The sequence below is a fragment of the Acartia tonsa genome, chromosome 3 (genome assembly GCF_053477335.1).
Source record: "Acartia tonsa isolate MP-2025a chromosome 3, ASM5347733v1, whole genome shotgun sequence".
NCBI classification, from domain to species: Eukaryota; Metazoa; Arthropoda; class Copepoda; order Calanoida; family Acartiidae; genus Acartia; species Acartia tonsa.
In genome coordinates this window covers 11,720,325-11,829,049 of record NC_137262.1, presented here as the reverse complement: position 1 = coordinate 11,829,049, position 108,725 = coordinate 11,720,325, and the positions used below count along the sequence as shown (strand labels likewise).

Genomic DNA, 108,725 nt, shown 5'->3' with positions numbered 1-108,725 from the left:
ATATAAACAAGCTGTCTTAATCGTTGGCTCAAAATCTTTATGTACTTTCATTAATTGTGATTGATAAGATACAAACTAGTTGTGTCCAAACTTTTCAATCAATTATTTCAATCTACAGAAAAGGTAACTTTTTTTATCATTATTGTGGATGTATATCGATGTAACATTTTTTAAAAGATATTAATTAAACTATTTTTTACAAATATACTTGATGAAATAAACACTGTTTTTATGCCTTAGCTCTTAGAATTTTGTAGTGCAATAGAATGTTTATGTAATGCCTATTTATAGAATTTAAGTGACACTGTCTGCTCCTGATATTTAGTTCCGTTTCAAATCAAATTTAAATTTTCTCAGAAGTTTAAGGTTCATTTACATCTATCTATAATACAAAGTAGCTTGATGTCTGTCTGTCCGTCCGTCCGTCTGAAGCTTAAGATCTCGGTAACCACTGAACCGATAGGATTCTACTCTTCAGGAAATATACCTACTGGTCCTGTGGTGGTTTTAGGCTATTTTCTTGGGGGGTGGGACACCCCCAACCCCCCAAAAAAAAAAATCCCCCCCCATTTTTTTTTTGCAGAACATTTCCTTGTTCCTTTTTTTTTGTAGAACATTTCCTTGGTCCTTTTTTTTGCAGAACATTTCCTTCGTCCTTTTTTTTGCAGAACATTTCCCTGGTCCTTTTACGAATTTCGCCTTCATTTTTTTATCATCTTTTGGGGCAAAGCCCCTAGAGGCTAGGGGCAAAGCCGCTAGTTTAATAAAAAAGGGAAGTATATTTGTAAAACATGTAAGTTTATTTGTTCCTTTGGATCTTTAAAATGGCTCAACCGATTTTGAATATCTTAGTAACAAAGCAATCTTCCCTAAACATAAAGGATTATGTTTAAGTTTATTAGGAAAAATCCTCCAAAGGAAATTTATAAAATCTATATTTGTGACAGCTACTCTACATATTATCTAACTATGGTCTGTTCATACATCTAAACTTGTATTAGATTGTTATCGCTTCACCATTTATTGATGTAAGTTTCCTTGTATAGAATTATTTTAAACTAGGTATTTTACTTTCAACCATATCATAAATGTGAAAATGGTCTAACCATCAATCATATTGTTTCATAGGTATGCCTGCACTGACGGATGGATCACCTGTCATATCAAAATAAGGTTTACTAATTGTAAAGAATTATATGCTTTAAGTAAATACATGCCTATATAACTAGCGGCTACGCTCCTAGACTCCAAGGTGGAAGGAGAAGGCATAAAAATAATCAACACAAGTCTTGAATTAAGAAATAAGAGCCTAAAAACATCTTTGTGAATCTTTCCTTAAACCGTGATCTCAATCGGTTCAGTAGTTAGTGAGATCTTAACGGTCAATCAAAGAAAACTTTTATATAATAGGATGTCTACTAAAGGAAGGTTTATTTAATCTTTTACATTTTAATTATTTCTTAATATTGTTTAGTAGCCAAGTTGTCTGTAATGATTTTCTCAGCTCCTAATTAAGATACACGGCTTAAACTATTTTTCAATATTTCCATCTTTAAAAAATCATAATCTACGGCTATCGGACTGCTTTTTAACAGTTTTTGAATATTTTTTTTATTTTCACATTTTTCCTTTGCATCAATCAAAAGAAAACTACTTGAAGTTTCCTGTCATTAATAAATTGAAAGATCCAAGGTACTAAATCTAATATGAAGTCAACATGTCAAAAGTTGTACTTGTTTCTCTTTTACTTAAAGTTGTTTCAGAGATTAAGGATACACATTTGCTCAATTATTTTTGAGAAATTTTTTTGGTCTGTTACATGTTTTAAGCTGAAATGAATCTTTTTTATGATATAAAAAATAAGTTCGAAGAAAATACGTAAGAAAAAAAAATTATATAAAGTCAAATCATGGCTGTTCAAAGAAGTTGTTTTATTAACTTTTTCAAAGATTTTGCTACTAAAAACTCTTACTTTAAAAGTTAACATTAATTTTCTGAAAATGTTTTTTTTATCTATTGTAAACTCTTGCCCCCCCCCCCCTCCCTAGCAAATAGAGACCAACATATTCTTAAAATAAGAAATAAAAAAGGCAAAATTTAAATTTTTCTTACCATAAATTATATAAAAGTTAAAAATATAGTCTTCAAATAGGCTTTCAAGACATATTTTTCTCCCAGACATATAGATTCCCAATATGTTCTATTCTAATAAATGTATCTGTTAATGATACCATGTATCCCTGACATTTACCTAAATACCTGAACATAACTTGAGTATAAGTGCACAAAGTTCTAGATACAAATTACAATTAGCTTTCATGCAAAACAATATTATTTATAAATAAGCACAGCTTCTCTTAATTTGGGTAATTCAATATTTTCTGTTGGTTTAGCTTTTTCTTAAACTAAATATTTTCTAAGCTATCTCTGTTCTTAGCTTGTTAAAATTACAATGATAAGCTGTTAATCTACTAGGAAGAAATAGAAAAATTCATGGTTCATACTTTTAAAATTTGCTAAAAAATAATAACTGCTCGGCAGACGCGCGTCAGCCGCTTGTAAGTTTCAGGGAAATCAACCTTTTAAAATTTAAAAATCAGAAAAAGTCTAAACCTGATCCAAATATGGAAATCCCATTTTTCAAAAAAAGTTTTCAAATCACTTAAACACGTTTAATCGCTGCTGAAGCCCTGCAAATAATATTTTTATTAAATGTTCATATTTAGAAAAAAAATTGCTTCTAATGCAACTTATTTGTTTTATAAAACAATTTACTTTATAAAAATGTTGATTAATAACCACAAATAAAGAAAATAAAAGTTTTCAAGCATGCACTAAATTCAAATTGTACTTCTGGGAAATAAATTCAATAAAATGCTCACAGAGTAAACATAATACTTTTTCTTATGAAATTGGATTATTGAAATTGCAATGCAGGACATAAATTTGTTTTTTATACTGTTAGGAAAGATTAGAAAAGAAATGTATAAGCAATTTGTTGTTAAAAAATTTAATTCCTTAATGTCTTTTAATTGGAATGACAAAAATTAATAAAAAAAAGACAAACAAACTGTCTGTAAGAATGACAGACACTTTGTGTGTATGTATATTTATTTATGACAGAAACTATGTGTGTAATGTGTATGTATGTCTGTATATGACAGACACTATGTGTGTATGTATGTCTGTATATGACAGACACTATGTGTGTATGTATGTCTGTATATGACAGACACTATGTGTGTATGTATGTCTGTATATGAAAGACACTATGTGTGTATGTATGTCTGTATATGACAGACACTATGTGTGTATGTATGTCTGTATATGACAGACACTATGTGTGTATGTATGTCTGTATATGACAGACATTATGTGTGTATGTATGTCTGTATATGAAAGACACTATGTGTGTATGTATGTCTGTATATGACAGACACTATGTGTGTATGTATATCTGTATATGAAAGACACTATGTGTGTATGTATGTCTGTATATGACAGACACTATGTGTGTATGTATGTCTGTATATGAAAGACACTATGTGTGTATGTATGTCTGTATATGACAGACACTATGTGTGTATGTATGTCTGTATATGACAGACACTATGTGTGTATGTATGTCTGTATATGACAGACATTATGTGTGTATGTATGTCTGTATATGACAGACACTATGTGTGTATGTATGTCTGTATATGACAGACACTATGTGTGTATGTATGTCTGTATATGACAGACACTATGTGTGTATGTATGTCTGTATATGAAAGACACTATGTGTGTATGTATGTCTGTATATGACAGACACTATGTGTGTATGTATGTCTGTATATGACAGACACTATGTGTGTATGTATGTCTGTATATGACAGACATTATGTGTGTATGTATGTCTGTATATGAAAGACACTATGTGTGTATGTATGTCTGTATATGACAGACACTATGTGTGTATGTATGTCTGTATATGACAGATACTATGTGTGTATGTATGTCTGTATATGACAGACACTATGTGTGTATGTATGTCTGTATATGACAGACACTATGTGTGCATGTATGTCTGTATATGACAGATACTATGTGTGTATGTATGTCTGTATATGACAGACACTATGTGTGTATGTATGTCTGTATATGACAGACACTATGTGTGTATGTATGTCTGTGTATGACAGATACTATGTGTGTATGTATGTCTGTATATGACAGATACTATGTGTGTATGTATGTCTGTATATGACAGACACTATGTGTGCATGTATGTCTGTATATGACAGACACTATGTGTGTATGTATGTCTGTATATGACAGATACTATGTGTGTATGTATGTCTGTATATGACAGATACTATGTGTGTATGTATGTCTGTATATGACAGACACATGATAACCTAAATATATTCTGTGCCACTACTACCCGATTTTACATTAGACAAGACCCTTGAACTGTAAACTAGGACAATACTACTAATCTGCATCCTTTTAATATTTTTAAAAATAAGCTATCAAAAGGCAGGATTTTACTATGAGAGATTGTGAATTTTTGGTAAATTGTAATTGAAAAGGCCTGTAAAGTAAGAATCAACACTGGAATTGGCACTAAATTCAAAGTATCACAAATGCATGTAATTTAAGTCAATTTACTGAAATTAGGAATTCAAATACTGTGTTTACTTTTATTAAATCTTAATAAGTTGGTTCGTAATTTCAGCCTTAATAAAAATTTACAGAATAAGAAGTACTTTTCTACATTATCATTAATTTATCGTTTATTGTCTCATCCCGAACCAAAATAAGACTTCCTGCCCAAAATTTTCAATTGATAAAAAACTGAAAAAAAGGTTGGAAATCTAAACTAACTCAATTCCTTTTACATCTCCAGCAAAGTTCAAACTTTTGAATGAATTTGATTTGGCACTCTTTGGACCTACAATCCAACTACTACCCCCCTGCCTAAGCTAGACTGGTCCTGGCCGGGACTATCCTTTACTCAACCCAACTCAACTGAACACAGATAAAAGTTTTTCCTATCAATATTCTACAATCTTCATCCTATAGGAAAATCTTTACTTTCAAGTGTAGCAAAGTAACAATCATATTTGCCTCATAATTAAATATCCTTATTGTTATTAAAATATAGAAAACCATCAATATAAGAGTAACTAAAAAAAGATTAATTTAGGGTAAATATTTACTTTGTAAAAAAAGTACGATGCCAATCTGTCTCTCTTTCTGTCAAATGAAAAAAGATTCCTGTAAAGTTTTCCGAGAAAAAGTTGGTTGGTAGATAATTACATTACATAAAAAAATGAAAAATAACTTTGTTAAATTTTAATAGAGCTTATTACTATGCAAGAACTATGACTTGTTTTTTTTATTTGAGGTAAATACATACAAATTTTTGAAAATACATTTCTATCTATAATATACTACATAATCAAGTATTGCAAATATAAAATTATCAAGCACCTCATTTGAAAAAAAACAATTTCAGTAATAGAGAAACCTAGAGATATACAAAAAAATATTGATAAAAAGTTTTGAATAAAAAAGTAACTTTTTGTACCTATCAAAAATTTTAGATGTTATTGCAATTTATGCAGATTACACTAGTACGATTTCTCCAATAAAGTCGACATACCTATTTAAATTATTAAGTCCATGGAATGCTACAATATTGAACAAATATGGAGGATATTAATTACCTTTCCCTAAATCCCTGCAATATGCATAATATTCTATATTCCTATGTTAAGGTATGTTTGCCTACAGACATCAAATCTGTCATAGGAATATGAATAATGAAAGTTGGTATTTTTATATAAAACAATAAATACTAAACCTTATCTAATGCAGAATACACATTTTGTCAAAAATTAGTCACAGACTAGGAAAAGAAAATTTAGGTATAATCACTTAAGGGACGTTTCGTCATATTTTCATAGTAGCTTTTGATAGGTCATATTAGGTTAGGTTAGGTTAAGTTAGATTAGGTGATTCCCTCGCAGGGTCAGACAATTGGTCCCGCAGGTTTGGAGCCCCCCGCAGGGGCTAGAAATAGGGAAAAAGCTAATGTGAGAATACGACGAAACGCCCCTTAAGAGGCGTTGCCACGAAAGGGACTATACCCGAAAATTTTATATATATCTATGTTAGGTAGCGTTTTTATAAAAGCCCAAACTGTAAGTATGTCTCCTATAAAAAGTTAGGCTCTTCTACGATCTGAGAGCGTCAATTTTTTTTTGGGGGGGGGGATAATAATTTAGTGTATGGGGAATGCCTTAGCCCAAAACAGGCGCAACTCGTTACCATGCACAGTTGTGACTTCTCAGACAAAGGTCGTGCATCACAGAGAGTTGGTTGTCTGTTGGATGTTACGTAACCTAATATCCTTGGGTGTTTGGACATAGAAGGGTGCGTAACAGTCATCCTTAGTTCTCCTGGGTTGCTGGACCAGGACCTGGACAGTACATCAAGTCGAAAAGGTCCTTGACTGCAATCCCGCCCGTACGAGGTAATTAAAGGTAATGAATGTTGTCATCCTTTTTATATTTGTCATAATATAATAAATATCTCATGTTATTCAATGTTTCCTTACCCATCAAACAAAATGTGTTTTTATTTTGCAAGAAGCAGGGAGATGAGGGGACATTGAAATGTAAATGACACTGGTACCCAAAGTTTGATAACCACTTTTACCTATTCGTTGAAATGAATTGTGCTTTTTAGTTCTGAGCTACATAGAAGTATCCAAACTATTCCTCAAATAATTTATAACGTTAGAATTAGAAGGGGTAACTTTATTTATCAGTATTGGATATGTAAATCAATTTATCGTGTATTGCCTTATCCCAGGCGAAGATTTAGAAATAAATTAGAAATGGCATTGTGGTGAAGAGCTTAGACTAGGACATCATACTTTTAAATTCTTGTCACCGCCACTTGTAAAAATGAAAATGTTATTCCGACTTCCTATAGCATTCTTTTTGTTAGGCCGGGCCATTCTTTAAAAAATTCTGCTGTTCAATCATACTCATAGCTAAGACAAAGTAAATAAAAATGAATCATTGTATTTTGTATAATTATTTATCAATTCTAAACAGAGGTGGATTCTTTAAAAAATTAGGGTATCTAAGTGAGGCAAAATCATTTTCGTGAAAAATCCTTCAAAATCGCATAAAAAGCTACAAAAATTAAATAAATTTATGTGATTTTGGAGGATTTTTTACAAAAACAATTTTACCTCACTAATAATTTTTTCCTTTCTAAGCCACCCAAACTTTTTTTAAAGAACCCACCTCATTTCTTTTTTATATTTGATTTTAAAACTGTTTTATCATAATAACAATAAACAAATATTATGCAGGTTTTTTTTGAATATTATTTGCTCTAAAAATCGGGTAAATGTTTTTAATCAATCTTTCCAAGAAAATAAATATTGGATATTGATCAATGTTTTCACTTGATCTGATTATTCTACACGAAAGAAGAAAATTGTTAGATTTTGTTGTTTTCATCCAGAGAGAGTGACCACCAACATCACTAGGTCCCAGACAAGGACGTCCAATGGGGGGGTAAAGGGGTGATTGATTACCCCCCACCCAAAAAAAGAAAAATTAAAGTTTGAATTTTTAAGCTTAGACGTCCTTCCTTATATGATATAAAGAAATTTTTAATTTTTACCCCCTCTCCCCCCCAAATGAAAAAGCTTGGACGCCCTTGGTCCCAGACATAAACTTTTTTCTCTTCTTGCATAATTCTTATTAGGAAAACAAATTTATTGGAAATTGAAAAAGGTTGACTTAATTTCTCAATTTACGAAAACATTTGAGCATTACATTTTCTAATAAATAATATTTTTTATAAAGTTAAAATTGCTGTGGGTTTCTTTTAACCTTTACCTAACCTAACCTAATATAAACATAAATAATACTATATGAGGGAAACAGCCACACTTAATTTTATTTTTGAACAAATGTTCAGGCTATTCCCACAGGGTTAAGAAACTAAAATTCAAAAGTGATTATGAAGGCAACATATGCAAAAAAAAAGGAAATTCTTCGATTATATTATCAATGATTATGTTTCAAATTTTACCAATAAAAAGAAGAAAGTCTTTAATAAAAAAAACCACTAAAATTGAGACGTTTATGTACAACTCATATTTACTAAACATTATATCGTATTAATAATTCATATACCATTTAATAAAAAAACGAGGGGAAAAAATAGAAGGAAGATAAAATGTAAAATAATGTAAATAAAACAAGCAAGAATTGTAAATCAAACAAGGATGATAACATCCATAAGTTGCCAAGCTCAATAATTATGGATGGATATCCGGAAAAAATGAACTATGAACTAAAAAAATCGCAAAACCTTGTAAGATTTATAACGTGAAAATCTAGGAATCGATCTAGCACTCCAACCAATAGGCAAATCTCAATAAAACTTGACAAAATTGTGCAGAATATTAAAGTATTCAACCCCTAAAAATTTCAGCAGTCTATCTTAAATATGAGTTGAGAAAATTATGAAAACCTAAAAATGTAGGAATCAATCTAGCACCCCAAATAATTGAGGAATCTTAATGAAACTTGGTGAAAATATGAAGAATGTTAACATATTTAATCCCTGAAAATTTCAGCAATTTCGCTACTAATTTTCGCAACTAATAACAGCTATGCCTCAACATTGTATAATATAAATGCACTGCATGATATGATATGTTGACGATTAGCATGATGATTGATAAATATAAGTAAATGGATTAACTACACATCTTTATATGTTGTAAGCTATCATCATATAAATAGATCATAGGATAATCTTTATTATTGGAGATCAAAAAATACAGTATTTATCTAAAAAACAAGGATGACAACATCCATAAAAGCAAAGCTATGAAACGGTAGGACAAACCTGCATTAACACTTGTAAAGGGTCAGAACTTAATAATCAGAATATGAATATATAAGAGTCAAAGCAAAATTGTAAATAAATTTGTTGAATAACTGCTTGATACAGGATAATGATTATGGACATACTTACATTTTTAGTACTTGATTATAGAGTTGCTTCGCTTATAATATTGTACTTTGTTGTCCCAGGAATCAGTATACCAAAAATCAGACCAATCAGATAATTAGGTCACATACAAATTTGTTGTTAAAAATGTAAAAAATCAACATGTTTAAAATGGATGTACGGACATTCTGGTAATGATTATAGAGTTGCTACGCTTTCTAACTCGTACCTAACTATTACAGGAATCACCATGCAAAATTTAAAATCGATAGGACAATTGTAACATTCCTAAATTAACCCATTAGTGCCGAGCGCCACTTTTATGGACCGATCGCGCTGAAAATCTCAGGGAAGCTTTATAATGGTTAAAACGTAATTCCAATTTTTTTGTTTTGCTCTAGTGGCGTGCACAGGAAAGTTGCAAAAATAAACGGTTCGGCGCAAGTAAAGAAACCTTTCGGCATTAATAACCGTTTTTGGCGTTTTTTGGTGCTTTCCCCCGGCATTAAAGCCCGTTTTTGACCTAAATACCCGGATTTTTGGCCCAAAAAGTTAAAAATGTAATTTTTGAACGCCCAAAGTGAGATGAACACTTTTTAAAACTTCGATACGATCCATAATTGAAAACTACATAACCTCATGTAAATGATAGAGCTACAACTAACATACAAAACAATTTATATCACATTTAAGATTTTGGCTATAGGTACCGCCCTTTTCGGTTAAAAAAGCCCATTACGAGGAAGTTTTAAAACTTTTGCTAATATTTGTATTGATAATAATGGGAGGGATATTGATAATGTAATTTTTGAACGTCCAAAGTGAATTATAGAGTAGCAACTATTCTAGTAGTATCAGTAATTGACAAATATATAAAAAAATATAATTTTTATTGATAAAGGAAAGACTAGAAAAGACTTATCACATATCTTTGGCCTAAAGTATTTAAAAAATATCACAAACAAAAGAATAGAATAATACAGTAATATCAAGATAACAAAAATGGCCTAAAACCATCAAATTTGCATAGAATACTGGTTAGTTACGCCCCCATCCTGTGGGGAAATGTCAAGATAAGCAAAATGGCCTGAAACCATCAAATTAACCATCAAACCCATCATCATCTTGTTCGAGCCGTTGGGCAATGTCAATTGTTGTCAATTTTGTACTCCTAAAAATTTAAAATAGTATTGTTTTTTTTTGAGAGAAAAAAACATATCCCCCCCCCCCCTTAAAAATATTTATGTAATAAAGTCTACATAAAGTCTACATAAAGTCTACATAAAGTCTACATAAAGTCTACATAAAGTCTGGGAATCTACATAAATTTATCGGCCATTGTCTTATCCCTATATATCAGTCTATCTATCTATCTATTGATCCTTTTATTTATCTATCTATCAATTATATTTATCATTGGGAAATAAAGAAATTTTTACATTTGAAGAGAATAATAAATGATAAAAAATATCTAATATATCTAATAGTTGAAAAGTTAAAACCGGGTATCTTTACTCGCGCCGAGCAGGGCAATAAAACTAGCGGGTATTTTTACTCACGCCGAACCGGAGTTATATAGAACATAATTAAACAATAAAAAAATCATATAAAAAATAATAATTTGAATAAAACGATTTCACAAATGAATGTAGTTGCCAATAAACTTTAAATTTCACGAAAAAAATCACTAACTTTACTTCATAAACAAAAAAGTTAGGAGGGGTATTTTAAAATCACCTCGTTTTTCTTGGTTTTCAAATTTTGTTGAGCTATACCGGCAAACGGAAGTAAGCAAAACTGCCTGCTCCAGGGGGAAATGAAAACCAGGGTAGTAGAGGGGGGATTCATACTGAGAATGATGCAATTCTAAAACTGAGAACCAGTTTTTTTTGGCATTTTCTGGAACCGGGCGTTAAAAGCCAGTTCGTCACTAATGGGTTAACGAAAAAAGCTATTTAAAAAAGTAAAAAAATCAACATGTTTAAAATGGACGTACGGACATTTTGGTAATGATTATAGAGTTGCTACGCTTTTTAAATCGTACCTAACTACTAAAGGAATCACCATGCAAAATTTGAAATCAATAGGACAATTCTAACATGTCTAAATTAACGAAAAAAGCTATCCGTGACGGACGGACCGACCCTAATTATAGAAAAGCTTCGCTTTTAAAAACGATGGGAAAAAATAGAAGGAAGGAAAAATGTAAAATAATGTTAATAAAACTAGCAAGAATTTTAAATTAAACAAGGATGATAACATCCATAAGTAAGCCAAGCTCAATAATTATGGATGGATATCCGGGAAAAATTAAATATCAAAAAAATTAAACTTAAAAAATCACAAAACCTTGTAACATTTATAACGTGAAAATCTAGGAATCGATCTAGCACCCCACCCAATAGGCAAATCTCAATAAAACTTGATAAAATTATGCAGATTATTAAAGTATTCAATCCCTAAAAATTTAAGCCGTCTATCTTGAATGTCAGTTGAGAAAATCATGAAAACTTAAAAATGTAGGAATCAATCTAGCACCCCAAATAATTGAGGAATCTTAATAAAACTTGGTGAAAATATGAAAAATGTTAACTTATTTAATCCCTGAAAATTTCAGCAATTTCGCTACTAATTTTCGCAACTAATAACAGCTATGCCTCAACATTGAATAATATAAATGCTCCGATATGATATGTTGACGATTAGAAGGATGATTGATAAATATCAGTAAATGGATTACCTACACATCTTTATATGTTGTAAGCTATCATCATAAAAATAGATCAAAGGATAATCTTTATTATTGGAGATCAAAAAGTATAGTATTTATCTAAAAAACAATGGTAGGACAAACAAACATCAACACTTGTAAAGTGTCAGAACTGAATAATCAGAATATAAATGTATAAAAGTTGAAACAAAATTGTAATTAAATTTGTTGAAAAACAGAATAATGTTTAAGGACATACTTACATTTTTAAGACTTGAATATAGAGATGCTTCTCTTATAACATTTTAATTTTAAATTTTGCAAATGAAAACTCAAAGGAAGCTTACTAGAAAATATATTTGAATAGTTATCATTGCATCGTATTATAGACAGCTTTTCACGGGGATATTTAAATTAAGGTTATAAGATTAATTCTAGTTTTGTTAGCCACGAGGGGCCAATGGTCCGGGCTAACAAAACTGAGATTAATGTTATGACTTTCATTTTATTATTCGTAGATACATGATTTTTTGGTATGGTTGAGAACCGGTTCCAATCCAGCTAAAATTAATCGTTTTCGAAGCCATACTGAATAAAACATATTTTATATTCTAGACATTATTGCTTCCATATTGGGAACTTGACAAATTTAATAATTTGAAACTCGAGGTGATGCTTGATAATAGATTGATGGAAGGCTTGAGGTTATAGTAGAGTTAAAATAGATTGGTTTTAAATCAAAATAACCTTAAACTAACAACCCACAAATACTTATTACCAGTTTTTTTTCAACTTCTAAATAATTAATTAACTATTCCATAAGCGACTTATTTCAGTGTAGTTTTATACTGAATCTTGTAGCTTTCTTAAGCAGCCAAATTGCTGTAAATTATTGACGGCTTGTCTACAACTGATAAGCGTGCCATGATTTAGATTCCCACTCCTCGACATTTAAATCAAAACAATATACTTCCTAAATCAATCAATAGACAAATTTCAGTGCTTTCGTTGACACTAATAAACAGAAGAATCGTAGATACTGTAGATTTTTTAAAATCTTTGAGTTGCAGTCGAACGGACGAACTTACTAACATATATCCAAGATATATTGTAGCTGCGTAAGTAATACATTGTGCAGCAAATCTTATGCATGGTGAATGTCTGTTTGTGAGTGTTGTTATGATAAGCAATGCTCTCTGTGCAAGTATGAATACATTACTTGTATAAGTATAATTATTATGAGTGTTGTTATGATAAGCAATGCTCTCTATGCAAGTATGAATACATTACTTGTATAAGGATAATTATTATTATGAGTGTTGTTATGATAAGTAATGCTCTCTTTGCAAGTATAAATACATTACTTGTATAAGGATAATTATTATTATGAGTGTTGTTATGATAAGTAATGCTCTCTTTGCAAGTATAAATACATTACTTGTATAAGGATAATTATTATTATGAGTGTTGTTATGATAAGTAATGCTCTCTTTGCAAGTATAAATACATTACTTGTATAAGGATAATTATTATTATGAGTGTTGTTATGATAAGTAATGCTCTCTTTGCAAGTATAAATACATTACTTGTATAAGGATAATTATTATTATGAGTGTTGTTATGATAAGTAATGCTCTCTTTGCAAGTATAAATACATTACTTGTATAAGGATAATTATTATTATGAGTGTTGTTATGATAAGTAATGCTCTCTTTGCAAGTATAAATACATTACTTGTATAAGGATAATTATTATTATGAGTGTTGTTATGATAAGTAATGCTCTCTTTGCAAGTATAAATACATTACTTGTATAAGGATAATTATTATTATGAGTGTTGTTATGATAAGTAATGCTCTCTTTGCAAGTATAAATACATTACTTGTATAAGGATAATTATTATTATGAGTGTTGTTATGATAAGTAATGCTCTCTTTGCAAGTATAAATACATTACTTGTATAAGGATAATTATTATTATGAGTGTTGTTATGATAAGTAATGCTCTCTATGCAAGTATGAATACATTACTTGTATAAGGATAATTATTATTATGAGTGTTGTTATGATAAGCAATGCTCTCTTTGCAAGTATAAATACATTACTTGTAAAGTATAATTATAATTATTTTATCACTGCTTTTTCCTTATCATCTTGCAGACAATTAATTTAATTAATCTATTTTACAAATATTAATTTTGGTTAGGATAAAATAAACTTAAAAATTATTTGTGCTTTCTATGGAAGCTATCTAAGTAAGATATATAAGTTTTCCGGAATTTTAATGTTAGGGGGAGATTTGAAATCTGCATCAAATTTTAAGGATTTTTTTTATAAAATTCGTTTTTTTGTATAATTCTTTATCTAAAAGCGGAATTTGACCAATAGGATAGGTTGATTTTAAACTACCTGCGCTCTAATTGGTTGAATGATGTACGCTATCTAATCAGAGCGCAGATTTTTTAAATCCACCAATCACAGATGCCAAAATTAATTAACTTAAATTGCAAAAATCCTCAAAATTTGATGCAGATTTCAAATCTCCCCCTAACTTTAAAATTCCGGAAAACTTATATATCTTAATCTACAGGTCTTAAAATAGTTTTTGGACACAATCCTTAAGTTAGATATCCTAAAGGCAATTTCGTACATAAATTAATTATTTTAAATAGCTATGAAAACTTGCTTTTAAAACCTTATTTAATACCTTTAATTTTATTTTTTTCAAGAAACTTTGGTTTTTTAGTATAACGAATTTCTAAGCAGCTGTACTTTTAAATAATAATCAAAAATAAATAAGATACTCCAAGTTATATATGAGAAATTAGAATTGCCACTTTGGCAACTAAAGTATGAATTAGTCCCCAAAAATTTGGCAGCTGGGCCAAGATGTACTTCCTGACCATACTTAACCTTTCAGAGGTTATCTATGGGCTACCCCTCCCACCTCTCTCTATCGGGCATACTTAATTATATTATAGTGTCCTTTACAGGGAGGGAGAGGACATTGTACGAGAAATCACACTGGTAACCAAATCTTTTAACTCATTGGTTTGGAGAGAGCGTAAAGTAGCACGAAAAAATGACTTCATACGATAAATAACCAATGAGAGGCCAGCATAAACTTTACCATTGGCTAATTACAGTTGATACTGGCCTCTCATTCATCAACTTTATTGTATGACGTTCTTTTTTGGGTGCCACTTTACGCTGTCTCATTGGTTTGTTGAAAAAATTTTGATAATTAAAATATATCAAATCTTGATCAAATCACAAGTATTTAAACCTTTCGACCAATTTACTAGGAGGGAAAAGTTGGGGGGGGGGGGGACATTTTTTTCTCGGGGTGAGTTCTCTTGGTAAGGTGTTGGTGCCTTCTCCCAAAATTAAACCTTTCCAAAACCCATAAGAAGCTACATTGTAAAAGAGAACCATATCGGTTTAGCGATACAGACAGACAGTCATCCTATTACTTTAGGAAATAGATTCATATCATATTGCATGTATTATATGATATATTTTACCTCTGTACCTATGTTTAATAAAATAATTAATATTCAATGTTAATCGTGTTAATTGAAGAGGAAAAATGATTATAATTAAATTAATTAGCTTAATTAACAATATTTATAGCATTTTCTCTCTTAAAATTATGTTCATTTTGTTTAAATCTTAAGCAATTTTAAATGTTTCTATAAATATCTCCTTTTATGAGTGCAGATATTTAAAGTTTGAATATGTCTGTCTGATGTTTACTTAAGGATCGCTCAGAAAGTTCATTGCTTCCTTTTGCCACGGCTCTGTAGACGCTCGTAGCCGCCGCCTGTAAGCCTCAGGGAAATCAACATTTTGCAATTTCAAAAATCAGCTCGAAATCTAAACAGACCAATGTCAATCTCACTTTTTAAAATAATTAGAGGCTTAGTCGTGACTGACGCGCATCTTTCTAAATTCTTTTTTAAAAAACAAAATTAAAGTTTATACTTAATCTGACGAAAATGTTAAGGTAATTTTTGACATAACCTGCCAAAAATTAAAATAAATATTAGTGAATAACCATTTAACCATAGTAAAGACATAAATATGATTATTTTTTATGCTTATTATCTAACTTTATTGTTTGTCTGGAAATCTTTTTTTTGTTATTTTCTGTATATGTAGAAATATATATTTCTGTGCATAATGTGATACTATGTGTGTTAGTTAATTATGTTTAGTATTAATCAGTAAGCAATTAGTCTGTTAATGATGTTCAATAATGGGTGCGTTTTATCATAAACATATTTAATTATTTTGGGCTAATCTATAGTTTATTATTATCACTATAATGATTTAAGAGGTAATAGCGACAAAGGGGAGGTAGGTTGTGCTAAAATTCCGTAAATGTGTGAGTTTTAAGGCTTAAAAACAGTATTAGAACGATAATATTCACTAAATATAAATATATAAAATTTTTTGTCTTTGGTTCTATTCAATACGGAATACACATATTTAGTGAATATTATCGTTCTACTACTGTTTTTAAGCCTTAAAACTCACACCTTTAAGGAATTTTGGGTCAACCTACCTCCCCCTTTTGTTCATGGAGTGTATGATTACGTGGTCAAACGTCTTGCAGACAACAACCCCTTTTATTGAACAATCTTTGTCAGTAGGTCCTAGCAATAAATGAAAATTATTAACACCTTTAGTTATGACGGAGTTATAAAATGCAAACTATTTCATATAAAATGCTTTTTAAATTTCTATATTTAAAGTTTAGTCCAGAAACTAACTTTACAAAACTATCTTTAAACTATTCTTTTTTGTAAACTATTTCTAACAAAAAAAATCAATAAAGCTACTATTTTCCCTAAGCTCTACTATGTTCTATGAATAATATTGATTATGAATATTAATATTGCACGTCACTTTTTGTATTGCTTGTCTAGAGTACTTGATCCTATGAAAAGGGGGAAACTGTATATCTTTTTAAACACATAATTATTTAGTGATTATTACAAGTATTTGTACTATTTTATGTTTACATATTTTACTACAAAAGAATTTCAAACATGCCTTTCATTTTATATATCATGAAATGAAGTTTTATTTTTATCAATAATACAATGTTTCATTTTAGTCTATTGAATTGTTTAATTTATAGAAATTCATAACATAAAATAGCATATTTTTGTTAATAAAAAGTAAAAATCACAGAATTAATTGAGGCCACTAACGGCTGTTATGCCTATGACTCACTGGCATGACAGAATGTAACTGAATCCATCCATCCATCTATCTCTGGACTTGTTGTAGTAATGCCAGAGGAGTGGGAGGGGGGGGGGAGGGGGGGTTATTATGGTATGGGGAGTAGATAGGGTATCCTAAAGGGTATGGGGAAAAGGATAACCTCCTGCCGGCTCTACTCCATTGGGAACAGCATAATTCCCCTGTATTTTCCTTCCCTTATTGGTTAAGTGGCCAATATAGCTCCAAAGGTACCCCATAGATGTACTCCACTCCGATACTCTCTTCAGTATTGTAGGAACCAGGGATTAATAGGATTTACAAAGAATAGAAACATCAATTTTATAAATCCTTTGAAAAGTACACAGCTATAATAAAAAGGCATTTCTTAGGGAAGAATCTTGATAAAAATATTTTATTGTCTTTATATTTTGCAAAATACATATGTATGCTAAATTTGACTAAAAACATCTAAAATTGCCCCCAAAAAATACATTCCAATCTCTCCCAATAGATTAAGAGCTCATAATATAATTTTGTGGAAGATGAATTTATTTTCTATAATCCTATCCCTGTCTCCCTGAGAAACCAGCTGGTTTTGATAGGACAGAAGCGAGGAGAATAATATGAAGTCAGAGAGGAAAGAAAGTGTGGGGGAATTTTGTCAAGTGTTTCTACAGTAATGCTAAATCTACTACGTGGATTTGTTTTGCTACCGGTAGCTATAATCTAATTAAAATTAAAAGTGGTTAATAAATAGATAAAGATGTCATATTATACTTACCAATAAACAGTATTTTTAAAAAATTCTGTGTACTGCAAGTACATATCTATTCAGAGAAAATATTCATCCATAACAGTAAAAAAGCTAACGTTAAAGACATGTTTTAGTATAAGACAAAAAAATCAAATCCTTCTTAGTTTTAGTAACATAGTTTAATAAATTTACATTTTCGAATTAAACAAAAATTTTAGATTTGCAGTTTTGTAATCAAGTGTGATGAAAAGCAGAAGAAAGCTCCCTTGGGAGAAACTACAACTTTCGTCTGCAAAACATCCTCCGTTGGTTGCCAATATTATCTTCCTTGGTTTCCCTTTTATAATACATTCTCTTTATAATTTGGTAACTTCCCAATTATTATTTGTACTTCTTTCTTATTCTTACTATATTTCATCTTTTTCTTTTTGCTTCTCTCTCTCTCTCTCTCTCTCTCTCTCTCTCTCTCTCTCTCTCTCTCTCTCTCTCCTATTCTCTCTCTCTTTCTTTTTTCTCGATTTTACCCTTAATTTTTAATTAATAACTTTCTCTTTCGAATACTATGATATTTTATAATATATCTTCTTTACTAAATTATTTATTTTTAACCTTTTTAATTGTGTTTTGTTTCTTTTTTTTAGTCGACATTTAATACTACAATATGTAAGCAAGTAAATTTTTTAAAAATTTATTTTTTTATAAATACAAACAGATTTAACTTAAATTATGTATAAAATAGGTGAGAAAATGTGATAAACAATTTAAACTTTTCCAAAATTTTACGCTTGCAATTATGGATTACTTATATCATAATGTAAAGTATAAAAGAAATTTTGTATCAAACTGATACCATATCAAAATGTCGTCATACTAAATCCTTTTCTCAATGGTCAAAACTATATGATAGGCCCTGAGGATGTGTATACTGTAGATATGGAATGTGTACAAGGGTGGGACACACCAAAGTGGAACTGTACCCCTCAGGACCATAAAACCCCCCTTTCTCTTCATAATATTGTCCTCTTTTTCTTGAATTTAACCCTCACAAAATACCCCACTTGCTTTCCCCTCTTTGCTTGTAAATAAACATAAATGAGGTACTAAAATGAGGGAGGGGGATTTTTTAAGCTTCAAAAAAGGGAGAGACTGTTGCAAGAGTAAGGTTGAGTGAGGGTAAAAGGAGATTGGTTCCATTCTCACGGAGTATGCCTCAATGGTTCACAGTGTCGAAAGCTTTGTGAAAATCAGAAAATTTGCGCGTGTTCAGTATGAGTTAACTATTCTAGCCTCTATCTCTTGATTCAAGTGCAGTTTTAAGTGTGATATACATAATATATATAAACGTGCATATATATATTCTTGGTTGCAACTTTATCTTAGTGTTTTAATCATGTGACCTTGTCTGCAATATTTTCGCAGATTTTATAAAGTTTTTATCTACACAGTGTACTCAGGAAGAAGAAAAAAAACCAACCACTTCCTCATTTCTCATCATCCCTTTTCTATACCATTGTTGTGCCAAAATAGGATAACATCAGGTTAGTCAGGTGTAGTAATACAATACAATAACTCAACCAGAAAAATAGATATCTGACCATGTAGAAAAGTGTAGGTAATATCTGCAACACCTTCATTCTTCAACTTTTTGTCGTTGAGGGAAAGTAAAAGTTTAAAGGAAAGGGAAGAATATTAAATTGTTGACATATCTCTTTTTAAGATCAAAAGGAAATAGAAATTTTAAACATTCTTTAAGACAAATTCTAAGTATATCCTATATTATAAAGTAGTAATGGTCTTTTGTCTGAAGCTAAAGAAGTCCAAAATTTCTAGTCTTCAGGATTGTACTTTTCAGAAATGCAATAATAACGTCTTAGGGTGGGTTTGACTATTTTTCTAACTCCTCCTTTTCCCCTAGAGGCTAGGCTAGTAGTGTTTGATAAGAAAATAAGCTTTAGTAGTATAAAGAATACATTACATATACTTACAATGTATCTAATTGGACATACGAGACTTTATTTCCATATTTACAGAGAACTAGGCTATACTATATGGACTAGGAGTATACAGTACATTCTTTGTAGATATATCAAACTATCAGAATCATATGTATTTTTAAAAGCGAAGCTTTTCTATAATTAGGGTAGGTCCGTCCGTCCGTCCGTACGTCCGTCCGTCCGTCACGGATAGCTTTTTTCGTTAATTTAGACATGTTAAAATTGTCCTATTGATTTCAAATTTTGCATGGTGATTCCTTTAGTAGTTAGGTACGATTTAGAAAGCGTAGCAACTCTATAACCATTACCAAAATGTCCATACGTCCATTTTAAACATGTTGATTTTTTTACTTTTTTAAATAGCTTTTTTCGTTAATTTAGGCATGTTAGAATTATCTATCGATTTCAAATTTTGCATGGTGATTCCTGTAATAGTTAGGTACGAGTTAGAAAGCGTAGCAACTCTATAATCGTTACCAGAATGTCCGTACGTCTATTTTAAATATGTTGATTTTTTTTACATTTTTAACAACAAATTTGTATGTGACCTAATTATCCGATTGGTCTGATTTTTGGTATACTGATTCCTGGGACAACAAAGTATAATATTATAAGCGAATCAACTCTATAATCAAGTCCTAAATATGTAAGTATGTCCATAATCATTATCCTGTATCATGCAGTTTTTCAACAAATTTACTTACAATTTTGCTTTGACTCTTATACATTCGCATTCTGATTATTCAGTTCTGACATTATACAAGTGTTAATGTCCGTTTGTCCTACCGTTTCAGAGCTTCGCTTTTATGGATGTTGTCATCCTTGTTAATATGACATTATACTGTATACATATACAAAATCTTTTTTTTTCTGAATATTTTATCCTATAAATTCAATTTTAAATTTCTTGTAAATTATTGTAATTATTTTCTTTAATTTTATTTTTAGGATTACTTTTTCTAAAGAGTCATTATTATTTTTAATCCAATTTTGGTGTGTGTTTTTAAAAATTTAATTAAAGAAATTAATAATGTACATTTGTGGTTGCGTGCATTGTGACTCTACAGTCTTTTTCCTCCCTCACACATCCAATGATATTATCTAAGTTTGAAAATGTTAAAATATTTTTATCGCATCATATTATAGACAGCTTTCTGTGGATATTAAAATGTTTTGTTAGCCCCGAAGGCCTTTACTGGAGAATTGATATTAATTTTATCATTTTTAGTTTAATATTCGTGGAAAAAATATCTGTAATACGAAGCTAAACATGATTTTTCAATCTGGCCGAGAACTGGTTCTAATTCAGCCGATATTAATCGGTTTCGAAGCCTACTGGAAAGCATATATTTGTTACATTTGGAGTCTATTGAACATTTGTTGACTATTATTTGCTATGCAGTTTCTTAAAAGATATGGTCTTCCATCACTACGTCAAAGTTTGTTTCGTAAGATAACACAAAATGTTCTGCATTATTTCTAAATTACAAATTAATGATTTTGAATTTTTGGTCGTAATCTACAGGATAATATAAATGCAAAATATGAACAGAAAATAAACACCTACTTTTATGCTAAAAAACAAGTCTTAATTTTAATAAATATAGCTTATACTGTATCTATTCGAATCTTGTCTCTATGTAAGTATGTCAGTGTTGTGTTTGTATGATTATGTGTGTTTGTGTGCGTGTATTATGTGTGTATGTGTGTGAGAGGGTGCATCTTTATACGTGTGTGTGTGAATTTAGGTGCATTGGTAGGAATTTAAATATTCTTGCCAAAAATTTGGAGAAATATGAAGTTGGTTTCATCAGAAAACTTTATGAACTAAAAACCAATTACTTTCAAATTAATTTTTAGTTTGAGAGAGATCTGTTGATTGAACTATGATGTTATATTGACCAAAATTATTATTGTATTGGACAATGGAATCTTTTTTCTACATTATTGTATGAACACTGCATTTGTTCTATGCTAAAAGTTTTGTTGTATTGTATCTGTAGATTTAGCCTTGCCTGCCCTAGCTTCCAATATCACGTGATCTCAATCTTATTTTCTCAATATGGAACTTCTCAAATACAGAGAATATTTATATTGTATATCAATCGATTATTTGGAAGCGCAGCTACTTTAAACAAGAGTCTGTACGTGCATTATCTTTCATATCATAAAATATGTTGGCTTAAATAATATCATAATAATTGTTTTATGTAATCTATAATACAAAGTAGAACGATGTCTGTCTGTCTGTCTGTTTGTTTGTCTGTCTGTTTGTCTGTTTGTTTGTAGCGAAGGATCTCGCTAACCGCTGAACCGATAGGGTTCTCCTTAACAGGGTAGATTCTCATATGTCCCGGGAAGGTTTATAACTATTTTGGGGGAGGGTACCACCACCCTCCCTAGAGAAAGTAAATTTTTTAAAATTTCTCAATTTTAGAAAGAGAGTTCAACGAAAAACAAACGTCAAACGTAATTTTTTTTTTAATTTTTCTTTTAAAATCTAAAATAAGAAATTGAATTATTAAATTCGACTCTCTCCTCCTCAAATGCCCCTAGTAGATAATATTGTAACATAATCTTTCTAGATAGAAGGGTAAGTTAGAACTCTCTTGATATGAAATCTTCCTGTTGAATATTCAATGATAAATTATTAATTTTTAGTATAATATACTACATTATACCCTGACTTAACAAAAAAGTAGTCAGTTGACTAGCCAAGGCTAGGGGGAGTGTTTACATATAGCTCCCTTATATACCTAATGTTTAATTAATAATAATAACATTAGTAATAATAAAACCAACAACTTACCCCTTACACACCCCCCCTGTCCTATCCTAGAAAGGCTGTCCATATTTTTATTATGGAGGCTTAGGGGTAGGGTGGAGGTTGTATTTTTATGTGAGGAGGGGGTTAAGTTTAGTTGGAATATTCCCGTAGATATCAAATTTATAATTAAGAAATTAGAAGAACCTCCACCAACTACCCTTAAAAATGACATATAATTGGTTATTGGGAAGAAGTCTAGCTTTAAATAGAAAGGATATAACTTCTAATAAAGTTATGATGACTCTAAAGCAAAGCTCTTTAGTAAATTCTATTATATAAAACACACATTTCATGCTGCAGACAAAAACATATGTTCCTTTATTATAATTTTGTGCACTTTTTATCTAATTTTGTCTTATGTTCTTCATTATTATATTTTTCATACTTTATATGCAAAGCTTTTCTATAATTGCGATTTAATGCCCTAGTTTAGTTGTATTAAAGCATTGCTAATTAACAATATAAACAAGGATGACACCATCCATGAAAGCGAAGCTCTGAAACTGTAGGACAAACGAATATCAACACTTGTAAAGTGTCAGAACTCATTAATCAGAATATAGAAATATAAAAGTCGAAAAATTGTAAGTAAATTTGTTAAAAACTGCTGAAATACAGGATAATGTTTAAGGACATACTGACATTTTTAGGATTTGATTATAGAGATGCTTCGCTTATAACATTGTACTGTGTTGTCCTAGGAATCAGTATTCTAAAAATTAGATCAATCGGATAATAATATCACATACAAATTTGCTGTTAAAAAAAGTTAAAAATCGACATGTTTAAAATGATCGTCCTGACATTCTGGTATAGATTATAGAGTTGCTTCACTTTCTAAATTGTATCTAACTACTACAAGAATCACCATGAAAAATTTTAAATCGATAGGACAACTCTAACATGCCTAAATTAACGAAAAGAGCTATCCGTTCCGGACGGACCGACCCTAATTATAAAAAAGCTTTGCTTTTAAAAACAACGCCCCATCCTTACAAAGGAAAGTATATAAAAAAGATAATAAGGTAAAACTCTAAGTCTTTGCTTTTTCGACTCGCAACTCTTGTATTTATTATTCTGGTTACTTCTCATTTGAACCAAGACTCAGCAGCCTCCTGTAAGCTTTAAGGAAATATTTTTTTACAATTTAAAAAATATACTGGAAGTCTAAATCTAAGCCAAATATGCCAATCCCTCTTTTTTTAAAAATTTGCAAAACATCCAAATGGGTTTAAAGTTGAGGCTTATTCGTGGCTGAAGTGCGAGTGCTGAGCCCTGCTTGGAACCTTTCTTTTTCATTTTTTCATACCTTACTAATTAATCATCCATTGTTGTTGATGGGAGATTTATGTTTTTACTTGTTAATAAATAATAGAATTAAGCACTCGGCCTGTTTATTATTCTTAGAAACATAATTCTTACTTTAGTTCCATCACAGAAAGAAGCATAATTAAGTTTTAAAAGCGGAGCTTCGCTTGAACTTAATTTTTTTTGGTATAATGTAAAACTTCTTACAATCACTAATGGATATAGAATATACGTGGATATTCTGACAGGGAAAAAATTGGGACATCCTATATTGGTCAGTTTGTTCATCCAGTATGAGAGGAGGGGGAGTAAAGGGAGGTGGATAGGGAGTATCTTTATATTAGCCAGCTACGAGTTTTACTTTATTTAAGTACTTGTTAATCTAGTGTAAGATCTAAGTAATAATAAATCCATTCAAATACTCATGTATCTTTAAGAGCATAAAAGTAAAATTATTTAAAAACACACTCGCCTGCAGACAAAGACCTGCCATTTTTACCATTATCCCCTATTTTTACATTTTTTACCATAACCAAAAAAGCTTGGGCGTCCTTTAAGAATTGTTTATCTATTAATGTTGGGTTACAGACTTACATTATGAAGTGTACCTTTTGTATTTATGAGGTTATATATACTTGATATAACTTTAATTATTAATGCATGGATTAAGATTGGGCATTAATAATGTTTGTTACATAATCTTTTGTTACTTTTGATCTATTTTTGGGAAATATTGTTTAAAGCACTATTCTAATTTAATAGTTGGCTTCGTTTTCCTAAATATTTAGATACTCATGAAGAAGTATGACAAATAACCCAATTGGTCTGTCGGTCCGTCTGTAATGCTATGAGGGAAATGGAGGGAGTTTTGTGTTCATAATTATGTGATTAATGGGAATATTCACTGCAATCTAATTTGTCCGTCTGTCTATTAGTTTTAAAACATCTGCTCCGCTTCTAATAAAAGACTTCATCCTTGTTACTCTATCCTACGGATTTTGGTCAGTAGCCAGGATCTCGCTAGCCGCTGAACCGAAATGGTTCTCATTTACAGCGAATCATATAGGTCCAGAGATGGTTTTAGGCTATTTTATATTACAGTTTGGGGAGGTTTTAGGATTCTTTTTCTTTCCCCTTCAAAAACAGAACCACTAGATGCTAGGGGCGTAGCCGCAAGTAAGTTTATAATGTTCTAGGGAATTTCTCAGCATTTTAATTCTATTTTAATTTAAATTTCCAAAATATCTTTACAACATTTTCATTTTAAAACGAGGCCTTTCTGTAATACGGGTCTTACTCAAAACGTTAGTGAGTTACTATTTCAGAGACAGTAAGGTCTTTTCTCGTATTCATTCGAATCCGGTGGATAGGAACCGGTTCTCATACGAAAAAACTATGTCTAGCATCGTATTATATCCAGCTTTCTACGAATATAAAAATTATGCGAGAAATAACTATTAAACTTTTAGATCTGATATAAAACTGAAGCTAATTTAAAACGTTTAATAGTTGTTTATTTTATTATAGCACTTTCTGACAATTTACGTAGTAAAGCTACTCTAAAATAATTCATTTCTTGTCTTCTATGGATGTTATCATTCTGCATTCAAATATAATGTTCATGAAATATAGGTTTAATTATAAAGCCATTGTGATGTACTGTAAATAGGTCATGATCATGAATTTAAATTCAGCCAATATTTAGCCCGAATAAAATATAATACATATAAAATATTGAAATATCTAGCTCTCTATAAACTTTTGTAAACTTTGTAAAAATTATATTAAAAATATAAATTTGTAATAAGACAAGTCTCATTTGTAAATTTTTCTTCTTTATAAAGAGTGGGATGTCTGTCTATGTAGTATGTATATGACAGTATAACCAATGATTTATTCAAAAAGAATTTGGATTATTATAAATTAATATGTCATAGGATAACCCTTTAACTAAGGACGTGCAAGAATTGGGGTAAAGGAGTATCTCCCCCCCCCCCCCCCATAAAAAAAATATGTCTTTTTAACCCCTCCAAAAAAAACTCTCCAAATTTCAGCGTGCTTCGAGCGCCATTTACCACACCCCCTATAAAAAATATAATTTTGTCACCCCAAAAATAAAAGGCTTGGACGTCCTTGTACCCTACCAACCCCTATCTTTAGGATGCCCCTAGAAACATATTATAGCCTAATACTAACTGCTTTCTTTATTTAGGATGATAGAACAAGTAGGGAACCTAATGGGAGGCTTGACCTCTGGAACAGGTGGCAAGACCAACAACACAACCAACAATCCTCCAAACGACACCATCTATCTATGCAACTTCAGGCACACTTTCTTTTCCTGGATTTATTTATAAATCATTGGAACATTTTTAAAGCATAAAATGATGATTATTAATATTATTATGTGTGAATTTAAGGACACATAGAGTCTACTTTTCTTAAGAACTAAAATTCTCAAACTAGTGCTTACGCCCCAATAGGCCTCTTGCGGAACTCTCTTGGGGCGCCTTTTCTTGGGAGAGTGGAGGTACTCCTCCCTGAAATCTTTTCTGCATCTACAAAAAAGCTTGTTGTTAAGGAGAACTATATCTGTCCAGTGCTTAGACACACACTTTGACAGACAAATACTTTTATATATATGAGAATCAAAAAAAATAACAAGCAAATACAGTTACAATAAAGATGTACAGTAACTTTCCATCTAAATGTTCTTGCATACTTTTTCCTCTTAGAAAATTAAACTGAGCAAAGTGTAAACTTTTTCAATATATAGAGAGAATGGATTCAATTTGTTTAAAATTCAATTTCCCATTGTTCTTGGCACTTACAAGAGGAGGATCACAAGTAAAATGCAATTCACTTTTATGTGCCTTTAATTCAACAACAAAAAAATGTTTAAATTTTATACAATGCTGAAAGTCAGATTATGACCATAATCCACTTTCAGCGACGTTTATAGTATTTTTTTTTTGGGGGGGGGGGCGGTAGGAGTCGACAACCCCCCCCCCCCCCCCTTTTAAAATTTTTGTTCAAAAACATAATTTTTTTTGGGGGGGGGTGGGGGTTATTTTTTTCTTCGAGGGTTGTAGTAACCTCTCTCAAAATAGTTAAAAACCTTCCCAGGACCTATGAAAAGCTACCCTGTAGAGGGGAACCCTATTGGTTCAGCGGTTTGCGAGAAACCCTCGGTAGAAACAAACAGACAAACATCCTGTTACTTCATTACAGGGATATGTTTATTGTTTATTCATGATATAGATAATATGCCAGTTACAGCTACTTAGTTTTAATAATAATCATAATCTAAATTTTGTTACTTTTTGAAAATACTTTGCCTTTTGACTTGAGATAACATCATAGCTGCCAAAAGAAATTTTCCTAATGCAATCAAAATAACATTTTACATCTAATAGCAATAATGTACACAGATATTTGCCAAGTTTTCTTTTTTTATTAAAGCAAAGGATCTGTATGTATGTCCGTCCGTATGTCTTTCAGCAACGTTATTCATGGTATGTTAGAATTGCACTAATGATTTCAAACTATGCATCAATGACATATTGATTATTAAGAAAACAGTAAAAGTGTCGAACTATGACGTCAGAAAAAATTAACAATTAACCAATAAGAAGCCAGTATTCACTGTGGTAAAATAATAGCGGCCTCTCATTGGTTAATTGTTAATTTTTTCTGACGTCATATTTCGACACTTCTACTGTTTTCATTATTAAGCTCTTGTGACAATTACTCTTGATATTGCCACAATTTTTTTATATTTTTAGGACGAAAAGGAAGCATATCATAAGCGAAGCTTTTCTACAAATAAGTCTTGAAACGTAAGCGTAGAAAAGAAATGTGAAACACATATGTGTGTATGTGTGTGTGTGTATGTGGTTGTATTGTACAATGGTAGTGTGCTATATTGCAAGCCATTTCAAAACTTTATTTTTCTCTTTCTTCAATTAGGTTTTATTTTATAGCTCAAGTTTGAAATTATTTCTTTTGTTCCAGATATTTTTTCCTTTATTGCATAAATACATTTTATTCGACCAGCGGCTACGTGCCTAGCATCTAGGGGCTCTAAATTCAAAGTATAAGGGAGAGGCTAAAAAAATAGCTTAAAACCATAAAAAAATTAAATCTTAAAAAAATAGCCTAAAACCATCATAGGACTGAAGTGAAGTTTATCTAGAACAAAGATCTTAAGCTTCAGACAAAAAAACTTACTACTTTATATAATAAAATAAAAAGTAAACAAAAATTTTATATAGTCCAATTTTTTGTTGGTGAGTTGTATAATGTATACTGGCTAACAGTGTTAAGTTTTAACGAGTTTGGGATGGTTTAGAGTATCATAATGATGTTAGAATTAGTTACTATCACTGATTTTTCAGGCACATCATATACATGCAAGAAAAGGGGTATATGCTTCTTGAAGTAACTACAAAGAGGGGGGTAGGTTTCTGGTGAAATCCGTAAAGGTTATGTGCTATAAGTTAAAAACAGTAGTAGAACGATAAAAATTTATGTTAACTTAAAAAAAAAAAAATTTTGTCTATAGTTCTTTTCAATAAGAAATACACATATTTAGTGAATATTATCGTTCTACTACTATTTTTAAAGCTTAAAACACACACCTTTACGGATTTTACCAGAAACCTACCCCCCTCTTTTTGTAGGAAGTGTTATACACTGAAGAACACAGTAATAGTGTCTGACTGATTATGACGTAACAAAAAAATCAGCCAATGAGAGGCCGTTATTGACCAATGGTAAAATTTATAGTGGCCTCTCATTGGCTAATTTTTTTTGTTACGTCATAATCAGTCAGACACTATTACTGTGTTCTACACTGAAAGGTTTGATTGGCTGCTAATTTCATGAATTTGCATTTGATAAACATGTTAGTAATTTCCCCTTTTTATGGAGTGTTTTACAAAGGTTATTTTAAAAAGTATAAAACAAAAAGTTTTATATTATTTAATGTCTGAGTGTTTATTTGATTGGTCCCAGTGCAGCTATAATTACGTTGTCTTTAAATATCAATTAAATGTATTTACTTTATTGAATTTCCTGGAAATATTTATTCAACATGAGGACATACCAATTATTAATGGTATATATTTTCACGACACATCCGTAACAAACATGTCGTGACTGTTAAAATCTTTCATTTAAATGAAGATTCTTAAAACTATTCATATGGTTTTAAAATAGTTATTTCTTGGACGATTTTAATATTTTTGAAAAAGGGGAATAGATTCATAATTTGCAACCTGCAATTTAGTACTTATAATGTTAACATTCAATATTTAATGTTTACTATGTGTCATATTATGGATGTTGATATCCTTGTTTTTTTTGGTAAATTTCTCATGAATTTAATATTTTACTTAGATGATAAAATCCATTCATTATTTTATGCTTTTGAAGTTATTCATGCTTATGCATTATTTTTTTAAAAACATACAAAATAGACATTTACCCGTTAGATCAATTTGCCAATATTGTATTTATCTATTCATGCGAATTATGTTCTATAGTACTTTTATCATGATTTAGTCAGCCAAAATGAAATGCTGATAAAAATTCTTTTTAGGCTTTTCTAGCGTAACAACTCTTTAATTCACCTTATATGCCCTTTATTTCTTTATTTCAACAGTCCGTCTGTAATGCTATTAAGGATATGTATATTTGTCTCCTGAAAATTGCTAAACAGCAGATTCTGTTCTATGGTCCATCCATGATTTTTGTTTCTTACTTGTGGATGTCTTCATGCTTGCTTTCTGTAACTTTGTATAAATATAAGATATGTATTGATAAATGTTGTGGGTGTGATAGACTTCTATTCATACTTTTTAAATATTCTAACAAAATAAATTTATATACTTTTAAATATTCTTTCAATATTATAAATATTTTACCGTATTTAAAAGGAATGGGGTATTCCTGTCCAGTTTTTTGTTTAGGAATGAATATTTCTTACCCGAGGGAATATCATTCTCATTTAAACAAAAACTCATTTTTATGCTAGTAAAATGTGGTTTAATTTTGGTTTTTAAATTTCACTTATTTCCCTGGTATAATTTTTCTTTCTTTTAGTAATTAATAAAAATTCTAAAATCTTCCAAAAGAAATTAAAAATCTTCTAAAAATGACTACCTCCGGGAAATAAATGAATATTTACATCCACTATTTAAGGGGTTGTTTATATGGGAATGAAAATTTTGAAATATAGTTTTATAGAGTAAAAAAAACAATTATTTTACAAAAACTAAATATTTAGGTTTTTACGGATGATTTAGATACCAAAAGAGCCAAAACTAATTTATAATCAAACGCTTTGCTAAATTCAAATTTACTGTAAGTCGCGTAATTTTTACGTAACTCACATTTTATCCTTTAAAGTATGTGGTGTATGACTGCTACATAAACAATTTCTAAGGTGTCCTTGACTTGATTCTTTGCAGGTTTTAGGCTATTTTTAAAATAATAGGTCAATCTTCTCTGTGACTTGTACTCTATAGAAATTAGAATTTTTATTATAGATAAATTTAATATTAAAACCTGGCACAAATAGATACAAATAAATTTTGCCATATTTTATACATTTTACACACAGTTACAATTTTTCATCAACTTCAAACATTTTCAAGTAAATTAAATTTGTTTTATCTCGTTACATTGAAAATTAAACTCAAAGAGCAGTTTATTTATATTTATATTGAGATCTATTTGCTGATATCTTGAATTTTAGGGCCTTTACGTCCTTAGGGCCTATAAAACAGTCATTAAAATCTGCATAAGTTTTTATGAAATGATTATGAAATGTATAAAATTTCAAGGCATTGCTAGCATCCTGGGGCTCTATATTAAAAGAGGCTAGAAAAAAGCTAAAACTAAGACTTTAATCTGAAAGAAATAGCCTAGAACCATCACAAAAATAGAGAACCAAATCAGTTCAGTAGTTATTGAGCCTTTAACCTTCAGACAAAAACCTTACTACTTTATGTAATAGGATTGATAACCTCGTTTGTCTGTCATAAATAGGTACGTGATACTTCGTATTGACGTCAAACATACTTTCTTTTATTTAAATCATTTTATAGCTTTCAGTAGCGAAGCTATTCTAATAGTAATCGTTTCTGAATTATGGATGAACTTGTATTAATTTCCCTCCACTCTCCTTTTCTTCTCCCTATTATCTTTCCTCTTTGCTATCTCCCTTTCTTTCCTTCAATATATCTCCTCATATTTGAATTATTTTTTTATCAGGCTCCGCGTCAAATGAATGTTATCATCCTTGTTTCAACTAAAAATTAAACCTTATTTTAAAAGTAATTCCGCAAACATACATTGTTATTCTTCCTTGAGAAAAAAAAGTAAAAAGCAAGAAAAAGTTGTAAAAGTTTCCATGTGCAAATGAACATTTGCCTTGTTTATTGTTTTTACCTATAATTATTCTTAGCACAAAATGTATTCAGAAATTAAGGGCGTAGTCATACCATACATTTATTTAAACTATTAATTTGATTTTCAACAGGTAATTGACCGGGTATAGTCCCTTTCGTGACAACGCCTCTTAAGGAGCGTTTATTTGTATTTTCACAGTATCTTTTCTCCTATTTCTACCCCTGCGGGGGGCTCTAACCCCGCGGGGCTAATTGCCCAATTTGCCGGTTAATCACCTAACCTAAACTAAAATAACCTATAAAAAGCTACTGTGAAATAAGAGGCGTTGCCACGAAAGGAACTATACCCAATTGGCCTGCATACGTTTTTGTTTACAAATTTTGTCTTACAGTCAAACAATTACCAAAATAGTGATTTTAATTCAAGTTTGAACGCGGAAGTGTGAACTGTTGATGTATTTTTTTGCTTTTGTGATAAATTCCCTTGAGACTAGAACAACAGCAACTATTTTACCCAATTGGTTTTAGAGCAGAGGATGTAATATACATTTACATTCTTTGTGCGTGAGTGTCAGGGATTTAAAGGGATAAGACAATGCAGGGGCGTCCAAGCTGTTTATTTGGGGGGGGGTAAAATTTTGTTAAGGGGGGGTAATTCGGTTTTTTGGGGGGGGGGAATGGCGCGCGGAGCGCGCGGCAAATTTTTTTTACCCCCCCTAAAATTTTTACCCCGGGGGTAAAATTTGCTTGGGGGGGGGTAATTACCCCCCTGAAATCTGTTGGCAGGGGTAAATTTTGGGGGGGTAAGTTAAATTTTATTAAAAATGCGCGCGAAGCGCGCAAAATTTTTTTTTGATAGAGATTTTCTATTTTGGTGGGGGGGGGGGTATTTACCCCTCCAAAATTGTTTGGGGGGGTAAATACCCCCTCCTAAATACCCCCAGGGTAGGGGTAAATTTTAAATGGGGGGGGGGTAAAATGAAAAAAAATTTGGGGGTGCCTACGGCACCCCCAAATTCGTTTGGGGGGGGTAATCGCCCCATTACCCCCCCCCTTGGACGCCTATGAGACAATGGACGATAAATTGACATACATCCCCAATAATGATGCACAAAATTACCCCTTCTGAAGAATACAATTAGTGGTTGAAACCTTTGGACACTCAACTTAATTAAATAACCAATCAAAATTCAATAAAAGTCCACAAAGTTATTCAGAAAGGTATATGAAGACTTTGTTATAAAACTTTGGGGACTAGTGTAATAAACAGCCCATTATCTCCTCCCTCCCTGGTGAGTGTGCTCTGCATCTTTCTAAAATACAATACAAAATTAATTAACACCTTTACATTTCTGAAAGAAATAGAAACTTTTGAGAAAAAAAACATAGAAAACATCCTATTAGATAAATTAGTGATTTTTAATTGCCTGTAGCTTAAGATTTTAATAACTACTATACTGATTAAGTAATGATTTTAGTGAAGTTTTGCACAAATCCCGAGATGGTTTTAGACTATTTCATTTATGGATTCAAGCCTCGGAATCGTTTTGGTTTAGGCTATTTTTCTATTTCCTTCTTACATTCCTCTTTAAGTACAGAGCCCTTAGATACTAAGGGTACTAATAACTATCCTATTATATAAAGTAGTAAGCGTTTTTTGTCTGTCCTGGAGGATCTCGTTAACTGCTAAACCGATATTGTTCTCCTTTACATTGAAGGTTCCTATTGGTCCTGGGAAAGTTTTAAACTATTTTGAACAAATATTTTTTACTCTTTTGAAGCTCAAATTTAAAATGGGATGAGGTCAACTTTTCTCTCTCCTACCTTAAGTGCCCCTAGAGGCTTTTAGGGGCGTAGCCGCTAGTCTAATATAATTTAATTTAACTACATTATAAATAAATTATAATAATATCAGTTATTATAAGAAAAGAATTAGTATGTTTATGATTTTAATACAATTTTGTTGTATGTATTTAGTATAATTTAACTTGTGTCATATACTTACATTATTTATTTCTAAATTTGTATGAAAAGCTGTATTATTACAAGAGAAAACATTTTCTTGTGTGTTAATTATAATTACAAACATTACATAATGGTATTTTTAAATTTTGAGCTCTTGTTACATTTGCAATTGTAATACAAAAGCCTATTTTTCATAATTTCGTTTGCTGGATTAAATGGCCTTAGTAAATTAAAGATTTTCTGAAAAATAAGAAAATTGCAGCCGGTTAACTTTTTAATTAAAGAGAACCTAAAAACAAAGGTTGTTAAATAAAAGAGTGATGGAAGCAATATTAGACTTTGACTCACTTATAGTCGGAAATTATTTATCCTACAGGGGACATGCACGAAATTTTTAGCCCCCTAGCTCTAATAAAAGCATCGACTAAGTTGTGGAAAGGGGATCGACGTTTAAGGGTTGATGAAAATTCAATAAGGCTAATAAGCCTCACATTATGCTAAAATAACTAAAATGTGGTAAATGTAAAATCTGGATATAGGACTCATAAATCAGGATCTGGTCTGTAAGTGGGCTGCACGTATATGTATAGACAAATTAATGGTGGATTTCCAATAAACAGTTTTATTCCACATTCAGTTTAGTTTGGTTTCTCATTAAACAGCTGCTCTGTAGCTTATTTCTAGTAGTGAAGTGACTCTATGATTTACTTTGTCTGAAGGAAAATTTTATTTTCTTGGCTGCTATATAAGATAAAGAGATAACATTTTTGGTGATGATTCCCTGAAGCACTGAGCATCAAGTGTTTAATTTACTTGGTCCGTCAGTCTGTCCTTCATGCTTCAAAAATATTAATACTTATTTAATATAAAGGTATCGTGCTTTTCTATGAATCTTAAAATATTCTATTTTTCTCTTTATGACAACTGAACATTTGCTCTGTAACTTACTTTGTCCGCTTTTTCAACCTATGATTTATTGTGTTTCGCTACTCATGGATGGCATCCTTTAATTCACTATTTTTACTCCTTAAGGCATTTATTTATATTTTTCACTTTTAAGGTCATTTTGTGTTAAGTCCTAACTACAAATCTACAAATTATCTATTATTAGCCAATGGTAGAGGTATCATAGAGTTGATTTTTCTGATTGTTGTTGCTTAAAAGTAAGATTGATTACTTACTATTACCTCTGTAGATATAGGTATACGGCTGGGTGGGAGGATATAATCTGTGCCAAACATCGATAAACCACTTACCAACATATTTTCCTCACAGCTTAGCTAAATATACACTTTTTTTATACATAGGTTTTTGCATGCATGCTATGCTTATGAGTATTGTGTATTTTCAGCTGTGCAGCTGCTCTATAATTTGCATTTTCTGTTGAAATTGTAAATATTTTAAATCAAATAGCATTACGAGCGATTAAATGAATATACTTGTAAAGAACTTTTAAAAGTTAGCAGTCCATGACAGATAATATATATGAAGAAAATAAATTTTATCTATGTATTTCTTTTAAATTTAAAATAAACCATTTTTAAGAATGTTTAGGCCAAAATATAACTTAACAAATATTTTTTTTCTTGTCTGATTAAGTTTTAACTTCAAATTTAAGTCCATTTGATTATAAATTTCCATTGTAAACTGTTTAAAACTGATGTGGAAAATATACATTATAAATTTTGTTCTCTATAAATACAACTAAAAGTCTAATATTGATGCAATTTCTATGGACAAAGTTATTTTTGTTTTCCTATAACCTATATTGGAAAATGTCCTATAATGTATATTTAGATTAATCCTTTAATGCAAAGCAATATATTCACATAAATATATTGCAATTGATTATTCAATTGCAAAAACGTTTTACACATATCTTTGGTATTATTTTCTCTTTTGCCGCGATTAGCAATTATTGACAATGTTGTTTAAAAGAAAGTTTCAGCTGCGGCTTAGGATTGCTGATTTACTGTGAGTTAAGCCTGGATTTTGAAATTGCAGCAGATTGATGCAGCTGGGGTGGAATGATTGTATCTCAAATCTATTCCATCAGAGGTTTTTAACTTTCTCTTTCCCATACACACACAAACACACATGATATTTTTCTGTAAAGTTTAAGAGTTCTCATAAATTTTTTATTAGAAACAAAATGAAAAGTAGTATTGCCTCTCCCCATGCAATCTTTTTTCTTTGATTTTTAAATTTTGCATGTATGAATGCTTGTTCAAGGCATGGAAGCCGCAGTCGCTTTGCCAGAGCTTTTTTTAAATTTTGCAGTTTCTACAGCTGCCAAAAAGTCAATAAACAACTACCAAACTCCTCTTTATAATCAACTACCACTTGTAGGAGCCAAAAAAAGAAGTTGATTTTTCAGTCATTAAAATTGGCGGCTGCTTAATTCTGGGCTTTTAAGATTACAAAGAAGCAGCTTATAGTTCTTATAAAAATAACGTCATTCAATATAAATGACCAATGATAGGCCATTATATATTTTACCATTGGTCAATTAAAATCTATACTGGCCTATCAATGGTTATTTGTATTGTATGACGTAATTTTTTATAGACACTAAAATCTGCTTTGTTTACAAGCTTTGAAGTCTTTTTAAATATTAAGATGCAAAGCATTTAACTTTCTTGGTAATATTTCAAAGACAACTGAATCTATAACTTTTTTTCAACAAAAAAGGATTACTTTTTGGAAGCTTTCTGAATGTGATATGTTGTATTTTACTTACTAGCGGCTATGTCCCTAGAAGCCTCCATGGTTACGTAAAATCAATCAATATTAAGAATTAAGATCATCTTTTTAACAAAAAATATTTTTTCGAACGCTAGATGGTGATAGTTATTTGTTTTTGCGATTTCTCTTGGGATAGTGGACGTGATGTTACCCTCCCCCAAAAATAACTATAAACCTTCACAGGATATATGAGAAGCTACACTGTAAAGGAGAATCATATCGGTTTTGTGGTTTGCGAGATCCTTCGGTACACACACACACACACAGACAGGCAGAGATCCTTTTCTTTTATTATAAGGATATATATCTAGAAAGAGCATTACACAATTCACAAAATTTGGGTTGATCTCAGCTTTATGGTTTGGAATGGGGTTAAGCACAATACAACACCAGAACAATAATTAACAGATCTGGATCACAAACAAAATGAAATTACTTTTTATATTACCAGCGTCCAGCTTGGTTGTTAATTGCAGAGCTACTCTATAGGCAAGGTTTGTACATTATTTTCTGTCATTAACTATTAGAATAAAATGCTTTATAACATTCAAAATAACCTACATTACAATAAAAAAATAATAATTAAAATAAGAGGATCTTTTTCTTTATTTATATCACTTAAATAAATGTATTATTGTTTTGAACTATGTCAATGAATATAATTGCCCTTGTTACTGGTTAATGTACAGTAAATACATGCGGAGTAGGTTTAATTGGCCAGTATTACATTACTTGGACATTAAAGGAACATTTCATGAATAATTTATCAAAATGAATGCAGTTTGGTTGGACAGCTTGGCAATGCTCTATAGATCTGCATATTAAAAGGACATTGAATAAAAATAATTTGACATTTTTTTAAATATTTAAATTTGAATAAAATAAATTTACTAGAAAAAAACATTTATATGTACCTAAGCATATCTCATATGACAATTGAGTAAATTTTCATTGCTTTTTGTAATAAAAGGTAGAGAAATCTTCACAGTAAAACCAAACATTTCATATCGGAACTCGCATGAGATTAAACTTATTGGTTTCCAGGATCAGTTTCACTTCTAAACGCACTATTTGACAATTATTAAAGCTACAGATTGTCCTTTAGATCTATGATATGGATGCAAATTTTTCCAAATTTAGAAATTGAGCATTCATATATTCCATAATTCCTCTGTCAGGAGTTTTTACACAACAACAATCAGATTCAACGTTTTAAATAAATTGATTTGTGTTCATAGGTAAAGATATATAGTCGGGTATTGTCCCTTTCGTGGCCACGCCTCTTAAGGGCGTTTCATTATATTTTCAAAGTAGCTTTTCGCCTATTTCTAGCCCCTTCAGGGCCTATTGCGTATTCCTGCGGGGCAACCACCTAACCTAACCGAAAATATCCTATCAAAAGATACTGTGAAAATACGACGAAATGCCCCTTTCCAGGAGGTGCCACGAAAGGTACTATACCCCAATAATCTATAAATAAATCTGTTTGCAAATATTTAGTTCTGCCTTTACGAACTTGCAATTATCAGAGTGATTAAGAAAGTTAAGGAGGTTAAAGATATTTTAAGCAACATTATTCAACTCTATCTATAAAACAAACTTTGATTTTGATTGTATACTGTCTTAAATCTAAAATTGATTCTATTTTTCAACTGATAAAATATAGACACTTAGTATGATATATTTATAAAAGCAACAATGTGTTGTTTTGTTTGAATACCCTTTAGCTCTGACCCAAGCATCCAATTAGGATAATGTATTCCAATCAAATACAATATTTTTGGTTTTTATAGATTATTAAAAATAACTAAAATGTTTTAAGAAAGTTAATTCGCTTATTTAATACTTATATTTGCGATTACTTTTATTTAATGAAATCTTCCAATTTTTAACATTTACAAAACGGCCTGCTGTATTGCATCAAGATCCATGACAGATCTATATAGGAAATAAATGTCTATAAATGAGCTCAAGTTTTCCAAAGGTCAGATGTTAAAAACTCATACTGGTTCAATAATCAATAATAAACTCTCAATGACCAGAATGATAAGACCCATTATTTTACTCTAAGAAGAATAAGTTAAGTTTTTTATTTCATGTTGCTATTCAAATTATATTAAAGTATTAAATTTCTATTCATAAAATAGAAAATTTAAGTTTATAATATAGTAAATCAAGGAAAACTAAGTTTTAATGTAATATGATACTAGTGACGCGCCCGAATGTGTTCAGATATTAAACTAAAATTTAACATTTAGCTAAATAGTTTAACCCTTTCAGGACGATAATTTTAAACAAAAAACATTAGAATCCTAAAATATTTTAAAGAAAGAGAGACAAAATTATAAATACGGTTTTAAATAAAAATAAGAAGAAAAGGGAAGTGAGAGAGAGGGACATTAATTAGATCTTTAAAAAATGATGAATAAACGAAACTATAAAAGTCGTAATAATCTTTATGAGTAACTTGATTTGTAGTACGGTTCGGAGAGAGAGAGAGAGATTGAGGGATAGGTCAATTGAAGAAATAATATTAATAGTCGGGGATAGGTCAATGAAAGAAATAAGATTAATAGTCGGGATAGGTTAATGGAAGAAATAAGATTAATAGTCGGGGATAGGTTAATGGAAGAAATAAGATTAATAGTCGGGGATAGGTCAATGGAAGAAAATGATTAATAGTCGGGATAGGTCAATGGAAGGAAAAAAGTTAAAAGTCGGGGATAGGACAATGGAAGAAAAAAAGTTAATATTTGGGGATAGGTCAATGGAAGAAAAAAAGTTAATAGTCAGGGATAGGTCAATGGAAGAAAAGAAAATTAATAGTCGGGGATAGGTCAATGGAAGAAAAATGATTAATAGTCGGGGATAGGTCAATGGAAGAAAAAAAGTTAATATTTGGGGATAGGTCAATGGAAGAAAAAAAGTTAATAGTCAGGGACTGGTCAATGGAAGAAAAGAAAATTAATAGTCGGGGATAGGTCAATGGAAGAAAAATGATTAATAGTCGGGGATAGGTCAATGGAAGAAAAAAAGGTTAATAGTCGGGGATAGGTCAATGGAAGAAAAGAAAATTAATAGTCGGGGATAGGTCAATGGAAGAAAAATGATTAATAGACGGGGATAGGTCAATAGAAGAAAAAAGGTTAATAGTTGGGGATAGGTCAATGGAAGAAAAGAAAATTAAAAGTCGGGGATAGGTCAATGGAAGAAAAAAAAGGTTAATAGTCGGGGATAGGTCAATGGAAGAAAAAAGTTTAATAGTTGGGGATAGGTCAATGGAAGAAAAAAAGGTTAATATTCAGGGATAGCTCAATGGAAGAAAAAAAGGTTAATAGTCGGGGATAGGTCAATGGAAGAAAAAAAGGTTAATAGTCGGGGATAGGTCAATGGAAGAAAAAAGGTTAGTAGTCGGGGTTAGGTCAATGGAAGAAAAAAGGTTAATAGTCGGGGATAGGTCAATGGAAGAATAGGGTTAATATTCAGAAGTGAGAGAACGTAGAATATAATTTTTTAGGTGGTGCCTGCACCACCGATTCACTAGTATATTTATATGACCGTAACTCAGTTAAATTAATTTAAGAATTACTGAAAAAAAACTAAACCTTTAAATTATACTTGTTATGTGCTTTTCTATTTTCTGCAATTTGAATTAAACTTAAATATCAAAATCAACAAATTTTATTTCAAATAGTGAATGTATTAGGTAGTAAGTTTTTTGTCTAAAACTAAATATCTCGGAAAATGCAGGTCCTAATGGGTTGTTCTTTTCATGAAAGGTTCAGAAATGTCTAAGTGTGATATTAGACTATTTTCCTGACTTCTCCTGGAGGCTAGAGGAGAAACCATTAAAGGAATGGTATAAGATTAAAAAATAAGTTCTAATTGGGATTTTGTTAAGTCTAAAAATTAGATTAGAGACCTTCATCATGAAGAACATAAAGTAGAAATATTAAAGCACGCGGCATTTGCGCAAATTAAGATGCACTTACTCCAGTTAATGTAATTAAGATTAAGTTTAAAGAAAAAATATTTGTTGTTGCTGAGGCTGCTGAACAGATGCACACTGCACTCACTTGTAGTTAATGTAATTAAGAGTAACTACGAGTAGCAACAGGAATAGTTTTTCTCGTATTCATTTTAATCCGGTGGATAGGAACCGGTTCTCATGAATACGAAAAAACTATGTCTAGCATCGTATTATATCCAGTTTTCTACGAATATAGAAATGTACAGTCATAAGATTCAAAATCAGATTTTTTAGCCGGTGCCTTCGGCACCTGGGGGCTAAAAAAACTAGTTTTAATCTTATAATTGTACATTCTATATCCGCGAAAGCCGTTTATAATACGATACGAGAAATAACTATTCTCGTATTCATTCGAATCCGGTGAATAGAAACCGGTTCTCATCCATACGAAAAAACTATGTCTAGCATTGTATAATATCCAGCTTTCTACGAATATAAAAATGTACAGTCATAAGATTAAAACCAGATTTTTTAGCCGGTGCCTTCGGCACCTCGGGGCTAAAAAAACTAGTTTTAATCTTATAATTGTACATTCTATATCCGCGGAAAGCCGTTGATAATACGATGCGAGAAATAACTATTTTCAGAGAAATATTTGTGAATTTGAATGAAATCCATAATAATTCCTTTAAAATCTTAAAATGATATGTTATAATGCGCCTATTTTATCAACATACGAACACTGCAAAATAACGTAACGTCAGCGGATTAGAATCATATGCCAAACAACGGCATACTAAAGGATGATACTATCATCCCTGATGACATTATCAATCATGACTATATTGCATTTCATAAAAGTACATAGGTAATGCTATAAAAAAAAAACATATTACTACGTGAATTTATTTATATATTTTTAAGACAACTACAGACTTAATTTAATAATCATAACAGAAAGAATGTTGAAAATTATAGACCAATGTTTCTAATTATTGCCAGAAAAAAACTATATCTATTATTAATAGTTTTGCTGAATATACATCCTGTACTCCTAAGTAAGATAAGGATAAAGAAAGTGCAATGTCTGTTTGTTCAGAGTTTCTGTGGACGGAGAGTGGTTATGCTTAAAGGTAACACACACACACTTTTTTTGTAGCATAGCTTCTCTATAATTACTTTGTGTGTATTCTGTAAAACACAGTTTCGGGACGAAGCCCAATCTTTTGATTCCTGTGACGTAATAAAAATGAGGGATTATAATTTTTTTTAGGGGTTTTCTTTCCCACTTCTCTTCTCATCTCCCTCATTTTTATGACGTATACAGGAATCAAAAGTAGGACTGATTGGGCTATCCTTTCACATGCCCTGTCAAGAACACACATTTTCTTTCAGAGTTGATCACCAATCAAAATAAATAATTTGCCTATACAAATATGTCCAAAAAAGTATATTTTGGATTTATTTAGGTATGCTGCTTTTAGTTATTAACATCCTTGCCTTTTAAAGATTTAAAAAGATTTTTCAAAGGTTAGGTCAAGGTCTGAAATGCAGTTTTTTTCTGCAAAGTTAAAGTTAAGCAGAGCACCATGTTTTACAAATTACAATTTTAATTTTTGAAAACTTTCACTTGAAACTTAAAAACCTGTTACAAATAAGCTTTTAGTGGGAGCTATTTGAAAACTACCAAAGTAAAAACTTTTGTTTGACAAGAACAACACAAAAAAGTTTCGTTTGCTACTGTGGTATCTGCCTAGGGTAAATGGCAGACACCAGAGTTCGAATAAAGACTACGACAGTGTGAACAGACGTGGACACCTTACTATAGAGAAGCTACGCTTCTCTAGCATTCACTAGACAAGAATCAACATCTATTTCAGTTGTCACTTTATTGAAGGTGTAAAGGATACTAAAGCTATATACAACAAACAATAACTACATGGATAGGAATAAATGATCATAACATAAAAGCATTATAATACATATACAATAGTCAGTTTGGGCAATCATGATTCCCCATCCCTGGAAAGGGTGGGGGGGATTAAGAATACAGTTAACCATAATATAAATACATATGGATTAGGAATAAAGATGGTTAAAGATAAATCATACAGTAAAACATAGATAATTGCAATGGTTAGGTAGATGGCTATCCCTGTCTGGGGCAGGCAGGATAGCCCATGGAGCAGCACAATAGGTAGATAAGCATAGAGGGGTTGAGTGGTAGGTCTGGGTACTAAAGAGGGAAGGTTTGATGATTACTTGTGACAACAACAGTCTGTGTGGGGGCAGGTTTAGATCCTTTATCCTCAGGGTTGAGGTGGTGCTGATAACTTGGTGGTTGAAGGGGAAGGTTCCGGTGCTTAAGATGGGAGAGGGAGGGGTAACACCCCTCCCTCCATTTGCAGGACAACTGAGAGATAAAATCAGTACCGTTATCTGACATCTTTTCAGGTGGCTTCATAATTGTAGAATAACAGGATTTAACTAGGTGCGTAGCATCACTATAATGTCTTGGTTTCTGCATGGTCCAGAGCTGCCGCATACCACAACTCTCCCCTCGGAAGGCTGGAGGGGTTGTCTGCACCGCCAGACTTCCGACAGTGGTTGCGGCCTTCAGTTTGTTGTCCTTGTGGAATGGGTCCGCCAGGATACCAGTTGCTGGACGGTGGTGGACTCCAGCCCTCCCCAGGTCTAACGGAATCGGCTATATCTGCTGGAGTAGCTGGTCCTGTTGGATCTTCTGGCCGTTGGATGTGTACCTCTGAGGCCACCCTGGCAACCTCCAGGGGTGGCACAGCACATGAGGGGGCTTGGACCAACAGCCGCCTGGTGTACACCTCTGCAGGTTTCTCCACTGGGCTGGTGGTCTCCATCGTGTTGGTCACCTTGCTGCTGGCAGGCTGGCTACTGGATGCAGGCGCAGTTTCTTCGCCCTCGGGGCTGGTCAGGTTCATTCGGCTTCCAGGGTCTCTGTCAACGCGGGCAGGTGGTGGTTGGCATACTGTAGGAGCGTTGCCTCCTTCAGGCTCATTCTGGACATTGGCAGGGTGGTGCATGGCAATCCGACCTGCGGGGTAGGGAAAGGTAACAGTCCACCCTTTATGCCGGAGGCTGTCTTGGATCTGCAAGGGTGGCTCCGCTCTAGTTGGCTGGGAGACAGGCCCATCCACGGACACTGCTGCTAGTGGACTGGAGGCACAAGGCTCCGGATTTCCTCCCCTAGCCTGAAGGGGTCCAGGCACATTGTCTCCATCTTGGGTAGACATAATTGTTGGGGATCCTCTACTTCTATGGTTAGGCTCGGCACTTGGCGCATCTAGTTGTGTTACTCCCCAGGCAGCGGTCAAAGCTTCTTCAGTTTGGCTGGTAATGGCTGATACCCTGGCTCCTGGGGCAGATGCAGGGGGCGCAGGCAAGTTTGGCCCAGCCCAAACTTCCTGGTACACCAGTGCAATACAATTACCCTGGCTTGGTTGAGGGAGGTAGACAGCTGGATGCAGTTGAAGGTGAGGGACAGCTGGACCCTCCCTGCTGGCTGGGGGCTCTGGCTGGCTGGGGGTGACGGGTGTCACCCCTTCCTCTGGGGCTGCGGGCTCATTCCGGGGTCCAGGTATCTCGGTGGCGGCGACGGTTGTCGCCCCAGGCACCAGTGTGGGGGCGCTGGATAGCACCCCCCAGTCTTCATAGGGGTCCAGGTCTCTCGGTGGCGGCGACGGTTGTCGCCCCAGGCACCAGCGTGGGGCGCTGGATAGCACCCCCCAGTCTTCACAGGTGGCGGCGACGGTTGTCGCCCCAGACATCAGCTTGGTGGTGCAGGGAAGCACCTCTCGTTCCTTCCAGGTGGCGACGCCGGTTGGCGTCCCATACATCGACTCAGACTCGCTGGCTAGCGCCTCTTGCCTCTCCCACTCGGCGGCCGCCAGGGCCTCCCCGTACACCGTCCCGGTGGCGCTGGGTAGCGCCCCTCGGCTCTTGCTGGGGGTGACAGGGGTTACGGACACCGGTCCCCTGTGGTTGCTGCTGAGGTCCAGGCCAACCCGGTTGGGTTCAGCCGCTCCTCCCAGCACGTTGATCCTGGCCACCATGGTCCCAATCTGAGACACAGACTCCTGGGTAGCCGCGGCCCCAGCGGCGGCAGCTAGTTGGGGTGACGGCTGGGCATCTCCCTCCAGGTGGACCTGGGTGGCAGACTGGTTGCATGCAGGTTGTTGGGCGGCCTGGTGCTTCTTCGTTGCCCGGTCCCAACCGGTTCTACACTTGGCGGCTGTGTGGCCGTTGAAGCGGCAGCGCCCCTTCGTCCAGCTGGGTCCCATCAGGCCGGCTTCCCCAGGGTGTATCAACCTGCCAGGTCTCTCCTCCTCCAGTTGGGGCACCAGCTGACAAACAGGGTCTCCCCTACTAGGGGTCAGGCGGTGCTGGGCTGCTTGTGGTGGCTCCTTGGTTACATTCAGCCTCCTCCCCATACACACAGGTTCCTTCCATCCAACAGCGGCTCTCCTCCCCTGGGTGGCGAGGCCAGCCTCGGCCTTAGCTTCTGCAGGTGCTTCTCCACATGAGGGATCCTGCCTCTGGGTATGCCAGGTGGTTGGTAGCAAAGGCTGTTGATGGTGCCAGTCGGAAAGGGGGCTATGATCTCTGGGGGGTACCTGTGGCCAGTGTGTGGACAGGTACCCACAGGTGGACCAGCAAGGCCCAGAAGATGCCATACTGATGGTAGCCTGAACTGTATTCCGGACTGTCAGCAGACTGTTGGTAGCCACCTGAGTTGGGCCAGAGTTGCCAGCTAGTATTGCGTCCCTGCCAGGCTCCGTCAGCGGCTGGTGGGGAGCCCCTGCGGTGGTTCTGGTTTTGGCAAGGGGTGGCCTTCTTATTGACTTTCCTAGTTGGAGCTCTGCATCCTGGTGGGCCTCCATCTTCAGCAGCATGGGGGAACTTGGCTGGGACATGTGCAGTGGTTCAACAGAGTAGCGGCATCTGGTCTTGGAATGTGGGGGAACAGCCTCACTGCTGCTGGTCAACCCTGCTCTCTCCGTGCTGGGTAAAGTCTTCCACTGCAGCAGGTCACCAGTCCCCATCCTTAGGCCGGTCCCCAGTCGTTCCATGCCTGGGGGCTCCCAGGGAGGCTTGGGTGGCGGCTCCCCCACCCCCAGGTACGCGTCGGGCATCTGGGTGAAGAGCCTATTCCCCTGGGACAGCTCCCCATCCTCCAGATTGGTGAGGCCAGTGCCAGGGAGGACCTTTCCACCCCAGAAACAGGTGGTACTGGCCCTAGGGCTGGGCCCCTTTGAAATCTCAGTTCTGGTAGTAGTGTCCATCTTGGGGCTGGCCACTAAGTCTCTGAAGCTTGTCACCTTCTCATTAGGCTCAGTTGCATCGTTCAACACCCCCAGGAGGACACCTACAGGTTCAGCAACCCCCAGTCCAGTATTGCTATTTCTCGTACGTTGAGCACCAACTGAACAGGAGCTGTGCAGCGGACATTCAGTCACCCTTCCAGACAAGGGCATCTCAGGGACCAGGGGTCTGTGACCTGGCATGTGTTTGATGTTCACTGTACTCGACACAGTAGGCCAAAGTAATAACAGAAGCAGTATCTTGTAGATATAGGAGCAGAGTAGAGTAGCCGCACCGCAAGGAGGTTCGAGCCGGCTCACCCCTAGTATAAATACTATAGCTGTGTAATTAGGGTGGTAGTCCACGTAGCCGTAGGCTCGGTCCTCCTGGCTCAAGAGTTTCTGTGGCTGGCGCGCCCCCATGATAAGTAGTAGGGGGTTGGTCTGTTGGTGCCAGCGTCTTGTTTAACTGTTGAGCCTGAGTTGCTCTCCTTTCCAGTATAGCTCTTGATTTCTGTGGCAACCAGCGGATCTTAGCTTAAAGGTAACAGGGAATATGTTAGGTATCACAGATGTCTCTAGGAGCGTATCCGCTAGTGGATATATGGATAGGTAGGTTATCTATATATATACATGGCTACACGCCCATATATATATATATACGTGTATAGGAATATCCCCAGAGCTAGATAGCTTTTCCTCCTTGCTTCAAAAAAATCACGCTTCCTCTGTATATAGTTCACAACTATGAAGGTCGATGGTCCAGGTACACACCACCACTGCCCAGTGTGGGGCAGCAAGTCAGGCTATGTCCACAGGGTGGGCGTACTTTCGTTCAGTTATCATATCAGTTTCCAGTGTTGTTTGGTGAGGTTAGTATTCACTTACTTGTACCCATGATACAAAAAAACAACCTTATTTATCACTTGGGTATTTATATATACATATATTTGTTTCACTAACCATTCAGCTTTGAAGTAGGGTTGGCAGGCTAGGGAGATGTTGAGGGTCTGAGCGGGTTTAAGGAACTGGTTTAGTTTTCCTTATCACACTGTAGACAGGGAGGGAGGAGCTTGCAAGTTTTTCTCCTAAAAAAAATATCTCTGATGTATGCTATAGAATGGCCCCTCTCCTGTGTGGGTGTGTGTGTGTGTGTGTGTGCGTGGAATCTCCTGTCCTTGTAACGCGCGTCCGCGCCGTCAAATCCGCGCACACGGGGAAAACGCGCTCTCACCCCTCAACTCGCTCTCTCATTGGTCCGCTTCGTCCGTTGGATTTATGATATTTTCCGCACTCTGTTGCGCTATCCGTGAATGGCGCTCTGTGTGTCCGATCGCTAGCCCCACACTACAGACGGACTTAGTCTAGTGTGGGTAGGAAGGGGGAAGCGCGTGAGGGGACGGGGGTAACTCCGTCCGTTCCCCCTGTGAGGGAGGGGGGTAACTGTGTGCTGGTGTAATAGGGCCTTTTCTTCTTAATCCTAGGTTTATCTATTATATCACCCTGATTGTATTTGCCTTCAATGGAGAGGGGCCCCTCCCCTTCCCTTGGAATAAGGGGTGTATTGTTGTTGTTGTGCTGTGGGCTTGAGATTGTTTTGATTGTATATCAGGGTCTTTATTATGTTACATCTAGCTTCTATTTCTGTCCTTATCACAATTGCATAACAGATTTGTTTACCAACTCTGTTCTATTTTTAGCTGTTATCACAATACACAATAATCCAAGCCTGTTCTATTCTTAGATTTATCACAACACAACAATTTGTTTGCCAAGCTTTGCTCATAAATCTATTGTTTGGCCATCACACTAGGGTGGTAATCCCTGAAAATGTGATATAATATCTGTTTTCTAGATGGGTGGCTGCGTTGTAGCCTCTCAGGATACTCGGGGTTGACGTAGTTTTTCTCTGTTCTGGTGCACTACACTCGTATGTTAGCTCGCAGCTTGCAGCTATGTGGCATGTTTCAGCCTATCGGCGGCAGGGAATGTCCCGTCCTGCTAGCGCCGCTTGCAGCTATGTGGCGTGTTTCAGCCTATCGGCGGCAGGGAATGTCCCGTCCTGCTAGCGCCGCTTATCCAAATCCAGCTGATGGCGGCAGGGAATGTCCCGTCCTGCTAGCGCCACTGGTTCGGATCCTGCTATCTCTTGCAGTAAAATTGGCCTATTTTCAGCCGTTTACACTTATTTGGCTTGTTTCAGCCGGTCCGCAGGCCTGTTTCAGCCCTTTTGGCGCTCAATTCTCCGTTAGATATCAGCGCTGCTCGCGGTTATTCATCAAATTTCGCTGTCTCGCTTCCACAACTGCCGGATGCAGAGTTAAACTTTGCTGTCCAGGGTGGGTAATTCAGGTTGCTTGCGTCAGTTTTGCCAGATTCACTGCTGGGAGTACCTTAGCCTCAGATGCGCGTCTGCTCTACACTTGTGGTTCGCCGTAATCTCACACAGCTGTCACCAAAGTTGTGGTATCTGCCTAGGGTAAATGGCAGACACCAGAGTTCGAATAAAGACTACGACAGTGTGAACAGACGTGGACACCTTACTATAGAGAAGCTACGCTTCTCTAGCATTCACTAGACAAGAATCAACATCTATTTCAGTTGTCACTTTATTGAAGGTGTAAAGGATACTAAAGCTATATACAACAAACAATAACTACATGGATAGGAATAAATGATCATAACATAAAAGCATTATAATACATATACAATAGTCAGTTTGGGCAATCATGATTCCCCATCCCTGGAAAGGGTGGGGGGGATTAAGAATACAGTTAACCATAATATAAATACATATGGATTAGGAATAAAGATGGTTAAAGATAAATCATACAGTAAAACATAGATAATTGCAATGGTTAGGTAGATGGCTATCCCTGTCTGGGGCAGGCAGGATAGCCCATGGAGCAGCACAATAGGTAGATAAGCATAGAGGGGTTGAGTGGTAGGTCTGGGTACTAAAGAGGGAAGGTTTGATGATTATTTGTGACAACAACAGTCTGTGTGGGGGCAGGTTTAGATCCTTTATCCTCAGGGTTGAGGTGGTGCTGATAACTTGGTGGTTGAAGGGGAAGGTTCCGGTGCTTAAGATGGGAGAGGGAGGGGTAACACCCCTCCCTCCATTTGCAGGACAACTGAGAGATAAAATCAGTACCGTTATCTGACATCTTTTCAGGTGGCTTCATAATTGTAGAATAACAGGATTTAACTAGGTGCGTAGCATCACTATAATGTCTTGGTTTCTGCATGGTCCAGAGCTGCCGCATACCACACTACGATAGATTATTAAAAATTAAAAAAAGAAAAAACCGAAAAAAAGAAGTAGTCTCAATGTAAGTGTTATAAAAAAGTCAACTTTTGTTGTGATAGTGTAACTTTCTGATAACAGAATTATAGATTAACCTTGGTTATAGGGTAGCTACGCCACTAAAAACCTACTTAATGCGTTCTCAACTAATTGTACTATAGTGGCTTATATGTGGTGGTGTTTTACTTTTTTCCTTCTGGTGGCTCTGGTTAGTGGTAGTGGTTGGCTGGTATAGCACAGTTAGGAGAGTGAAACCATTTTTTTTAGATGTCAAAATATAATCTATGATTAAGGGTTTGTCCCTCTAAATCATCTTTGCCGATTTCTAGCCCCTGCGTTGCCGCCAAAGGGACTATACCCAACTTGTTTTTCAAAGATAGAAGAAACTGGAACGATGGTTTTTTAAAAAGAAATCCTCCATTCTATATTTTCAAATTATGTTAATCGAAGGAATGCATAAAATTTTATGAATAATTTTCAAAATCTCCAAAAAAAAATATATACTATTACTATTATGTCGATTTAAATAGTGAATTGTCTTTTTTTGATAATACGCTGATTCCGGTTTCGTCCATATTAAAAGTGATATGGATAATGAATGAAATCCTACATTACTTTTTTACAGGGATAAAACCGTTGTCATAGATTATATGTCCGATTTTATAAAAAAAAAACCAAGGATAACAACATCCATAAAAGCGAAGCACTGAAACGGTAGGACAAACGGATAATTAGATCACATAAAAATTTGTTGTTAAAAAAGTAGAAAAATCAACATGTTTAAAATGGATGTACGGACATTATGATAAAGATTATAGAGTTGCTACGCTTTCTAAATCGTACCTAACTACTACAGGATTCATCATGCAAAGTTTGAAATCGATAGGACAATTCTAACAAGCCTAAATTAACGAATAAAAAAGCTATCTATCTCGGACGGACGGATGGACGTACGGACGTACGGACGGACCTAATTATAGGAAAGCTTCGCTTTTAAAAATGGTTCCATCCTCCTAACTGTAGGAAGGCTGGCTTCACATCACATGCACCCATTAATGCATTTGCAATTTGCAAGTGAGAAACACTACTAGATGGGTTTTAACACAAAGAATATACAATGGAATTATTCTAGTATTTTGAAAAAAATTTAGGACATACTGAAGTAAATGACAATTTTGTAAGGCAACTTTGAAGCTGCAGCTTATTAACGAAAATTTACTTTTTGCCAGCTGCTACATCAGACATGTTTGGCGACAACGTATAAAACTTAGATGAGAGAGGCTTATCTTGATAAGAAATTCTTATATTTATAGCTATTCTCTGGCATTAACCACTTTTTCTATTAATTTCTTTCCTATACTGTAAATCTTTTTAAATGCTTCATGTATAATTTATATTAACAACGACCATGACTTGGTGAGCTCAAATTTTTTACAACAAACCTATGAAAAATGAAGGGCAGCTTTGATGCTGAAACTAAGAGCTAAGCCAAAGCTGGAATTAAAACAAAAACAATAATCTTTAGAGGTACCATAAATGATATATTTCTTGCTTCTATCCCCAACTTTTAAGTTGTAAGAGAAAAGTTACAATTATGATGACCTCAATATGTTTTATAGTTCTTCTGGGAGTTCAGGGGCGTGCGAGAAATAGGGGGGAGGGGGGGTATACATAACTTACAACCAACTGCACGAAAAAATTGCGGGGACTCAACTTCAAAGGCCATATAAATTGTAAAAAGTACTAGCTGGAGGTATAAAGATGAAGCTAAAATTTACAGGGAGTGCATAAAAAATCATTTAAGGGATACGAAACTTACCCCTTGCAAATTCCTGTACACGCTCCTTTTTAGGACACCAACTTCTTGAGACTTATGGATAAAAAATTGTTGAAAATAGATTTATAGCCAAGTGTAAAGATTTATTATTGAACACAACAATTTATGACATTTTCAATTATCATGGGGCTTTAGACACTCAGTGCTATTTCTCCGTATTTTCCTTTTTTGTAGCGAAGCTACTCTATAATTCATTTTGTCTGTCCATCCGTCCGTAACGCTATGGGGGAAACGTGTTTTTCTTGGCTCCTGTTGAAGGTAGACAGCTGAAATATTTAGTGAAGGTTTCTATAACATATGCCCATCTAATCTATACATTGTTTTGTCCATCTGTCTTTTATTTGGGGTGCTAGATCGATTAATAGATTTTCAAATTTTCGTGATTTTATATTTTATTTCTGAAATTAGCAAAAAGTCTAAACATTTTGACATAATTCAAGTGCAAAAAACGAAATGGAAAATTGAAAAAATATTTCCTAGAAATAGAATTTTTCTCCGTATACATCAATAAACAAGGATTGGTTTCAAAATTTATTTATCCTATTTTATTTGTTGTATACCGAACGTTCAGGCCATTCATGGGATCTTAATTGACAGACAGGCAGAAATCCTGGTCCAGGGTCTAAAGGATTTTGATAATTTTAAGATTCAAGTTTCCTGGATTTTTCGAAAAATGGCAGGTTTCACCACCATGCGTGAAACCCGTTTGGATGCTTTAAAATTATTTTTAAAAGGGGGATTACCATATTTGGGTTAGTTTTGGACTTCCAGCTGATTTTAAAAATGTCAAAGTTGCACCTTTCTAAGGCTTGCAGGCGGCTGCCGAGCCCTAAAAATTGTCAGGCTTTAAATATTGCTGAATATTGTAAGGTAGAGAAAACTTTGCATAGTTTCACATTTTATTGGAAACAGTTATTTTAACATTTTAAAGATGTTTTAACTTTAAAACTTTAAATGCGTAGTTATTGTAAAGGTCTTACTTGTTCATTTTTAAAAGCTAAGCTTTTCTATAATTAGGGTCGTTCTATACGTCCGTCCTAAACGGTTAGTTCTTTTCGTTAATTTAAACAGGTTTGCATTTTCTTATCGGTTCCAAACTTTGCATGATGATTCCTATAATAGTTGGGTACGACTTAGAAAACAACTCTATAACGTTACCAGAAAGTCCATACGTAAATTTTTTTGATAAAAATATGGTGTTGGTTAAAATTTTCTGATTTGTTTAATACGATTCATATTACAACAAGGTACAATCTTATAAACGAAGCCTATCTATAATCAAGTCTTAAATATTTAAGTATGTCCTAAAACAGTATCATGTATTTAATTACTTTTGCCACAAATTTACTCACAATTTAGTTTAGTCTTATGCATTTAGAGCTTCGTATTTATAGATGTTGTCATCCTTATTATCTAAAGATTTACTTTGCTATTATCAGATAGACATTGTCTCTAAATTAATAACGTTTATTTGCAAGTATATATTTATTCTTTTTGATGCATTGTAATGTCTTAAACATATGTAAAAGTTTTGATTATCTCAACTTTTCCGGAGGAGTTTATAAAGCTGTTCCCAACAGCATGCAAAATGGTAGCGTACAATTTCAGAACTGGATGCACATGTTATGCACTTCTATCAAAAGTTATCACAAAAATTGTACAGTTTTTTAGAAAGAAAAGTGGATTTTGTTGATCTGTTCCAACGCCTCTCTCGGCCTGGCACGCTGCGCTCTTAAATTATGCAAGTTGATGGTGGTTATTTTTTAAAAGATCCGCAATTCTATTGTATTTTTCATTTTATATTATTACCTGCAATGAAAAAATATCCCTATCTGCTCCTTCTCACGTGATATTTTGATTTTGAATTCAAATTTTAGTTTTATAGTATTTAATTAATTTTCCTAAAAAAAAATATTGATAAGATCAAAACACTAACTTTTTAAAACTAAAATTACAATTTCCAGATTAAAAATCCAAGCTAAAAATACTGTGATTAGGTTGATTTCAACTTTTATAATCCATTAGCCCACCGTGCATTTTGAGTTCAGGCTTCAGTTCAAACTAGTTCTTTATTAATAAGTTCTTGCAAATATGGCAGAATCATTAAATATTTAGGCCAATATACACACTTTAAACAAGTTTTTTTACATAAAAAGTTGTACATTTGTGAAAAATTAGTCCATAATTAAATATAAACTAACTTTTTAAACACGTCAGTTTAATTTTTAAAAATGAAAACATCATATGGATTTTTTTTCGAAAAAAAGAAAACAATTTTAAAAAACTGATATCTTCTCTGAGTTGTAACTTTTGGAAAATGTATTGGATCAAGAAAGAAATTGCAGAATCCATTTCAATTCAAATCTCTATTCAAGTTCAATCTATGAATTGTGAATTGGTGATTTTCAGCAATTTTGAGAAGATTATAGATGAGAAGTTAGTATTTTGCACCATATCTGATCAATAGATAGCGAGATCAACTAAGGAACAAACGAATGAACAGACGGATGACAAACAGCCACATATATCGTTTTACTTTGTATCTATAATACAAAGTAGCTTGATGTATGTCCGTCCACCTGTCTGTCCGTTTGTATGTCTGTCTGTCTGTCCGTCTGTCAATCTGTCCCTTAAGATCTTGGTAACCACTGGTCCTGTGGTGGTTTTAGGCTATTTTCTTAGGACGTGGGACACCCCAAACCCTTCAAAAAATACAAAAATTCCGCCTCATTTTTTTGATGATGAAGATACACCACATGTACTACATTTTTTAAAATTACCTCTCGGGGCATAGCCCCTAGAGGCTAGGGGCGAATCCGCTTGTTAGCAATGTTAAGTATTTTGAATTTCTGGTTAATTTTTAGGAAACTATCCTTCTTGATAAATTCTAAATTTAATGAATTTAAAAAATTTCAGGAGTTACAAGAACTTGGAGATTATTCTAATAATTTTCCCCCAACCCCGGAGCTGGAGAAAATCACATTCTATCCAAATTATCCAGTTGGGCCCAGAGGTAAGAATCTATTAGAGCCTGGCATCTCGGCAGCCGCGTGTAAGCCTCATTAAAATCGTCATATTATAACTTTAAAATTCAGCTGGATGTCTAAGACTGTTCCTAAATAGACAATCCATCTTTTCAGAATTTTATTTTTGCGGACAATCGGGTTTAAATTTGAGGCTTATTCGCAGGTGATGGACGGCTGCCGAGCCCTGGCCACAGCTACGAAAACAGTAAAAGTGTCTGACTAATAATTGGTAGGCCACTGGGCCCAACTGGATATTTTCATCAAATAACAAAGTAAATTATTTAGTAGCTGTGGAAAACAGTAAAATTGTCTGACTATGACGTCAGAAAAAATTAACAATTAACCAATGAGAGGCCGCTATATATTTTACCATTGTGAATACTGGCTTCTCATTGGTTAATTGTTATTTTTTTCTGACGTCATAGTCTGACAATTTTACTGTTTTCCACAGCTACTATATAATTTACTTTGTTATTTGATGAAAATTTGATGAGTTGGGCCCAGTGTGGTAAGAATTTATTAGAGCTTAAGCTACTCTATCATTTACTATGTTCGAAATTGTATTTTGTTTGACTATTAGAAATATTTTTGCAAAGGGCCTGCAAATGTAAATTTTAATTATTGATAGAGCCAACTCAACTTCTCTAGCTCCACTTTTTAACACACATTTTATTTCCTTCATAACTTCATCTTTTAGTTTTTATCTTATTTTTAAAAAATCAAGGAAGCTAGTAAAAGTGGCGGCACAGATTATGACGTCAAAAAAAATTAACCAATGAGAGGCCTCTATATATTTTTTCATTGGTCAATTACAGTGTATACTGGCCTCTCATTGGTGATTTTTTTGACGTCCTAATCTGTGCCGCCACTTTTAATTGGTCAATTACAGTGTATACTGGCCTCTCATTGGTGATTTTTTTTACGTCATAATCTGTGCCGCCACTTTTACTAGCTTCATTTACTAGTAATATTTGTATTGAGTTTATTGGGAACTCGAGGATAACTCCCTAAAGGTCACAGATTTAGTAATTCAGGAAGGGAGAGGGGGGCAAGAAGGTATTTCTATATGGGCAATTTTACTCAGGGGAATAAAGTTTCCGCCCCTCCCCCTCTTCCCAGAAGAGAACCATAACGGTCCAGTGATATCTTTTAGAACAAACAAATAGACAGATAGGATAGACAAACAACCATCATCCTTCTTATTTGTGCAAATTGCAAAACTTTTCATAATTAATGAGATAAAGGATTTAATCTTGAAATAATTTACAAAACTCTACTTTAAAAATGAAAATTTTAAATAAACAAAAAGTGTTTCAGGAAAAAAAAATAATGCATTTCTTAGTAGAAAAAACTAATTCATTATGAAGTCACGAAACTGTAAAACGGATTCCTGAAATTATAATGCAGCTTTAAGCAAGGACAAACCGCTAACTAAATATAGCAAAACAAAAAAACAAGGATGATAATACCCATTCGCAGCCAAATATAAAATAAAATGACTTCTGGACATCGAATAGGAAGCAACAAGGGAATGTTCACAAATTTTTTTGAAATATTTCTAATATATTTAGAATCTGTTTTTTTTACCTTTTCCATATCAATCATAGTCCCGTTAAATTTAAAAAGGTAAAGAGTTGTTGCACATTGAAGCCCTTTCTAAAAATAAAATTCGAGAATGAAAAGTTGAATAAAAGTTTATTTAAGGTTGTTTTTAATAAACACTGGCAGCCAAGCGATTAAATATTGCAGATTTTTGCACTTTTAGACACTTATTATTTCATTACAGCAAACTCTAAAAATAATATATCAAAACACATTCTGCTTACCTAGTTGAAACTTTAATAGTACACTAACGGCTACGCCCCTAGAAGGATCTAGGGGCACTTAAAGGGGGGGGGGAGATTTAGTCGACTTCACCTGTTTATTTTAAGATTTAAAAAGAATTTTTTTTGTAAGAGGTAAATTGTATTGAAAGGGTGGGATACCCTCCACCAAAATAGTTAAAAACCTTCCCTGGACTCAAAATAAGCTTCACTGTAAAATAGAACCATATCGGTTCAGCGGTTAATTAGATCCTGCGCTACAAACAAAAAAGCTTACTACCTTATATAATAGGATAACAAAAACTGTATGCTTTTTGGGAGATAAAAGCAGTTGCACAATATTTATTCATTAACTCTCATTTTGATATGAAAACGACGCTACTTTGTATTTAGGGTCCATCAGTACGCGTCATTTGTTAGTAAAGGAAATTTAAAAAATCTTTATTTCGATTTAACACAAATTGAAACTCAAAAAATTTATTTTTTATATATGGTTAAAATTCTCATAATCTGATCTTTAGACTTTTTACTTTTGAAGTATTTAACTGCTACGCCTCTAGATTCCTCTTTTAGATTCAAAAAGAAAAAGTAAAAAAAAAACTTTTTGGGGGGTAAAATCTTTTTCTTTATGGTACCATTTCCCAAAATAGTTGTAAACCTTCCCAAGACCTATGAGAAGCTACATTGTAAAGGAGAACCATATTGGTTTAGTTGTTAGTGAGATCCTTTAGTACACACAGACATACACAGATCTTGATACTTTATTATAAGGATATGAAAGAATTATATAGTGTTGCTTACATAGGCGTCCAAGGGGGGGGGTAATGGGCCATTTGGCACCCCCAAACGATTTTGGGGGTGCCGTAGGCACCCCCAAAATTTTGTGAACAATACCCCCCCCAAAAAAAAATTACCCCTACCTTGGGGGTGCCGTAGGCACCCCCAACGATTTTGGGGGGGGTATTTACCCCCCCCAAACCATTTTGGGGGGGGTATTTACCCCCCCCAAACCATTTAGGGGGGGGTAATTACCCCCCCCTAAATAAATGATCTTTAAAAAATTTGTTTTGGGGGGGGTATTTACCCCCCCCAAATTGAATGTTCTTTAAAAAAAATTTTACTGTCCAACCAGTTAAAACAGTTCTTAACCATGATAACAAAAAATTTAATAGTTTGATCATGTTTTATTTGCTTGGGCCTTTATAAGGGCTAAAACCATCCCGGGGATCTATGATGTAATTGTAAAGCACTGAAGATTCCATAAAATAGATACCTAACTAAATTAAATATTTCATTAAATAATGAAAAAGAATTTCTATAGGCGATTTCTTTTGGGAGGATGTCAGGGTGTCTCAAAACTAGTTATAAAACTTACCAGGACCTATAAGACGCTTCACTTTAAAGTATAATCATATTGGTTCATTGGTTAGTGAGTTAATTATTGTATTTTTATGTTCTAAAGAATGAGATACTACTATATATTTGAATAGTAGTGGCGCCCTTAGCATCTAAGAACTCGTGTTTTCTAAAGGGTAAAAAGGGAGGAGAAAAATAGCCTAAAACCACTCAAAGGATTGACCTATAATAGTGTGGAACCATCATGGGATCTATGTGAAGCTTTCCTAAAAAGGAGAACTCAGTATTAAAAGTAATGAAATCTGAAGCTATAGTCAAATAAACCTTACTTACTACTTTATGTTATAGGATAGTACTTATTAACTTAATAGATTAGGTAGGTGCTTTTTTTACATAATTAAATTACCCCCCCCAAAAATTTTACCCCCGGGGTAAATTAGTTTGGGGGGGGTAATTACCCCCCCCAACAGATTTGGGGGGAGTATTTACCCCACCCAACAGACTTTAGGGGGGGTAATTACCCCCCCCCAATCAAATTTTACCCCCGGGGTAAAAATTTTTGGGGGGGTAAAAAAAAATTTCGGCGCGCTTCGCGCGCCATTTTACCCCCCCCAAACACGAATTACCCCCCCCCCTAAAATTTTTTACCCCCCCCAAAAAAAAAAGCTTGGACGCCCCTGGTTGCTTATAATAGAAATAAGCAACAGACATTCTAGGGAAACTTAAAATTCTACTTTCCATTGTCTATATTGCTCTTTTTATTACAATATTTGCCAAGTTGCAAAATTTAAAAATCTTATTGATTAAACTTTCTTACATAGAATAAAAGAATCAGCTTATTCTTTTTACTTCTTTTGGGCGAGGATAATCATATTTATTTTAGAGAATCAAACCATTTTCCCTATTATTTGGAACCCCAGAATTTACAAACTACTAATATTAGATAACAACTTTTCTATGGAGACTCCTTACTTATTCCAATTAAATAATAGCCTGTCTAACTTTGCCTTTTTATAAAAACGTTGTTTCGTGGTGCTTACAGTATTTCTTACTTTGCAACAACTTTACCTATAATTTTATTATCCTTGATAGACCAATTATTGTTTTTATAAAAGAATAATTAACCTTTTAAAAAGAATATCTGAAAAAATGGTAAAAATGAAATAAGTAACTGAACAAAGTGTCCAAAAAATTAGCCATATGACGTCATAAAAATGAGGCGAAATGGGAAAGAAAACCCCTAAAAAAGATATAGATAATCACTCATTTTTATGACGTTACATGGCTGATTTTTGAGACACTTTGTCCAGTTACATGAAATAATATAACCCAGACATTGTTTATTTCCTTAATGTTTGAAATAAAGGTTATTTATCTGTGTACTGTATACCTGTGTCTTTCATTGAGAAAAGGTCAGCCTTAAGTGTATACTTTTACATTTCAAATAAGTGAAAAATTAAACTATTTTTGGTAATGTATAAAATGTGTATTCAGTTATTAAGCTTTGATAATTGCCCCGATAATTGCAGAATTTTGGCAGAAGTGGAAAGGGGCAACCTAGTTTCTCAGAACCTATTAAAGATAGAATATAAGAAACTTTGTGTAGAACAAAAATGTAAAGACACAATGATGACAACATCCATAAAAGCGAAGCTCTGAAATGGTAGGACAAACGTTCATTAACACTTTTAGAGTGTCAGAACTGAATAATCAGAATAGAAATGTATAAAAAGGCGTAACTAAATTTTTAATAAATTTGTTGAAAAACTGCCTAAAGTTTAAGGACATACTTACATTTTTAGGACTTGGTTATAGAAATGCTCCGCTTATAACGTTGTACTTTGTTGTCCTAGGAATCAGTATACCAAAAGTCAGATCAATCGAATAATTTTGTCACATAAAAATTTGCTCTTACCTAACAACTACTGGAATCCGTAAGCCAACTTTCCCTTTTAATACCTTTCTACAAAATGTCAATATATGCTGGCTAAGCAGATTTATGATTTTGATAAATTCAAGTACAACGATGGAGGGACAATGCATCAAAGACAAATTGCATTTTTTAAACAAAAATAAATCTTCTATACAAAAATAAGAAAAATTTCTATTTTCGTTGTTTAGAAGTGTATGATAGAGTTGGAGAACTTTTTGCAGAAAAATACAATTCTTTTGTTGTGATAATGTTAACCAATGAAAACAAAATAAACAAGGACGTCAACTTTCAAAGTTATAAGAAAACAAAACAATGGTCAAGTAATTTTTACTTTGCTTTAGTAAGGACTTCAAGACACTGAAATCATATGAGTTGATGATTTCTAGCAAAACGCAAAAAAAACCTTTTAATGCACTAACCATGCCTGGAAGTACTGACAGGGTATATTATGATTCACCTGACATACCAGTAGTTGATACCATAGATAATAAGAATTAGACTCAAACTTAACATCTCCTTGACAACATTTGAGCCCTTTAATATTTTCACTTTTGATTATTTAGTTTAATGGATTTCTTCCATTATCATGAAAAAAAACTCAGCTGTAAAGAAACACAGACACATAAATAAAATGTAGATAAGTAAAATCAACAATAAACAGTGTTTAAACTTAACCCTGGCTCTATATTATTCTTATCAGAAGAGTAGAGAAGAAATTCAAATTGGTCTATAAAGGATAACATAGAAGATATATAGATAGAACATAGTTATGTTCTTAATTTTAGTATTAACTACCCCTAGTCATTTTATGCCAGAATCCAAAGAAACGAGGGGCTTAACCATTACTAAAGTGACTAAACCTAACTATCTTTTTGGTTGCAAATCTATGTTAACCATTTTTCTTTAGTCTAATTTCCCTTTTGTTCTATTTAATTTAGAATTAACATTTCCTGAATAAATGAAGGGCAAATCTTTAGAAGCCATACAATTAAGAATCATAAATAAAAGATTTGAAGATTTTGTATATTAATTAGAACCTCGATTTTTTTGTAACAAGAATATTATCAAGCCAAGCAAGGAAACCAAATATGATAAATTATAAGTATGTGACCAGTTAGATCCCCTTTAGTGACAACGCCCCTTAAGAGGCGATTTGTCGTAATTTCAAAATGGCTTTTGATAGGTTATTTTAGGTTAGGTTAGGTGATTGCCCCGCAGTGTTAAGCAATTGGCCCGCACGATTAGAGCCCCCGCAGGTGCTAGAAAAAGGATAAAAACTACTTTTATAAAAATACGAAGAATCGCCCCTTAAGGGGCGTTGCCACGAAAGGGACTTTACCCGATCTCCCACACAACTGGGAAAATTAGACTAAAATTATTTATTAAGTTTGGAAAGGGGGGTGGTCAAACACTATTTTTAGAAATTGTTTAACTACCCATCTCTTTAGATTAGAATCTAAATCCTTCATTTTTCCATTATGCAAATGTTCCATTAAAGTTTTGTTGAATTCCCATGGTAGAGATAAAAATAAGTCTCAGACTGATATTTAAATTGGTTAAATATTTTCATTAAGAAATATACAGTGCAATTTAGTGTGTAAGTTGATATTATAACAAATCAATAGTATAGATGTTTATACAGACAACTACCTCCCTTCCTTTTTCAAAGACCTCTTTCGTCTGCTTCTAAAATATTTTCTGCTACTTGGCTGTGTTAAAATAAGCGACACCATTTGTTGATTTTCAATGACCCTATAGAAAGGTTGCACAAGGTGGTTGCGATGGGGAGATACAGTTATTTAACTCTTTCTCCCTTTAGTGTTTTACTCTAATATTAATGTTATTAATATTTAAGTCAGTTTAGACACATTTCTAGTGCTATTGACGTTTTAAGGAAAATTCTGAGCTATCTGGTTTGTCGTCTTAAATATCGGGAAGAACCTCCTCCCCACCCCATCCCTTACATATATTTATAGAATGTATCCCTGAATTTGACAGGACGATAGACCACAGGCAGGCTCTAATTATAGGAAAGCTGTGCTTCTTATAATTATGTATATTGTCAATGTATATGTACTATTTCCATACCTTGTTTAAATATCTTTAATTTTGAATTTAACATGATGATTTTGAATTTTGAATGTATGCAGAAGTCTTATGTTTGTCTTACAAAATTTGAATTTAAAATTGATAAGTAATATTCCTACAATATATCTAAATTAAGATTTAAAGTTTTGCTTAAGACTTTTAAAACGTTGCTACCATCATTTCTTCTCTGACGTTGATTTAGAGGTCACCTTCAAGAAATTTTTACTTTAGTTTGAAGAATGATACGTATATTTTAGCTGAAAGTAGTTTAACAAGCTTTACTACTGTTGGCTATTCTTTTCCTTGTTTTCCTATTTCTGCGGAAACACTGGGAAAAGTTTAGTCTAGGAAATGGAATTTATCTAGAAAACTTTCTGATCTTCTTCGCGGATTTTCTTATTTTCTTTCCCGGATTAATTATGTTTTTACAATGTCAAGGAACATGGTTTAATCTTTTTCTTGTGGCAAAGTTTATTTTCTGTTGAAATGAATATAAATTCTATATAAACAAACAGAGAACTCTCTCTAATTCTATCTTATTAAACAAGAACATATTTGTTACAAGCAAGTGTTTGGCTAAGCATTTTAAAGAGGCCAAAAATGAATTAGAAAATTATATGAAGTAAAATATACAGCTCAAATTTTGAAGCTTTTAAGGAATATAGCATAAAAACATGTATTATGATTAGTAGAGCGGACGGTTTAGTCATTTACGAGATCTTACTGTACATGAGATACAAAAACCTTGTTACTTTTGCAAAACAAAAATTAACATGTAAATTTGTTGAAATATGAATTTAGTATTCTTTGTGTAAATTTAATTATTTGTTAACAAAGAGCCTTACTTGTAGGGCACGTTAGCCGCTCATAAGCCGCAATTAAACCTGTTTTGGTGCTTGAAAACGTTTCTGCCGGATTACTTCTAGGAACAGGTTTTATAGCAACATATTTATAAACGGCCTAATTGAGTTTGACGCGCGGCTGTCGAGCCCTGCCTTCAAGACTCAACATTCTGTGAAAACAAAATTCAATTCAATTATTCATTCCTTCTATTGTCACAAATCTCAGTTTTAAAATTTTTGTTTGCTCATTCGAATGTAATTTTTTTGTACATATCTTCTATTTCGTTAATCAAACGGCCACAAAAAAAATATGACACATCCCAAAAAATGGAAATCTTAAAAAATAAAATTGGTATTTGTTATTTACTTACAAGATTGAGACAATATTATTTGAATAATTTTTATCCATTAAGATAGGATTTGCCTTTCAAAATGTTATTGTATTTATATTATTGAATCTAAAGTAAACTTTCCTTGTAAATATACTGTTTGTTTATTTTGTCTTAGATTAGGATTTTTAGAAAATATTGCTACAGATATAAAGGGAAAGCACAATGGATTAATGGATTTATTATTACTTAGATCTTACACCAGATTATCATGTACCCCAATAAAGTGAAAATTTTAGCGGGCTAAATAACGATTCCCTATAATCCACCCCCTTTATCCCGTCCCCTACCCTCCTCCTGGATGAACGAACTGGCCAAAAACTGATGTCCTGTTAGCAACTTAAGTTGACAACAAGATTAAGATTTTTACAAAGTATGCTAGATATCACACGGATAAGACAATGGATTATAATATTGATTAATCTCAAATATAATTTTTTCAATATATAATTTTATATTTATGTCGACTATTTGTCATTAGATAAAAGTGGCCATGACTGACTTATTGTCTACATGCAACTATTAAAATGAACTTAGGCGTTATTATGTCAACTATATGATATTTAATAAAGTGGCTATTTCGACATAATAGAGATGAGACGATGAATACATGTCTACCTAAATCCATTTAACTGCACAGATTTTAAACATTTCAATGTCAATTGTCTTTTCCCTCCCAGGATAAAGCTATATAAAATGCTGTAAGTCTTATTTGTTTGCAGCAAAATATCTCGGTTCTTGCTGGTCTGATATATATGGTTGTTCTTATTTGGGAAGCTTTATAAATGTCCCTTGGGGGTTTTAGGTTAGGTTCTTTCTTTACCTCCTTAGCCCTCTCCTAAAGGCTGGGAACGAAGCAATTAATAATGTAGGAAGTATTTGATATGCCATCCAAGGAAGATCAATAAAACCTCTTATGTTCTAAAGGACATGTACTATTGGAAGTTTGAATTTTGATTGATTGAATTTAGATTAAATTAAGTGGATATCAGAGAATATCTTGCAATTTCTGTCATGTAAATTGCATATTTGAAATTAATGAGATATATATTATCAAAATATAAATTTAATTATTGACTTTATTGTTTACATTTACGAAGGGTTACTAAAGAAAGTAGTTATATTAAAGGACTTAGTAACTACATAACAAAAACTGAAAATAATTGACTAAGAGTAAGCTTCCATGACTCTAATGGATCTATTGATGAGTGATCGAAAAGTGTTTTTTGTTCTTTTTCTTTAATTTACTAAGTATATTTGCGATTACTTTTATTTAATGAAATCTTCTAATTTTTAACATGTACAAAACGGCCTGCTGTATTGCATCAAGATCCATGACAGATCAATATAGGAATTAAACGTCTATAATCAAGCTCGAATTCTCCAAGGAGAGAATGTTAAAAACTCATAGTGCTCCAATAATCCCTATTAAATTCTCATTGACCAGAATGATAAGACCCATAATTCTACTTTTAGCATCATTAATTCAGTTTTTTAAATTCATGTTGCTATTTGAATAACATTGAAGTATTTGATTTCTATTCATAACACAGAAAATTTAAATTTATAATATAGTAAATCTAAGAAAACTTAGTTTTAATATAAATTGATTTGTGCGACACTCCCGTAATGTGGTCTGATATTAAACTAAACATTTTAACCCTTTCAGGACGAAAATTTGAAATGAAAAATATTAGGTTATATTCTTTTAAAAATGTTCAAAAAAATGAAGCAAAACGTTATATCGTGTATTGTTACATTAAATATAGATAAAACAAAAATTACTGAATAAATCAGTTAAACAGATATTATAAAATAAGACGTTAAAGTCGTAATCTTTATGTGCAACTTAATATTTTTAAAAGAGAGAACGGGTCGATAGAGAGAGAGGAAGAGAGAGAGAGAGAGCGAGGGGATAGAGAAAAAAGAGAGAGAGAGAACGGGGGGATATTTATAGAGAGAGAACAGGGGGATAGAGAGAGAGAGAGAGAGAGAGAGAGAGAGAGAAAGAAAGAAAGAAAGAAAGAAAGAGAGAGAACGAGAGAGAATTAGGGGATAGAGAGAGAGAGAGAAAATTAGGGGATAGAGAGTGAGAGAGAGAGAGAAAGAGAGAGAGAGAGAGAGAGAGTGAGAGAGAAAGGGGGGATAGAGAGAGAGAAAGAGGGGGGAAGTACATATTGAATTTTTGTATAAAATAAAATTTGAGTAAATATATCATTAAATAGCTTAAATATAAGATATTTTATTTGGACATACTAACGTGATAGAGCAGCTATGTAAAGCAATGGTAAAAAAATAAAGATTTTGACTTTGACTTCATTGAAGGACATAACAGTTTCAAAAATTTTATTTGAGTTTGAATTCAATAGGACAATTCTAATAGTAATATGCCTAAATTAACAATCAGAACTATCTGTTAGGGATATTCGGATGGACAGACCAACCCCCACTGTAGAAAAGTTTTGCTTTTAACAAGAAATAGATCATTAACATTATACAATCCCTTTTCAAACTGACCAATAAATGAGGTCTATACTGGCAAGCTATTTTGGGAATATTTACACCATTTTTCAGCCATTGATTAGTAAATGAGAAAATCACATTTTCCCCTCTTCCCAGCCAACAGACGAACGGACAGACATTTTGAATTATAAATGAGATTCACTACTTAATTACAGCGGAAAATGAATTTTGCAAATGTTCCATTATAATCTTGATAAAAAATTTAATCCATCTAATTTTAATAGCAGCTGAAAAAACAAATATTTTAGCTATAGGAAGACAGAAGTGAATTGCTTTCCAAAAAATTAAACCTTCTATATTAAATAGCAGAAGGGAAAATAAACATTTCTCCTACAGTAATTTTATTTTTTTCAGAGCACTTCAGAGACAGAAAGTAAAACTTTTTAAATTTAAATTTATTGACTTCGCTACTAACATTTAACAGATAAATAAGGATGACAAAATCCACAACTATAGAAGCTCTTGAATCAAAACAAGGATGACAACATCCATAAGTAGCGAAGCTCAAAAATTATGATTGTATATCAGAAAAAAATACTATAAAGCAGTGTCAAGTAATAAATATTAATATTGGTAAAATTGAGAAATCACGCAACCTTATAATCACGAAAATTAAAAAATCTAGGAGTCGATCTAGCACCGCAATTAATAGACAAATCTTAAAGAAACTTAATGGAAATATGTAGAACATGAGCATACTCAATCCCTGATAATTTCAACCGTCAATCCTGAATAGGAATTGAGAAAACCATGAAAACCTAAAAAATCTAGGAATCGATCTAGCACCCCAATTGATAAAAAATATTAATAAAACTTGGTGAAAATATGTAGAATATAAAATTAATAAATCCCTGAAAATTTCAGCCCTTTATCTTGAAAAGGAGTTGAAAAAATCACAAAAACGTAAAAATCTAGGAATCGATCTAGCACCCCAAATAACAAACAGACGGACAAAACAATGTATATATTAGATGGGCATATATAGTGGGAATCTTCACTAAAAATTTCAGCTGTCTATCTTGAATAGGAGCCGAGAAAATCACGTTTCCCCCAATTCATTAATTATGGACATACGGACGGACGGACATTGTGAATTATAGAGTAGCTTCGCTACTAAAAATAAAAGGCAAAGCAAATGAAAGCAAAAAGGGTGCACAAAAGACAGACACTTAGAGTAATGATACTTAGTGGTATTTGAATCTTTACACAAAAAATATCTTCGATAAAAGCTGAGAAAATTATTTAAGAGCATTACCGATAGACCGACAGACAATACTATTCTTAGAGTATACATGCATTGGTCAGCAAACATAAAATAAGCCTTCTGTCTTAACCCTGAAAGATCGGGCCCTCTACAAATTCTTAATCGGATTTTATACCTTAATATTTGCATCAGCCTTCTACCTTTCCAGTACGGATATTTAATATTCTCAAGAACATTACAGACCAGTGAACAACGTGAGCCGTAGGCTAGTATATGATATTTTAGGCTTTCAAGATTTTTGACTAATCTACCCTGAAAAGCATATAAATTCGTTATATTAATCTTTATGAATAGTCAGACATCTTGTAACTTTAAAAAGATTGGATCACAGCAAAATTTATTGAAGGTCTACTTATAAATTATTAAAGATTGTATAAAACTGAACTAAAGCAGGGATATTCGGGGATAAGACAATGGCTGATAAAATGCTGTACGTCCCCAATGAAAATAAACAAATTATCCCATTTTGAGATTAAAATTATTGGTTGAAAAATTTGGACTTTATTAGTAGTTTGAAATCTACAAATCACAATTCAATAAAAGCACCCAAAGTTTTTGATACTTTAGATACTAGTGTAATTAACATGTCCCCTCCCTCCCTGGAACCAGAAGGAGTATTCTACCCTCAGGTTGTAAACAGAATTTACTATGGCTGGACTCTTTCCCGGGGGAATCAATAAACTAGCTGGACACAATATTCAGCTATTAGTAGTAGACCTTTCATTGTACATTTTTATTCCACGACTCTTGTCTTTATATTTCTAATAGCAGGCTGCGCCCACTTAAATTTAGGACCTCTGGTTTTGAAGGGGTATGGAAGGGAAGAAGTAAGCTAAAAACCATCATTGGGGCTTAGAACAAAAAAATTAAATATCCGTGACCAATGTAAAGCTACCCTAAAATGGAATATTTTTAGTAGCTTTCGAAAGATGTATTAGGCTACAAGCCAAAACTTACTACTTTTCATAATAATTATATATATAAACACAAGTTATTTTTTTAACATTTTATCTATGAAATACTTAAAACCCCAATAAAACACACATTGCTCTTCATTCGATTTTTATACAATACACTATTTTATTTATCTTCATTAAAGGGTATTAAGCAAAAAAGTTGTTGAAACTTTCGTTGTAAGTAATTTTATGTTATGTTACTATTATCTCTAAATAATGTTGAAAAAGTGGGAAGATTATAATCTAATTTAACTCAATTAATTCACAAGCATAGCTATGTCTGTGTGTCTAGATCTATCTCTATGCGCATAGATAGGTCTATTCAATAACACAGATACTATACTGTACTATATGCTATAACTTTTCTAAATATATGTATATTTCATAGAAAAGCAACTCGTACAAAATTTTCTAAAGTACGTCTATAATAAATCAAGAGGATAGATTTTAATAAAAACATAAGTTTCGTGCTTTGTCTATTTCTTTCATAATGGATATAATAGTCCTTTTATTACACTCTTAAATCCATTATGAAAAATTTATTATTAAAGTAAAATAATTTAAAGTTTTTGTTCAAATATTGTATAACTATGAAACAACTCCTAATATTTTAAAATGTAAAATTTAGATTTGTTTAATCCTATTACACAAACCTTTTATGATATTGTATTGCATATTCATGGTGGAATAAATATATGATGAAAATTTATATTATGAATATTATTGTTGAATGCTTAATGATAAAATTATTAAATAACTTTTCGAGTCTGGATTATACTTTAACATGCAAAGTTGATTTTCTATATTTTTAAAATAAAGGACAATTATGGCCAATAAAATGGTGTTTTAAAAAACTGTTGAAAGTGAAATAGTGTATTAGTTTATTTGTTAAAAAGGCCTAAAGGGGGACTTTTGGTGGGGGGGATTTTGGGGGATTCATTTTTTCTAGGAGTGTTTTCTCTTCATAAGAAGCTACAATGTTAAGAAGAACCATATCGATTCAGCGGTTAGTATGACTATGAATACAAACAGACTGACACATAGATATCACTTTTATATAAGGATTAAAATCGAAGTCGAAAAGTAGAATTTAAGAAAAAAATGTTTTAAAGGTTGTTAAAAAGCTGGCCTACCTTTCTTAATTAAAGTAACCATAATCATAAAAAAAAAGAATTATTGTTCATCCAATTTTTACCATTAACAAAATCATTAATGTAACAAAAGTAAAATGGTCCAAACTGCAGTTTTGTTCCTTTTTTATTTAACAGAAAGAATATTAATGATGGGTTAATTATTTTCTTTGCATTAGTATCATATGTATTTTTTTTATAAATCACCATAATAAGTGATATATTTTTATTATCTTTTTTGTGCGTCATCGTACCTTCTGGACAAACAACAATAACAAGAAAAAAGGAATTCATAAAAAATACACCATAATTTTTTCTTTTAAATTTCCTTAGGGATTGTGACACTGCCTAAATATTTGATATTTTGAATTAACCTTTGAGGAGGGGAAAAGCTAAATTAATGAAGACGAATTTAGGCTTAGGGGTTGTATACTTCACACTCCCGCGTTGATTAAATGAGGGACTAATTTGGATGTGGAAAACTTTGATTCATATCATAATTACTTTCATTTTAGATATATAGACTTAATGAAGACTAGCGTAGCTTTGGTTGTAAATAATTGATATTTTCGCATTTATTTATTCTATTTGTACTATTTACAACTCCATGTTCTGTCCTTTACAATTCATATATCATCAATTTGCCACAAATGAAACTTTGATAATAAACTTTTATTTTCATAGAAACAGCAAAAAATGGCAAAATTTTTATTAAAGTCATTTTTTGACATTTTCATATTTTTAAAAACCTAACAAGATTGGTGGCACATAAAATCATTTTTTCCAGTGGTTTCCTTAGTTTTAAATAGATAAATGTAAGGGAGTATGTAAACTCCTAAGCTAGCCTAAGAAATTGTATAGGGTTTGGCCCAATATTTATATAAACTTGAAAAGGTCTATAAGATGATTCTATGGTATTCGTCTTAAATTTTCTACTGACAATTTAAAGCTAGAAATTTAATACTGCATTCTTTTTTGGGGGGTGGATTAATTTCTGTATTAGGGTTTTCTCTTGGGATGGGGGGCTCAGATACCCTCCCACAAAATAGCTAAAAGCTTCACTGTAAGGAGAACTATATTGGTTTAGCGGTTTGTGAGATCCTTTGCTACAAACAGACGGATTTCCTGTTACTTTTATATAAGTATAGATTGCTGAAATGTATGAAGCCTAGGTTTGATTAGAAAATGAATAATTTGAATGAATCATTAATGAAGGAGGAGCTATCCCTCCCCCTTAACACACAAGCATAGTAATATTATGCTTAGAAGCATATAATTTTATTAACAATTAAGGCTACAATAGGTGTTTTATTATTATCATTATTAATTATATTCATTAAGTGAAATTTCAAAACGTTTTTTTCGTTAATTTTTAGCAAAGTCACTTCTTATATTTTTTTAGTTTCTTCAATTGGTTTGGCACTTAATAAAAACGTAAAAGGCAAATTATTTGGTTTAGTTTTATGTGTACATGAGCCGGACCTTGCTTAATAAAATTCATTTTTCTGTGAATAGTCTTTCTATTGAATGATCTTTTTCCAAAGAAGATAAAGTATAGAATAGAATCCAGGTAGAAGATTCTGCCTGGCTAGCCTGAAGTAAAATTGGAACATTAGAAAGACCAAAACGGCTATAAGGCTGTTAGTAAATAACATGATTTCAGTAATTATTCAGAAAAAAATATTCAAAATAAATTCCTTTTGCAATAATTTACTAAAAGCCTTGTAGCCAAGCTTCCAGCTTTCTCTTCCCTATTCACAATAGATTAAAAAAGGAATTTTATGTGCATTTTAAACCTTAAAAAATTTAATTATGTAAGAAAATTTACAAAAATATTGGTCTTGGTATCTATTATATTATAAAACTAGGTTGCGCTCTTATGTATGTTTTTAAACAGCTGATTTATACAACTACATCCATACATTAACTTGTGGTAGGAGGGGAAGGGGTGAGGAAGGGGCTTTACCCATTTAACTGACCCTTAAAAATTACAAATGTGGTCAATTGTACTTACCAAAATTAAAACAATATGATGTTAAGCGACTTTTCATCTTTGTCTAAAACGACCAAGCAGCTAATGCTGTCTTCATTTTAATAAGAGGTGTGCATCAGAGGAATTAGACTCATTGAGATACTTATGTGTATGGGTAAATTATTACCTTCTGATTACAGAGAATATTCTTTATAGTTCTAAAATCTAGCGTGTTACACTACAACACATAATTTTAAATCATGAAGATCAATAAAATTTTTATCAGTATATATTATATTTTGATACAAATTAAATTTTTCTAATTTTGTCCAACTAGTCATTGTGATTTGTACTTTAGCATTATTGTCTTTACTGCGCAATTCAAAGATTTCTTCTAATTTCCCAGAAATTTTTAGGTTTTTCACTTCTATTTCTCCTTATTCTATGTCTTTTTCTGAAAGGTCTAAAGTATGTTATTATCTAAATAATAATATTATTATTAATTATCTAAATAGATAAAAATAGTTTGTGCTAAAAAAAGATACAGAATAATAAGAAAAAAATATTACTCCATTGAAAAAAGTTTTTTAGAAGTTTTCTTTTTAACCAAATTTGGTCACAACTAATAGCCAAAATTGTCTTCAAATTATTATTTTAACAACTTCTGCAAATTTTTATCCTTATAATAAAGTAAAAGGATGTTTGTTTGTTTGTTTTTCTGTTTGCAAACCGCTAAACCGATTGGGTTCTCCTTAACAGGGTAGCTTCTCAAAAGTCCCAGAAAGGTTTATAACTATTTTGGGAGAGTTTACCATTCCCTCCCAGGAGAAATCGCCAACAGAAAAAAAATTTACCCCTCCCCCCCAATAAAACAAAAAATATCTTTTTTAAAACTAAGCTATAAAATGGGGTTGGGAGGGTCGAAAGCCCCACTCAATCACCCCCCAAAAAATTGCTTTTTACTTTTTTTTTAAATCTAAATTTAAAAAATTAGTTTTGGGATTCATCTTCCCCCTCCTCAAGTACCCCTAGAGCCCTCTAGGGGCGTAGCCGCTAGTACGTAATATTATTGCAAAAAGTTAGCAATACTAAAAGTAAATAAAAAAATTCAATATCGATCCTTATTCAAATAGTAAATTAATAACTAAGCATTATAAAATTTAGTAAATTAAAACAAAGAGAAAGCATTTATTTTGAAATAATATTTTTATTTTAACATTCTACACATGTTATGGATTTTTTTTATTATACGATATGTTACATGAATGAATATATGATATGTGGATACTGTGACTGGGAAAGTTTTGTCGTCAATTTAGGTTGCTACTAATATAGTCCTCACTTCCTCTATGGTCATTGGAGGGGATCAAGTTATAAGGGTGGGAGATAGGGGTTTCAATATATCAGCCATCTGGGAGAAACATTTTGTCATGGTATTCGAGAATCTCTCAAAATATCAACGTTTTCTATATTTACATGATTCTTCAGAATAGCTTAGAACCAGTTTTCATCCAGTACAAGTTAATTTCAAAGCTTTTTTGAAGAACCATAACAAATTTTTTAAAAATTATTTAATTTTTTTTATTTCAGAACGAGATCCCATTCTGATAGAGCGAAGCAACCTTATCAATATTAGCAAACTTGTTGTGAAAGAGGTAATTATAGTGAAGCATTTATTTGTTAGTTAGTTGAAAAATAATAGTAGATTTTAGTAAAGTTATCTAATGAATAATGTAATCCTTATAATAAAGTAACAGGATGTCTTTGTGTTTGTACCGTAGGATCTGAACCGATCGGGTTCTCCTTATTAGGGTACCTTTTCATAGGCCTCGGGAAGGTTTATAACTATTTTGGGGGAGGGTACCATCACTCTCCTCAGAGAAATCGACAAATATAATTTTTTTAAACGCCGCCCTACGGACATTTTTGCAATTAGCTAAAATATAACTAACACCATTTATCGGCGAAAAAAATCTTTTTGGTAAATAGCTGAATTAAAAATAGATTGAAAAGAAATAATTTCACGTGTCCCTAGAGGCCTCTAGGTGCGTAGCCGCTAGTTACTTATTATTCCAAGACTTTAATTTAAAAATAAACTAGCCTAAAACCATCTCTGGACCTGCCCTATAATCGAAAATGTTTTGTGGTTATCTAAACTAAAGCAGCACAAAAAAAAATCCAATTAAGATGAGTAAAGGAGGTGGTCAATAGTTAGGTTTGAGTGAAAGATCCATTGGGACAAACACGAATACAAAAAAAAATATTAATTTTTTTTAAAATGACTAAACTTTATGTTGATATTTTGAGGAGAAACTGTGTAATGGATATTAATATGATTACCAACAATATCATACACACATCTAATTTAATTTAATTAGGAAAAATTAGTTTTGTCTTTTAGAAAAGTTGAGGAAATTGTTGCATCATCATGATATACATTAGAGGGGATTATTTATCGCGTAATCCTAAGCTGGATCTTTAAATCATTTTAGTGGTGAGCCAGATCGGGGTGAGCCAACTTTCCACCAATGAGAGCACAGCATTTTATGAAATGCCGCGCTGTGATTGGCAGAAATTTGGCTCACCCCGATCTGGCTCACCACTAAAATGATTTAAAGATCCAGCTCTAGTATTTAGAACATTTAGAAACCTCCAAGAAAGCCTTTAATGGTAATCAGTGGAAAAAATTATAACAAATACTAATAAATGGCGGTATTTTAGTGGGGAAAAATAGATATAGAGCTTCCTATTACCTTTTTCCAGCAAGGTTTCAAGAAGGTTCTGTTGTTTTTACATGGATTGGATGATTGATACATTATTTCTGTCCTATTTTGTAACAGAGCTGTGATTAAAAACAAAGAAAAAAAAATCATATACACTTGGACTTAGCAACATTACGTTTATTTAGTAGATTTTTTTTTAATTTCCAACTATAAGTAACAAAAAGGCTGAAAGAAGACAATTATAACTTACCGCTCAGTTTACAGACAAATCCACAGTGCCAAATACTTAGCAGTTCCGACGAAACTTTATTTTTGAACCAGAAAATAAAAACATATAAACTAACAAAATTACACACAAACTTTCAATAAGAGGGAAACATGAAAGTCTGGCATTTCAAAAACTTTTTAAAGGTCGGATGAAACAATATATTAATTAGTGCTAAACATGAAAATAATAAAATATGCCTGGCTCCTTTTTTTATTTGTTTTGCATTTTATGGTATCATAATTAATAGGGTTGGGCCGGATATCCGGTGTGGCCGGATATCCGGCCATTTTCAATATCCGGCCGGATACCGGATATTGAAACTATCCGGCCGGATATCCGGCTCTATGATTTTTTATACTTTACATCAAAAATCTCTGCTTTTTAAAATTTTAAATGGCTATAAGTTTCTTATTATTGAAGCTAGAAGAACATTTTTTCTGAATAAGTTTAACTTTATGTAAATTTATATAAGATTTCTGAAAAAAAAAAAATTTTACTACTTTAATATCTGGTAATTTGGCCGGTTATCCGGCCGGATATCCGGTAATTTGGCCGGATAACCGGATATTTGCTGGATATCCGGCCGGTCACCGGATATCCGGCATTTGAAATCAGCCGGATATCCGGTATCCGGTATCCGGCCAAAAAATTATCCGGCCCAACCCTAATAATTAAGTTTATTGCTTTATACTTTTAGAAATCAGATATTACCAGCCGCAAAGGCTATACCTATTAGGAAATAAGTCACAAAATTTTTTTTTTTTATAAAATTATCCCTAAAAATGCAAATTGTTACATAACTGCAACTTCTTTTTAATGATCCTTTTAAAATTTGGTTTTAATCTTCAAAAATATAAATAGAAACTATCTAGCTGCTTTATTAAAATACAAAGCAGCATTTTTGAACATGTATCTCTTGTGCGATTAAAATAAAACACTTTAATCTACATGAAAAACCTTGGGTACATTTTTTTTAAGTAAATGGAGAGAGTCACTCAAAAATCAGACGTGTGACGTCATAAAAATGAGTGATTATCCATATCTTGGGGGTTTCTTTCCCACTTCTCATCTCATCTCCCTCATTTAATGATGTCACATGTCTAATTTTTGAGTGACTTTTTTTTACATTTTTCAATCTAAAAATAAAATAAACAATTATATTTTGAAACCTTTAAATAAAATTGTTTGCTAACCCGAGAGTTTTTGAGAAAAGTTTTTTGTGGAATTAATAATTCAGAGAATTGAATAAGAGTCTGAAATAATATTTATGTAAGTTCAACAGTTACTCTTAAACTCGCGACTGTGGCATGACACGTAGCGAATACAGTTGTTTTTGGGAAGGTGATGGGTTTAAATCTCGTCTAAACACCGCTTCATAACTAAAGAAGAGTCCCCCTACTGCTTCTATGTCAGGTGCAAGACGTTGATTATCAAAGTTGGAAGATGTGGTTTAGAGGTACACCAAAAAAAAGAGCTCGTGGTATGCCCCCTTCTATAAGCTATCCCATGCTACTCTTTAACTTACTTATGTTTGAAAGTCTTGTATTACATACATTGACCAAATGTCTTTAAAAATAAGTTCAACTAAAAACAAGAACTATTACATCCAAAAGTATTGAAGCTGTTTGAAATTATAATCAAAAGTTTAAAATTTAAAACATAAAGTTAGAAGAGAAAAAACACTTTAGTATAAACATTAAAACTTTAGTCTAATTAAGAACTGAGCACTTACCTCCAATGATATCGCTTTTAATTTTCTCCTTTTGTCAATTGTAATTTTAACTTTGCACTACCGTCTGACAGAGAGAAAGACAGACAAAATAAATTAGACACTTATAGAGTAGCTTTACTTATATAAATCATAATTACATTTTGTCATCAAGTTTAATTTAAAGCAGACAATAAGCTCTCAAATTATGTACAGTTGTAATTTTGTCACTTGTCGCAGAGTTTAATCTCAAAAAGGAAACTTCTAACCTTAGTAATATAGGTTCATAAAAAATAATCTAAAGTAAACTCACTTTTTAGCGCCATTTTTTTCGTCTTTCTTGTTTCATCTTTTTATGTCAGTATTTTTAAAATATAAATTTGCTTATCAAATGCTTTGTTTAAGTCTAACTATTTTAAATTCAGTTTGAATTCAATTTATTTTCATTTAGTTTAAGGTGCATAATGATTTTTTATCAATAAACCAAACCCACTTATCTTAATATACCTTTTTGTATGCCTCTTCCCCCTTAAATGTTACTTATCTATAGTGCTATCTCTTTTAACCCAAGACATTAAAATTTAACAATTTTATATCATTACTAGTTTGCACAAGGGTTTTGCCAGGGTGGTTTGCGTCTTGAAGTGTTGAGAATCAGTAGAAGTCAGACCTGACAAATTTTAGGGTGGTGTTGCCACCCCTCTACATTCCCCTCCCGCACTCCCCTGTTGGAAAACTATATTGCCCTGAGCTGGATCTTTAAATCATTTCAATGGTGCGCTAAATCACCCCGCGCACCATTGTAATGATTTAAAGATCCAGCTCTGAAGAGTTTCCCTTAATTGCTGGTCTGCCTTATAAATGCATACAATTACTTTTATTCCCTTTCCAAGTATGTAATTGCCCCACAGTAGTATTTCATCATTTAACTTAAGTGGGTAATAAAGGTGAATTAGTTGAACTAATACTGTCTAATTTCTATACAATTCCTAGGTGTTTTATGTGATCAATCAATAATACATTATACATTATTTTTTGGGGCTTTACAAAGTGTTATTTAAAGTTAAATTCCAAAATAAGCATTTTAAGGTATAGCAAGAATAGAATAATAGTTTTATGATAAAATCTATTATAGGAAAATCGAAAAGGCAAACAAAAAAGTCTTATTTGAATATTCTCTTTAATGATATTTGTAGCATTCAGCTAAGTACGTAATTAAATGCGAAGGTTTTCTATCATTAGGTCCTTTACGTCGGTCCGTTCGTACTTAGCATGTACGTCATAGTTAGCTCGTTGATTTCGGCATGTTAGAAGTGTCTTATTTAATTCAAACTTCGTATAATGATTCGTGTAACAGTTAGGTACGATTTATTTTTAGTATATTTCTAAATTTCAATAAGAATATCATAGATTACTAGATCTATTTGGCGTATTAAAGAAACGACTTACTATTTTTTATGTTTTTTAAAGAAAATAACCTAAATTTTGTTTGGCTTTATTCGTCATTAAATCATTTAATGTTAGCTTTTCTTCTACGATTTAAATGTTTGTAGTAGGTTTGTTTATAATAAGGTATAGTAATATTTCTTTACTACCCTGCACTAACGTATAGACTTTTGATTTTACCTACAAACATGCCCTACAAAAGAATAGCTATTTTATTAATAAAACAATCAAGCCATCTTGTGCTTATCTAATCTATGCTGTTTGTTTAGGTTATCGACAGTAGTTTAAAGTTCAACAGACAGCTTGATTCTGATCATATTCCTCTACAACATTTCTTCATTGTTCTAGAACATGTTCTTAGGCATGGTATCAAACCTAAAAAGGTAAGTTTTAGTAAGAGATAGGTCAAATTAAGATAAAAAATATTCCCTCAGCAATCTTATGTCTTTTCCTAGGTTGAAAGCATTACTCGAAACATCTACAAAACAAATTAAGTAAAACGAATCTTTGTTAGAATTCAATAAGTTAATATTTTGAATTAAATATTAAATAAACTACATTTCACAAAAGTTTATTTAATTTAAATTTAAAAACTATTATTTTAGATTTTATTTGACAAATTTATTTTTAATTTATATTTTTTAAATCTTTTTAAAGTTATGAAATAATTAAGACACTCTCAAAATATTTATAAACCTACCAGACTCTTCATGTATGTATAGGGAATTTTAATATAGTTTTGATTTCCTTTTTCGGTCAGGTTTCTATGGGGTGTTTTCACAAAAATATATTGTCTGTATTGTTTTGTGTATAGGAAAAAATATTGCTTGATTAACTTTAGTGACTTAGGGTTTGGACCAAAGTCATCATTGAATAGGCTGAGACACTTTTGTGTAGCCACTAGGGCCAACTGAAGCACCACGATCAAGCATATTATGACTTGAAATGCAAGCTCCATCTTCAAGCGCATTATGTCTTTACTTGCTGACTCATGGGAGTATTATCTCACCCTCGCCGAGTATGGCAGATGCTCCAAATAAGTATGATGCTTTCTGTAGAGGAGCTAGAAATAAGGGTATTATTGATATCATGTACGTTATTTTTGAGTATCTAAACTAAATCAATAATCTCCCTTCTTACCCTTACGGCGAAGTTGCGTGATTTACTTGCAAATGAGAAGGGAAGAGATTTGAACTCGAACTCTCACCACTGTAGCTCAGTGGTGCTACTTCTGAGCCACGACGCACCCTTTTGGGCAATTCTGCAGTCATTTATTCTCAAAGAAAGAAATAAGTCACATATCTAAAATTTAAGATTGGATAAATTAACCATTCTTTTAATAATAGTTATTTATAAGAATTATAAGAATAAAACCAGTTTTTTTAGCCCCGAGGTGCCGAAGGCAGGGGCTAAAAACTGGTTTTAATCTTATGATTGTACATTTTTATACATAGTTTTTTCGTATGGATGAGAACCGGTTCTAATCCACCGGATTCGAATGAAAACGAGAAAAAATATTATCACTATGTAATAGGACAAGCTCGGCTACATAATTGAAGGCCTCTAGAGGTACTTAATTGAAGGGTAGGATAATACGACCCTCAACTTAATTTTTTGACAGGGGTCGGGGGTAATATTCTCTCGGGAGGGTGAAGATACTCTCCCCAAACTAGTTTTAATCTTTAGATTTTCAGTGTTTCGGGAGTTCATTTGGTACAAACAGACAGACAAAAATCCACTCGTTTTGTACAAGAATCAAATATCATTTACTAAAATTATACATCTGTATTTTAACAAAATTTCTAAGACCTTTAGCATTATAAATGATAATAATTCTATCCTATTATCTAGATCGTATAAATACCTTGTGATATAAATTCAAGCAGGATAAGAACATTACTCGTTTTCAACATACTAAAACAAATATTATTTGTCTTTTATTACCATCCTTAAATGGTTTAAGGACACTTGCTAACAAAAATACTGACCATTAAAGACCAATGATCATGCATTTAAGAATGAATGCTAAAAGTTTAAATAAGAAAAATAATTATTCTATACAGCTAAGAAGGAATGATATTATAGAAGATGATTAAAGTCTCTCCACAGATTATGACGCCATACGATAGAATAACCAATGAGAGGACAGCATAAATTTTACCATTGGTCAATTACAGTGTATACTGGCCTATAATTGGCTATTCTATCGAATGAAGTCATAATCTGTGGAGGGACTTCAATCATCTTCTATTATATGATATATGTATGTTCTTTAAAGCAAAGCTTGTCTTCATTCATGTTAGGTCCATCCATCTATAGTCTGTCCTCAACGGATAGACACATAGGTAAAATCGAAACATTCTATAATCAAGTTTTTAAAATGTAAGTTAGTCACTATTAAGCAATATTTAAGCAACTTTGCAATAGATATATGTAATTTTTTATTCTTTTTTTCATAGTGAGATCTTCTTTTTGGGTTTTGTAAACCATGTCTTTATATGAATAATAAATATAATAAATCTGTTTTTGATATTCTAAAGCAGAATTATATCACATCACATCACAAAAATTGAAGGTTCTTGTACTACTTGTAAATAACATCAGATTTTTTTTCAAATTTATTTTTTATTATAGTAAATAAAAGAAAGACACCTGTCACACTCAGTTAGTAAACTAGTAAATAATCAAGGAGGATGGGGACATTGGTAAATTTTACTGGTTCTGAATATTCAATAAACAAACTATCTGATTCGCTGGCTAAAAATCTTTGGGTACTTTTATTAAATCTTGATTAGTTAGTCTCTTTAATTTCATTATCCTTTAGTGAAAAGGTTTAAGGCTCGATTCAAAAACACGGTAAACCTTTAAATTGATGTAACTCTTTTCTATGCATCAAATAAAATATTAATATTCTATTTGACTGTTCTGTATGGATGTAAAAATAATGAGATTATTATGTGAGGTGTAAACCAATGCTCAGACAACAAATACAACAATTATTGTTCATCAAGAAAAGCTTTTTTTATTTTTACATGGAAAATATATTAGAGATACATATTTATAGCCATTTTTGGGACTACTAAGAATATAATATTTGGGAATAGTCCCTTTCGTAACATCGCCCCTTAAAATGGCTTTTTATAGGTTATTTATGTTAGGTTAGGTTATATTGGGTTAGGTGATTGCCCCTCAGGGTTAGGTTATTGGCCCCGCAGGGTTAGAGCCCCCCGCAGGGGCTAGAAATAGGAGAAAAGCTACTGTGAAAAATACGAATAATCGCCCCATAAGGTGCGATGTTACGAAAGGGACTATATCCTAATATTCTTTTTTTTTATTTACTGGAAGAAAAAGTATGAAGTAATAATTAATTTTAGAAAACATATTACATCATAAGCTTGGTAATAGAAAATATGATACACATATTAAATATACATTTTTCTTTCTATTGCTTCTTTCTACTAGCATATTTTTAAAAATAATAATATATCAACATTAATCTGAAGTAATATAACATTAAATAATAAATTAGGATTCGGCAATAAAATAGCCTAGAAACCACTCTAGATAGATAGATCAAGATAGCGAGATCTCAAGGGACAAAAAAACATGCAACTTTATATATTAGGTTGATATGCAGTTGTAGTAGCCTACATAAAAGCTGGATACCAAAATTTTAAGTAAAGCAAAGATACCATTTTTTTATAATTCGATAATTCGTAGCCCAATACTAGAAGGTTGCCGAGCCCTGTACGAAAAATTTAAAAGTAGAATTCTCAATGATGAGTTGCAATTTTATCATATTTAATTTTGTTTAGGGATTATTGGGACCAAAGAAGGAGCTGTGGGACCTGCTACAGAAAGTTGAAACTCTCGACTCTGATGCACAGGACATCACTGCCAGTGTCAGGGACCTGCCAACTGTCAGGTAAGGAGCTCATGGTTATGTAACAAGTTACAAGAATGCGCAGGAAATCACTACCAGTTTCAGGAAACTGCCAACAGTCAGGTAAAGAGGTCATGGTCATGTTATAAGATAAAAAGAAGCACAGGACATCACTGACAGTGTCAGGAATCTGCCAATAGTCAGGTAAGATGGTCATGATCATGTTATAAGATGCAAGAAATCACATGACATCACTACGAGTGTCAGGGACATATTAACAGTCAGGTAAGGAGGTCATGGTCTTGTTTCAAATTAGTATTGTAGTAAAAAACCAGGATATATTATTTTTTTTAAATAGATACAATTATTCAAAATGTCATGTCTTCAAAACTTTGTCTGATATAATCTACATTTAATGTTAAAAGTGTATATAGCACTGCATAAAAAAGTTTTTATCCAGTTTTTATTATCAATAATCTATCAACCGTGGTATCAATATCAAAGTATTGATTAAGTTCTATAATTACGCCAATGATATTCTGAAAACTATATACAATTAGGGAAGCACTTTATTACAGAAACGAACCTTATAGCTTATGAAATTTCTTGTGAATATTCCTCTAAACGACAACCATACCTCTGTCTGTCTATCTGTACTGTGTACTTAACACCTTACAAGATAATCTTATAAGACTTTGCTTGACCTTTGTTAATTAATGCTGTCTTTAGTAATTTACATGAATCCAAAGGGTGGGCTTGAAATTTTTTAAATAATCAAGTGCAGTGTTCTAAAGTATGTCAAGAATTTGAATGAATCAACTATTTCCAATTTTTTTTGAATATGCATTATATTTCACTAAAAGCAAATATGTATAAAATGAAATAAAGTGTAAAATAATCCACCCCTTGTTGGCAAAAACCATTCATCTTAATCCAACTCAATACAGGAATTTCATTCATTGGGAAAGCGACAATTAATCTGAAAAAAAAGTCAAACTATTATTTTTTTGCCCACTTGGCTCTGACATTAATATCAAATTAAAAACAGAGAAATAATAACGTCATATTCAGATACACGATTTATTAAAAACACAGGTTAAACAAATATTGCTTTACACTTAATTTATAATTGACTAGAAGCAACGCCACTAGAGGCTTCTTAGGGCACTTGGGGTGGAAGGGGAGGGGAGGAAGACAACCACTCCCAGTTTCAATTTAAGTTTTGAAAAAGATAAAGTAAAAAAATTTATGGGGTGCGTTTTTTTCTAGGGGCCATTTCTCTTGGAAGGGTGTTGCTACCCTCCCCTAAAATATTTATAGACCTTACCTGGACCAATGAAAAAGTACGTTGTAAAATAGAACCATATATGGTTCCTCGGTTAGCATAATCCCTCGGTACAGACAGACAGACACACATCCTGTTACTTTTATATAAGGATTATATGTTTAGGAAAATACTTCTCAATGCCTCTGCTCATGCACTCAAAGAGAATAAAAATAATATATAAAGCATAAACATAATTCTTTACACCTCTCCTTACATTTCTTTACAAGGTATATTCATTATTCATTCATTTATTCACCAATTGAAGGATAAAAAAAAACAGTAAAAGTTTTGAATATATAATTAAATGCTGGCTTAGCCCCCAGCCTTATGTTCTTTGTATAAAGTAAAGAGATTTTTTATCAACCAAACTATTTTGGTTAGGGTCTGAGGATATAAACTATTAGATCCAGTAAAGATATTTCTTCATATTTAAAACATATAATATAATTCATATTTTTGACTCCTTTGTTGCTTTCTTATTCTTATGATGAACAAAGATGACAACATCCATAAAAGCGAAGCTCTGAAATTGAAGGACAAACGAACATTAACACTTGTAAAGTGTCAGAACTGAATAGCAGATTATTATTGATTAAGCATAAACAAAATTGTAAGTAAATTTGTTGGAAAACTGCATAAATACATAATACTATTTCAGGACATACTAACATTTTTAGGACTTGATTATAGAGATGCTTCGCCCATAACATTGTACCTTGTTGTAATAGGACTCAGTATTCCAAAAATCAGCTGAATCGGATAATTCAAAAAAGTAAAAAATCAACATGTTTAAAAGGACGTACGGACATTTTGGTAATGACTATAGAGTTGCTACGCTTTCTAAATAGTACCTAACTACTACAGAAATTACCATGCAAAGTTTGAAATCTATACGACAATTCTAACATGAATAAATTAACGAAAAGAGCTATTCATGACGGACTGACGGACGGACGGACCGAACGACCGACCCTAATTATAGAAAATATCTTTCTTTTTCTTGAATACAAAATTTTAGCTTATTTTAATTTTTTGTAAATTCTATTTAAAGAGACAGCCCCAAATAGGAAATAGTTGTAAAAGCAATAAAGTAGATATTTTTAGTTCTGGATTATTTTTTAAAATAAGTTTTTTTACGTCACTATATATCCACTAGTTTAACCAGATTTTTGTTCTGAGAAAATTAATTGTATTTTTAATGTTATTTGAATAACAAAAATATTTTTATTTTTTTAAAGTTTTGAAAGTATGAAGATATTATAATTAAAATAGTTGTTTATCGAACAGATCTATAGTTTTACTTTAATATTTATCGCATCATTTTATAAACAGCTTTCTGCAGATATCAAATATATAATTATAAGATTAAAATCAGTTTTGTTAGCCCCGAGATGCAGAAGACAAGGATTAAAAAAAGGAGTATTATGATTGTAAATTTTTATATTTGTTGAAAACTGTATATAATACTATACATGATTATTCAATGTGGCTGAGAACCGTTCTAATCTACCAGGTATGTATCGGTTACGAAGCCATACTGGAATAAATATTTTTTGATATTTCTATAAGATGCTTAAAGATAGTATTTCCCAATTTCTAATTATGCCGCTAAAATGAAGAAAACGCACATTTTCTTGGTAAATGTGTTTCCGAAGTATTTTTATATTTTGGGTAATTTAATCCTTTATCATGGTCCATCTTTTTCTAATTATGATAAATATCTTCATTTCTAAAAAGAAATTGTCCGATATTATAGGAAAAAATCTGTTAATCTGATATTGTTTGGTATGTAAGAGTGATTATCTATTGAATTTAGCTAGGTAATTATCCGTTCCTCTATTGGTTATTGGATGCATGTCTGCAATAGAGTTTTATTAGAATGCTCAAGCTGTCATAGCTAGCCTTTTCTTGGTCTTATTTTTTTACATTTGGGAAGTCAGTAGAAATGTTAAAATGAAAACTTTTAAAAATATTTTTACTCAAAAATAAAATTTTGTACAGGTACAAAACTTCTCAAATTTTCCAGGCTACATGGAAAGATGACAAATCTTACATTTTATTTAATTCAGTGAAAGTTTAAAATATTCATTCGTAGTCTAATTTCTTTTGGTCTATTATATCTAATTTCTGTTTCTACCCTATAACAGAGAAAATTATACTTTTTGGAGTTTTTGTATAAAAAATCTTGAAAACTGAATAAACATATTCTAGCATTGCATCGATATTAATTAAGAAAACAATTCTACTTTATTTGATTTTAAAAATTCATATAGTAGACATATAGCTAGACAAACAACTAATTAAAAACATGTTGTTATTAATCCATTATTAATTAATTAGAACCGCCAAACTTTCTGTAGAAAGAAGGATGACAACACCCATAAAAGCTCTGAAATGGGAGGACAAGCGAACATCAACACTTGTAGATTGTCAGAACTGAATAAGCAGAATATTAATGCATAAATCTAAACAAAATTTTAAGTTAAGTTGCAAAACTGCTCAAAATAGATGATATTGTTTTAGGACATACTTACATTTTTAGGACTTGATTATAGAGATGCTTCGCTTATAACATTGTACCTTGTTGTATAGAATCTGTATACCAAAAATCAGATGAATGGAATTATTTAAAATAAAAGTCGTACCTAACTGTTACAGGAATCATCATGCAAAGTTTGAAATCGATAGGACAATTCTAACCTGTTTAAATTAACGAAAAAAGCTAACTGTAACGGACGGACGGACAGGCCGACCCTAATTATAGAAAAGCTTCGTTTTTAAAAAGTGCGTATGAAAGCGTAATTGAGTCTAAATGTGGTTAATTACTTAGCAGTAAGTAATTTTCATTCTTTTCTTTCCAAATTCAGCTCACTAGCATGCCTCATTAATCTTTCATTGTATTCCTTAACATTTTATACGAATAATGGATATATTATTACTTGGATCTTGCACCAGACTTCCATGATCATTTATAAAGTGAAATTCGCAGCGGGCTAAAATAACGATACACCTTATCCACTCCTTTTCCTCTTACTGGATTAACGAACTGATTAACAAACGAGTTCCATATTAGCAACCTAAATTGACGAAAATTTGTTTTCCTGTCATAATATCCACGTATAATCTACATCAATTATACGAATACATGTTGTAGTAAATAATTGAGTTTACCTGGGATTACTAGTAAGCAATGTTTAACTAAAACAAGGATGACTACATGCATATAGGGAAAGCTTGGTTATTGATAGGGTTGGGCTGGATATCCGGCCATTTTCAATATCCGGCCGGATACCGAATATTGAAACTATCCGGATACCGGATAAAAGGCTGATTTCCTTTGCCGGATATCCGGTTATCTGGCGTTGGCCAGATATCCGGTAGGATACCGGATATCCGGTATCCGGCCCAACCCTAGTTATTAATTAAAAATCAATTATTGTCGTATGTTTTGGTTACATACTGTATAATTAAAAACTTTAAATTTCAAGTTGCAAAAAAAGTATGCCATTTAAATCTATAAATGTTAACTTTTTTATGATAATTATATTAAGTTAATTTTGATAAATGATCAAATCTAAGACTTTATTATTCTATACAACAATTTTGTCTCAATGGCATCTTAAACGTCCATTAAAATTTTGTTCATTTGTGTCATATTAGAAGGCTCAGGAAGGAAGCAGAAAATAGCCAAAAACCATCCCAAGACTTAAATTAAATAGCTTAAAACCATACATAAATCTATGCGAACTCTAAATTTGTGGACTCAATAGATTTAGTGATTACCGAGATGAGCAGACAAGCAAAATTAATTTTCCTCTATGTATAATTGGATAGTATATTTAGAAAGCTAGGTTTCGTGATTTTTCTTATTAAAAAAAATAGAAATAAAACTGAATTTAATTTCAATTTTTACATTTCCTGACTAGGACAAATTCAAAATATTTAACTTTTAAAATATAGGAGAGAGCAGATGCAAGTAGAAATAAAAATTTTTCTATAAAACTAATTGAAAAACATGAAAGTAAAAAACTATAGTTTTTCAGTTAAACAACTTTAGTATATTTATTTAAAGCTAAATAAGAAAAATAAGGTACGACAGCCGCGTGTAAGCTGACATATTCCGCAAATCTAGATCTGTTTTTGGTCTTAATTAACTGCTGGTTTTTATATTAGGAGTTTTACAGGTATATATTTAGACCTCCATCCGTGTTTCGGTGGCTGATGCGCGGCTGAAGACGGTTCTTCAGAGGGAAGGAAATCAAATTTGAAAATTTAATAAATAGACAAATAAGATGTTTAAGAGTCAGACAATAGACAATATAGAATGGTATAAATTTACATAAACTAATTCAAAGATACAGTCTAGCCTAGATTTATACATTAGACTTATGGGTTAATGAATAATCATATTTAAAACTTATATTTCAAAGAATTGTATAAATGATAAAAAAATGGCTTTATGATTCAAGCCAAGTGCTTAATCAAAATATTGTAGCTTTTAAATAATAACTTTCAGTAATAGCCTAAAGATTTCAAAAGATTAGAAGGAACTTAAAAATCAAAATGTTTTAGAACAGTCTATGACAACTCAATTGAATGTTTAGATATCTATTCTCTTCTGTTCTAAATTCTGACTTGAAATTGCTAAGTTTAGATAGAATTAATTTGAAGCTTTCAAGTTTACCTTTCCCTTATACAATACTCTCTATCTCTCTTTCTCTTGGTAATTGAGATCATTAGAGTGACAACACCTTTCTTTTCCACTTCATGCTAAGTAATTTAATGGAACAATTTGAATTGATTGTCCTAAACTGTTGTTTATATTTGATTATATACAGCATGACCCTCGAAAAAGTATTTTTAAGCATCTGCAGCCCATATTTCTCAATGAATTATCAAAAAATGTATATGTCCTTGTTCTCTGTAGATTTCCACATAAGTAGATATAAAAATATTTTTTTTACATCAATTAACAGCTGAGATTTTTAGAGCCAAAGTTTTGAAAAAGTGGCGGAGGAAAAAGTAACTTTTCAAGAAAAATGTTTTTTTAAAGTGAAATGACGTGTTTTCCTCATAATTTCAATACTTGTTATAAAACTTATATAAAGATGGTTCCAAGAAATTTATTTCATGCTAAAAGCACTTTTTTCACTTGCTCTAAAAGGCATTTTTAGATTAGTGTAAATTGCAAAAACACCCTTACAGAAAGAAATCCTATAAAAAAAAGGAGCAAATTGAAAGTTTACATAAACAGAAATCAAACACTTTTTATTTTATCAAAATAAGTTAAAAAACAAAAAAGTTACAGCTACAAACTTTTATTAAACATTTAACAATTTAAATGATTTTTATGTGTCTTAGATTAATTTGATGAGTGGGCGTGAATTTATTGGTAAAGGTGGCGCTAATTCTTCCGGTAATGAGAATAAATTGGGGAGGGGTTTATTTAAGGTCATATTAATAAGTGGGAGATATTATAAGATTTGAGGGAAAATGGTTATAAGAAAAATGTATTCAGTAAAATTTGAAAAGTAGTTTTTTATATGTAAAAGTAACGTTTTTTAATGGAATAAAAAATGTATCAATTGTAAACTTGCTCTTCTTTCTTATTTGTTTTTTAACTGGTTGATAAAAAGTAATATACTAATAAAAAACTAAGAAATATTTAGCAATATCCAGTTTCTCAAGCACTTTTTCCAAACTTTGGCTTTAAAAATCTCGGCTGTTAATTGATGTAAAAAAAATATTTTGATATCCTTTGATGTAGAAAATTATAGAGAACAAGTACATATGAATCTTTTAATATTTTAATGAGAAATATAGGCTGCAGATGCTTAAAAATACTTTTTCGAGGGTCATGCTGTATAATAGCAGTATGAATAGAAATATGCCAATTGAAACCAGGAAGCAAACTGGCAATTTGACATCCTTCTGATGATATTTTTGACTATTAAAATACAATCTTCAGGTGGTGTTGGAGATGGAAGGGGTGGGTTATAATAATTTGTGTTAGATTTTTAAAAAAAAATAAAAGAATCAGTTGTACACACCAGAATATGGAGATTTTTTAAAAAGGTTTAGTCACCAATGAAAGTAAAAAATTGCTAAGATTGTTTATTTGAAATATCTGGAAATAAAATAATCTAGATTCAAACTAAAAGTACGACATCAATAACAATTGCCATTTTTAAACTTGAGGATTGAAATGAAATATCAAAACTAGAAATGCTGAGTGTCCTCTAAATGTTTATGTTTTGTGTATCTGAGCTTTGAATTGAAAACATTTATTTTCCATTTAAAGTTTGAATATCTGAGTCTCTGACCTAATTTCTCTCTGGGTGGTTTCAACCAGAATTTGGCTCAGGAGTTAAAGGAGTTAGGTGCCGCTGGAAATTGACTATTTTTTAAATACACCTCCCTCACACTTCACAGGGGAGTGTCATAGTTAAAAGTCACACACTCCTTACGGGGAACGTGAACAAATTGTGTCGCGCTACATTTTCAATCATCTCAATCCATTTTTTATACAATTTTGAAATAAGGCTTGGGCGACTTTAAACTGAACTGTATTTGTAGGGATTGGTGTCTAAGTTAGTAAATTTATTTGTGTAGATTTCCAAATTGATGGACGTTTGATTGAAAATGTTATTTCTGTAATAAAGCAGCAATGTTAAACACAAACAAACAAAAATCATTTAATATACAGTTATTTAAGTATAACGCAAATGTACAGTGTACAATCCTTTTTATACCTGGCTTTGCATAAACAAATCAAATAATTTGTTCCTTCTTAATAGCTCTCTGGTTCTTAACTTATTTGCATGCATTTTAGCCATTAAGAGTTCGGTTGTTGTTAACAAGAACGATTGCGTTCAATTTAAGCAAAATTTTAAGATATAAATAGACAAAGACCAAAGTGTGTTAAAAATCACCCATGTGACGTCATAAAAATGAGGGTGATGAAAGGAGAAGTGGGAAAGAAAACCCTTAAAAAAGAGATGGCTAATTCCTCATTTTTATGACGTCACATGTGTGATTTTTAACACCCTTTGGTCTTTGTCTAGAAACAAAGTTTTAAAACTACGATCAAGTGGAATAATTAAAGTGCACTGTAAAAGAGAGGGGATAGAGAATGTAGAAAGAGATCAAAATGGGAGGTAAAGAAGGTCATTACTTACACTAAGATTGGCGGATTCAAGAACACACGTGGTTTTGAATAGTAGCTTTGCTATTAAGAATAAAAGTTTCTTTTGTATATTTTTCTTGGTTTACTAAAATACAAATAAAAGTTTTGATTAAAACCATTATTTTAAATGAAACACACATTTACTTCTTACTGTGTTTCTAATATTTATAATTCTGTCTAACTTATAATGTAACACTTATGTAAGGAAAACATTTTTTCGGGGATAGTAAAATGAAAAATTAAAAAATCATTTTCTGCTTTATTTTCCAGTTTACAAAATTATGTGGTATGTTTATCCCCTCCTTGGACAAAGGCATTTTATGTTGAAGACATAGCGGAAGCAAATATATTTTTTAACGTCTCTAGTATGACGCTTTGTTACCTAGACTCGAATCCTATGTTTAACAAATTATATATATATCTACGCCGCAACCATGTTCGTTTTCGAGCTGGTTCTAGAGTAAAACACTAGAGGGGGAAGGGGTTAAATAACTGTATTTCCATATTCCAAAGACCTTGTGCCGACTCTCAATTGGTTCTTTGAAAATCCACCAATGTTGTCGGGAATATTAACATAGCCAAGTAGCAGAAAACAATTAGCTAGCAGACGAAAATGTTTTTTTGGAAAAGGGGGAGGAGGTAGTTATCTGTATGTACAAATACACTATAGACTTGTTGCTCGTGTACAAAAATATAAAGCTTACAAGTTTGTATTGCACAATATTGTAGAATATGATTGTAATTTAGAACAAGTGTTGGACGGATGCGTGCGTGGCTGAGACTGGCTCTTATGCAGAAGAAACTAGCAGATTATTTCAGGTAAATTATGTATTATAACATTTTTTGTCTGATTGTGTGTATGTAGCTTAAGATCTCGGTAACCGCTGAACGGACATTGTTCTCCTTTGAAGTGAAGGTTTTTAACTATTTGGGGGAGGATACCTCCTCCCTGCCAAGGGAAATAGTCCATGGAAAAAAATACTTCTCTACCCCATCCCCCAAAAAGTGCTTCTTTTTTACTTTTTTCATAAAAAAATGTTTTCATAGAGGCCTCTAGGAGCGTAGCCGCTAGTTAAAGAAGTATGTGTGGTCGTGTGTTTTGTAAGATTTCGTTAGGTCTATACTTTAGGGTTTTACTCTTGAGAGATATGTCAACATATCAAAAAATAGCTTTAAAAAATAAATAACCAACAGAATATCTTTTTATTCTTCGATTGAAATTTGAGGTTATATCTCCACTGGGTCTAAGAGATAAAGTCGCTTTTTCTTCATAAATGTTAAGATGTAAAACAAATAAAAAATTATTTATATAATTCAAAGAATAGAAAGTAATAAAAAATTATTATAATGCAGAAAAAATACATCAATTACTTTACTAGAAAAACAAGTTAATTATTAATTAATAAGAAATCTTGTATATGGAACGCAAATAGAATTTTAAATGCATAAGTTCTTAGAAAAAATATGCAATGCACAATTAAGCAATCTAATTAAAAGTTAAGAAAAAAACATGATATTAATAAAGTTAATTTAGTATGTTTTAATCTTAACATACTTTCTCGTGAAAGCTTTCGAATTCTGTTTTATCACAAGGGTTAAAAATGACAACTTCATATTAATATTGATATTTGCAAAAGTGTTTACTGGAAATCAGCCGAACCATCAGCTGTGCAGTTATGACTAAAAATTTTTGTAGCTTAAACTGTTTTAAAATCCTCCAAGGTCTAAAACCGACTGCATTGACTAGCTGTGATTTCTGCCTTTAAAAAAATGCAGTTATATGTGTGGCCTCACCAAGGCTCAAGCCGCACGGCTGCAGAGCCTGGGTTGGAATTTCGAAACATGAAATGAAAAGAAAGGTTGCGTGATTTTGCATTGCATTTATACATATAAATAGTTCAAATATTTTAGCTGTTTTTTTTATTTAGAATATTAGTGAGCCAAAAGGAGCTTCTTGCCGAATATTACGAACAGCCAGCACTTTTAAGGTAAAATTTTAAAAAAATACATATATATTTTTATTTTAAATAGCGAAAAAAAAACACCAAACCTCTCCTGTTTTTATTAATAAAGAAAAGTAATATAGAAAGAAATGACCTATTTCTCACGTTGAAAATAAAACTTTTTGATTATATTAAGATAATACAACCTACCTCTGCTAATAAAGTTTAGTTTTACTTTACAATTACTTTTTGTTATTAATTACATAATACACGAAAAATTAGAAATCACCAGAACTTATAAATAACAAGGGGCTGCTATTAAGCCAATTAATTCCATTTGAAATTGCCGAAAATTAAATATTTTGTTGGAGTAAAATTTGAGTAAAACTTGGTTTTGGTGTAACTGAAAGGGAAGTGACTAAGAAGGGGAGAAAAAAGGGATGAGGGTTGAGGGGAAATTTTCACTTAGAATCGTTTGTCAGAATCACATTCCCTTTTCCCTGATAAATAACTGCTATAACATTTTTATGTCTTTTAATGATCTAATAAGTATTTTCCAATTTTCTTTAAGTTTATGAGTAAACCTTATTAAAAAATCTTTCTTCTCTCTATCTAAAATTGTGTTTTAACTTACTTTTGATTCAAAGTAATAAAACACATGACAAGTTAGGTGCATATAAAACCAAGAATATTATGGGAAAAGACAATATACGATAAAATTTCCAATGATGATAAACAAAATTATTTCTTTTGCAGATTAACATAATTTATTGAAATGTTTGAACACGACTTTTATTGACATTTTAATGATTGCTTCCATATACTCTTCAACTAATAATTTCAATATAATGAAGGGGTAATTTTATTTATCATCATTAGGATGTATATCAATTCATCTTTTAGAGACCTAATAATCATTTATTTGTTTAGATCTGACGAGGCGAACCTGATGACAGCTTTGCTTGTCAGTTTAAATGTTGTAGACTGCAATCTTTGTGTCAAGGTAAACTATATTAAAGATTTGCTTCAATTCAAAATGGGCAGGGCTCGGCAGCAGCGCGTATGCTGCGTGTAAGCCTAAGTGAATTTGTCATTTTATAGCTTTAAAATTCAGCTTGTTCTAAGCAGATAATCTTTTTTTTAAATTTCTTTTTTTCCTCACAAGTAGATTTAAGTTTGAGGATTATGCGCAGCTGCCGAGCTCTAAAAAATATATATTCATTCTTGACTCTTGTTTAGAAAGCTTGTTAAGAACTTATTTTAATATAAACGTTTGCTTTTATCCAATAAAATCATGGTATTGGAAATATGTATTTGTAAGATCTCTGAAACGACTTATTCCACTACACTTTAGGAAAACTTGATTTCTTTTCTAGCTTAAATTTGTTTAGACTTAAAATATTAATCATTAGGGATAAACATGAGGGCGGGTTCATATCGGAATTAGACAAAGAGGGGATATGCAACAGATAAAATTAACCTTAAAAAAATTTCTGACCGAAAAAGAATTTTAAAAATTGAGTTTTAGAACGCGACCACTAAAAAATATATTTCATTACTTATTAATATGCAAAGACGACATTCAAAAAAATTTTTGAATCTAAACTATGGCTTCATGGTGCTCCCTAGAAAGGCCTTGAGGAGCTGAATCAGGAACTTTTGTCCGTTTCAAAATATCTCATTCCTAGCCTTAGAAATTACTAAAAAACCACAATTTTGTAAGGTTTATTGATAATTGTCTAATTTGTAGAGGTTTTTTAGATTTTCTCAGGCTAGGAACGAGATTTTTTGAAACGGACAAAAGTTCCTGATTCTACTCCTCAATGCCTTTCCTGGGAGCACCATGAAGCTATAGTTCTGATTCAAAAAAAATTTGACTCCCATTTACAAATAGCTATACAAATGAATGTCTGGTCGTCAGCAGTTTTAAGACTTTGGATAAATTTTAAATCATCCAGAGGTGTATTATACTCATACAAATCATTTGCAGATCCCCGCTTTGACCTTAGAAAAAAATGTCCAAAATCGACCCACCCTAATAAACATTGTTGTAAAGTCCTTGAATAATATTGTAAGTATATTCTAAGTTAAAAAATCACGAAACCTCTTCTTTAGAAAAATGTGTTATTTTCCATTACCGAATTCGGTTCATTTTCGCTGGATAAATACTACATGATAAGTTCATTTTTTATTGGCACCTATAATGGGAATTAATACTATTTTACTTTCCGCGGACAACAATCAGTTATGACTGACGACGAAACGAACATATCTATCATTTCTAAATTACAATGGCAACTTCAATTAACCATCTTAATTTTTTAAAATTTATTTATCTAAATTACATAAAACATACCTAACTAAGTACAATTAAATTATTGGATAAAAAATTGTGCCATGATGGTTACTGTGTAATATTGAACCAATATAGTTCTCTCTAATATTACACTCAATTTTCTACCATTATTGGAAATCTAATATAGACCTTATTTTAGCCGTGTCCTTGTCAATTGATTCAGGACAAGTTTAATCACCTCTTAGTGATTATAGATCATAAATTTTATGATTTTCTGGCGAAAAAAAATTCTGACGTCATAAAAATGAGGGATAAGGAGAGGAGGAGTGGGAAAGAAAATCCCTAAATAAAAGCTGGATAATCCCTAATTCTTATGACGTCACATGCTGATTTTTTGAGCGACTTTGTCCCCTTACACTTTCTGAAAATTAAAACAAAATTTCTATAAACACGTTACATAAAATAAAGTCTCATGTTAAATGAAAAGCCTAAATTTCTAAAAGGTTTGATTATGCTTTAATTTATAGATGACATTTAATGTTTCAACTTCATTTGATACAATACATCTGATTCATAAAAGAGGCTTTCTTCGGTTTGGTTAAATAAGGGTTGAGATATTTAGGTTAGATGTTAAGCAGTTCCCATTTGCAAAATATAGGCTAAAGGTTTAGGTACAGTTAGGGGGTTGAATTCCAATGGATCCAAGGGGGCTTAGTTTGTTTAAGACCAAATAACTTGGAAATTATTTTTACTTTGTTGAAGCTGCTCAGCTAAATTGACGCAAATATTATTTCTTTCTATTGCAATAGAAGGCTGGCTGGTCTTTGATAAAACATAAAAAATGCTATAGATAACAAAAAAATGTAAAACAAGAATAGTTATTTATGGCATCGTATTTTAGACATGTTATTAAAATGGAAAAATATAAGATTAAATCCATGTTTATTATCCTTTAGGGGCTGATATGATTTTTTGTTATTTTGTTGTACCAACCTAATATAAAGTGATTTTTGATTTGTTGTAAGAAGTGAAGAAATATTATTGCCCGGATTTTTTTTTCTTTTAATGTATTTTGTCATCTCTTTTTTATAATCTCTATTAAAATAAAAACACTTAATCACACATTTTACCTCTTTATGTAAAAATTTAAATAAAATATATATCACAAAAATTGCTACATGCTAAAATATAGTTTTGTCTTTCAATCTATCGAACGCTATGCTTTAGTCAAACTGTCCTTAATTCAAATTAAAAATCACGAAACCTTCCTTGGATAATATTTGGTTGTATGTACAAATACTTCATATATTTTTTGAGTCTATGTCCCTAAAGGCCTTCAGTGAGGGGGGGGGGGAAGTGAAAAAGTCGATTATCCACTTTTTATTTTAGTTTTCAGAGGTTAGCAAGATCTTTTACTGCAGACGTTCATTTTAATAAAAGGATTATAATATAAAATATCTATAATACAAAGTAGAACGATGTCCGTCTGTCCGTCTGAAGCTTTAGAACTCAGTAACCACTGAACCGATTGGGCTCTACTCTACAGGGAATATACCTACAGGTCCTAATCAAATATGTCAAATTAAATATTATATATATTTACAAAATCTGTTGGGCGTTTACATATAATTAAAGATGAGAAAAGTAAACATGAATTACACAAATGTTTGTTTTACGTCAAAACTTTTTCTATTTAATTTACATGTCAAGTTTTCCTTGAGTTGAATATTTTACAATTGTGTTTTGTTAAAAATAAACAAAAATCTAGAATATTTGTTTTATCTTATTTGTTAAATACGCTTTTAATCCTATTATTTTAATTAGATAATAATAGGAATGTCATTAAAAAAGACATGATTTTTTTCTGGATTTTATCCCACTTATCTTAATGGGTCGAGAAGCTAATCCTACGGGGTTACTCAGTGTACAATATAACCCAACCTAGCCTGAGTAACAAACAAACAAACGAAAAACTACGTCCCTCTTTTATTTTCATTTTATTCCCAAAATATGGAGGGGGGGGGGGGGCGGGTGTGCTTAACAAAGCACCTAGTTGGATAATTTTATTGAAAAGATGGAAAATACCCTAAAAATCGTATTTAGGCATTTAATTTATTTTTGTTTCACCAGGAGGAAGATCTTGACAGCCAGCAGGGAGTTATCGACTTCTCTCTCTACCTGAGGAGCAAGCGTGACCTCCGTGATGATGATTCTACTGGCAGCAGCTCCTCTCTAGCTAACAGCACACATGGTGGCACAACTAGGCGAGAATTCCAATACATTCCATAAAAAATATTCAAGCTTAACATATCAAAAATTCAAATACTATTGACTATTTATTGTTACTTTTGACTGGATTAGAACCGGTTCTAAGCGATACTGAAAAGTCATGTATATTAACGTATTTTAATTATGATTCCACCTTGGCCAAAATGATTGAAATGAAAGATAGGAAAATTTTCTTTTCTTTTGGACCTTTTAAATTAAAGTATTCACCTGGGCCTCTTTACATTTACCTAACCTTATTACTCTACAGCTATATATTCTCTTCAGATATAGTAATGCTGGCGGATTCACTCAAAGTACCTAATCGAGCACAGAATCCCCCTCTACCCCCTTTTTTTTAACGTGAAAGTATGGGAATATTCGTTTTTTTTTCTCTCGGTTTTTTATAGCTATACCGTAATTAGATCTCCAAATCACCTTTGGGCCAAACAGATTGAAAAAATTATAATAGCCATTGAATTAATGTATGAATTCTGTGATTATTAGTATCAATGGTAGAGATGAATCAATCACAACAGTACTTGATCAGAAGAATTATATTGAAGAGTTGAATAGACATCTAAAGTAAGTTTTAATTTTGTTCAAAGAAAATATACAGAAACAAGGATGTCCAAGCTTTTTTGAGGTGGGGGGGGGGGGAATAAGGGATTTCAAAGGTTTGAAGAATGTAATTATTTTTTTTAAATTGGGAAAGGGTTAAAAAGAAGGATTTCTAAGTTTGTGGGAGTTTTAAAGCCCCCCCCCCCCATTTGACGTCTATAAACAGAAGACTCTTCTTTTTATTGGGTTGTGCAACTATATAACTATGACATAACCGTAAGAGTGAAAATTATATATATACTCTTTAATATTCTAAACCTTACTATAATATTTACTTAGTTGCTTTCTATGGCGAAAATAATCCTTCCACCCTCTCTACTTTGAAGTAAATTGAAAATAATGTGAAGGGGAAGGGGGGGGGTTTCAGATGTTAGTGTCTTAACTCTTATATCTTAGTAAAAGAAAACAAAATTATTAAAACCTTCCCAAATAAAACATTAAAACATTTTGATGTTTAATATATTATAGTGCTACTGTGGGCTCATTACAAGAAAGAGTTGAAGCTTTGTCAACAGAAATATTATCTATACACCCTGTATATAAATATAATAATATTATAGTGCTACTGTGGGCTCATTACAAGAAAGAGTTGAAGCTTTGTCAACAGAAAATGCTCTTATGAAAGAAGATCTAAATTTATCCAGAGATAACACAGAAAAAACTCAGGTTAATTTACATTACATGCAAATCCAAATAAAATCTAAAATGATGTCTAAGAGGGGCGGGAAAGGTGATAGGGGGAGTTACCCATAAAAAAAATAAGTTGACATAGACAACAACCCTTACTCTTCGAGAAATTTTACTTCATTGTTTTTTTTAATTATTAAAAAATAATGTTAAAATTTATTATTATTGCTAGATTGAGAACAAAAGATTGAGAGCAGAACTTGAAAGATACAGGTGAGCATTGAGTACATTTTAGGATAACAAAAACTTTACGAAAAAAATATTTGAAATTGTCCTTTATATTAAAAACAAGGATGATTACGCACAATAATAGTAAAGCTAGAAATTGGCGGTAGATATATTAAATTATCAAGAATTTAACTCAGTATTTTCAAAATACAACCTTAAAGCTAAATTTACTCTACTGAAATTGCTTGGTTCAGAACTTTAACGTCATTTTAACAAAAGTTCCCTAAAAGTTAGTTTTAAAAGATACCTAAATCCATCTAAACACAGAAAATAAAAATAAAAATAAGCTAAACAAACGTACTGACAGACACAAAAAACTAATCCAACAGCAAAGCTAAAAATATAAACTTGATTACCAAAAAGAATAAAGCTAGAAATACGCAAAATAAATGATATATTTATTTATAAATAGAAGTGTGAACAATTTATCATTCATTTTCAGCCACAAAAGCTCAATCTAAATCCAAATGGTTTCTCAAAAGATTCTATTTGCACTCTCATAAATAAATATATTTTGTGACAATATTTATTTTGCTTTTTATTATTGTCAGATGAAGAAAAAAGAACTGCTACTTTTGTAGATACAATTTTATTAGCATAGCTGCTCATTTACCTTATCTGTCCGTCCATCCGTCAACACTATGAGGGAAATGTTATTTTCTCAGCTGTTACTTAAGATAGATTGCTGAAATTTGTTTTGTCGATTCCCTGTACCATCCAGTATATAAATTACCTGTCTGTCATGCTTCAAAAGACAAAGATACTTATATTTTATAAAGATTAATGATTCATAAAAGTGTAAAATTTTAAAATGAAACGTATTTTATCTTACCAATAATAATAGGAACCAAACATTTCTGATGGAACGAGTTGATGGTTCAGTTAGTCACTAGGGGAAAATGACACACCATGAGATGCTACGCTACTCAAACAGAATTCTTAAGAAAAAATCTGAATTTTATATTTTTTTTTTTTTAGGAATATTGACAGATTAGCCGAAGAGCAAATTCCAGACAACGTCAGTATGTCTTTAGTTCAGGTACTGTTTTTTTCTCAAAGGTTTTATTCTAGAACATATTCAATGATATTTGTATAACTAGCCCGAGAGAGAGAGAGGGGGGGGACAACTTTATTAGACTAGTCCCCAAAGTTTTATAATAACGTCTTCTTATTCGTTGTCTTAACAACTTTGGGGACTATTGTGAATTGTGATTCTTTGAATTATTCAGTTGAATGTTCGATCGTTTCAACCATAAATTTAAAGGATGTATAATCATTGGGGAAATACATCAATTTATCGGCCATTGTCTTATCCCTATAGATCCCTGATAGCCAGCTATACTGTTAATTCTCTCCCACCTAGAGCGTGAAGATTGAATGTAGTTGACAATTGTAATTATTGTAATGTACCTAATTATACTCAACACAATGAAACAAGGTATAGATGTCTGTATACAATACAGTTAACATTTTACCATTTGTTCTAATTTTTGGTAAAGAAAAGATTAAAATTTATGCTAGGTTTAAGCAAAATGTCCTAAATATATCCTATAATATAAAGTAGTAGGTTTTTTTTTGTTTTCAGCTACAGATCTCGGAAAATGTGGTTCTGATTTGGTTGTACTTTTAAGGGAAGCTTTATTATTGTTTTAAGTTGGTTTTCGGCAATTTAACACCTAAAATTATTGCTTTTTCAAGAAAAAAATATGTACATTTATTTTTAATGATTTTTTGATGATGTACATTTTTCGCTGCCTTGTGTTAACATCTAGCTGTATGAATGAAAAGGAAACCAATTCCCCATGTCTAGTTAGCATATATTCAAGTTCATTAGTAATTTACAGGGATACCAGGGAATGGAAAATGGAAGATTAATAATCTAACAGATCAAGTAGAAAAAAACGAATAAGGAAACGTTAATTGATGCTCAAATCACATCCAACACACAATAATAAATTGTTTGCACTTGATATCACAAGAACCAACATGATAAGACCTGCAAAAACTATCAGACTCACAATTAAAACCTTTTTTATTTTAACTATTAAGTTTATTTAAAGGCAAGGATTTTGTATTGTGATTACAAAAACATAGACAGTTGTGTTTTATTAAATTATCGAAAAAATGCCGTCTTTCGTATTTCTAACTTGAGAAAAAAATTCTATTATTTTTAGTTGCATTCAGACAGAATATTACTTTATTGAGAGTTAGGGAAAGTTTTTTGTAATTAACTCTGTATAAATAATATCTATCAATAAAATACAAGGACTGGAAAACTATTGTTTAAAGAATATGAATAAAGCTCTGTATGATACAACAATATTATCAAATAAATCCAAAAGTATAGTAATATCAAGATGAGATAAAGTTTTGTAATATCTTTTAAAATAATTTTAGGAAAGACTGCCTTACTAAATATCATAGTTCTTTTTTTAATATTTGACATCTGCTTTTCAAGAAAACAACTTACAATTATCAAATCTACATTATATATTTGGACAATTATTTTCAACCTAAATTAACATGATTCAAATAAATAAAATGTCGCCCGAAATACATGACAAAAAAAAATTTCCAATTGTTGGCCCTAAATGGGTCTCTTGCTTATTACTACCTCCGATTATATAGGAAGTGGGTAAAAATATTTTCTTTTCTTCTATACTTTTTATTTGATAAGAAAAGAATAAAAGACTTATTGTGTAAATACTATACACACACACACACACACACATACATTATACATCTTATATTGGCATTGTGTGTAAATAATAGACCTAAGAATCTAAGAGGAGAGAGAGAGAGAGAGAGAGAGAGAGAGAGAGAGAGAGAGAGAGAGAGAGAGAGAGAGAGAGAGAGAGAGAGAGAGAGAGAGAGAGAGAGAGAGAGAGAGAGAGAGAGAGAGAGAGAGAGAGAGAGAGAGAGAGAGAGAGAGAGAGAGCGAGCGAGAGAGAGAGAGAGAGAGAGAGAGGCAGAGACATATAAAGCAGGCGTAAGTAAGTGGATTTGTGTATCAATATAAAGAAAGAGTGTCTGAAAAAAATTCATATAAAGATTATTTATCATTTACATTATAATTCATTAAACAAAACAAATTGTGACTTGAACCATGGTATTTCCTTTTTTTAAAAACATGTTTCATGATCATTGTCTTATTTTCAATTATATATAACCTTTAATATCTATAATACAAAGTAGAACGATGTCTATCTGTCCGTCTGTCTGTCCGTCTCAAGCTTAAGATCTCAGTAACCGCTGAACCGATTGGACTCTACTTTTCAGGGATTATACCTACTGGTCCTGTGATGGTTTTAAGCTATTTTCCTGGGGGGGGGGGGGACAACCCACCAACCCCCCGAAAAACTAAAAAAAACACCCTCCCATTTTTTTTTCTATGAGATATCCTTGGTCCTTTTTTTTGCAGGAGATTTCCTTGGTCCTTCTTATTTTTTTTTTTACGAATTTCATCTTAACTTTTTTTTTATCATCTCTTGGAGCAAAGCCCTTAGAGGCTAGAGGCTAAGCCGCTAGTGCTTAAATAAAGTTATTGAGAATGATAATTATAATATTTTATGTCATTGGAAGGAAAAAGTTACAAAAAAATAAACTGTATAAGAAAGATAACAAATTAAATTTGTATTACAATAAAGTAGTAAGTTGTATTTTTGTTTTGGAGTACAGTAAGTTCTCATAAACGGCTAGCCTTAATATTCAGAATATTGTTCGGGGAAAGTTTAGCTGGGGAAAAGTTGTATCACTCTCCTGAAGAGATATATTTCCTACATAACAAGGATGACAACATCCATAAAAGTGAAGCACTGAAACAGTAGGACAAACGGACATTAACACTTATATAGAGTCGAAGCAATATTGTAAGTAAATTTGTTAAAAACTGCTTGATACAGGATAATGTTTATGGACATACTTACATTTTTAAGACTTGATTATAGAGTTGCTTCGCTTATAACATTATACTTTATTGTCCCAGGAATCAACTTCCCAAAAATCAGATCAATCGGATGATTAGATCACATAGAAATTTGTTGCTAAAAAAGTAAAAAAAATCACATGTTTGAAATGGACGTAAGTACATTCTTATAATGATTATAGAGTTGCTACGCTTTCTAAATCGTACCTAACTACTAAAGGAATCACTATGGAAAGTTTGAAATCGATAGGACAATTTTAGCATGCCTAAATTAACGAAAAAAGCTATCTGTCTGTGACGGACGTACAGGCGGACGGACAGACCCTAATTATAGAAAAGCTTCGCTTTTAAAAATAAATACCCCCTTTAACCAAAAATAAATTTCCAAAACAGAACAAATGTGGGTGGGTACCTTGGGAACACTCCCTTTTTGAGGCAAAGATTTTGTGCAGGTGAGGAAAAAATAGAAGAAATCTGAATGAATGAATCAGAAAAGAACAAGGATGACAACATCCATAAAAGCGAAGCACTGAAACGGTAGGACAAACGGACATGAACACTTATATAGTGTCAGAACTGAAAAATCAGAATATAAATGTATAAGAGTCGAAGCAAAATTGTAAGTAAATTTGTTGAAAAACTGCTGATAATGTTTATGGACATACTTACATTTTTAGGACTGGATTATAGAGTTGCTTTGCTTATAACATTATACTTTTTTGTTCCACGAATCAGCATACCAAAAATCAGATAAATCGGATGATTAGATCACATAAAAATTTGTTGTTCAAAAAGTAAAAATATCAACATGTTTAAAATGAACGTACGGACATCCTTGTTATGATTATAAAGTTGCTACGCTTTCTCAATCGTACCTAACTACTAAAGGAATCACCATGCAAAGTTTGAAATCGAAAGGACAATTCTAACATGCCTAAATTAACGAAAAAAGCTATCCGTTTGTGACGGACGGAAGGACGGACGGACCGACCCTAATTATAGAAAAGCTTCGCACTTAAAAAAATGAATAAAAGGAAATAGATAGTAATATATGAAATATTTGTTCACAAATTGGTGAGATTACTTTAATGTCTCGGCTATAATAGAAAATACCACACATACACATTACACAGATTACAAATAAAACAATTAATGGCGCAATTTGGGCATAATTTAGCTTTTTTATTATTATTGTCTAGAATTTTCCTTGTCATGCTTTTACATTAAGAGATAATAAAACTGAAATGGTTTTATTGTTGATTAAGTTTAGGACTATAAATGCTTTTTTCATATTCATTAATATCCGGTGGACTAGAACCGGTTCTTATCCATACGTAAAAAACTACCTCTAGCATCGTATTGTTTCCAGTTTTTTTTACGAATATAGAAATGTACAATCACAAGATTAAAACTAGTTTTGTTAGCCGGTGCCTTCGGCACCACAGGGCTAAAAAAACTAGTTTTAATCTTATAATTGTACATTCTATATCCGCGGAAAGCCGTTTATAATACGATACGAGAAATAACTATTCTCGTATTCATTCGAATCCGGTGGATAGGAACCGGTTCTCATTCATACGTAAAAAGCTACGTCTATCATCGTATTGTATCCAGTTTTTTACGAATATAATGTATAATCATAAGATTAAAACAAGTTTTTTTAGCCCGTGTCTGAGGTATCTATGGGCTAAAAAAACTGGTTTTAATCTTATAATACGATGCGAGAATAGTTATTTCGTTATTGTACATTTTTATATTCGTAGAAAGCTGGATATAATACGATGCCAGACATAGTTTTTTCGTATGGATGAGAACCGGTTCCTATCCACCGGATTCGAATGAATACGAGAAAAACTATTCTCGTATTTATTCTAAACCAATGAACACAGTAATAGTGTCTGACTGATTATGACGTAACAAAAAAAATTAGCCAATGAGAGGCCACTATAAATTTTACCATTGGTCAATAACGGCCTCTCATTGGCTAATTTTTTTTGTTACGTCATAATCAGTCAGACACTATTACTGTGTTCAAACCAATTAATATCCGGTGGATTAGAACCGGTTCTCATCTATACGAAAAACTACTAGCATCGTATTGTATTATAATTTATAATTTTAAATCAACAAGTTTTTAGCCAAATCAAAGAAAGATTAGATTTTGATAGAACTTATTACAATGCTATGCAGTCAGCTATAATTGTAGAGTCGCTACACTTTTTAAATTGTGTCTAATAGTTGAAGGAATCAGCTTGCAAAGTTAAAATCTATGAAATGCCTTATTTAACGTTAAGGTATATCCTTTACGGACGAACGGACAAACTCTAACATCTAAATACAAAAAAGCTTCGCTTTATTTAAAAACAAGGGCTCGGCAGCCGTGCATCAACCGAGACTAACCTCATATATAAACCCATTTATGAAAATAGGGATTGCCATATATTGGTCAAGTTCAGACTTCCAGCTGATGTTTAAAATTGTAAGAGGTTTATTTCCCTGAGGTCAACAGGCGGCTGACACGCGTCTGCCGAGCATTGACGAAAACTAAACACTAATTAACATTTTTTGCTTTTTTTTAGTCTTCATATGAGAGTGGTATGAAAGAATTGAGTACAGAGTTCCGAGTTCGTCTCCAACAGGAAATAACTATGAGAGAAGAAGCCGAAACTCAGATTATAAAACAGGTAATGGGTCTACCAGGAAGGTACGGGACATTGGGCTGTTTATTACACTAGTCCCCAATGTTTTATAATGAAGTTTACTTATTTGTTGACTCAACAAATTTGGGGACTATTTTTTATTTTAAATGGTCGGTTCGTTAAGATGAGTGTCCAAACGTTTCAATTCCTAATTGTAATCTATAAAAGGGGTAATTTTGTGAATCATTATGGGGGGTGTACATAAATTTATCGGCCATTGTCTTATCCCTTTAGATCTCTGTGGGTTTACACACTGCACAGCTCAGGAATAAAGGATTATATCTATAAGAACTTTATTTAACAGACTTTAGATTTGTTTAAAATGCCTTCAGAAAGAAAAAAATCTACATTCTTTATTAGCTTAAGTCAATGAAAAATATGTTGGCTGTAGAACGTTGAAGACTTTCATTAAAACTGAATTGAGCTGTACATACCAGCAATCACCAACTTTTTCTACCATTAGTTTAAATCTAAAAAAGATATGTGTTCTTTTTATAATTTAGGATATACAAGAATTTATTGGCCATTATACTATAACTTCTAGATTATAATAATAAACAAATATTTATTTGTTCTCTGATTCTTAAAATATGAATAGATGATATTTTTACAAATGTACACAATCTTAATTACACTCTATTTCTGTTCTAAACTTAAAAATAACTTTTTTAATTTAAAGATTTTTAAAATTATTTAATGAATATTTTTAGGAGGGAGTAAGAAAGGAACTTGAGCAAAGGCTTGAGACCCAGCGAGTAGAAAACAAAGAGAAGCAGGTATAATTGTGTACTTTCTATTAATATATATGATTGCAATAACGGCTACGACCCTAGAGGTCCTCTTTCGTGGCAACGCCACTTAAAGGGCGTTTCTTCGTATTTTCACAGTAGCTTTTCTCCTATTTCTAGCCTTGCGGGGGGCTCTAATCCTGCGTGGCAATCACCTAGCAAAATATAACCTAACCTATCAAAAGCCATTTTGAAAATACGACGAATCGCAAAGGGCGTTGCCACGAAAGGGACTATACCCAAAATTTCTATATTTTAAAAATTTTAAATTATCCATATTATCCAGGGCTATTATTTTCCATACTTTCAACAATACTGGGATGAAACATAATAACTCTTATTTGTAGGTCATCATAGACTCGTTTAAGAGTCAACTTATAATAATCTTTATTTGTAGGACATCATATAATCGTTGAAGAGTCAACTTATAATAATCTTTACCTGTAGGACATCATAGACTCATTGAAGAGTCAACTTATAATAATCTTTATTTGTAGGACATCATAGACTAGTTGAAGAGTCAACTTATAATAATCTCTATCTGTAGGACATCATAGACTCGTTGAAGAGTCAACTGGAAGATATCAAGTGTATCAACCTGGAGATGTACACAAAACTAGCGGTAAAAATTTATTCTTACAATTGCAGAGCAGCAACTCTATGATCTAATGATTTTATTATATACATGTTGAATCTAGTGCAGTTCACGGTAAAATATTCCTGGTAAGGATTATCTTCCAAAATATAAGAATTTTAAAGGCTACTAACGGCCAAACGGTAGAACGTATAGATGGTCGCCCAAAATTTTAACCGACAAAAGAAAGCCCACAAATTGCAGTGCAAATGCGCGAAAAAAGACTAATTTTAAAGATAATCGTAACCAGGAAGATTTTGCCGTGAACTGCACTAGATCCTAAATGTCTTTTTTGAAGCAAACAATAAAAAATTTACTTCAAGTAATACAAAATTATACAATATCTTCAATGAATAAAATTTGAATAAATCAAAATTTATGGTTAAATAAATAGCAGAAATGATATACAGTATAGTATATAGCTAGCCAATCTAACCTAGAGTATATATTTTAACATAATTATAAACAAATATTGACAAAATTCCTTTGAGTTCAATTAGGTCATGATTAAGCACCCCCCCCCCCCCCTCCTGGATAGCAATATTGCAAAAATAAAAGAATATTTTTTATATTTGTGTGGGGGAATGTCTTGGCTTTAAGAAAAGTGCATCACATAACTTGCATAATTAATAAATCCAGGCTTTTGTAATCTGCTAATTTAAAAGTTATATGCCTCGAGTTTTTTATGATCTGAGTATTTTTACATGTTGGGTCCTTAACCATTCGTCCTACTTAGTAATCTGCTAATATCACAAATTAACTAAACCTTTTTGTAAATACGTCGCCCAGTAACCGGTTAGCGGATTTAAATGAAGAGGTCCAAATGAAATGATAGGATAATGTCAATATTTGCATTGAGTTATGATTTAAACTTGGGCTCAACTGCTGCATCTAAAATTTTCAGAATACCAATGCGAAACTTTGGCTTTACTATTTCAGATAGTTTAATTATTTTTTTTTTTGGAAAATTATAATTTTATAATTTTTTATGTAACTGGACCAAGTGTCTCAAAAATCAGCCATGTGACGTGATAAAAATGAGGGATTATCCATCTATTTTTTAGGGTTTTCTTTCCCACTTCTCATCTCATCTCCCTCATTTTTATGACTTCACATGGCTGATTTTTAAGACAATTTGTCCAGTTATTTTTTGATGTATTTACGTTCAGAAGAAAGCTACTCTATAATAAAAAATGTCCGTCTGTTTGTCAGTACACATTGTACGTGAATGAGGACACTTAATTTTCTTTGCATCTAAAACATTTTTGCCATATTTTTTTGTGAAGATTCCCATGACAATTAAAAAACTGTGACTACTTTTATTATGTTTTGTAACTAATAGATTTTTTCGTCCAATTGTTAACTTTCTCATTTTAATAACAGTTTCTTAGTGGGTCACAAATCATTTAATTACTAAAAATATATATTTATGTCTGCTTACATTTATCTATCTATCAAATTATCTAAGATAAAAACATCTTCTTCGTAGCTGTCTATAGTGCCCTAGCAAAATGGTGATAGATGTCACTGCTTTTGGCCTACCTTTTCTATTGATGTCAGGAAATACCCTATACCACATCTCTTTTCTAGGAGGGTTTCTTTCCCCCTTTCCTTTATCTTTTCCTCTAACATGACGTCAATAGAATGGGTAGGTCAAACGCTGTGACTTCTATCCCCATTTTCCTAGGGCCCTAAACACAGCTACATATTTTTCCCTAGTATTCAATATCCTATTATATAAAATAGTACGCTTTTTTTTGTCTGTAGCGAAGGATCTCGCTAACTTTCTAACCAATATGGTTCTCTTTTACAGTATAGGTCCATGAAATGTTTTTAACTATTTGTGGGGAGGGTATCCCCACCCTCCCAAATAAAAATGACCCCACCCCCCAAAAACAAAATATTTTTTTTTACTTTTTCTTTTTAAAACTCAAATTAAAAATTGAGAGGGTGTTATTTTCCACCTCCCACCTTAGTTGCCCCTAGAGGCTTCTAGTGGAGGGGAGCAGCTAGTATTAATATATAATATTTAGGAATGTGAGTATGAGATAAGTCAGAAGGGAGAGTTAGTCGCCAAACTTGAGGCCAAAACCAAAGAGATTAGTACCATGCTAACCAATCTTAATAATGTTACCATGACTTGTGATAAATGTTAAGTTATTAGTTATTTCTCGCATCGTATTACAAACATCTTTCCGCGGATATAAAATGTACAATTATAAGATTAAAACCAGTTTTTTTAGCCCCGAGGTGCCGAAGGCACGGGCTAAAAAACTTGTTTTAATATTATGATTGTACATTTTTATATTCGTAGAAAATTTTATATAATACGATGCTAGACATAAATTTTTCGTATGGATGAGAACCGGTTCTAATCCACCGGATTCGAATGAATACGAGAAAATTCTTTATTTCACCCTAAATCATTAATTTTAATTAGATTTATAACAAATCCAAAAGAAAGACGATAACAAGGGAATAATGCTTTATTTCTCCACACACAATTCTTAGACTAAAGTTAAAGATTTTGTTATTATTTTGTAAGTTGCACTATTCAGGGTTTAAAGCTAATTTGTCAGAAAAATAACATTTATACTTTATTATCAAAAAATTGAAATACTAGTTTTTTTAGAATGAAAGGGGCTAATTGAGTTTTAATTTATAACTGTAATCTTTAAACATTGGCCGTCCTTAAACCAAGTTATGAAACAACAACAAAAATTACTGAAATTGCAAAACTTTAAGACCAAATATTTGTCTTCCTTTAATATTAAATCATTTGAAAAAAAAACTTTTTATAATTAATGTTTAATTATCTATTCATGTATCCACATATCTAATCAGAAATAAAATGTTTTTAGTTAATAAAGTATTTTTTTTTTAATTGTCATTTTTAATTTTTAGTACATTTTAACTAATATTTGCTTTATAAAATTATTGTTATTTCCAAGTTTAAATTTATAAAAACCTTCAATGGATTTTTGGCAATCTTGTTTTGCTCATTCATCAGCATTTTCTATTAAATTTCCACATTCTAACTTCATTAATAACTCAAAATCAACTCTTTTTTTTTCAATTCAGCAGCCCCAACATAAAGATAAAGAACAGGGATATAGGAATGGTAAATTTTGTCTAAAGCACCATGTTGTTATTTTCCATTCTTGAATTGCTTGTTAAACTTTTTCCATGCTACTTTAGAGGTGTTTAAAAAGGGATATTTAAGTCTTACTTACAAGATAATAATGCCTGCAATAATTATGTTAAATTTGAGAACTTACACCTAAGTTAATTTTGTGTTTGAAAAGTAATCAGTAGCTTTGCCCATAGCTTAAAGGGTAATGAAGTTGTGGTCTTCAATATGGAGATACCCATTGATTGAAGATGATTAAAGTCCCTCAACAGATTATGACGTCATACGATAGAATAGCCAATGAGAGGCCAGTATACACTGTAATTGACCAATAGTAAAATTCATGCTGGCCTCTCATTGGTTATTTTATTGTATGACGTCATTATCTGTTGAGGGACTTTAATCATCTTCCATTGATTCTTTGAAGATTACTTTTAGTCTTCATTAACATCGTTTCCATAATATAGTTCAGGATGGAGAGGGGGTGGGGGTTATCTTATCCCATCAAAACTATCCTTTAAAAATATATCAAAAGTACATCAAAGCTCGTTTTCGACTCAATTTACCTATACTTTAATCCCCAAATATAATGCATTTTCTTTTACAACATTGTTTGCCTGGAAAAATGTTTTATCAACAAAATTGCAAGTTTTAACAAAAGAGAATGTTTTACAACTCCAGTGCAGAGTGCATCAAAATTAAACATTTTTTGCATCTCATTTTAATAAAGCTTAGTCAGAAAAAAAGGCAACTTTATGCATATTTATTCCCAAGGGCTCGGCAGCTGCGTGTAAGCCGCGCAAAAGCAGCTTATCTAAACCCGTTTTGGTACCCAAATACTTTTGATGGCAAACAGATTGCCATAATAGTGACAGTTTTAGACATCCAGCTGTTTTAAAAGTACGAAACGTCGATTTTCTGCGGCTTACAGGTGGCTGGCGAGTTTAATCCTTTATTTTTGGCCAAAAAAAATGTTAAGATTTGAAAAGCCTTACAATTAATTTAGCCATTAAAATATACTCTTGTAAACTTTGTTATTTATTTAAAATAAAATAAGCGCATAATTATCAAATTTATACTTTTCCCTAAATTATTTTGAGCATTTTTTTCTTCATTTCTTTAGATACATTTTACCTTTCAGAATAAACATAAATTGTAATTTTATGAAAATATTAATGTAAGCATAAAAATTTAATGTAATAATAACAATTATATCATGTCATCAGTCAGT

General features: G+C 32.2%; 2 protein-coding genes across 4 annotated transcripts; one reads left to right on the top strand and one right to left on the bottom strand.

Annotated features, from left to right (window-relative positions):
- Positions 1 to 18,931: 18,931 nt before the first annotated feature.
- LOC145313318 (protein RUFY3-like) lies at positions 18,932 to 107,142 on the top strand. Its single transcript, XM_080152666.1, has 19 exons — positions 18,932 to 19,269; positions 26,073 to 26,186; positions 41,055 to 41,088; positions 53,352 to 53,448; positions 71,328 to 71,392; positions 76,152 to 76,265; positions 79,698 to 79,807; positions 89,026 to 89,097; positions 90,207 to 90,266; positions 91,152 to 91,224; positions 94,648 to 94,781; positions 95,290 to 95,367; positions 95,964 to 96,069; positions 96,263 to 96,303; positions 97,297 to 97,357; positions 102,823 to 102,927; positions 103,653 to 103,718; positions 104,278 to 104,352; positions 106,398 to 107,142. Exons 2-19 carry the CDS (start codon positions 26,074 to 26,076, stop codon positions 106,518 to 106,520), a joined length of 1,527 nt encoding a protein of 508 aa, XP_080008792.1. The 5' UTR covers positions 18,932 to 19,269; position 26,073; the 3' UTR covers positions 106,521 to 107,142.
- LOC145313316 (uncharacterized) lies at positions 41,830 to 48,569 on the bottom strand. 3 transcript variants are annotated; one of them, XM_080152662.1, is made up of 2 exons: positions 46,255 to 48,569; positions 41,830 to 46,216 (listed from the first exon to the last, which is right to left on the bottom strand). In XM_080152662.1, exon 2 carries the CDS (start codon positions 45,712 to 45,714, stop codon positions 42,460 to 42,462), a length of 3,255 nt encoding a protein of 1,084 aa, XP_080008788.1. In that variant the 5' UTR covers positions 45,715 to 46,216; positions 46,255 to 48,569; the 3' UTR covers positions 41,830 to 42,459. The 3 variants fall into 3 exon arrangements, with proteins under 3 accessions (XP_080008788.1, XP_080008789.1, XP_080008790.1); XM_080152663.1 differs by having other exon boundaries at positions 41,830 to 46,205; XM_080152664.1 differs by having other exon boundaries at positions 41,830 to 46,205; positions 46,236 to 46,255.
- Positions 107,143 to 108,725: the final 1,583 nt, after the last annotated feature.

Bases quoted from the DNA above. Each gene is read 5' to 3' on its own strand.
- LOC145313318 (XM_080152666.1), top strand. From the start codon at position 26,074: ATGATAGAACAAGTAGGGAACCTAATGGGAGGCTTGACCTCTGGAACA. The intron at 71,393-76,151 runs GTAATTATAGTG...CTGTTTGTTTAG, and splicing joins GCAAACTTGTTGTGAAAGAG to GTTATCGACAGTAGTTTAAA. The intron at 104,353-106,397 runs GTAAAAATTTAT...TATAATATTTAG, and splicing joins AGATGTACACAAAACTAGCG to GAATGTGAGTATGAGATAAG.
- LOC145313316 (XM_080152662.1), bottom strand. From the start codon at position 45,714: ATGGGGGCGCGCCAGCCACAGAAACTCTTGAGCCAGGAGGACCGAGCC.